Source organism: Triturus cristatus, chromosome 7 (genome assembly GCF_964204655.1).
Source record: "Triturus cristatus chromosome 7, aTriCri1.1, whole genome shotgun sequence".
In the NCBI taxonomy this organism is placed as follows: Eukaryota; Metazoa; Chordata; class Amphibia; order Caudata; family Salamandridae; genus Triturus; species Triturus cristatus.
The window spans coordinates 923,241,534-923,385,712 of record NC_140590.1 but is presented as its reverse complement, the minus strand read 5'-3'; the positions used below and the strand labels follow the sequence as shown (position 1 = coordinate 923,385,712).

Below are 144,179 nucleotides of genomic sequence, written 5' to 3'. Positions count from 1 at the left end.
GCCTCGTCATTTTCTAACCATCGACTATCAATGCTAATTTTGTTTGCAATGCAAATGTGGTATAATGACAGAGCAACTCTCAATGTTTGTTCCAGCAGCTCAGGTGATGGTGATTTACTTAAGACCTATTTCTCCTTTGACAGATCGCTGCTGCTTTCCAGCTCAGCTTCTGCCTGGGCCATTCTAGTGATGGGTATGATTGAGCCGCCATGGTTGCCAAGTCCATCAGACTGTGACATAGAGTGTTCGGCAGGGAGCCCACGCGCACTATGTGGGCCGATCTCATTAAAAACCAGACACGGCTGCGAGCTGCAGGAGATCCCGGGGAGCCCCTCCCCAATGTACAGAAGGAATTACAGGAACGCAATTCATCACAGGAAGGAGCCGTCTCCTTCGTTGTATGCTGCTTGCTGCCTGTAATACTGTCAACGGAAGCTTATAAAAGCCCGCTTACAGCTATAAATACACAGAAAGCGGGAACAAGGGCCCATAACTAAAATACATATTAATTAAATTACTGTTCGGAAGGAAAGCGCTAGTGCGAGAGATACTGCTGGATTTTGGAATTTAAATGTGTTGGTTGGACAAAGTCGATGATTGAATTGGATAATAAACAATTACATATTTGAATAGTCTAATAACAATTCGAGGAAGAAAAGATGTTCTCTTCCTAACTTTGCTTTATGCACATCAGTGATTAATGCAGGATGGTGGGAGGTAAAGATATGTACATGACTGTCCTTCCACCGTCATCTCCCTAAAAAGGCAAACGTTTCGTGCAATACTCCAGGTGGAGGTGCATCTACGGGTCCCTGTAAGAGTTGTGAGATGTCTCCAGGATCGCCATCTGTAACTCCTGGCATCGCACAGCAATCTTATTACTTTCAAGAAGTGTGAACCACAATAGAAGAAGAACACAGTGTCAGTGATGGACGATCATTACTGAAACTCCAGGACACTCAGAATGCAAGAAGAACCTTGCCTGTTTTCAGTGACCACAAGCCCAGCTCTCAGAGACAAGCAGGTTTTCATGCGGAAAACCATTGCTTACACTTGAGTGAGAAAGCAAACCTCTGAGAAAGTGCACATTGGTAGCATAATTTGCAGATCAAAATACAACAATACAGTACAAAGTAAAAAAAAAACATAAATGTTAATACTTTGACAGCAAATTTTGGGCGAACTCATTAAATGGATAATTTGGAAAGCAAATACATGGAGAAGGCTCCATTGGTATAGTCAAAAGATATAGGAGACAAAAGATATCACTTTCAAAAGTAGTGACAAAACAATGGAAAACATGACCATAAAAAAAGAAAAGTTAAAAAGTGTTACCTTCAGGTCCCATAAAAAAAACAAAAAACGAAATACTTCTCAAATTAGAAATTAATGGTATCACTGTACACATATATGGAATACACAATATCTGAAAAGATCATCAAGGAAGATGAGGGAAAATATTGCAAAAAATCAACAGAAAAATATTAGAAACAAATAATGGAAACGAAAAAAATGATTTCCATAAAGTTGGCTAGAACCAACCTGGGGGCTCAGCATGAAATGGGCTGTACGAGGTAAAGTGTGACTGTTGCGGTACTGGGATTCATTTTAAAGATACATTAAAAAATGTTCCAAAGTGTACAAATACCTACTCCGGGCTCCATGGACCTTGGATACATTCACCCACAGACATCTGATATAACAATTTAGAAAACAGATCTTGATTACATCAAGGGGTTCGGCAGTCATTCCGTTTAACGTATCCATTTGCAGAAACCAGTGGTATTTTTTTTTGCACAATAACACAGTCCCCAGCAGATCAGTCTGGTCCAGACCACTTCAAGATTCCAGCCCTCCCAGTTTAATGGATGATTAACTGAACATTTTCCAAGTGGCAGCTTCCAGATGCCAAAAGCCTCCAGTGGGCTCCACAACATTTTAAGCAGACTCAGGTGCATATCTACAAGATTGTCACGCTGTACAGCACAGCAAGTCACCTTGCTGCGCTGCAGCATGTCAGGGAAAGGGGAAAAATGTACTGTATTTAAGGCAATATGGCGCATTCCAGCCTTTTCTCAAACGTTAGCGCCCTTTTGATTGCCTAGCGCCAATGCAGGCATTTTTGCACCACTGTGCAAGGGTGCCTGCGTAGTAAGAAGGATTGTTTTTGTACAGGAAGGGACACCTTCCTGCACAAAAATATTCCTCTTTCTATGCACGCTGCCGAATGCACCACACATAGAAACAGGAAAAAGAAGAGGAGCATTAAAGATATTTCGCCTCATTATGCCTCACCTGGGCAGGCGTCAGTTTTTGGTGCATTCCAAGGTCTACTACTACTCTTAAATCAAGGAATGTGCCAAAATCCATGGTTGGTTTGTTGGAACACCCACGCAATGCCCATGGAAATGTCTTCCTGGTTCAGAGTAATGTACCTCAGTGATTTGCGCTGTGTTGCATTACTCAAGATTTATGAAGCCACGCAGGGCCGTGCATCTCATTTTAAAGTTGTGTCGCTTTTCTATCTATGTTGCGATGTGCAAGAGTGACACAAAGGGGCTTGCGGATATCTCTCTTAATCTTTATGATACCAGAGATCAGCCAAGAGACTGATAGAGGCCTATCTCTACTAGAAGAAATCAGGTGCCAGACCTGTGAAGCAAGTCAAATATGTATGTCTGGCACAGGGGAAGAAGTAGACCAGTGCTGCTTCTGGGTAAAAATCATGAAATTTAAATAAGTGGAATGCAATATATTTTGAACAAATGTATCCCATGCACTGAATTACAAAAACTAATCAATAGAATATTCAACAGAAAGTACACCTCTCCCACCACACTATCATGTTCTGGGGATTGCTTTACAGCGCATCGCATCAAATCACTAATAAGTTCTGCAAACAATAGCACATGCGTTAGAGCCCCCTCGACGCTAACATTGTCTTCACAAATCAGATATTTCCTGCCACCAAGAACCGAGAGTCGTATTATTTCTATTAAAGAAAGTGAAGTTCCCACAGCAAGCAGTTCTCCCTTGAGCTACTACCTGAAAATGTTTCTGTAAAAAGGATCATTCACATTTACTGGCCAGAAAGACATTTTTGTTGAGCCTTCTGCCTTTTGTTTCTTTTAAGTAAAAGACACACAATTGATGGACGGAATGCAGAACAAATCAAAACATTCAACCCCAGTCAAGAGATCTGGGTTAAATCCATCATTCTTTTGCTCACCATGCCACACCAGTTTAGACCTGGCCATTTGCAAATCAGTCTTGACCCTGTGCCTCATGGGAACAGTCCAGCCCGACCTGCCAAGCCAGGTCCTCCCTGGACCGGAAACAAGCATCCTATTACCGGTTTCGGGGTTTCACCCCTCTTCAGCCAGGATAGCTTGATTCCAGTGGCACAGTGAGCCCCAGGACTCACGTCTGAGCATACCTGGCGCACTTAGGGCGAGAAAGCACAAGACACACAATTGATGGACGGAATGCAGAACAACTCAAAACATTCACCCCCAGTCAAGAGATCTGGGTTAAATCCATCATTCTTTTGCTCACCATGCCACCCCAGTTTAGACCTGGCTATATGCAAATCAGTCTTGACCCTGTGCCTCATGGGAACAGCCCAGCCCGAACTGCCAAGCCAGCTCCTCCCTGGACCGGAAACAAGCATCCTAGGACCGGTTTCGGGGTTTCACCCCTCTTCAGCCAGGATAGCTTGATTCCAGTGGCACAGTGAGCCCCAGGACTCACGTCTGAGCATACCTGGCGCACTTAGGGCGAGAAAGCACAAGACACACAATTGATGGACGGAATGCAGAACAAATCAAAACATTTACCCCCAGTCAAGAGATCTGGGTTAAATTGTTTCTTTTAGCTAATGGACGTTTTACGATTCCAAAAACGAGCATTATAGGTATGAATTTCTGCATTTGTAAAAGTTCATTTCACCACTCTTTTTAAGATATAAGTTAATATTACAATCCGTTTGTAGAATTATACATTTCATGTTAATTGGTGCAGACTTTATGAAAATCATGTCTTCACTACCACAAGACTTCGGTAAATTATGTATGATGATTTAATATTTTCAAATAAATTAAGCTGCACCTGAAACAGAATGCCTACAGACCGTACAAAGGTTTACAGGAATAAAATGTATCCTGAGGTACAGACCCTTAACTTAATATATGTGTATCTTGGCAAGTCTTAGGGACAAACACAATTAAGTACATCCAATAGTACTAGCTTTGGTGCCAGTCATATGACATAATCCAGTCCACCCAGTCTCAAAATATCTGTGCTGTATAAAGTGTCATTTCAATCAGGTTAGGAAAGGGCTGCACCTCTGCAGCAAGATTCTCGGGGCCAGAAACCTGGAACCTGCTATTTTTCTATGACAGGTGGAGTTTTTACAAAAAAATGCCTATTGTAAATGAATCAATCTTTCAAGGCTCAGATTTGATTAGATAGTCAACAACCCCCCCCCCCCCCCCCCCCCCCAGCCATGTTAACTGAACCTATTCTGGTTCTTCTCTTAGTGTGATTGAGTCAATAAGCTGTGCTTTACTTGAGTTAACAATGAGGGAAGGTATGATTAAGGGAGAGAAGAGTGAGTGATTGTTTTATACAGCAATGGGGTCCAAACTGATGACATTATTGTAAATCACGCTAAATACACAATTCAATAATTGTATCGCTTAGTGATAAAATAGTTCTTGCAACCAATGATTTGCAGTTTCACAGTGCTTTAAATACCAGCTCTTATGAACACCCACATCGTGGGCATATTTATAATGGCTTATCGCCACTGGAACGTCACTTTTGTGATGGCCTGTTGGCGATAAGCCATTTGTCTTATTTACAAGGTGGAGTTAAGCCACTTAACATGGCTTAATGCCGCCTTAGTGAATAAGGGCCCCCTTTCAAGCAGCACTTAAAATGAAAAGGGCGGGCAATGGGTGATGTGGTGCGCGTTACACTGCAACATCCATTGGGTTTTTTATGCTGCTCCCTATTTACAAGGGTGTTGGAAATATGGTCCGGCGCTAAAAATAAGATGAGGGGGAAACCTGGTCTTAACCTTGCGAAAGGAGGAGAAATTATTAATTTCTCCCCGTTTTTGCTCTTTCTATCTTTCTATGTGTGCTGCTCTTTCTATGTGTGCTGAATTTTGCAGCACACATGGAAAGAGCAAAATGCCACTAATGATTGTTCATGTGCAGGAAGGTGTCCCTATCTCAACATAAACAATCATTCAAAAATGGCGAGTTGCAACTTCTATGTGTGCTGCACAAAGCAGCACACATAGAAGTTAGAAATCACCATTACTAATTGTTTATGTGCAGGAAGGGACACCTTCCTGCACATAAACAATCATCGGCCGCAACTCAGGCACCATTGCTCTATCGTGCATGGGTGCCTGTGTTGGCGCTAGGCAGCTGAACTTAGCTCCAGGGCTAGGGGAAACGCAGGGGAACGCCACATTCTTGTAAATATGGTGAATCCGGAGCGTGGCATTAGCAATCTTGGCTTAACATCGTGTTCCGACAGTTTCCTTGTACATATTGCCCTTCAATAGACGGGATGCTTTAAGCGCCATCTTAGCCAGGGCAAAACCATGAGGCTGCAGACTGCACAACGGGGCAGGTGAGTCAGCCACTCAGCTATTTTACTTGCTACTTACTGAGGGGACACAGGATTTATTTCAAGATTTCCTTTCATCAGTAAGTTGAATTGAGCACAGGATGGATGTTGGCAAGTGCTAACAGGCTGTTGGTTCCACACAGTGCACCTGCCAAGAAAGCGCTACCTGACCCATTATTTAAAGACTTAATCTGGAAATGGTTGACAGAGAAGTGCCCTGGGAGCACACAGCCTCATAGGGAGTGCATTATACACCCTGCCAGACAGATCAGCGCTGTGGTTGGAAATGGGCAGAGGTGCAGCCAGTAGCACGTGCCAAAGTGCTCCATTGATGAAAGTGAGATTAAAAGGCAATTGAGAAAAACTCTCGATGGTCGCTACAGTGAGAAAATCATGTTTTGTCAATTAGACTGCCAAATCTGCAGCAATGTGTAATACAAGCGCCTCGCTTACTTTCATGGCTTGGCATGACTGCACTAAACAACACAGGATCTTTTCATAGGGGCCTGTCATGGTGACACACAGAGAGAAAAGGCATGACATCGAAGCAATTAAATGAATTAAAGGTTCATTCAAATTGAACACGAACACAAATAAGAACCTAAGAGTGTGGCTCGAATCGACATATTAAAGTTTAAAAAAAAACCACTACTGTAGTACTACTGCAGCACCCATTAGCGGCATTCTACTCATTCCATATTCCATGTACTGCATAGTGACACACTGCCCCACTGCATACTCTGCCCATAACAAATGTCTGGACTGTTATATGAGGCAAAAGGGTTTAGAAACTTACACGTTTTCTAGACCTGACATTTGTGAGTGGAATGGCGAATGGAGGACAATTATTATAGCGAATTCGACTTACATAAATTGGCCATGGTTCCTGCACCTGGATTTATCGACTACAGGAAGAAGGGACCCTTTAGTGAACCGCTCCCATTCACCGGTTCTATCTTCTTGTGAATACTTGTGCCTAGAAATCAAGAATAACAACAAACCAGTGTGTACATTGCACACTTTTTACCACCCCCCAGGAGATAACCTTTATTGAACATCTCATGGACATTGTTTCTACCAATACGGGACAACAAAATACACAAATATTCCTTAGAGACCTCAACCTCCATTGGAAAGACCTCAATGACTCAGCAGTCAATAGCCTCAAATCATTCCTCCCAGACCTCGACCTCACCCAGATATGTAGCACCCCCACACATGATAAAGGATCAATTCTAGACTTAATCATCTCCAAAGCGGAAGCCATCCAGCTGGTAACGATCCTTCCCTGTGATTGGTCTGACCATCACATCATCACTTTCCTCATCAATGAAGCAATAAAACCTTTCACTACTCAACCCCAGAGACCCAAAATCTGGAAGAGAAATCTAAAAAATGTAGATGGAGACCTAACCACAAATTCCTGTTCCAACATCCTGCTGCCCCCCGAAGGGCTGACTGATGTACAAGATCTGACGATCACTACTTCTGTTCCATAAACAAGGTCCTAGACAAAGTCGCTCCACTACAATGGAAAAGAACCTCTACAAAAGACTCCAAACCATGGTACAATAGTAGACTTAATGAGGACAGAAGATCCCTGAGATTAATCGAACGAAGATGGAGGTCAACTCCTTCCTCAGGTCACCTCAAGTTGTTAAGAACAACGAGAAACTCCTACTACAGAAAGATCAGACAATTAAAGGCAATCTTTTTCAGTAATCAACTGGACCAAGCCAAAAACCGGCCCAAAAAATTATTTGAACTAATCAAATCACAATCGAAGGACATACCTCACACCCCCAATCCAACTCAGATTCCCTACCCAACTGCAAAGAATTTGCCTCCATCTTCATGATGAAGACAGAAAACATAAAAGTGGACCTACTCAACGACTTAACAACCCATTCAGGCACTCACATGGACACCCCTCCCCCACCCCCAGGAACCCTACTCATATGCGCCTCTAAGTTTAACCTCAAAAACAATGCTTCTTGGACCTCCTTCACTTCATATATTGAAGATGCAATAGCGAAAATGCTCACTTCTCTGAACCCATCCAACCATTTCACTGAGCTCCTCCCCACTAGCCATTTAAAAGACTTCATCCCTCTGTTACTGCCTATATGGACTAAGATTATAAACACCTCTCTCCAGCAAGGAATCATACCAGATAACCTTAAATCTGTGCAGGTATCCCCCATCCTAAAAAAGCCAACGTCCGGTCCGGCGGACCTAAATAACTATCGCCCAATATCGAACATTCCCATGCTGGCCAAACACCAAGAAAAATGTGTTCACACACACCTCAGCCGTAACAATGATCATTTCAACCTGCTAGATCAATACCAATCCGGCTTTCGAACTGGGCACAGCACTGAAATAGCCATGACCCACATAATTGATGACGCTCTAAAAATCCTGGATCAAAATGAAGCCTGTCTGTTAATCTTGCTCGACCTATCCTCAGCTTTCGATACCATCAAGCATGACAACCTAATAAACCTCCTGAAGCACAGAATGGGGCTATTGGGGTCAGTCCTAAAATGGTTCACCTCATTCCTGCATAATAGATCACAAAGATTCAAGACTAAGCAATCCTTATCTAATCCCGTCCTAGTCACTTTAGGAGTTCCACAAGGATCTTCCCTCTCTCCTATTCTCTTCAATTTATTCATGGAACCACTCACCAACATCATCCGCTCCTCTAATGTTCAATATCACATGTACGCGGATGATACACAAATCTACCTAAATATCCACTCACCAGAAGACATCAAATCGCTCAACGTAACGCTTAAAAAAAACACAAGGCTATTCACCACAATGCTCCGAGCTACCTGGCACAGAAACTGGCACTATCTTGTGGCAATAGATACCACAGAAGCAACAATAACTTTCTTCTAAAACCACGATGATTTTCTAAGAAGAAATCACACAATCGGGCCTTCTCGGGGATTGCCCCTAGGATTTGGAATGCATTACCCCCTGAAACCAGATGGAATCCCTCCACTCTATGATTCAAAAAAGAAGTGAAAGCTAGTCTCCTGTCCAAGTTTACATGAACTATGTTTACATGCAGTCATTCTTTGTATGATGTGTTCATATCATAACTATTTTTCGTTTCTGTCTATAATCTGAGTTTTATTTGCTATATCTGCTTGTAAAGTGCTCTGATACTCGCAAGGGTCTTATCCGCGCTATATAAAACCTTCAAAATAAATAAATAATAATAATGCATTAAAAAGGAATATGTGCGAAAATTATGAATTTTTTGAGGAATTAATTTAATTTGATGTAGTAAGAATTATCGGTAAAGATAGTGGTAGATGAGGTAATAGTGATAGTAGTGGACGGTGAAGGTACAGAGGTCAGACTAGAAATAGGTGTAAAGGTAGTAGTAGAGGTAGATGTACAGATAGAAGTTAGTGTACGGGTGAAGGTAAGTAAAGGCGTTGTTAGATCTGGGGGTCTCTAGTTGGCAGAGGTAAGTACCTTTGTCCAAATAGGGACCCTTACTTCTAGTCAGGGTAAGGGGGTACACACTGTTGATAACCCCTGCTCACCCCCTTGGTAGCTTAGCACGAGCAGACAGGCTTATCACCAAGGCAATGTGTAAAGTATTTGCACCAACACCCACAATAACACTGTGAAATACCACAAATGGAGACCACACTGGTAGTTATAAAAATATCCATCTCTTTATGCATAGTTTAGATCAGATCAGAAACGTTAGCAAAAATGCACATACATATAAATAAAAGTTCCTCTCCATAAAAATGGTTCCTTGTTATGTTTCTAGCAAAAGCTCACTTCAGTAATGTTCCTTTGTAACTTTGGGCTCACAGTACACCCTTATGACACAGTTCACCTTTGTAACCTTTGAGCTCACACAGTTCACAGAAGGAAGATGTCTCCTGATCAGCAATGCCCCCACTCTGTTAAGCGATGCGATGTTCTCAAGAATGCCCCCACTGCTGTTTACTTTTCCCTCAGAGAGCGCGAGCTCTAGTTGTCACCGAGGATACGATCTTATCAATTGTCCCCGCCGTAGCGCGGGACGTGCTGGCTCTAGAAATTACCCCCTACTAAGAGATGCGGCCGTCAACAGATTTAAATCATCCCCGTGGTTGTCACGCATGCGTGCGCACTGTGTTATGCGGCTCTGGTTACCTTTGAGCAATGCGGTGTGAATCCAGCAGTCCGGGCGTTTTTTTTCCTTCGGGATGCTCCCCGGCCTCAGGCTCAGCTCTGCTTCTGTTGATGAGCGTGGGGGAGCCCTCAAGGCTGGGACCAATCCTAGCACGGTGCAGCGATGACGTGGCGGGACTCCCTGAAGGCTGGGACCAATCCCAGCGCGGCCCAGCGATGACACGGCGGGAATCCCTGAAGGCTGAGACCAATCTCAGCGCGGCACGGCGATCATGTCAGCGGAGTCCGGGCCAGCAGCGGTGAAGCGTTCTTCTGGTGCTATTCTCCTTGACGAACCCAGCCTCGGGCGCTCAGCTCGAGGTGCGGCAGTGATTTCTCTGGGCACAACACTTTGCCTGTTAGTCGTACCAGGCCAGCGGCGGTGACTTCAGACCCTTTGTTGACGGCCTCGGGTAGTGCACAGGCACGCACTCTCGAGCGCCGGAATAACCAAATAAAGGAGCAGCAGACCCCAACCAGCCCCGCTGTGTGCCGATCGCACACTGAGCCCCCCGGATCACACGGGCAGGCAAACTTCAGGCAAACTTCACCGAGAGTTCAGGCTGTGTGCAGAGACACACACACAGCTACTTGTAGAATGTTTCCTTGGGAACCTTGGTATACCTGCGTTCCCAACAGGTGGCCAGCTTTTCTCAGGCCCTTGGAGACTCTTTTAAGACACAGCACACAGCAAAGTCTTTTCCTCAAGCAGGTGGGGGGAGCACAGCACACAGCAAAGTCCCCTTTTCTCTCCTTCAGTAGATACAGCCAACTGCAGGTCAGCCCCAGAACACACAGCAAGGGCAGTCTTCCTCAGTCTCTTTAGCTAATCTTCTTGGGCAGAGATTCCTCTTGATTGCAGAAGTAGTCTGATTTACAGGGGTTTCAGGTCTTACTTTTATACCCCAAAAGTCGTTGTTCTCCATGTGTGAGGGGTCCAGGATCTAGTCCCAACCAGTTCTGGGCGCCCTTTGCCAGGGCATGTCTTCTTCCTTTGTGAGGGAATGCCAGGGCCATCAGACACACCACAGGAGTTCGAGCCAGCATTGTGGAAGGCAGGCACAGTCCTATTCAGGACCAGGTGCAACTCCTCCCACCACTCTAAGTGTAGATAGGTCTATTCAGCCTAGTGCTGACTCACCCAGCCTCCTGCAACCACCCCCAGCCCCTGTCACTCACAAACCAGACAGTCAATACACAATCAGGCAGAGTCACACAGAAAGGTTGAACAGGAAAGTAGCCACTTTCTAAAAGTGCTATTTTCAAACACGGAATTTAAAAACCATCTTTCCTAAAAGATGCGTCATCAAATTCTGAGTTCAGGGATACCAGACTCTATATGTCTATCTTGCCTCTATGGGAAGATATGCAGGTAAACATGATACACAGCATTCCCCATGTTAGCCTATAGGGAAGATAGCCTTTCAATAGTGAAAAATTAATTTGGTAGTATTTCACTATCAGGACATGTCACCCACACTAGTACATGTCCTACCTTTCACATACACTGCACCCTGCCCAGGGGGGTACCTTGGGCCTACCATAGGGGTGTCCAATGTGTAAGAAAAGGGAAGGGCCAGGCCTGGTCAGGGTGCACACTGGCCAGGACAACATGGCAGTTCACAGACTGCGCACAGGCACTGCGGTGGCTTGCCTGAGACACCATTTTAGGGCTCCTCAGGTGGGTGGCACAATCAGTGATGCAGGCCCCCTATTAGTATTTGAATTACCAGCCCTGGCACATTTAGTGCCCTTCACTAGGGACTTGACAGGTAAAACAAATATGCCAATCATGGATAACCAATCACAGTAATAATTTAACCAAGGAGCACTTGCACTTTGGCACTGATCAGCAGTGGCAAAGTGCCCAAAGCATCTAAACCAGCAAACACAAAATCCAGCACAGTGTCCAAAAATTCAGGAGGTAGAGGCAAAAAAGTCAGGGGAAACCACGCCAAGGATGACAGGTCTAACACGCATATGTGCTGATGTACTGATAAAGATAGAAGTAGATGGAGAGGACGAGTTAGGTATAGCAGAAGAGTTTCATGAAGTATTAGAGGTAGGTGAAGGATAGAGGTAGGTTTAAGGTTTGTGCATATGTAGAGACAGGTGTAGAATTAGATGTGCAGGTAGTTGAAGAGGAAGGTGTAGATGTAGAAGTAGATGCACTGTTAGGAACACAAGATAGGTTAAGGTCATATTTTTTTAATAATGGCATTCGTTATTACCTTTTTTGTTATTTCTAGTCTAACATAAAATGAAACATCTGAATTTGCAATTTGTTAATTTTAAATTCCTCATTCTATTTCCTCATTACTGCATTCTTCATTTCAATTTAGATCTTGGAAGAGGACTTTTCAGTGCTCCCAATCAGAGCCGGCTTTTGGGCAGTGTGACTGTTGCAGCTGCACCTGCCACCGACCTTGGGAGGCGCCATCTTTAGAAATAACATATGGGTCTACAAGCACCTGCTGCAGAGTTTCCTGTGTGTCTTGTAGATTTCAGGCTAAAATAAAAATGTCAAGATAACTCTGGTGGTTAATGTTCCTGCTGAGAGAGGTGGAGTTTTGTTTAGTGGAAGGTTACTTGTCATAATGTGGCAGTGAAAGAACATGTAATATGCAGATAACAGAACTGCATTGTATATGGATAGCTCAGTGGGTAATTGAACTTGCCACAAAGATCCTTTTGTCACTTGCAGTTCATAAATTACAATTCTAATATTATACAGTGACTCATAAACTGTCACAAAAGAGCTGCATGAAAACTGCATAGTATAGGTTAGCACTTTATGTTTTTTTCCCAGTCTTTCATTATCTATTTCTAATGTTACTGTAAAGGTTTAGTTTGGGTAGAAGTACATTCATTTTAGCAAAGTCACTCCTAACCAGCGCTTTAAAATAAATTAAATGTATGTGAGAGAGGGGCTATGGAGAATGAGCGGCACAAATGGAGGGTGGTGGTGGTGGGGGAATCAGTAGTGAAGGAGGCTATGGAGGGGGGAACGCCAAAGAAAAGTGTTGCATTGGACACTACCAATGCTAATGCCGGCCTCACTCCCAATGCAACATGAATTTACTCTCCTACACTGCCCTACCATATGGGTGATGTTGGTTCCCCTTTCTCCACAACTTTGACAACAACAACAGAGACCTGCAGCCCTCAGAGTAGAGTATTACTTGCATTACTCTGAGTGGCTCTCATCCTGCCACAGTAAAAACTTTAATTCCAAAATACATCCCAGTAGTGTCACAGGGTGGTCCACATTTTCAAGTGGCATGCATTCATGTAAATGTAATCCAAAACAAAATAAAGACTTTAGTAGCATACTCCATTGGTTTCCAGTCAGTGCAAAACACATTTCTGTTCTTTTCACTATTCCATAATGGGCAGAAGGACACCACAGACAAGAACATCTGCAGGGCCCAAATAGCATCTCATGCCTGCTTACCAAACGAACAAAATATAATCCTAGAACATTTCAGAAACACTGGCTGATATGATTAGCCAAAGCATGACTAAAAAGGCTGTGGGTCTACCATTACCACTATGTGAGTGATTTGTGGTACACCTTTATATTCTGTCCTCATGAGTGTTGATAATGTGACAGATTGAAAGTAGTGAGAGTTGATACTGAATTTGGCATAGATTGTGTAGGGCAGTTGTGCTGGAACTAGAGGTGTGTGAGGTGCAGCAGAAGCCTCGTAAAATTGAAAAGAGATTAGATGACTAATAAAATTTACAGGGGCCATGCAAATATTTTTCTCTGGTCACATTTGCTGTGCTTGCGAATACACACTGCCACAGATCCACTAAGCCTTTAGTCAGGGGATATCACTGGCCAGCACATCCACTGTAAAAAAGATTCCAGCACCACTAGTGAAGGGTGAATGGAAAATGTGACATCTATACAAATCTACCTTAAAAAATTCAATTTAAATTTTTTCCAGATTAGATGGACTTCATGGCAGTGGTGGTTTCGTCAGCAGTGATGGCAGGGCACGTAGTCAGGGTTTGTTCTTTGGCCGGATAGGAAGTTGAGTTGTGAGGGTGGGGGAGTCTGCTAGAGAGTCAAAGTTGCCATATAGGAGGGTGATTTTGTTACAAAAGAATTCAGAGAGTAAAATAATTCAGAGAGTTTGTTGCCATTCTACCACCTGTTTGTGCCATTCTAGCACCTGAAAATCAGGCTAGGAGATGCAAATTCTTGCTTGCACTCTCCAACTTTATGTTGGCAATCAGCGTGCGAGACAAAACTCCACCACAGAGTTTTGCCAGAACTCCACGTTGTGGGCAAAACTACATGAACTTTCTCAGCGGAACTGAATATTACCCACCCCTACTGTTAACACTCAAATGAATTTCAATTTATAGTCCTCTTTAAATCTAAAGTTTGGTTTCAAATCACAATCATGAAAAGGCCACTTTTAGAAAGTGCAAAAATATCTAGGCCTAAATCCATGGTTTATTTGCGCACCATGCCATTCCAGTTTAAACCCAACCATATGCAAATCAGTTTTGACCCTGCTTCCCATGGGAACAGTCCAGCCCGAACAGCCAGGCCAGGTCCTCCCTGGACCGGAAACAAGCATCCTGGGACAGGTTTCGGGGTATCACCCATCACCAACAAGGCTAGCTTGGCTCCAGTGTCATGGTGAGCATGGGACCCACGTCTGGGCATACCCTTCCCACTAAGGGCGACAAATGCAAAAAGAACAATAGATGGACGGAATGCTGAATAATGTCAAACATTCACCCACAGTACAGAGATCTGGGCCTAAATTCATCATTTTTTGCACACGATTCCATTCCATTTCAGACCCAGCCATATGCAAACCAGTCTTGACCCTGCTTTCCATGGGAACAGTCCAACCTGAACTACCAGGCCAGGTTCTCCCTGGACCAGAAACAAGCATCCTGGGACTGGTTTCAGAATCCCTGTTCCCCAAGAGGTGCCTCCCCAGGTCCTGGACCCTTGCCTGGCATCAGAGTGTACTCTTTCGAAAGACAAGGTGTAAATCCTGATGTTTGGGCCCCTCGATATTGCAAACAGGCCAGTTTGCACCAAGACTCTACTGAACATGCCGACCACCAACATGAAGTTCTGGTGAGACCAGCTCTTCACGTCAACAATGAATGTATGTGGAGACTGGCGGCGTGAGACTTGCATTTCATGCTACAGCACTGACAGCCTGCAACACCTGCCAACACAAAGTTGCAGCATTGACTCTCATGACACTTGACCTGCTCTAGCACCTGAAAATCAGGCTAGGAGATGCAAATTCTCACTTGCACTCGCCAACTTTATGTTGGCAATCGGCGTGCGAGACAAAACTCCACCACAGATTTTTGCCAGAACTCCACGTTGTGGGCAAAACTACATGAACTTCCTCAGCGGAACTGAATTTTACCCACCCCTACTGTTAACACTCAAATGAATTTCAATTTATAGTCCTCTTTAAATCTAAAGTTTGGTTTCACAATCCTGAAAAGGCCACTTTTAGAAAGTGCAAAAATATCTACGCCTAAATCCATCGTTTATTTGCGCACCATGCCATTCCAGTTTAAACCCAACCATATGCAAATCAGTTTTGACCCTGCTTCCCATGGGAACAGTCCAGCCCGAACAGCCAGGCCAGGTCCTCCCTGGACCGGGAACAAGCATCCTGGGACAGGTTTCGGGGTATCACCCATCATCAACAAGGCTAGCTTGGCTCCAGTGTCATGGTGAGCATGGGACCCACGTCTGGGCATACCCTTCCCACTAAGGACGACAAATGCAAAAAGAACAATAGATGGACGGAATGCTGAATAATGTCAAACATTCACCCACAGTACAGAGATCTGGGCCTAAATTCATCATTTTTTGCACATCATTCCATTCCATTTCAGACCCAGCCATTTGCAAAACAGTCTTGACCCTGCTTTCCATGGGAACAGTCCAACCTGAACTACCAGGCCAGGTTCTCCCTGGACCAGAAACAAGCATCCTGGGACCGGGTTCAGAATCCCTGTTCCCCAAGAGGTGCCTCCCCAGGTCCTGGACCCTTGCCTGGCATCAGAGTGTACTCTTTCGAAAGACAAGGTGTAAATCCTGATGTTTGGGCCCCTCGATATTGCAAACAGGCCAGTTTGCACCAAGACTCTACTGAACATGCCGACCACCAACATGAAGTTCTGGTGAGACCAGCTCTTCACGTCAACAATGAATGTATGTGGAGACTGGCGGCGTGAGACTTGCATTTCATGCTACAGAACTGACAGCCTGCAACACCTGCCAACACAAAGTTGCAGCATTGACTCTCATGACACTTGACCTGCTCTACATGCTACGGTAACAACCGTCCATGACACCATACAGGTTTTTCATGCTACAGCAATGACCGTTTGTGACGCTCAGTCTCTTCCTCGCAGCCTCCCCCAACGTGAACTCTTTGCGATGGACTTACAAGGAAAGCTTTCAGAGGGACTAACCTGGTCCCTGTATCCAAACCACTCTCCGACGTGGTCAGCATGAACTTGTGACTTTCCCCCAGTCTAGCACGAACAAAGGACTGTGAGTGGCGCTTTTTGCTTTTAGGCACTATGTTGACTAAAACATATGAAATTGAATATCTCCTGTCCTACTGATTGGATTTTTTTCATTCTGGTATTATTTTATATATAACATTTACATTAGCTTTCTATGTTGGATATTTTTTGTATGATTTTTCACTTTACTTCTATTTGTGTGCTGCATAAATAATACTTCACTCATTGTCTCTAAGTTAAACATGACTGTTTTTGTGCATGTAAATGAGACATAATATGGCTAACTGGTTTTAAGCACAACAAATTCCAAATTTTTTACATTTTTTACATTTTTTTTCTGTCATTTTCCTCTGATATATTTTGCCACTTTGATGTGCCGGAATCTATCATGGGACACTTGTAAACTCGTAGTCTCGATCCTCGTGCAAACTTCTGTTAACACAGGGATCAGAATTTAGCCCAATGCTTTAAAGGAGTACCGAAGTATTTTTGATTCCCCTAATGTTTTACAAATGGCCACCCTGTGAAACAATAGAGAACATGCCTTGAACAGTCGCAGATGCCATCTAGTCAAAGTCACAACCTACGAAATATTTTTGAGTCAACTTTTTTATTTGTATGATATCACTTGTCATGTGTTTAAAAATCTCTCACCTATGTTTAGGTTTAGCACAGAGAGAGAAGATACTCTTATTCACGAGGGGGCACCCACTAGATGCTTTTTTAAGTTCTTTAGTAAATCTACAAAAGGTGCAATCTGGCTGTGGGATGGCAGTGTGTAACATGTTACATTTACAATTCCCAGCTGGAACATAGCACTCAAATGCAAAATGGTCAGCAGTCTTAAGACTCAATCCACTTGAATCCGTATGTAGTAGGAAGGCAATGCCCTTTGAATCCCTCTATGCCATATTTACTGCCTCAGTAGATTAGCTTCACCCTTTACTGAAACTGAACTATAGCCAAAAGGGGAATTGACCAATAAATAGTTTCCAGGAAAACTGATGACAGCGAGATTAATAGGTGCAGAGGTCTTGAAGTCAAGTGTGTGAATTAAATTCCCTCGACAGCAAAATGACAATAAAGCATGAATAAAGCATGAAAGGCCAGGATGGAGAGAGCAAATAAAAAATATTGTGCTATAAAACCACCCTTCAGCAGACAATCAAGTTAACACACTCTTTTGTGTCTACAAAGAACATAGGGGCATATTTACAACAGAATGGAGAAGCGTGGTATTAAGCAAACGTTTCCCCTAGTGCTGGTGCACTATAGAGCAAGGGTGCTTGCACTGGGGTAAATGATTGTTTATGTGCATGAAGGACTCCAATTATTCATGGCGTTTTGAAACGTCTATGTGTGTTGCTTAATGCAGCACATATAGAAGTTGCAAAAGGTCATTTTTCTCTTTCTGATTGTTTATGTGTAGGAAGGGTCACCTTCCTGCACATAAACGATCATAGGCAGTTTGCTGCTTCTATGTGTGCTGCCTAAGGCAGCACACATGGAATCAGCAAAAATGAGGAGAAATGAAGCATTTCTCCTTGTTGCGCCAGGGCAAGACCAAGTTTTCCTTGGTCTTAATTTTGATGCTGCCTCCTATTTACGCTGCTCTTGTAAATAAAGGGCAGCGTCACAATCAATAGGTGTTGCGGTGGAACGTACACAGCAACACCCATTGCCCTTCTCTTTCATGCTGGGTAGAGCGTGAAAGGGTGCCTTATTTACAATGAAGCGCTTAACGCTTGTAATGCCCCATAGGGGGTTAATTACAAGCCTCTTATTCCGCTGGTGAGTCACTATTAATATGGGTAAAAGTGATGTACCGGCGGCGCTAGGGGCTAGTAAATAAGCCCCATAGCTGTCTACCCTCGCTTCTAGACTGCCATTATCTTCTATGAATGTACACATGGTCCGATATAATTATTATCATGTGCAACATACTAGCTGTGATGCTAGAGGTAATACACTGAGACCTAGATGCTCTTATCATTAAAACTCGATTCAATTGTTCGCAGAGATAGGAATAAAAGATGCACTGCATAAAGTACCTCCCAAAAAACAAGGCACACGCCAAAATCACTAAGGAACTTCTTCAAAAGCTCACACAGTCCTGGTGCATGTGGGGGATGTATTTCGTTACATCGCATACTAATACCACGCGTGCCATTACAACGCGGGTATTACTACGCGATGTCAATGACATCGTATGCCATTACGTGGTATACTTTTACCACGAGTATGTCTTTACCACACATGCCATTACAGCGCAAAGGCATGCGCGGTAAAGCTATACTCGTGGTAAAAGTATGCAAGGTAAGTGACAACCCTAGACCTACACAACACACTACTCCCACACCTACACTACCCCTAACCCTAACACACTACTACACTACCCACACTACTCCCACCTCCACACTACCCTAAACCCTAAAACAATACTACACTACAACACTACCCACACTACTCCCACCCCTACACTACCCTAAAACACTACTACACTACAACACTACTCCCACCCCTACACTACCCTAAACCCTAAAACACTATTACACTAGCCAACCTACAACCACCCCTACACTACCCTAAACCCTACAACACTACTACACTACAACACTACTCCCACCCCTACACTACCCTAAACCCTAAAACACCACTACACTACCCACACTACTCCCACACCTACACTACCCTAAACCCTAAAACACTATTACACTAGCCAACCTACAACCACCCCTACACTACCCTAAACCCTAAAACACTACTACACTAATACACTACCCACACTACTCCCACCCCTACACTACACTACCCTACCCTAAACCACTACCCCCACTCCAAGCACAATCAGCCTTACCTCTTTCCTCGTGATTCCAGCGTTGCCGTCTCTGCTCCCGGTTCCTGCTTTCTGCGTCGTCAGAGGTCCACGTCGTTGTGAGGAAACAGCCTCAGTTTCCTCACAACGACGTGGATAGCCATTACATCGCATGCATTGTAAAAGCGCATGCAATGTAATGGTATGCGTGGTTTTTACCACGCGTTGTAACATCGCATGCGTTGTAACGCATGCGATGTAATTGCAACGCGTGGTAAAAACCGCGTTGAAATGGCTGTTCCCTGCATGTGGGTAGCATGAATGTGGGACCCGTATTATGGAAACAAAACCAAGCAAGGAACATCATTCTACTTTAAAGTGAGTTTTTGTACATGTCACGGTTAATCAAGCATCTTTCCTTTGGTCTTGAAATCCAGCAGCTTGCTAAGTATTTTTTTAAAATATTTTTATAAATAAATGTTTCCTTGATTAATAAGTGAGAGCTTTCACTAAAAGTAATGTTTATGCATTGTGGGACTTGTACAGAAAGGTGTTGCAAGCCAATCCTGTTGTAACAATAGCCTGGTGTAATACATTGAAGAATGCAATACCAGTATAAAACTATGAATCAACTAAGGCTCTTTTTACTGATCAGTTGCAACAGCACTATTCATTTGTAATAAAATATTATGTATATTATACTGTAGTGATAGTTTAGAGTTACCTGCGGCCATCACAGGACTGCAAACGCAGGTATCGCCAGCATCCTCCCAACCCCCACTCTTACCTGCAGCTGTCGCAGGGCTGCAAACGCAGGAATTGCGAGAACCCCCTCTGCTCTTACCTGCAGCCATCGTGGGGTGGCAAATGCAAGGACCGCCACTGGTGGCAAATGGTCTAGCTATGCCACTACTTTACGTACTGCTGTTTTGTAAGGAAATAATTACAAAAACTACTGAAGGAAACCCTCGGTTATTGTGTTATTGTCATGTGCCATTTGCAGGCTGTGAAAAGTATCCATACTCTATTGACTTCCCATCAATATCCAAATATAAGTGTCTCAGACACTTGCTAAATAATGAGCTTGCAAGACAACCCTTGTAGCAATTTTCTCTTCACAAAATAATACATACGTTTATGTCAAGCAAAATATGAAGTGTCAGGCTAACTGTGCAGGTAGTAGAAATAATCCCACATGGTTTGCTGGTTGTGGGAAATGGTCTTTTGACTCACCGCTATTAACTAATTGGTTATTTTGAAGTGTCCTCCAACAATTTACACATATAATACTCACCCCTTCCATAGGTTATTTCATATGTAACCTTTGTGTGTTATAGGCACCCAACCCTACAGGTCGGAAGAGGAGGCTATGTCTCGGGTGAATATACCGCGAGGACCACATTTTCTTTGTCCATAGCTAGTCCCAGCCCTGTTCCTCACCTAAGGGGTGTTTCCCTCTTGACTACTGGGTGTAATCAGCCTCTCTGCATCGCAGCAGCTTAAGGATTTACTGTTCAAGTGGGCATCCAATATTCACTTGGGGGCCCACATTCTTATTATATAGGGTAGGAACTATTCTGAACCTGATGAAATGCCATTGACCCTCCTGCCAGTCGAGGCATGAAACATGTTGATCCTACTCCACTCACACCATAGCTATTAAGGTACATTATCACCTCAGATAGTTATCCTGTTTTTACCGTGTCAAGGGACCACCACTCCAATAAAGTTCTCCTGGTTCCCTTAGACACTTATATCACCTTATCACCACCCTATAGCACCCCCTCACCTGCATTCATCATACAGCTTTTTGATCAAAAGATCTCCAGCAAAGTGCCCTCAGGCTAGTCAGGCATTGCAACCCCAGCTTGCTGAGAAGTGCCCAATGATGAAGCATGACACCCTACCAGGTGTGTGGGGGCACTTTGATCTAATCACTCAAATCCCCTTGTGATCCGTCTGGTCCGACCCTTGATTACACCTAATAGGGCCAGTCCTGTCCCTAACTTGAGGGACTGCTCCTTCTTTGTGTTTTTCGTATATTTGCTTTGAAGGAGTAGTGGTGCAAGACCTCATTAAATATTACTCCTCGTTCCTTCTTTGATTATTTGCTTTATCAGCACCCAAAACATCCCCCTGGTTACGTTTTTCTCTCCATCTGGTCATCTACTGCTGATTTCACTTTTCCGTCATTGAACTAGTGACATCCTGACAAGCATTTTTTCTAACTTTTATTTGTACATATTAGAAACCGCAATATCATAACAAATATATCTTGCACAGACATGTGAGGGGCATAAAGAACCTTAGTACAATGGATGGACACAACTGACATGTTACACAGGCAGCATTACATGTAAATCGAATAGTCAAGCACATAAACTTTTACATTCGGTGCACAGGGTCCTACAAGAAATACTAAGGCCTGCCACCAGCACCTTCTTCTAAACGTAAATTTACCAACAGCACTTTAGTATTTACAGCGTAACCACACGGCCGCTATGAGAAACATTGAGTGGGGTTGTGGGCCTCACCTCTTCAGAAAGGTTTAGCTCTAAGTAGTGTCTAAGTGGGCCTCATATGTCTTTAGGTCTGGCCTGTAGGGTCTGCGATGCATCCTAACAATTAGGGGAATAGAGTTCTTGGGAGGGGGGGGAATATCAGGTCAGAGAAGAAGACCCCGAAGGTGGAGAGAGAGTTCTTTTAGGTACTAGGGCCCTCACACACACAAGTGTCATGCTTCAGCATAGGGCATTGCTCCTCGACGGGCTGGTGCTGCAATGCCTGACAGGCGGCAGAGTGATCCAGCTTTCCACTTGCTCATTACGTTTTTCCAAAGCCAGGCCATAATTGTCCTGCAGTATTGTTTGTTTATCTCTATTAATGAGAATTCCTAGATATTTGACCAATGTTTCACACCAACGCAGTGAGTGGTTAATAAAGGGTGTCAAAGATGCAGCAGTGAGAGGGAACATTTCAGACTTCCCCCAGTTGATGTTTATGCCAGATACTGTCCCGAACCTCATAAATTCAGTGATAATATGAGTTAGATTGGTCACGGGCTTTGACAAAGAGCATAATGATGTCTACATAAAGTGATAGCAGGATATGGTTGTGTGGGAGTGTAATGCCTCTGTGAAATAAGGACTCACTCAACCATGATGCCAGTGGCTCTACGGTAAGGGTGAAAAGTAGGGGTGAGGGAAAGTATCCTTTATAATGCTCCCGTATACCAGAAATGCCCGTGATGTACACCCATTAACACGTTCTTACTGCTGCTATTGTGCACTGCAGTCTTATGAGACCCATGATGTTGAGCTTATTCCCAGCTTTCCCAGCACCACAAACATAGAAAGCTGCTACAAGGAGGGAAAGGCCTCCTCTCTCTCCACAAATACCGAACGTGTGCTGACCTCCGGGCATATCTGATGGATGAGGGTTAATAGTGTTCTCAGGTTATTAAACATGGCCCTGCCAGAAACAAAGCACAACTGCTCTGGTACCATCAAGACCTTCATCAGTAGGATAAGTTGGCTTGCAACTATCCTAACCAGTATTGTATGATCACGATTAATGAATGAAAGAGGTCTGTACAAACTGACTCACATCTGTCCTTGACAGATTTGGTATAACAGATATCAGCTTCTCTCTGGCCGAGGAAGGAGCTTTCTCATCTCCATTGCTTCCTGATATAGGTTAGTGAGTTGGGAGCAAGTATCATTTTAAACACTTTCTAAAATTCAGTCATCAGGGAGTCAGAATCCTGGGCCCTAACGCCATCCAAACTCCCAATGGACAGTGTGATCTGCTGTTTATTTATCAGTTCTTGTAAGTATGACTTACTGCACCTTCGATCCAAGCTAAGGCTATATCATCAAGATAAGCAGTTATTAGTAATTGTAATTGCATTGAAATACTGCTTACTATCCCTGATGAGGTACTGGAGCACTTTTTGGTGAGTAGCACACTGGTGGATTAGTGCAGGGAAATATGTTGTTAATTGGAGTGGTGGACATGTGACTCTGTTAGGTAGATTGAATGGGATAAAGGAGGGATAAAGGAGGGAAGAGTCTAGAATGCATTATTTAGGAAATCATAGTAATAAACGAGATATGGCATGAGTTAAAGGAAGGCTATAGGAGGGAAGAGTCTATAAAACGTTATTTGAGAGATCAAAGTAGCAAAATGAGGTCTGGGTTGCGTCAGAGAGTGGAGGTAACGAATATATTGAAAGAGGTATAGAATGAGGCATAGATCAGTTAGTTGGAGAGAGTTGAAGTTTGTTTTTCTTTTCTCTACAGTGGGAGTAAAGTAATAAATATATGGATATGTAACTACATAAATAGGTATGCATGTATAGGGAAAATATTAAAGAGATATAAAGTCATATTATATAAGTATTTGATACATATTTAGAAACTCAGACTTTCAAGTGCTGCTGTACATAAAGGTAACTCATTTATTTATTGTTATACATTATTGTACATTTATTTTTATTGTATATTTTTCCCCAATATGTTTGCAGTTCACCTCATCATTTTGCAGTGCAACTCGCCTTTCTTGATGTCTGCTTGAGTTGAGCCAGAAGGTGTCATCTTCTCTGCTGCATTGAAGCGTGTTTCCTGGGGTCGAAAAATTGATGAATCCTCCCTCTTGGTGGTTACCTGTAATTTAACTTCAACTTCAAGGGATTCTACTTTGACATATGCAAGCCCTGTTATGATTTTTTTAAATTAATGTAAACAACCATTGGGAATTGTATAGTGTCTTGTATCTATGTTCTTTGTAAATATAATCAACTTTGGAGCACTGCATCGTCTCCACTATGATCACTTATTTTGCTAATTGTTACACATTGCAAGATACAAACAAAATACGTCCTGTGTTTTGTCTTCTTTGTAACTAATTTTGGTCCAATGATTACGTCTGATTAACTCTGGGTTCCTTCTAAGACACATAGGAAGGGACCACTTTTGAATGACTCTCATGGGACAATTGTTATTTTAATGCATACCTACCCTTTTTCACATGGGCAGATAGGTTTGCCCTTGTTATTTAAACAATGGCACAACCAGGGCTGGCAAAATGGATCACAATTTGTTTTTCTAATTACTATTGTGAGTCAAACGTTAGACGTGAACATTAGAAGACCGCTGCTTCAGCATTTTCAGGATCTCCTTTAATAATATCTGCATTATTTACCCTGAATATTCTCTCACACTGCTATGATCAAGAGGTTTCTGCTTCCTTCAACCAAAGTCTGAAGCTCTTGATATTTCCCTAAATATGCTTCCAACCATTGATTTATGCTTCCAAACACTGAGCTGATTAGCTATTCTTACTATAATGGTTGTCTAAAGGTAGCCTAGCAGTGGACAACTGTTCTTTTGGTTCTAGTGCATATCAGAATGGCATAAAGCGCTATCTCACATGCAAATAAAGGTTGTTTCTTCCATATTCTTGCATCCTTAGATTGCAAGCTCTCTCCAAAAGCCTCATCCAAAAATCTAAAACCCTTAGAGATGACCGAGACTGAAAACTTCCAATAGTCATCTCTCCTTTTTACTTCGAATAAGCTTCTCCTTCTCTTCTATCCTTTGCTTGCCTCCTCTCTCTGAGCACCCTGAATCACAAGCATGACTGCCTTAATCTATATTATTGTCTAGCTCCAAATTGTCCCCATCTCATTTCAAAGATCACAACCTCTCATTCTTTGAAAGTCATACCCCTCCAATTCAACAATACTTAATCTTGTCTAGCTCTTTTAATAATCCACCAAATATTTCATGAACTCACCAACACCCTCACTAATTATCACACCTAAATCCTGTAAATTTAATCCTCCACAAATAACTTTATTAAATGAATGAAATACTTACCTCGAGGGCACAGGAGTAATGCCAATAACCAACAACAAACAATAAGCATTGGATCAACCAGTAAGCTTGCTTCTCGAACAGCTAAGCTGCCTGGTAATGTGCTCCAATGCCTGGTCAGTTGTAGTAAGAGATATATAAATGCAATTACAATACAGTATATTATTTAAAACAAAGGCTATACACTTCACTTAGTAGCACAGGAATTAGTAAGGAGGTTTCAAGTTTTAAAACTGCCTCTGTTAAAAAAAGACCCACTGTGCATACTGTACTGGTACTAAAATGGGTAATCCCCTGTGCTCCAAGCTCATTGTACCCAGTACTCACTTAGTGCAATCTGATTTTATAGCCACATAACTAGTTAGGCCTTGAGCTAAGGCTCAAAGCCTGGATAGAAAGCTGGGGAAATGAAATGTTTTTGGAAAAAAAAATCTTAATTAAGGTTTGTTCATTGATTTAGAAACCTTTTTTCAGATTACTTAATATTCTTTGACCAGCTTTCCAAAGTTCCAGCTTTCCTACTTTGCATGCCTTTTAAACACACAATTTACTCCACTATTAATATGTTTCAATTAGCAGCCTAAAATAAATAGTTGTATAACTTTACACAGCTTCAAACATATCTAAACAACAATTCTAATTTCACAGCTCAGTGCTGACATCTAAGGCATTACCATTTTCAAATAATTATCTCTTAAATACTTTAAAGTCATTGAAAATGTACATAGTTGTTTTGGATTGTACGTGCAGGAGCTAAACAATAGAGACTCAACCATTATTTTATATTTTAACAAAAATACAATCCAGACTTGAAGTCGCCAAAATGAGTGGCAGAGTTTGTCGAAAAGGAACGCTGAATATAGGAAATGCATGCCAATATCGGCTTAAGGAGAAGTAAGAACTGGCCAGTTCTGTTTTTAAATCAAAACACATACATTCTATTTAACATGTGCACACGTTTCTTTCCTTTCCCTAATGCGTGGGGTAAGCGTATATCTCTCTTATTTATAAAATAATTCAACTGATATTGTGCCATTTTGTTATATGAAGTATATGCCAGGTTCAAATTTTTAGACATAGAGACACATTCATAAAAAAAAACATTGATATTTTTACTGAGGCTTCTTAAAAAAGTTCAGACCTTTCCTGAAAATGTTTTTAAGAATACTTGGAAACGTTAGGAAGTAACAGTTAATAATTCTAACGATTAAAACTCAGTCATGTGTTTTTAGAACTTTTGATTCCAGCCTTAAGTAAATCCTGAGCATCTTTTAAAAAAATTAATTAAAATATTTAAAAACATAAACCACTATATAACATTAACTTGTTAATCTACCCAAGACTTTTTTAACTTGCAGGAATTTTACATATTTTTTTCCATTTATTCCATGCTACGCTCAATACGTCACATATTTTAAAATTCTCAATTTTAATGAATCTCGTATCTATTTTCTTAAATAATTCCAACTGATTAGAAATATGTTTTACGTTATAAAAGTGTAATCAACATTCTCAAATTAAAAAATCTTAAACATTTGTTTTTCTCATAACATCAGCATGAGAAATCATTAAAAACTGTGAAACTATTAATGGAATCCAGAAAATGAAGAAAACTGCTTAATCAATAATGCAAGTATTTTAAAGCTGTATGTTTGTGTTTTATTTTTATACACGAGCACCCTGACTTTTTGAGTCAAAGCCCCGGAAGTGGTACATTGCATGAAATGGAGTTACTGTGGGGAACACAAACCTAACTAGATGCTTGTAGCATGGTACAAAGATGCTGATTTGTGAAAAGCAAATAGAGTAACAAATATGACACAGAGACAGGTTATGTGATATAGTTTCAAAATAGAATTATACAAAAAGTGATGGATGGAATGCATAAATTAATCTTAGCCACTGGTCTTTACTAAGGCCACATCTCACTCCATGGTTATTTTGCACACCATGCCTCCTCAGTTTGGATCCAGCCATATGCAAATCAGGCTTGTCCTGTTCCAACAGGAACCTTCCAGCCTGAAATTCCAGGCCAGGGCCTCCCTGACCCAGAACACAACCAACCCAAGACCGATTTTATCCTTATAAGGACTCATCAGTTGGGTATAGCTTGGTTCCAGTGGTACAGCAATGGGCTGGTCTACTGATTGGAAACATCAAGAACATAACAGGCTTCGCACTAACCTTGCATCCACATCTAGACTCTTCCATCTGTGAGTCTCCCCTGCCAAGAGGTGCCACCCCAGTCCTGGTCTCTTGGAGGTGTGCTTAAGGTGATTTGCCAGCCTCTGTTGATCAAGAAGAACCAACGCCTCTCCTCTGCTGTGCAGAGCAACCCCGATCATAACTGACGCATCTCCACTGCTGCGTTGATTGGACCTCTCACAAAGACTCAATGCAGCCTCAGCCCACATCGCCTTTGGTACTGCCACTGCAGGATGCATCCTGGGTGCAGTCCCTTGTATCTCTCATCAATGGCATGACGACAATGATGATGGATTCCTCAGTGTAGACTTGTAGCTCCTCAGGACCAACACAGTGCCCTGACTGTTCAGCGCATCTCCAACTCCGGACTTCTCATTGCAAACCCTCGTTAGCGGGCTCCTCGAGGTTGATGCAACAGGCCTTTGCACCTCACCCTCACCGCCTCTTGGAACCTACTCAACGCTTCGACTGTGTGACACATCTTGAATACGGACCTACGCAATGCTCAGCAAACCAGGATTTAAGGTACGCAGTTCAGTGGGCCTAACTGGGTCCCTGCAGCTGGCTCATGCTCCATCATGGTCGGCCTGAACTTGTGACTTTGTCCCTGTCTGGCACACCCAGATATCTACAGTTCACTCTTTATCCCCCCCTCCCCATAGTGCTATTTTCTTTAAAAACTTTAAAATTAAATTGCTCCTGTTCTGCTAATTGGATTTTTGTCATACTGGTCTTACTAATTTATTAAAAATCATTAACGTTTTCTAATACTGTGGTGGGCATCTTTTGTGGTGTGTTTTCACTGTTTTACTCTCTGAATAGTTGCACAAATATCTTGCACATTGCCTCTGATTTAAGTTAACTGCTCTGTGTCAAGATACCTGAGGGTTGAATGCAGGTTAATTTAAGGTCTGTTTGTGACTTCACCTTGGTTACTACCCCCTCAACCAGAAGCCCAATTTCTTAAATGCCCTTTTAAATACTATGGACTATTGTGGGCTGTAAGGCCTCTGTAGGACTGATGCCATGTTTTCCGTGTAAGCCTAGTGAATAGTACAATGTTTGCAGCAGTCCACAAGTAACATTTAACTTCCATGCCATGAGTGTATTATCTGTATTATATACAAAGTAATTTCTGGGAAGTTAAATATGCCATTTGGGGATTGCCCAATTTTACCATGTTTAGTGAAAGAGCACAAACACTGGGGCCTGGACAGCAGTATCCCAGTGTGCAGCCTAAAGTACATTTTTATAAAGCTATTTTTCTGCTTAAGATATCAAAAACTTGATTTCATTGTTAAATAAGATTTTTAAAATCAAACATGAAATAACTTTGAAGCATTTTTCTAGCCTTTTCCTCAGCCAAAATAGGGACTTAAGATTTGAATCCATCTCAGTTTAATTAAGGAAAGCTTTAGCAAGGGCTACACAGTGAAACAGTTTTTGGCACTTTTATTTCACAGTGAGGGCATACTAACCCTAATATGTGGTGTGCACTATTTTGATAAATTATCACACTGCCTAATAGGCCTAAAAGGCACACTTTATGGATGATTTACGTATGTATACAAATAGACTTTTCCTTCATGTCAAATGCATTTTCCCAACTATCTGTCACTACAGTGCATTCAGACTGCAGCCCAGCTAGAGCACATTGGTGCTCCTGTCAGAGATATATTTTGTATGTCTGGTGTTAAGCAAGACCTTTTGATTTTATTAGAATTATATGTACAATATACTTACATAAAGGGGCTTTTAATCCCCTCTCTTCATCCATTGTTTTTTTCTTGTGTAATTCACATATTGCTTCTGCCCACTATGGCAGATTGCATGGAACAATGGGTCAGCCTACTTCAGCCACTGGCCAACTCCACTTAGAGTGACTGCATTTAGTCCTTTTACAAGAAGCACATCGGCACACAAGGCAGCTACCTTCAGTGTCAGTTTTTGTTTGGACTGTATTATTACTTTAGTGTTGCCTTTGTTTTTAGAGCCTGATGTTATAGCAGGATGCTTTCTACCAGGTGAGAGCACAGGGTACATTCTAGCTTTTTTAATGCTTGACTCCTGCCAAGGCTCTTGTAAATTCTTTTTGAAGTTGCCTTTGTTTATCAGTCAGCAGCTCACATGACCTCTGAGTGTAAGCTCATGAGGGTGCTCTATCTTTGCAACCCTGTATGTCATTCCTTATTTTCTTCCTTTTATCTTTCCTTCCTTCTTTCTTTTCTTTTTCTTTCTTGACCTCCTCTTTCTTTCTTTCTGCCTTTCTTTCCTTCCCTAAGGCGAGAGGCTGGCAGCCAATGCCAAGTTAGCCAAGACCTTTTGATTTTACTAAAATTATGTGCATAACATAGTTATCTATGTATTATTTCTATGGCGATGTCATTCACTATATTGTAAATGTAAATGTGCTTGTACTTATATAGCGCACAGCTACCCCGGTCCGGGGTCTCCTGGCGCTGTACTCATACCGCTAGGGAACCCTTCCTGGCTTTTCCCTATGAAATGTCCACTTCTGGGCATCCCCAGGGTGAAGCCAGGCATCCCAGCGCTGTGGGGCCGTTGTGGAGATTAAGCAAGCTATTGCCCAGAGTTGCAGCGTGGGACCCATGATTAGAATAGGCACTGAGGCGAGAATATCCGGTCCGTGGAATTTATAGCCCGAGACCCTGCCGCGACGGGAATCGAACCCTGGTCCCGCACCAGTGCTCTGCATCGAGGTCTGCCACTCTAACCATTGAGCCACATTTCCTCCATCCACTCCAGCTGCATCAAGGGGCAATGTGTCAGTCCACTTTAGCCATTGACTAACTTCACTATGAGTTACGACTTGCTTCCCTTTCACAAGGGTTACATCAACACACAAAGTAGATCCCGTCAGTGCTAGGTAGTGCTAAGGCAATGTGGGCACCTTTGAGACTAAAACAACATTTTTACCCTTAGCCAATGTTTTTGTTTGAATTGATTATGGCCGGGCAGCTTCCTGACAAAGTTTTCAAACACCGGGACAAAGTCAGACCTTTGGCAATGTTTGTTGTCATGTTCGTGGGTCATGTGAATACACGCTTTAGCCCACATATGACATTTACATTTCTAAGCCATAGGTTCAGTTCAGCAGCCATTTGCAATGGGCTAGGGAAGGGACGTTAAATAGGCCAAATGTTGAGTTCTAATGCACAGTAGGCATTTTAGAGGGGACACGTGACCTTTATTTCTGTTAGGCAGTGGTAACATACCAGGAGTTCTAAAGTTAGCAAAAGTAGGATCAAGAAAAATGTGAACAAACTCTGTGACCATGAAGAAAGGGTGGATTTGCTGTATTGCTGTTGAGGTTTACAATCAGACATACAAACCACTCCTAATGTTTTGATGCAAAGGAAGGGTTTGAAAAGAGTACAGACTTATCTGCTTGTGAGCACCATTTAATGTAGGGAGTTTAGCATGTGTCGGAATTTAGGTCACAACAGAGTTTCGGAGAGTAGTGGCTCAAGACGTAAGTGTTTTTGACTTTTCCCCCAGAGATTTCCCCTCATTTGCTCGTTCCTGCTTTTTAGAGATAACTACTAGGTAAGTATAATGGCACTACAGGGTGAATCATGGCGTTATGTGGTGTTTTTTGCAGTGCTGGTTCACTCACACACTCAGACATTCATTCGCTAACTCACCCGCTTGTTAAATCTCTTTTTTTTCACTCACTCAAAATATCAGCCTCAATACCAGCCATCCATACCAACACGTCTGATCAACTCTTTCATAATGTACCCTTCAGATATTTGACGGGCACTTGGATTGCCATCGTGAGGGCGATCGAAAAGACCGGAATAAATAAACAGATGCATGAAATAGAAATGATTCTAAAAGTCCTAAAGAAAAGCAGTGGCGGCTTGAACCAGCCTTACAACTCTTTGAAACTCGCTGTAAATCGAATGCTCATTTTACGAATGCTATGAGCTTCATCGCGGTAGTTTATCTCCAGATGTTTACTGTAACCGCAGCCCAGGTTTCAGGTCGTTCATTTTAAGCGTCCGCTCATTCATACCTTACCTTTTAAGGGCAAAGAAAATGACAATGCCCTCTAATAACTTTAGAGTTGAGTTTAGTTACCACAAAACAAACCAAGCGACGACCTCCCTAAAACAGAATACGGATTAAATCTGTCCCGGCCCCGCCGTTTCATGGAGCGTTTTGCTTCCTCGGAAACTTTTCAATAAGGAGAAGGAACCACCGCCGACTCGACGCGAAAGTAAGTAGATCTTTATTAGTAATAATTGCTTATGAGCCTGTGTGAAGATTATTTTCAATGTTGTACTGACCATCGAAATGGCATCTGTTTGTTACACATGCACCCTTATCGGCACTGGTGACGCAGTGGGTTAATGCCTCCACTTCTGGGGCCTCACTTTGACCCCATGGTTACGGGTCCAACTCAGGTCCATTCAGCTATTCATCCTTCTGATGTGGGTAACAATTAATAGCCACTGACTGTTTATATTGCGAAGCCTCCTAGTGGCGTAAGGCAGGCCCCTGCAGCCCCTGCTGCGTGGGTGCACCCCCAGCCCTACAGGGGGCCCCAATCCTTCAGAGGGCCCCATTTAACCAGGGCACACGTCGGGGGTACACGGGGTGGACGCCGTCCACCCTGCAAAGAAGTTGGTCCCCAATGAAGAATATGCTGAATTCGTCCCAGTGTAATTTGCAAAGACCGGGACGCACTCAGCAGCGCCTGCACGTTGTCTGGCTCTGCAACAACGTGCAGGCAGGGAGGGGGCTCTCTTATTCCAGACTCCTGCTGGGCACATAACAAAGGTCCAATTTGAGGGGTCATCAGGCCTCCTTTTGTTGGAGTCTCCTGGCTGGCAGCAGTCAGGAGCCTCACACCTAGACCCAAATGCAGCAGAGGGGAAACAAAGGCTCACACCTTGTTAGCACTTGACACATACTTAATGATGACATACTTAAGAGGGGCAGCTTTTCACTTTGTTCGGGCTCTGTTTAGAAGATATGCATGCACTGTAAGAATGTCAGATGTGTAGGTCTTTTCCAGTATTTACACAAAATAAATAGTATTTCTATGGTGCTTACTACCCCTCCCAGTCGGTGTGGTAATAATATAAATATCGCTATTTTTTCTTTTAAAGCACTATGGGTAGAGGAAGCGCTGACAAAAGGCAACATTGTTTTTTATGTGTAGCTTACAAAAGCGTGAATCTTAAGGAGGGTTTCCCTATATACTGGAAATGTGCTCCAAAGTACGCATGATTGACATGTTAAACATATATGTTAGGGCTTAAGATCTGATGTCAATTCTTCTGATGCCACTTCCTGTGATGTCACGCGCAGTGATGTCACTTGCATACTGATTAACTAGGTCAATCCCCCCACTTCTTTTTTTAGGACTTGTTCCCTGCATTTAATGGATTGTCAATTAATACCTGTGAGCTATAGGAGACTATGGGGCCCCTCATTACATCCTGCGAGGGGTGGAGGAGGGAATAACTTTGTGTTTCACCATTGAAGCGCCCCTGCCCCTTGGGCCAATGGGGGATCTAATAATGTGCAGTTTTTGTTAAAACTGGTCAGAATTACAAAAACACTTGGAGCTTCTTATTCTACAAAAAGAAGTGATTTGGTCTTGGTATCTGTACCTTACTTAACACCAGTGGCGTAATGACACTTGAGTCCCCTCCCCCCAACCTCCCCGCAAAGTACATGGAGAGGGCCCCCTCCTCCCCAGACCCAGTCAGGAGCTCTCACGCCAGGGGTTCGTCGCCTGTGCAGAGTGCTGAAGGGGGGCCCCCTAAAGCGGATCTCGCCCTCCCACACCTCAGGGTGTGCGGGGGTGATGTTACCCCACTGCTTGACCCAGGGATATCATCTCTCACTTGATTCTGAGAGACCGAGCTGGCATTAGCCGGGAGGGGTACACTCAGTGGGTAACGGACCTGCCATGGGCCGCCATTGAAGCAAAGCAAATGGCACCCAACCCTCTGTTTAGTAGCAACACACAGCACCAATGGAGTAGGGGCTCAGACGACCCAATGGTCGGGTGCTGCTGCACCTGCTGCGCCATTCATAGCTACGCCGCTGCGTACAAGGTTGATCAAGCACTTGTCTATTTTCGAGTTTTAGCTTTGCGTGACAACATAAATGAGAATGTTCTGGGAACTACTTTCCTGAAAGAGAGCAACTACATCTGTACATTTTCCTCAGTACAAAATAAGCCCTGTGAAATGGTTGGTTTCTGAGGCCACTAGCAACGTGGTACATATTCAATGCACTCCTTGATGTATAGGCTGCACATTAACAGAAGTGGTTTAACAGAAACATTCTCAGAGGCTGTGCCGCTGTGATCCGGGGCTCTGTAAAAATAGCCGTGGGAAAATAATGGAAAAGAAGCAAACTGCATTAGTTCAGAGCGCCTCAGGCATGGTGTGTCTAAGGCCAAGCAAAAAATAGAAGTGCAGGTATTTTTCCCCATTACAGTGAAAAACGTCCCTTACATTCCCATTCCTGTAACAGTGCTTGTTCACTGGAGAGGTGAAAAGGGGATTTCATTGGACAGCATTTATTATTGCTACCAGGATCAGCAAAGAAAAGCTTGATATCACAAAGTGTCTGGTAGTTGTACATCTGACCCCCTCCCCGTTGAGTGTGGAACTATGTGGCTGGCCAGGTTGTGCATTGAGAGCCAACCCACCACTTACAAAACAGCCCTCCATACAGTGTGTGGTGTGGTTTAAAGATCAACAGGGCCTGGAGCGGGCAAATCAGATCAAATATGTCTGTTTTCAAATGTTAAATAATAGTTGAAGGCAGGATCGATTATTGTAGGTGCCGAGTAATCCTCGGTATCTGAGACTATCCAGACATTTTATAATGTAATAGCCCCCAACACGGATAACCGTGAATTACAGTTGATTACAAATCTGGGAGTTCAACCATTGTGGTCCTGATCACAGAGTGGTCTAATCTAATGTTTGAGTGTAAAATGTTCACATGGGAATACCTTTGCAGATGACCAGGCTTGCATTTATATTTGTCACCATTAAATATTTGCTGGCCCCAAACCTTGGAATATGTGGGATAAAGTATCCCCTTCCATACATCATAAGGATATTGCAAGTCAAAAGGGCTTCCTTTATAAGGTCATACAACCCTGAGGTGGCTTGCAATATCCTTTTAATGTGCAGATGGGGGTACTTAGTTCCTTATAATACACGGTCACACCATAACTGTTACCACCAACCACTTAGGCAGCATATTTAGGAGCCCCTTTGCATCGCTCTTGCACCATACAACGTGGTGCAAGTGCGATACAATAAAAAAATGAGATTTATGAAGACACGAAAGGCAACACTGCGTGGCTTCATAAATCTCGAGTAATATAACGCACCAGGGAGACATTTCCTTGGGTGTTTCATGGGTGTACCCATGAAACATCCATGAATTTTGACGCATTCCCAGATTTACAAGAACTTGCAACCCAGAAATGCACCAAAAAGAAACATGACTCACCGGGAGAGGCATAACAAGGAGAAATGTGTTTATTTCTCCTCATTTTTTCCTCTTTCTTATGTGTGCTGCATTCTACAGCACACATAGAAGGAGCAAAAATGCTCTCAGATTGTTTTTGTGCTGGAAGGTGCACCTTCCTTCACAAACACGATCCTGCATGCAACGGAGGCACCCTTTGGTGCAAGGGTGCCTATATTGGCACCAAGCAGCCCATTGTGCCCCAGTCGTATTGTCTTAAATACTGCACATTCCTGCCCTTTTGCAGTTATGCAGCATAGCGCAGCAAGATGAGTTGCTGTGCTGCACCACTTTTTTATAAATATGGTCAATGGTACATTTGCTCTTTCATGTTCGTAATCATGAACAATAGCATTATATTACTCTCCATGACCCGCCATTCCACTCTGCTCCTGGCAGGCGTTGCGACGTTAGAAATCAACTGTAATAAGTTATTACAGTTGAGCAGCTAAGTAATTTCCTTATTACAGGTGACTAGATGTACCACAAGTCAGCTATAATTTTATGTTATACATGGCCTCAAAATCATCTGACCTTGCTTTCAACTGCTATGCAGGTGCAGAGGAGCATTGGGACAGCTATACATACCAAAGCCACTCCTCCATGTCCCCCCCCCAAAAAATGGCCCCCTTTCACCCACCTACCCCTTCCTGTGCCTTCCCTCCCCTTCCATGCAGAAGCTGTACTTTCTGATTTCCAGCGCTGCTCTGCAGGGCTCTCAGAGAACCCAGCCAAAGCTGTCGGGCATTGCTTTATGAAGTAGCAACAGTCATTAACAAGTTCTGTTTCCCACTGGTACTACACCATAGCAGTGAATTATTAGATTTATAATCCAGTTATTCAGGCAAATGGCTCTCTGTGATAGCTATACATAACAGAAATTGTCTGTGAAAGCAATGATGTTGATCTCAGCGTTTTTGAATAGCATCATTTAAATATGGGTACAATATGAAGTTTGCTGAGAATGGACTACTTTTTTATTTAGCCTGTATGTCAGAAGTTTTTGAATAGCATCATTTAAATATGGGTACAATATGAAGTTTGCTGAGAATGGACTACTTTTTTATTTAGCCTGTATGTCAGAAGTTTTATTACACCATTGTTTCCCAAATTTTGGGTCCTGACGTGAGCTGTGAAAGTCCAAGCAATAAATAAAAGATGCCTTTAAATTCTGTATTTATGTTGTCACATTTACTGTAATTCAACTACAGAGCTAATATCAGGCTATGTCCTCTGACAAATTGTGGCTTATTTTTTAACATGGAGATGGGTGCTTAGAACTTCTCACTTTGCAGTCAGAGAAAGAAAAGTAATGTGAATTATGTGACAGTTTTGCTTGGGTAGATTGAGAATGGAAGGAAAGGCTGTAGAATGTATTTTTTTGTAACACACAACAACATACATGTAAATACCTGTTAATGATCTGTAAACATTCAACAGTCCGGAAAGAAAAAAAAAGGTAGCAGTTTTGTTTGTAATTGTGAAGTGTGATGGAAACAAAGATTTTAATAGGATCAAAACAAATCAAGACACTTTACTTGGTGATTCACAAATGATAAATAAAAACTGAAACCCGATTTCCAAACGTAGGAACTGATTCACAACGGTAAACAGAGAGGAAAGTCTAACTTTGAGAATTTCGGTATTCACATAGGGCATTTACGAATAGTAAAGTTAGATTTTGTCTCAGTTAAACTTAACTTTTAGTCTATATGTGAGTGAGTATCTTTGAGTGTGCGACTGGGTGAATGCTTCCTGTTGATGATAGCTTCTGATAGTTGGTTGACTGTAGTAGGTGGCTTTTAGTTATTACCTCTGACTAGCCCTGAAGGGGTTCAGGCCTTCTCTATTCAGCCTAGTGGAGACTGCATATAGTGCAGTAGATGTGTGCTCGCTTGATTCCAATACAGTTCCAATGCAAACATCTTCAAATATAAGTTTGCCTTTTTTCATCAAATGCAGAAATATTTCCCGAAAGCTCTATTTTTAAGTTTAGTAAATAGGGATTTGTTCCATAAACATGAGCTTACGGTTTTCCTCCAGCAGCCATATTTTTATGTTTTTGTAAATAAACAGTTGTTTTCCTTAACCTTAAATTTCACCTTTTAATATATACAATTTTTTTCTCAAAAAATGAGTTTGTAATTTTCCTTTAATTTACTATATTTGTCATTTTCGTAACATAGTCTCATTTACTATTACTCTGCTTAGAGAGATGCTGCACGATTTTCCACTATCTTGATTCAAATGCGAAGTTCAACCATCCCATTGCCAGTAAAGTTTCACATTCCTATGTGCTGATTTTGGTGAAAAGGACTTCCGTCATGATGCATAGGCTTGTATGATCTGGCACTATAGCATGTTGCCATATGTTTGTTCATGTGATCATGTAAACATATCAATTACCAGGAATAGCATCTTAGTGTAGCTTCACATGCTCATACATGCCTTTTCCCCCCTTATTTCCATATACTTCTCTATATGATATGTTCCACCTGCTTACACGGTCTACTGCATGTACTCTTCAAGTGCCCACTTTCAGCTTCCTGATTCCATGTACTGCTTCACATATCAATGGACCGGCATCATACTTCACAAGCAGCTTAAAATAGCCAGTTTCAGGCTTATAGGTCTAGTTTAGCTTCTCATACCCATGTAAACACTCAATTGTCTTTCTAAAACCATAATATGAAAATTACAGCTTCATATCTGTTGCTTTACTAGCTAATTTATTGCCTCATATGCACTTGTGGTAACTCATATGCCCAGATAAAGCCGGTATATGCTGGAAATACCTCCATTTTATGAGTTCAGCCTACCTATATGCAGCCTCAAATGCCCTTGAAGCCAGTGTACCTCCATTATATGCCAGCAGCAATATCATATTCCCAGATTCAACCTAGCAATCAAGTGTACAGCCTCGCATGCCGATGTACCGCTTCACGTGGCCATTTATAAACCTATGAGCCTTAATTTAACAACAACAAAATGCCCAATCACAACCATGGGGCCGATTATGATGTGTGCAGTCAGTCCCTCAGAAAAGGAATATTGCCTAGTAATTCCATGTTTTCACATTTATTTGAAATTTCAATTGACATAATTTGTAAATGTAAATAAGTGTTTGTAAAGAACGAACTACTCACCCTTACAGGTCTTGAGGCGCTGGGGGCCGTTGTGGAAATTAAGTGAGCTATTGCCCAGAGTCACGTGGTGCTGAGCTGAGCTGCCACCGGACCCGGGGATTGAACCATGAGCCCTGTGCTCCAAAGTCAGCTGCCCTGGCCACTGCACGACACCTCTCCACATTCCAATGAACATACTGGTAGGGTGAAACAGCGCAGTAATTCTAATTACGTGCGCTGAGTTTTCACCTCGCCAATACAGTACAAACTGTGATCAATGCCCAAACCTGCTACTTATGCCTGTCAATTTGTAAGAAAAGCAAAGGTATTATTATCCTTTTTGAAATGCGCTCATGGTATTGGCTGGTAGTGAATCAAAGCTACTTGTTGTTAGCGTCGGTATTTACAACAGTCTGTTTAAAGTAGGCAGCCATGGTCCCCTATAATGCAATATGTTGAAAGTATGGCCTCGGCCCCCTTGCAGTGATAGCACCATTGGCTTACCAGACCCTGAGAGCAGTGCTCCAGACTTCTATGAGGTATGCTTTTTTGTTTGAAATACGAAGCTTCAATCATGGCATTACTACATTGAGTGGTATATTCATTAAACATCACACAGCGTAGCAACCAAAGGCTCTGCTCTTCACTGTGTTGCAGGAGAGGGAGAGAGCAGGAAAGAGCCCTAATCTACAAAGATAAGGCGCTGTCCTGCTCCCTCCCTAGCACTGGTGCACAAAAAGGCTGCCTAGCACCATGCATTCACCTTTGCACCACAGTTCAAGGGTATGTGCGCAATGTCTAGTGCAGGTTCATATAACAAATACTATGCCAAGACAAACTTAAAACTTTTCCCACTTTGGATGGAGTCTGTGCAGTGCAGCAAAGTCTGAAATGTTTGGAAAAATAAAACAATTTCTCCAAACTAATTCCACTCTCAAGAAGGTGTTATTTTTTTGGTGCAAAACCCTGTCTACTATTGTTAGTAGACAGGGCTTTTTGTCAATACCCATGGGTGGTTGTATGGGAACTCCCATGCACCATCCAGGGGATACCCTCCTGAAGCAAAGTAATTCAAAGCAGTGCAAAGTTAAATAAAAAGGTAAATAGAACTTCTTTCTACTGTGCGTAAATCACTTCAATGGATGGGCTTCCATTTGTGTATTACTGTTTTTCAATATGCACTTAAAAAGTGTATGAACCTTTCAAAACAAAACGGTAGTTGGGGAGTTAAAGCCAACCATGGACCAAGATGGCAGCTCCTTGAATGTTTCTGGTAGCCAGTGTAGCCCTCAGAGCTTTTGGGCACTTCCACGGGGGTGCAAGGCTACTCAACATCATTGGGGCTCCTGCAAACTGACCGGTGCCATACATGAGATAGGCCTTTCTGATCCTTACTGCTTTCTTTCTTGTGATTAGCAAGACTGACCATGCTTCGTAGTAGCTTTCCATGAGTCACCTGAATTGCCTCCGAGATCAGTGTCCTCGCTGGAACCCTGGGGGAGAAGTTATTACATGGAGCCCCCACAGATGAAAATGCAGTTATTTGCCAATATACTATACCAATGTATTCCTGCTATGCTGGGGTGCTCTTCTCTGTGAAACATGATGAGTGCTGGTTTCTGGCTTCTTGGCTGTCTCTCCACCTTTGAGACATGTCCCAATTCTCCCACCGTTGAATGCTCATCCCATTGGTGGGCCTTGGGAATTTGTTTCTATATTTTTGAAAGACCTTCCTATAAGACGCTCTTGACAGACTTCATCTCTCATCACCATTTGGCTGCCAGAAGCACTCTTATAGATTACTGGGGGCTGCATCTAAGCAAAGCACTGATGCTCCCATTGTGACATCTTCATCCATTCTGTCCCCTTGGCTCTCTAATAGACCATTCTTCCTCCAAGACTTGAGCTGCCGAATGTTACCCATGACAACCTTAATGAAAGAGGCATTGAGTTTGGCAAATCTAACACCACAATGAATTAAATATTCTCAGATACGATATCTGTGTTATGGGACTTTGCCTCCCTGCACAAGCACCTCCATTCCAATGAGAGGAGGTTCGAAGACATTGAGCAGCAGGTACGAATGCTGGTGAACTGTGGCTCACAACTCTGGCACCTCAGGTGAAAGTTCACAAACCAGTAAGAATGCTCAAGGACAGAAAATATCTACCTGTATGGCGTACCTGAATAGGCCATGAGATGAGATATGAACTCATTCTTCAAAGAATTAATTCCTTGGGTACTGGTTTTACAATGGAACCACTTGAATTTCAGATGTTGCATAGACCCAGGTCCCACGGCCACAAGAAGTTGGATAGTTCCTATCCTATAATAGCTGCCTACCGAATCTTAAACATCCTTGGTGCAGATGCAGGGTGTACCCATTAATTCTAAGCCCATAAAATCCTTCTTTTGTGCTAATGAAATCCGCATTATCATCATGAATACTAATATCTGCTATAATGTCCTTGACCGACTCCTTGCAGTTCTCTAGGTATAAGATGAACTGGTAGAAATGCAAGGTGAAGCCCATGTCCTGTTCTATCAACAGTGCTAGTACTGCCGGCTTCTCCATGAAATGGGTCCAGAAAGGTGTGTGCTACCTGGGTATTGTCTTTAACTGGGGCCTTGCCAAATTGGTTGAGGATACCGTACTCCCTTCGATAGCCAGCTCTTGGTCTGGTATTGTTGTGTGGCCCTACTCTAGCTCTCGTTATGGGGTAGAGTGTGATAAACAAACATTTTGGTACAGTTACATTCCCTTGGAATCCTACCCCTGGTGGTCCATAAAAAGATTCTCTCATTGACTCGGACATTAAGTGTGCTCTTTGTGGTAGTTCAAGAAGGTGGTTAAAACCTGCAAGACAGAGGTCGAAACCCAACAAATGACATGCCCACCTGGTATCAGACCCCCTGTTTGTAACCCTCATTGGATCTTATTATCTTACCCATCACTTCTTCCAGCTCATGCAGATGTTGTCCATGCTTGATCTGCCTCCTTGGGATAACATAGATAGGGACACTTAAAATAATGAGAACACTCTTGATGCCTTATTTAAATCCAAGCCCCTACCACCTTCGGACTCTAATCCCATCATAGGAGCCATGCAGCCTTGGAAATTGGCACACATACATCTTATAGTGTACTCATAATTTCATGCAACAGCATCATTCTGGAATAATGTGGGTCTAAGAGTGGAGAGGCCCTTCCACGTCTTTGGAAGCCTGGAGCCCCGCTGGCATCAACCAGATAGACACACTAATTCTGGATGATATGCTAAAGTCCTTCCAAGACCTAATGTCGGTATTCAGGTTTGGTCCAGCCCAACTGAGGAGATACTGTCAGATTGCACATGTGTGATCGAATGGGATAAGAATCCAATTAGCACGCACATCTCTTAGGTGACGTCATAACTTGAGAAATTAAGGTATTAAGGAAGCACTAATTGAGCATAGCTTCTCTGCACTGTGAATATTGCTGCCAGAGACTTCTGGCAACTTCCCTATACCATGATTATATGGCTGATGACCTGGCAGCCTTGCTTGCCTTACACAGCAAATCTCTGAAGGAGGCCATATTGAAACTCAATTATTATAAAATTTTCATAATTGGTATTTTCCCCTCTCCAATTACACAGAAAAGGACTCCATCATTCCTTATGCTGGAAATAAGCCTGGCCTGTTGCCTCATTCACATTCTCTGGCACTATTCTAGTGTTTCATCACAATGGTCAAACATATGTAAATGTTATCCTCTGCATATGGCATTACCTTGACCTTTGGGCCATCTGCAAATATTTCATTATATGGTGGACAATGTAGTATCTTCCAACTACAGATGTTGATTGTTGACAACCTCAGTGGTGGTCCTAAAATCCTGCATCCTACAGTAATGGAGGAAACCCATGACTCTGATCCTTGAAAAATGACTGACTGAGCTGGTGAGTATAGCCACTGGAGAGTGCGCTATCTCTAAGATGAATGACTATATGTTTTTCTTTGATGAGATATTGTTACCCTTTCTCACACGAACAACCGATGGAAGTTGATCCGGATCATGGATCAGATTCTAAGGCTATGAAGTGATTCTTTTGATAGCCACTAGCCGATCCTGGTTCCTGCACACAGTTTGAAGGAATATTTGTTTGTTGCCCTTATGCATTGGTGGGATCGTGATATAGATCCATTTTCCCCATGTCATAAATTGGGGCGTATAAAAGGCTTGTACCTTGGATGTATTTGGGAAATCTTGCATATTTCCTTCAGATTACATTTTTTGACACCCAACCTGTTGCTGGGACAAATGTCAACATCCAGTAAGTGCTTCTCCTCCTCCTGTTTTCTTCGTATTATTGATGGCTGGGCGAACCTTATAGTTGCATATTTCATATCCAATAACAGCTTGTCTATTGAGTCCTAAACACATCTGCGCCATTGTAAAGAGCGTCAAGAAAAAAGAAGTTCCTTTCCTATTTGATGGCTGGATCATACGCATTGCCGCTGACTTTTCACACAACTCCACTATCAAAAGGAGAAAATGTCTAACTCTGAGACCCAGATTTCACCATTGAAATATTAGGTTTAGGCTTCAAAATCCTGTTGTCATAGGCATCTCAGTGAATGATAAAAGCATTAGAGTTTTCAGAACCTGACGACCTGGTGGACTTCTTGGATACTATTGACTTAAGTTACTTGAACTGACTGCCACTCAACAAGACAAAGTAACAATAGAGGTCCTGACTAATGCTGAAATGTGAGGTCCTTAATTGCCTCCTCGAAGTTCTCAAGGTATAAGAAGAATTCGTAGAAATGAGAGGTAATGCCTATGTCCTGTTCTACCATCATGGCTAGCATTGCCAGATTCTCAAGGAAATGGGGCCAGGAAGGCTTGTGCTACCTACTTATTTTCTTTAACTTGGGCCTTGACAAATTGGCTGATGATAATTTACTCCTTTTGTTAGCCAACTCTTGCTCTGACATTGGTAGGTGGCCCCACTCCACCTCTCTTCATGTGGTAGAGTGCAGCCAACTCAGTTACAATTACACTTTGGGGATGCTACCCCTGGTGGTCCATAAATTGATCCCCTGTCTCTTTGACTTGTATATTGGGTATTTCCTTTCTGGTGGTTCCAAACTGAGGTTAAAACCCACAAGACAGAGGTTGAAACCCAACAAATGTAGGAAGAGGTGTGGCGCCTCGGCCAGGGTGACTGATTCCGGAATCTGGGGATCAAGGTTCGATCCCCGGCGCCGGTAGCAGATTAGCCCAGCACCATGTGACTCTGGGCAATAGCTTGCTTAATCTTCCTGACAGCCCCCAGCGCCTAGAGACCCGTACGGGTCATTGTTCGTGCTTTACAAATGTGGATTATTATTATTATGTCATGCCCGTCCAGATTCAGACAGCCTGTGCAAAACCCTCATTTGATCTTATCTCCTGCCCATCACTTCTCCCAGTTCATGCATATGCTGATGTCCAAGCTTGATCTGCCACAAAGATTTACCATACAGAGAAACACTCTGAATGGGAACAATACTCTTGATGCCTAAAATAAATTAAATTCCCAATCACCTTCTGCTTCTGATCCCATAATAGAAGCGATGCTACTACCCGGGAAATGTGCACACAGACGCCATATAGGGAACTCAAGATTTCATGCCAGAGCACCGTTCTGGCACAATGTGGGTCTGAGAGTGTAGAGAGGCCCTTCTATGTCTTGAGAGGCCTGGAGCTCAACTGGCATCAACCAGATACGCCCACTAATTCTAGATGATAGGATAAAGTCCTTCCATGACATAATGTCGGTATTCAGGTTTTGTCCATTCCAACTGAGGAGATATTATGAGATTATCCAAGTGTGTCTGACATGGCAGCAAACCAATTAACACTCACATCACTCAGGAGAGGTAACACATTGAGAAATCGAGGCATTCAGGAAGTACTCATTGAACACAGCTACTCTGCCCTATGAAAACTACTTTCAGATTCTTATGGCAAACCACCTGATAGAATGACTATATGTCTGAAGACCTGGTGGTTTTGCATGCTTTCCACAGCAAAATTCTGAGGGAGCCACATTGATACTCTATTAATATTAAATCCTTTCCAGATTACACTGGAAAGGACTCATTCATTATTCCATATGCTGCAAATGTTTCTGGTCTGTGACCTCCTTCACATTCTTAGGCACTATTCTAGTCTTTCAACATACTGATTAAACATTTGTCAAAATTAGCTTCTACATACGGCATTACCTAGACACCATCGGCCCAAATTTCTTGATATGGTGGACAATGTAGTTCCTTCCATCCACAGATGTTGATTGCTGACAACCACACTGGTGCTCACAAATCCTGTGTCCTACAGCACTGGAGAAAATCCACAATTCTGATCCTAGAAGAATGGCTGACTGAACTGGCGAGTGTACCCACTAGAGAAAGTGACATGTATAGGACTGACTAGATGTTTGCTTTTAACAGGATATTGGAACCCTTTCTCATGCCCTCAAGAGATGCAAGCTGATCCTGATCATGGATTTGACTTTCAGGCCATGCGGTGATTCCTCTGAGGGTCACTCTCTGGGTGATTCTGCTCCCTGGTCATTGTTAGAAGGAGTATTCATATGTTGTCCTAATGAATTAGTGGGATTGTAATGCAGATCAATATTCCGTGGTCTCAGTGACTTAGGGTCAATATGCTTGGACACTGGATGGGTTAGGGAAATTTTGCATATTCCCTTCAGATGACGTTGTTGACACCCGAGCTGCTGCTGGGCTAATGCCAACATGCAGTAGTAGGGGCTTCTCCTCTTTCTCCTGCTGCCTTCAAGTAATTGATGACAGGGGGGAGCACAGAGCGGCATTGTCAGTACAGGCTGTGATCTTGTGTCATTCTTCTGTGGACTGCAAAAATCCCACTAATTAGTTGTGTATCACTGTATGGTTTGTATCTTCTTTTGATGCCTCACATTTTCCTTTGCAAATGTTTTCACCTGTCCATCTTTCCAGACTATAGTTCTGTCAACATGGTTTTATTCTGAAATGCCAATTCAAGATTGTTAAAAAAATAAACAAAATATGATATTTGGCGAAGTGATAACATTGTCCCGATAGTGTTATTATAATTAAACACGTCCATTTCAGTAATGTACATATTTTTGACTTTTTCAAGCACAAGAATTTCAGTAAGATCCCCAAAGAGATGAACGTCAGATCAGATTTAATGAACTTTCATGAGTTTAGTTTATTGGGGCCAGATAGAGTTGTTACAGGAGCGCACAATACGTGGGCAGTCACAGAAAGCGAACCTTCCCAGGCACTGCAGTGCACAAGTGCATTGTCCGGTTCACATGCATTTCTAAAATAAAATACTAAAAGCGTGTTGGACAGTTCATAGTTCCTCCTGCCTTTGTAGTAAGTAATGCATTATTTCTTATTTAGAAAACACAGGCCGAGTTTCTATTAAGGTTTGCATCGCATTCAGAGTTAACTGCAGCAAGCAGGCGGCATTCGTTGCATTTAAGGTTAAATAAAAGGGGATGTTGCTAAATGAAGCACAGGAGTCGGTGCGGGGGCAGTGTGCACAACATTAACGCCGTGTATTGAGTCTGAATTGATTATTGAACGCAAATGTGTCCAAAAAGACCCAGTTATGCAAAACTGACAATCGATTGATTGTATTTCTAAGAAAAGCGGAGTTGCAAAGAGACTCGGTGAGTTAGGTCCCTCCGGGGACACCATAGTCTTTGGTGTCAGCTAAAAGAAGACTAACTGCGTTACTGCCCTGCTAATTAGAGAGCTTTCTAAATGTCTCGCTTCGGTTTTTGATGTCGCTAAAGCTCCCAGAGTCAGACAAATGCAAGGAAAGGGACGGACGCTCCTCCTGAAAACAGACTCTCAGCCAGGATTGGAGAGGCCCCCTCTCATGGCCACAATGAGGTGTCTTAAAGGAAGGCTGAATTGACCTATGTCCAAAAAATGGATAATAATAATAAAAAAAATATTAATCAAAAGGTGTTTTAAAGCATTTCTGCTGCTTCTAACCGCTGCATATAACAGGTGTAATTAATTATCAGCCAGTGTAACCGTGATCAGCACACACATTTGCAGGGGCAGGTACAAATATTACATTTATTTTTTAACGGTATAGGTATTTGTGTACATATTCTTTTAGCAGTTGTTAATTCATTCTGAAATTCTGATAGTGCTGAGGAGCTCTGCTCCCGTAAATGCTAGTTGTACTTTATTCAGCTCATTGTTCTGAAAAAGGCAGTTGTAATCAAAACCGTGTTTTTCTCAGGAGGGCGGTATACCACAGTTCTGCCGTTTATAAGCTCGCTATATAGCAGCTGTAATAATTAATGTATTCAAAGGTGGAGAATTTACCAACCAGAGAAGGCTGGAGTGCAGGAATGGAATCTTGTGCCCATCCCAACAGCGGTTATTTAAATCTCGCAGACACTGTGTCACTTCTTCAGTAGCAATGTATGTGAAAAAACAAAATGTATGTAAATGAATCATGTGCTTACGACAGCAGTCCAGAATCTTAAAATGCTAAACACGATGTGTATTCTGTTGCCAAATCTTAACATTTTCCCTCAATGCACAGAACACTATATGCCCAATTCTCGGGCAGTGGCAGGCGGTAAACTGAGCAGGTGCCTTTAGGACCTACCATATGTCTTGAAAAAAGAAGGGTTCAGGCTTGGACAAAGGTTTATTTTGCCCGGTCAAAATGGCCGTATAAAACTGCACTACAGGCAGCAATGGCAGGTCCGAGACATGTTTTGAAAGTAGCATTTAGTTTACAGACTCTGGATACATGTAGTATCATATACTAGGGACTTAGAAATAAATCTGATGTGCCAATTAAGTTCAAGAAATCTTTACCATGTTTTAGGGAGAAAATGCACCTAATACCAACAAAAATCGAGTTCAGCAACAGTAGGAAAATTATGGGTAAAACCACGGAAAAGGGATTAAGTCCAACAATGTATGTTTATAGGAATGAGCTACAGAGGCAAGTCTGTGCAAGAGGATGGTATGGCCCACCCTATCGAGTGTGGCATAAAGGTCCATTATCACCCATTATCACCACCAGCCATCTAGTCCTATTATCTTTGAATCAGAAAGCATCCTCCCAGAAGCTGAGCAGTGTATTTCTTGTCATCTAGTGGGTTACATTGGAGAAAGACAATTGCCAATTTCTAAGAAAGCCTCCTGAAACTGTTTGATGGCATCTTATTTCAAGAACTTTGGCTAAATCTGGTAACTTAGTGATTGGCCAAATATATATGAACAGAAGGGTCTTTGGTAAGATGGTGATTCACCTATACATTTATGGACAGAAGGGTCCAGATTGTTATTTTTCGAATGGGTAAGTATTCTTCCTTTCAGTCTGGTACTACGATCCCTTCAGAGAAGGGGCTGAGTCCGAAGTGGAATCTTTGGAGCTACAATGAAGAGGAAATTTGGTCACTGCTAATTTTTCTAGGGCATAGTATTGAGCAGTAGCGGCCCATGGAGGGAGTGGTGTGGGGCGGTGGGGTAGGGTGGGGGGTAGTAAACAGCAGAATATGGATGAACGGAGGTAAGTAAATAATTAAATAAATAAAACGTGTTTCGTTGGGTGCGCTGCATCGCATTGTATTGAATTTTTTTATTGTATCTATAAAGAAAGAGTTAAGGTATTTGCAGAGATGAAGTGAAGGGGTGATCCCAAGGAATCATTAGTGGCAAATGTAGCCAGTATGTAACATTCTCTAGATTGGTTTTTGCCTTTGCCTATGTTTTGAACCCAATAGTGTTGCCTGGCAGTTTTAAAGGCCCTTTTGTAATCTTTAGGAAGCTCTAGAAAGGGCAGTCTGTCAGCTAGACGTAGGTGTTTCTGTCACTTTGTTACAGCATGGTGGTTAGCTTGTTTCATATCCTTAAGCTTGGTAGTAAATCAAGCAGCATGGTGACAATGCTGTCTTAATTTTATAGATGTATTGGTCTGTGTAAGGAGGTTTTTCGTGTGAGAAACAAAGATGTGATATGCCAATGTACAGGAGATATTAGGTAAAGCTGTCACATCTGTTGTGGCCATTTGAGCTTCTAATTTGTAAGTTTCAAATCTGTGTGACCCCTCAGTTATAGGAGCTCTGCTCTTAAGAGGTGATGTATAAGAGGAGCAGCGTATCATGTGTAGAGGTTAAAGCCAATATTAGCATGACTGATCATGCAATAGATTGGCTAGTGTCTAGCAGGCTTTCCATGTTCTTGTGCCTGAATTCCTCGTTTGAGACCCATGTCAATAGGATAGAGTAGTATAGAGAAGCTAGATGGTCAGTGAGCCATACGTTGCAATCTTACCGAACATTGGGTGCAGAATCTTTGAAACAAATAGACTTAACTAGGTTGCAACCAGCATTAATTGAATGGCAAGCCAAATAGGAAAAATCACCACTGAAATGCCAGGGCAGTTTTTAGATGGCATGGGCAAAGCAGTCCTGCATTCCAGCAGATGGTCGCCCACCTCTTGGTTACTTCCAAGAGAATATTTGACCGAGGCTCGACCACTGAAAGATAAGTAGTCCCCTAACTCTAAATGTGGTAGGAAACCCTGTGCCATATTTTTCAAGATTTTGCTTTGTCCTTGAACCACACAAGGGTGACACAAAACATAAGTAAGATGTGTCATGCTATGCAAGGCCACCTTAAGTGCCCTGCAAGGTGTGATAAATCAAGAATAACACAAGGTAGCACAAATCACTGCCTTACGTTACTCTGCCCCAGGGAGGCATTCCATGAGCAAAGCATGTGTGTTCCCACTGATCCACCCATTGATTTTGGCGCATTCCAAGATTTACCATTAGTGGCAGACCTGAGAATGCGTCAAAATGCTACACCTCTCCAGGTGAGGCATATTGAGGAGAAATATCTTTATGTCTCCTCATTTGTTCTTATTTCTATGTGTGCTGCACTCTGCAGCACACATAGAAAGAGTAAAATGCCTGTGAGGATTGTTTTTGTGCAGGAAGGGACACCTTCCTGCACAAAAACAATCCTGCCTACAACAGAGGCACACTTGCACCATGACGCAAGGGTGCCTTAGTTCGCGGTAGGCTGCTAATTATGTGCCAGCTCAGGCAGAGGACATGAATACATTATATCTTGCTAGATATGGTGCATTGCTGTCCTCCCTCTTTCATGATGTTGTGGTGGCTCGCTATGATCCTTTGAGTAAGTGGTGCATCCCTAGTGCGAACGGGCCCGTTCATAGTCGTAAAGAGTTAAAAAGCTTGATTTCAGGGGCCCAGTACCTATTGATGTTGAAAACGTCTGTGGATCTCAATTCTGAGGCCCAGATCGTCGAGCGGGCACCTCTGGCAAGAGTGTGACTCACAGAAGGCAGGATCCAGCAGCACCAGCAGAATTGTAGGACGTCTTTTGTGTCCCTGAGACTTCAGAAAACAGTAGGCAAGTCAACACGCCCTTGGATATCATTTGAAGGGAAGGCAGAGTCCAGCTCTCCTTCTGGCAGAGTAAGGGAGCAGCAGGCAGCAGGGTAACAAACAGAAAAGCAGTCTTTTCAGAAATTCAGTCCCTTGAGTTCTTAAAGCAGGTCAGCAGGCCTTCTAACAGAGGTTCAGTTCAAGATCAAGAAGTGTTATGATTTTAGAGGGTCAGAGTCCCAGTGCTTATACCCAAAAGTGCCTTTTGTGTAGGAAGTGACTTCACAGGAACTCTTTGAAGTTCACAAGGATCCCTTTCAGCCCAGCCCTGTATGCCAGGCTTACCCTAGGAGGAAAATTAGTGCTTTGTGTGAGGACAGGACACAGCCCATTCAGATGTAAGCGTGAAACACCTCTCCCTCTTCCTGCCCAGGAAGGCTATCAGAATGCAGATGAATGTGTTTGGGGCTGCATAGACAGAATGCAGAAAGCATAGCTGTCACCCAGCCCAGACGTGTAGTGGAGACAGGCTACCAAGCACAAAGAGTAGTAGGTACAGAGAAATGGCCTATTTCTAAAAGTGAAACAGCGGTTATGTGGGGAGAGCACTCCGGTATTGAACCAATTTTATCAATAGTTCTCCATTAGTAAAAACAGCGGTGTTACAGTTATGTAGGAGTTTGTCCTCTCCTACTGTGATAGAGACCAGATATTGACAGGATGCGAGCCTGTGTATAACTGTGCACTGTTCACAAAGTGTCTAATCTGACACTATACAATTTTTGAAAGCATAATGTGTTTAATTTTCAACACAGAAACAAGACATTCTCTAGAACTTTTCACAATATTTGGATGTAAAACAGCGAGTAAAGATATTGCGGTTTGTACCAAAACAAATTCATGTCATGTAAGCATAAAGAACTCGGTTACATACAGGAATCATGTGTAACATTACTTCAATTTACATGTAATGAACATTTGATAATGCAACAAAATTACAGCACAACAGAAATGTAAATGCCCAATGCATTTCGGAACCAGCCGGTTCCTTCGTCAGGGGCAAATCTGAAAAATAAAGAGTAAACCATTTTGCTGGTGAGTGCAATTTGCTTAGGGCTCAATCTCTAGAACTCTAATGATGAACAAGCGTGTCTCAAAAAGAGTTACCTGTTCGTATGTGCTATTAAATGTGCTCTGAAAAAGATAAAGATGTGACCAAGTCAGCAACAACTGGGGCTGTAAGGTGTACGTGAAAGATGACAGCAGATAATTGCCAAATTCACGTTTACCTGTTTATGAGGAACCTCGTGATTCTGAAAATGGAAAGAACGAACCATGTGGGGTTAATGAAGCTAACAGAACCTGGGATGAAATAAGTGTGCTCAATTATATTGGTTCCCGAGGAGATAAAATCTTACCTCTGACGAGATGCTTTTAGGAGCTGTGTGGAGAATAAATGGAAGATATCAACAAAACGTGCCGTGTGAAATAAATGGAGCTAACGGGAATTACGATTTGTGCAGTATTCACAATTTACGAGCGTTTCCAAACAGGTAAAAATCTTACCTCTAGAAAGATGTTTAATGAGCTGCGGAGAAAGTAAAGAAAGAGAGGTTTTAGAATCAACGCGTGACCAAAGTTAACGGATAGCTCGGCCATCGCAAATACCAGTGGCGGAAACCTTACCTAAAAGGTACTTCGGGACAAGAGTAACCGACGATTCTCCTCACGGGATAGATGGGTGCAAAAAGTCAAATTTGAGGATGCTATTTCAAGGTAGAAACCGGAACACAAACCAGAAGTGCTCGACATAGACAGCGGACAATTGGGGACAGATGCAATCAGCTAAGTGTTTCTAACTAAACGGACGCACGGAAGCGCCATCTTGGAACGGAGTCAAAAGACTTCCAGGAGAATTAGCAGATACACCAGGGTTCATGAGATGCTATAGTTATAGAAATGGAAATAGTAGGAGAAGAAAAGCAAAATCCTCAGAGAAAAGTATGCATCGTTTACGATTGTAGACACGCAGTCGGAAAAGCAAGCAGAAAGTCTAAGAAGCCTCCCTTGTCAGCGGGTTGGATGGTGATGTCTGGGTTGTTTGCAAGGGTTCTCAGTGTGATTCTTTCTTTATTCGTCAGGTTCTGGTGTGTGTTCGAGCGAAGAGTCAAATTTTGTATGTCCTTTTTGACCATGATCTCAAATGTGTCCAGCATCTTGTGGGACACTGGGGCTTGGAAAGTACTGCGGGGCTTAAATTTCGTCAGTTTACCGGTTTCTGGGGTTGCATCTGTGGCCACAATGTTAGAAAAATAGTGACGTAAGCGTAATGTCCGCATAAACTTGTACAGTGCAACATCAATTTCCAATTGGTTAGCATGACTGGTGTCCGCCTTACACCCACACTCCTTATATGTTCGTCTCGTATAACACGAGGTTTAGTCTCAACCGTAGAGGCTGAATTCCCAGTTCTTCGTATACTGCAGTTTCTCTTTGAACCGAAATTGTGCCATTTGTTTACAAGTTCTAGGCAGGAATGTCAGCTTCTTAGACTTTCTGCTTGCTTTTCCGACTGCGTGTCTACAATCGTAAACGATGCATACTTTTCTCTGAGGATTTTGCTTTTCTTCTCCTACTATTTTCATTTCTATAACTATAGCATCTCATGAACCCTGGTGTATCTGCTAATTCTCCTGGAAGTCTTTTGACTCCGTTCCAAGATGGCGCTTCCGTGCGTCCGTTTAGTTAGAAACACTTAGCTGATTGCATCTGTCCCCAATTGTCCGCTGTCTATGTCGAGCACTTCCGGTTTGTGTTCCGGTTTCTACCTTGAAATAGCATCCTCAAATTTGACTTTTTGCACCCATCTATCCCGTGAGGAGAATCGTCGGTTACTCTTGTCCCGAAGTACCTTTTAGGTAAGGTTTCCGCCACTGGTATTTGCGGTGGCCGAGCTATCCGTTAACTTTGGTCACGCGTTGATTCTAAAACCTCGCTTTCTTTACTTTCTCCGCAGCTCATTAAACATCTTTCTAGAGGTAAGATTTTTACCTGTTTGGAAACGCTCGTAAATTGTGAATACTGCACAAATCGTAATTCCCGTTAGCTCCATTTATTTCACACGGCACGTTTTGTTGATATCTTCCATTTATTCTCCACACAGCTCCTAAAAGCATCTCGTCAGAGGTAAGATTTTATCTCCTCGGGAACCAATATAATTGAGCACACTTATTTCATCCCAGGTTCTGTTAGCTTCATTAACCCCACATGGTTCGTTCTTTCCATTTTCAGAATCACGAGGTTCCTCATAAACAGGTAAGCGTGAATTTGGCAATTATCTGCTGTCATCTTTCACGTACACCTTACAGCCCCGGTTGTTGCTGACTTGGTCACATCTTTATCTTTTTCAGAGCACATTTAATAGCACATACGAACAGGTAACTCTTTTTGAGACACGCTTGTTCATCATTAGAGTTCTAGAGATTGAGCCCTAAGCAAATTGCACTCACCAGCAAAATGGTTTACTCTTTATTTTTCAGATTGGCCCCTGACGAAGGAACCGGCTGGTTCCGAAATGCATTGGGCATTTACATTTCTGTTGTGTTGTAATTTTGTTGCATTATCAAATGTTCATTACATGTAAATTGAAGTAATGTTACACATGATTCCTGTATGTAACCGAGTTCTTTATGCTTACATGACATGAATTTGTTTTGGTACAAACCGCAATATCTTTACTCGCTGTTTTACATCCAAATATTGTGAAAAGTTCTAGAGAATGTCTTGTTTCTGTGTTGAAAATTAAACACATTATGCTTTCAAAAATTGTATAGTGTCAGATTAGACACTTTGTGAACAGTGCACAGTTATACACAGGCTCTCATCCTGTCAATATCTGGTCTATTTCTAAAAGTGGCATTTCTAAAACAGTTATGTTAAATCCAACTTGACGAGTAAGGTGTATTTATCATTACCATTCCAAGCATATCACACATGAAAAAGATACTCCTCTCTGATCAGGAATTACAGCTTAAAAGTATATTATGTAATTCCCAATGCTGGCCAATGAGAGTGGAAGGCCTCACAGTTGTGAAAACGAAATAGGCTGTTTGTCACTACTAGGGCATTCAAAACATAAAGGTACATGCCAATCGGCTAAAATGGGAGGCAAAAGGCAAAAAGTTGGTGGAATGACCATCCTAAGAATGACAGGTCTAATGCACTCTCCTTACCATTTTGAACACATATGTGAAGCAGTTTGTAATTGATTAAATATTACATGTGTTCACAGGGTGAAACCTGCTTGTCAAGCATTTGGGATTCCAATAAGTTCTCATTTTATTTCAGTTCCAAAATATTTTATTTGTCTGCCTCAAATCCTTATTCCTATCCCTTCTTTCTTTTTTGCCTTCCCTTTCCTGCCACATAAGTAGAGTATCGGTAAGTCTGTCAAATGGCACACATAAATCTGGATTCTGCTAATTTGATTCCCATTCTAGGAGTGATGACAACTTGTTTGCCTTACATTAAGCTTACGGTCACTAAATGTGTGCTACTTCTCTCACATAAGGACATTACTTTCTTCATGATCTTGGTACCAGATGCAAAAAAGTTCCTCTTGTACATCCTCTCAGTCAGAATGTTTTATTTTCTACCATGTACTAATTGAAGGTTCCGGATTAATATTTCTTTTATTGTACTAAACCATTAAGACGTAGGCTGTCAATTATCAATGATATTCTTTGCTCTTAGTATCTTTATACTTTCTGTCTCCTTTAGAAATAACAACGACACACAATATGAGTGAACGAACACATTAAAAAAATGGCTAAAGCTCAGCTCAGGACGGGAAAAAAGCTCTTCACTGCATATAAGCGGGGCGAGATTCGAGCTATACGCCTGGGACAAGGGATGATCTTATGTTCTGTGATGATGTACCTTATATTTGGATTTACCACACTGGGATCCTATCTCAAGGGGTAAGTTATAAATATGGTATTAGATGTATATCAGAAACAACTCTTGAAAAGATTAATTTCGTTTTTGTATGAAAGTTACCTAGTTTGTAACTGTAATATTTGCTAGGTAAAAAAAGACATAAAACATGCACAACTTCAAATCAAATTAGCAGAATTAGAATTTGAAGTGTTACCAGGCAGACTGTCATGTGACATACGAAGAAGATAGAAATGGACATACGAAGAAGATAGAAATGGACTATTTAAAAAAAACATTACAACACAACAGAATGTCCGGCAAAGTCTAATAAGTAACACTGAAGGTTACAATATGAGTAGAGCATGAACATTCTCAAAGTTTTACAATTCACATTTCAAGTTGGATAACCTCTCCATTTGGGATGGTGGATAAAGATTTCCAAGTCCCCTCAGATGAAGTTTAAGATGGCCACCTCTGTCAACAGTGAACATTTCCATCTGCAGGACGTTCTATAGTTTTGAGAATTGGACAATGCAGGTGCACAGTGGGAAAGGCAATAGAATGCTGTAAGGGTGAGTTGTATATCCAAGAAGGAGAATCTTTTTAGAGGGAAATAGGGACATTTTCTTCAGGCTTTTTCAGGGAAGCCAAGAGCAGGTGACATGGAATGGCTGCCAATGAGGACCAGTCCACCCACTGCTCTGAGCAGCAGTGAAAATTATTTCACACGCAAATAAAATGAAAAAGAAAAACTTACCAAACATAACGTCCTCCGCTTTGGACTTCTTACACCCACAGGAACTGGATGCTGTAGCTCCCTTGAACATTCCTGGTGCGGCTGCTAACCAGCGTGAGAGCAGTGCCCTGATGGGTGGAAGGGGCCTCATTCGGCGCTCCCCAGTGCTCTGGAGGCCTGCACTTGCTCTCAACCTCACTGTCCTAAGACGGCTGAGTTGAGAGGTTTAAAGTGTACATGTTTGGCTGGCGGTCATAAGACCACTGGCCAGAGACATGCACACTTTAAACAGTGCAAAGGCAGCACTCTGCCCACAATTCCTCCTTCTGTCACTCAGCAGACTCTACCCCATCCTGATGCTCGGTTCAGTGCGGGATGATGACAAATAAAAGGGTAATTTGGGCTTTGGGGGGGAATTTAAGTAGGACAAAGCCACTCCACTCCAACGGAGGAGCCCTCCATGCTGTTAAGACCTGGTACTCTTGTCGTCTAGTCCCTTCAAAGAGAACAATGAAATTTCAATGTTCTTAGCGATCTTACTGGTTTCACCCAACAATGGATCTCCTAAACTCAACAGTTTTTGCCTGATGTGTTTGTCCTTACATTGGCAAACAAACTGATCTGTTATAAGTTGATCGGTGAAATTTTCAAATTTGCTGCCAACCTCCGCAAAACCGAAATGTATGAGTCCACATCCTCTTCTTCACTCTGTTTTCTTTTTAAAAGCTTGTGTATGAGAACCATAAGACTGTGCTGTTTATCAAACCTATTCTTACGTTTAGGCATAGTCTCATGATATTAATCTACTCCATCGCTGCCTTCAGGTGACAGATTAGGTTAGTGCCTAAAGATGGATCTACCTTCAACTCCTAGTGAATGAAGTAAAACACAGTTTTTCCTGTTGACACTATATCTGGAGGCCCCTATTGCCCCTAGGTACGTTTCAAAGGCGTCATACAATATTTATACCTGGGGTATCTAAAAATGCAGGAGGGGGTTTACAGCTTGCATGGTACACATATTAAATAATACTTAAGCTTGAAAGACAAAAATACACATGAAGAGTGCTATATAAAGCAAAATTGTAAACACAGGATAAATTGTTAATTTGTGTTTCCAAGTGTGAAGTGTGTGTATCACTGTTGACCTTGGTTGATGAAGAAGAAGAGGTGTGTGTATCACAGAGTGACACACAGTATATGATACCACTAGAAATAATGTAAATTAAAGGAGGGTGTGTGTATCACAACAAATGAAAAGGAAAAGAGCTGTTCCTCAGATCGTACATCTCTTATGGTTGGATGAACGTGAACTGAAGCAATAGTAGTAGGATACCAGGGAGGTAAACAAAGACATGAACGATGTAGTGAGATGCACGCACCAGCATTTGTGCCAAAATTAGATGTGAGTGTCTTCAAAGAACAACTTGGCGATGCTGGAAATAGATGCAGGTTGACCCAAACAGTTAAGAAAGCTGCCAACGTGAGGACGTTACGTGACGTGACCAGCCGCGGCCCGTGGAGGGAGTTCCGTGTGGCGGAAAGGCGGGGTGGGGGAGGGGCAGCGTGGGGGGGTACTAAAAACCAGAATATGGATAATTGGAGGTAAGTAAACAATTAAATAAATAAAACGAATTTCGTAGCGCGCCCTGCATCGCAAATTGCGATGCAGCGCACGCTACGAAATTCGTTTTATTTATTTAATTGATTACTTACCTCCAATTATCCATATTCCGGTTTTTAGTACCCCCCACGCTGCCCCTCCCCTGCCCCGCCTTTCCGCCCTACGGAACTCCCTCCACGGGTCGTGGCTGGACGTGACGATCTGAGAGGAAAGCGCAGGCGCACATCGGCTGTTGCAGTGACTGTTGCTATGATGCAGGGAGAGCTGCTGCGGGCCTTCACGAGAGCTGCAACAATGCTGAGAGGTAAGCTTGTGTAGAGAGTGTGGGAGAGGGAGGGCCTTTGATGTGTTTTGAAAGAAGGCGGTGTGCGAGCAATATGTTTTATCAAAACAGATTCAAAGGTAAAAAAACACACACATAGCAGTGTTTGGCTCAATCCCAAAAAAGTAAAAATTGTGTGCTGGATCCGAGAAAAGCAAAGTGACACAGACAGCAGTTTTCGGCTGGGTGCAAGAAGAGTAAAGGTTTGGGGCTGAGTCAAAGTCACACTTAGCGGTTAGCAACAAGGAGCATTCCAACCATACAAATTGATGACATAGAGAACAATCTATAACAATCATAGACAAAATATATTACTACACATTGTCAATAAAATCTTTGGTTCGTCAGAGCGCAGGTCTCCAATGCAGGGCTAGACGGGCTGTTCTATCACTCTGGCATTTCTCTGATAGATTGCAGGCTAGGGATCTGTTTTCAGGATAGTATGAGCATAGTGATGCAAGCACACCCCGAGTGGCCACAATCTAGTCATGACCCGCTTCAATCAGGGGCTGGTTGAACTTCTTTGCCAGTGCTGGTTTTGGTTTCCAGGCCTGCCCTGCTTTAAAGAAATGTGCATGAAATACACTCAAGCACCCACGTGGGTGGAAAAGCAGAAGAATGTCATACTTGCTTTATCATGTCCCCCCTTTCTACCAATAGATTCCTGGCAACCAATCCATTTCAAAACATTAGTTGCATGCCTAATACTTTACTATGCATGGGTCAGTCAAGCAGCTGCAATAGTTTGTGTGCATTACTTATGCTGACTGCTGCTTGGTAAATCAAAGCCAGATCTAGCAGGTGGGGAGCAACCATTTGTAAATTAGAAAATCATGCAATAGACAAAATAATCTGCATTAAAAAACTTATCATAACAGCAAAGTTACTTTGAGTCACATTTTAAGACAATATTGCATCCTTAGCAGATAACGATATCACAGGGTTTAACATTAAAATGTAGTGTCTCATACACAAAAGGGCAACTAGGCAGAAAGAGACAAGAGAGGAGAAAATTGAGTGCAACCCGGATTTTCATCAAAGTTTAACACTAAATCTTTGACTTTCTATGATGATCTTGTATTACGGTCTGAGTACTATTAAGATAATTTCATTTTAGTCATTTGAATTGAAATGATGTCTTGTTTTTCCAGTGTTTGGTCAGAAGAATTAGAGTGCACGCTGCTCCAAGCTACTATAAAGGGCAATGAAACCTGGTCCTCTGACTGCAGCCAAGACTGCTGTAGGACATTGCAGTACCCTTGCTTGCAAGTGTTTGTCAACTTGAGTTCTTCAGGGCAGAGGAAATTTCTTTTTCACACAGAAGACACTCCTGAGACAAATCCAAAGGTAATTGCAAATAAAATATAAAATTATTATATGAAAGAGAGTTTGCTTTTGCTGTCAGAATCACCAAAATAATTTTATGATTTAAGGCACCCTTCAAGCTTGTTTTAGTGGTGATGAAATGCAAGAGAACTAGACCCCATGAATGCAGCACGAGTGAGGTGGTTTGTCCCATTAAATAATTATTTTTCAGAATTAAAAAAAAGGACCGATCTAAATAGCTATATTTAATATTGGCTCCATGAGGTCATATGCAATTTGTGAGGGCCCTTAGACATTAATGACCCTCTGGAATGACGGAGGGTAGGTTAACTGGGCTACTCGACCTCTATCACTGAGTCGTCAGTGACACTAGTGAGCGTCCCGCCACTCTGGAGCGGTGGCCCCTCATTACCACCACCACGGTCCCTACTCATGAGGAACCTGGTTGCAGATGGGGTATTCTGTTGAGGGTATGGTTATAAGTTTATACACATTTATACTCACCATCCCTCTTTGAGTAGAAAATTGGGTACTTAAGGCCTGACGAAATGCCACGATGATCGATATGACCAACATGGCATGAAACATGTTGACCACTTTCCTGATCCATTACGCTTGACTAGACCGTTGACAATCTCCCCTAATAAGCATCACAGGTTTTTAATCATAACATGGAACCCGCAAAATAAAGTGAACTCAGCGAGTTCCTATAGTTATTTTGAACTCTATTCACCCCACACTCTACTCACTTTTGTACATACACCACAGATCCCACACACACACCCTTCATCAACGGCAGAACACGCAGGTAAAATTTCTCCGGCAAAAAGCCCCCGTGTGGGTCCCATTGGGCAATGCAGTGCTGGCCCAAAGAGGAGCTGCCCTATGATGAAGCATGACACCTCCCGTGGTGTGAGGGCCCTTGCTCCTTATTGGAGCTATACTCCCCCCTTCTGTCTCACCCGCTCGCCCTGCTAGGAACAGCACATCTTGTTATTGATAATTATCTGGGTTAAAGGCCTTCAATTGATACAAGCTGTGTCCAGTGGTGATGAGGTTAAAAATGAGAGCCTTTGCAAGGATGTCAAGCTGTGTTCCGGTGTGAATCATGGCTTGAAAGTTTTAAAAACTATCATCAAGTCCATTTAAAACTAGCAACACGCACAGTAATCTGAAAATCCAACACATGCTGGTACCTCGCTCTGGAATCACAGTACCCTTTTAAATCAACAGCTTCCAGGAGAAAAACATCCCAAGTTAGCCTGCAGATCTCAGGCAGTGATGGAGGTTTCAGTAGCCCTGGAGGCCTAGCTCAATACAATCCTGAAGCATGTAATTTCAAGTGCGGGATTATAGAGGAAAGACTTGGAAAGCGTCCATGGTTTTAATTGCCATTGGCTCTGCAATATTATCTTCATTGGTTCTCCTCTCCTTGTCTTGAACACCCCGAAAATTTGTTTTGTAGCACTATCTTAGGAAAAATTAAACTCTGCCACATGAGGAGATTATTTATGTATAGCACACTCACTTCTACTCAAAATTATAGTACTGTGGGCTTTGCTTCCAAGACAGCTATATCTAGGGCTCCAATGAATGGTAAATATGTTTTACAGATTTCTGTCTGCAATTATCCATAATTATGTTTTTGCTCTTTTTGTAGAATCCCTATTTATTTAGTTATTTATTCGGAAAAATAAACCTGTGACTGGTATATATCCACATGTATTTAGCTGATAAAAGGTGCCATTGCAATTGGATGCCTCCAGCGTATTGGTGTTATGCAAAGGCATATATGATTCAAACCCATATGTAATACACTCATAAAACAATAGCATTTTAGCACACATGCAAATCTGCAACAGATGAAAGCTTCATTAGGAAAACGTTTACTTTTTAAAAATTCAGCTGGATGTAAGTCTGCAGACCCAAATGCCAGGCAGCCATAATATACAACATCAAAGTTCACTCAAAAAGTTCTATATTTCCAAAATGTTTCCAAATGTAAAAGTAAATAGAGGCAGATATATAGATAAGTTTATCTTTATCTGAACGAATCAGGAAAAACAGAACATTGAGAACCTTGTTGATATCCCACGGAGACATCTGCCAAAAATACAAATGACAAGTAGAATCTTTATAGGGAAAAGGCTCTCACAAAACGTAAAATAACTACTACAAAAGCCAATTATTCCCTCCAAAACTATATGTATTTTTCAGAACCTTACTGGGACCGCCCTCCTTCAACGATTGTCTGGGGACACCTGTTTTGCTAAATGAATTGGGACAACATGGATGATTCACACATTCAAGGCAGAAAAGAGTTTCTCTCTAACAACTCTTTCTCTCATCCTGATATTTGTTCCAGACGCCTTCGAACTGCTAGCTGTTCACACAGTTCCAATCAGGTCTATTGGCAAGATACTTTAATTAATTAATTTATCTCTGGCCTAGAAAATACAGATGTCTCATGAGTTTGTTTTTAATGTTTCAGAAATTAAACACTAGAACAGGTATTTGAAATCAATTTGGTCATTTTCAATATAAATATCCATATGTTGTGATCATGAAGTCAGGCATGGTCACCATTAAAAATGTATGAATATGGGATGTTAACTAATGCTTTGGAATATAAAAGCACACTGATGCAAGCTGCATGGCTGGTTTGTTATCCTCTGAACTCCAGAGACTCTGGTTTGTAGCAATTTAAACAATGTACTTCAATAAGGCAGTGAGGGTATTGAGGTGTAGCTAATTTACACAATGACTTACTCCAATATTATACATTGAGTGCTAGTCTAATGCTCTGACTTCATCTTAGAACATGCCAATGAGGGTCAGTGCTAGTTTGGACATACATGTTATCTAATTTTAAGCAGATCATGTAGCGCCTGAAAGCAAACTAGCGTGTCCCAGTCGCTAACAGAAATAACTTTCTTCTCTTATTGATGCTTTCCCCGGACTGGAAGTGTATAAATAATACTCAAAATCTTTGGCATGTCTCTGTGCTTCTGACACACCATGGATAGCCCCTCTGCTCTATTATGGAATCTGACAGATTTTAAATTTCAGAATATTTCAAAGGGAAAACTTCATGCTTCACCCAACACAATCTGTAAAGCAACCCCGATAAAGATCATATCTCCATCCAGGCACCTTAGCTGTAAGCTAGAGACTTTTAACATAGTAAAATTTACACACATTAGTGGGGTGTTGTGTGAGTTAGCAATGAAGGAACCCTTTTGGCACCTAATGGACTCTGTAGAACTGTGACATAAGTATTAGAGCGTAGCAAAGTGAATGCAAGTGCAGAATGTTGAGTTCACAGTTACAAGCAGAAGAATAAAGACTTGTTATACTAAGCTCTGTGTGTGGTGTAGTCGTTAGGGGGTACCCAGGATGGGGAGGATGCTTCAACTAGTGACGAGATAGGGGATAAGTAACCCGTAGATGAACAGTGCACTTCGAGAGAGTTTTTCGTGGTCCAGCAAACTGCTTGTGCATGCCATTGTGCCTCAGTCGAATCGCTGAACCGTCATTTGGAGTATGTGGCGTCAAAGCACAACTCCAGCAAGTGTGAAACACTTGACAATAACGAAAGCTTCAATGAGAAGTCTACACATCGTTGGCCAAGAACCTGATGGGAAGCCCGTAAAAAGAGTTACAGTGCTACTGGGCAGTAAACTATACATCATACAGAGTGATGATGCTGAAGGTGGATACAGAGAGGTTTTGAAAGAGCATCAAATAGCGACAGCCAATCGCAAGATAATGCTCAAGTGCTACAAAGCAAAGATCAACCAGGTATCTGGCAGTACAAAGAGGCACCTATAAGCAAAGTGATTCAGATACAAAAAACGGTTATCTGCTTACCAGAACTCAGTAAAGAGTGTCATCATCATCTTAACACCAAGCTGGGCGAAATAGCCCCAGAAGAAGTGATCTGGGTTCTCTTTAAGAAGCTGTCCATATTCAAAGTGGCATGCCATCAAAGCTGCTGAGTGGTGGCTCAGAAGAACTCCAGAGGTCTCCAGAAAAGTAAAGTGCTCCCATGGAGAACAAGCGGAAGGTCACCATTCCATGCACTGGCCAAGAGAACCCAGAGGCCAGAACAGCACAGGCCCTTAGGGATGGTTTAAATGAAGCAGGTTCTAGCGGACAGCAGACAGTGTCTGAGAGACCTCCCCTCTCAGTGTCAGACAATCACACAAATGTTTAAAATGTTGCCACCTTCTTAATACTAACACCAACATTAAATACTGCCAAAAAGCTGGATATTGCGGACACATGGACTGCTTGAATAGAGACATTTGATGATTTCATTAATAGGCTAGATGAAACAGATAACAAGAACATTATCAAATACCTTAAGAATCTAGCTGGTGAAGGTGTTAAAGAAGTCATACAGAAAATGCTGCGAGTTGACAAAATGATGTACCATCAAATCAAAGGACCCTTGAATCTCAAGTTCAATCCAATGCCGAAATTAGACTATGAATGGTCCATTTTCAGTCAAGAATGACATAAAGTTGGTAAAACCATTTACAAATTTGTTGAAAGACTGGATACGCTCATCAAACACTGTAAATTAATGGATTTAATGATGAGGAGGTTATACACCTCAGAGTTATGGATGCCTGTCAGATTCATTAAGATGATGAATGCTGGGAGAAACTCTTAGTCTGGAGTGAGTTCTCAGAGCTGCCAGAGCGGAAGAGGATGCTGATCGGCAAGCTGTTAATATTGAGGCTGGAGGTGTCCATAGTGAGTCAGTCATCAATGTCTAGCACGAAGCAGAGGGACACAGAGTGATGTCTTCCCGGAAGAAGAAGTTGTGTTTCAGGTGTGGATTTTCATTTCCACATGATGGTAAATGTCCCACCATTGGACAGGTCTGCAAAGGCTGTGAGAAAGAACCATTTTGTGACAATCTGAAAGCGAAGAAAAAAGTAAAGTACCATGGCGAAAGACAAAATACCTGCCCAAACGCTTCAAAAGCGACGTTCGACACCCACCCACAAGGCCAAGCGACCACACCAAAGAACGGAAATTGACACCAAACGATCATCTAAATCACCGTCAAATAGCTCTTCAATATCTACATCATGTGAAAGTGGAGACGATGGTTGTGCAATGTCAAAGAAAAGCCGACATGAAAGTGCACCCGAGTCATTCAAACATTTTCCGAAGATTACACTAAAGATAAATGGTTGCTCACTACCGTTTAATATTGACAGTGGTGGGCCGATAAACATAATGCCTGAGGAGAAATAAAATTAACTATCCCCATTGCCACAACTTAAGCCATCAAAAATCAAAGTGTATACATGGGTTGCATCGACGTTGTTAAAAAGTCAAGCTTCATTTGAAGCAATGATGAAACACAAAAAAACAAAAGTGCAAGCACCCATTTATGTACTTCAAGGTATGGCGTCATGTGGCTGTTTGCTCAGTTTCAGCACAGCTACTATTATGGGACTAATTTCAGTGAACTGTAACATAAATGCTCATCATGAAATAGTAAGTCAGTTCCCCTCATTGTTTCATGGGTTAAGAAAACTCAAGACTCTGAAAGTACGATTACACATTAATGAGGACATCTGTCCTATTGCTCAAAGACACAGACTAACTGCATTTCATTTATGATAGAGCTGTCATGCAACTATGTTGTTAACTTGTGAAAGCAGGTTTGACTTTTAATACCGACAAATGTGAGTTCCATAAGATAAAGCTAAAATTATTTAGCCATATCTTTTCTGATGGGAGCATGACACCCGATTCAACTGAAGTGCAAGCATTGTCAACTGCTAGTCCCCCACAAGATGCTTCCATATTACGTTGATTCCTTTGCATGCCACCATTAGTGCTCCACTGAGAGACTTGACAAAAAAGAATGTTTCATTTCATTGGTCACATGAATGCAAGCAAAGCTTCAATAATCAAACAAGCTATTGAGAATGCTGCTGGAATGGCATACTTTGATCCAAAGCTTCATAAAGAGGTTGTTATTGATGGTAGCCCAGTAGGGTTAGGCGCAATTCTTGCACAACAGACACCCACATGCTCAAAGGCATATTGTGGCATATGCAAGCAGAGGTTTGTCCCAAACTGAACGTGCTTAATCACAACCTGAGAAAGTCAGTTTGGTAATGGTGTGGACCTGTGAACATGTCCAAGTATTCTTAAGTGGAAAGCTTTTCATGCTTGTGATGGATCATCAAGTGCTGTTGCCCATCTTTGGCAATCCAAAGGCTAAGGTGACTCCTTGCATTGAACCTTTGAGTCTATGATTACAAGAATACAACTACACAATTATGAACTGTCCATGGAAAGATCAAAATCCTGTCGCCTACTTCTCACAAGTGCATCTACAGTGCCATGGCCCCTCTTCTAAGAGAGCTGAAGCCTACATAAATTTCACTGTGAAATCCAGCACACCAGCTTCCATTTTGCTGGAACAAATTGTCACTGCCACAAGTCAACATAGTGATATGTTAAAAATGAAAGACATTATTTCTCATCAGTCTTGGAACCAGCATACTCCACCTCTTACCAGTGACAGTGAATACTAGAAGTTTAAAAATGTCAAAGATGAACTGTCTGTTACTCAAGAAGCCCTTATCCTAAGAATTTTGAGACTTGGTATTCTGAAGAGTCTGCGAGAACAGGTATTTGAAGAGGACCATGAAGGACATTGAAGACCTGGTTTGGTTTTCCCATCTCAATGAGGAGAGTTACAAGAGAATTTAAGGCCTGTCATCTATGCAATTGCCTTTCAGTGAAAATCAATCAATGCCCTGTAAGCAAGTCAAAGTTACCAAAGCAGGCATGGGAAAAGTTGCTGTTGACTCCTTCGATCCTCTTGACAATGGACATCACCTGATGGTGATTGTTGCTGAATACTCCCGTTTCTATTGATAGACCACTCAAGAAAAAGACACCAAGAGATTAGACCACACTTTCTCGACTTGGAGGGTTCCTGCAATCATAAAATGTGACAATGGCCCATCTTTCAACAGTCAAGTGTTCGGAGGCTTTCTCAGTCATCATAATGTGAAGCATCACAAGAGCACACCTCTTTGTCCCTAGGCTAAAGGCTTTGTCATATGTTTCATGGGTACTTGTAAGAAAGCTGTTCAGCGTGCTGTACTGGAAAAGCTCGACCTTAAAACTGTCTTGAATTCTACTCTTTAAGCTTTGAGCTGATTGTTCGATCCCTCACTCGACCACAGGTGAAAGCCCTGCAACCTTGATGTTCGGGAGAGCCATGACGATCAAATTACCTCAATGGACTAACAGATAATGAAGTACTGAGGAAGAAACCCATATAAGAGATTCGGAAAGTAAAAATATAAAGAAGGCCAATGCAGATAAGTGCTGACATGCAAATGATGTTATGTTCACTAGAGCAGATTGACTGCTTATCCATCAGTCTAGAAAACAGAAATTTGATGCTCCCTTCGATGCTGAGCCATTTCATTTTGTGACCAGCAAAGGACACATGGTGAAAGCCCAACGTCCCGGGAAGTCTATCACATGAGATTACTCACATTTCTGACATGTGGCTCATCGCTCACCAGGCGCTAATTTCAATGCAGAGACTGAATCTGAAAGGACAATTGGATAACCACTAACTACTGTTGTTCCTCCATCACCAATGTAGATCATGGACACTTCGACTGCCTGTTCCCAGTTTCTGAAGACATGGTCGGGATGTGTGATCAGAGCACCATGAAGACTCATTGAGAGGTCATGACTATAAATTTGGAGAAACATTAATTTTTTTATTGAACAGAGGGGGAGATGTATTGTCATGTAAGTTAGCAATGACAAAACCCTTTTTGCTCCTCATGGAATGTGACTTAAGCGTTAGAACATAGTGAAGTAAAAGCAATTTTAAAGTTGAGTTTGCAGTTACACACAGAAGAATAAAGATGTGTTTTACTAAGTTCTGTGTGTGGTGTAGTCATTAGCGGGTACCCAGGCTGGGGAGGACGCTACAATCAGGAAGCAACATGCTCAGTGCCAACCAATGACTTGTGGTTCACTTCCCCATCTGCCTCAGCTCTCTGCTCACACACAGAAGAGATATCTAGAGATCAATTACCAGCTGTCAAAACTGATATTAGTTGACGTATGCAGCGTAGGTCCAACCCATTCACACTTAGGTGCATAATCAAGGCAGTGATCGTACTAGAGCCCACTTCCATTTTATGGGCTTATAACAGGGCTTAATTTGGAAAAAAAAGATTGCTGGTGCCTCAAACTCTGTTCAGAAGCCCACTGCCAGTGCAATTAAAGGTTCCATGGCAAATACCAAGGCTGATAGACTTAAATCCCCCTCATCCTTTTTTAATCCACTACCGTATAATCCTTGCCCCTTTCTCTCACTCTTGCTTGTGCCTGCTTTCTCTGTGTGTGATGGTTTCTCCGTCTTTCCCTTCCTCCGTCTTTCCAATTTGCACGTTTTGTCCTCTCTTGCTCTCTGTAAATATCAGATGTAGAATAATATGTGCTGGTCCCCAAAAATAATGGCTGGCAGCCCCCCACCGCCAACCACTGGCTCAAATTGAGTGCTGCCTCATAATAAGTCACCAGCTAGTTCTTTATGTCTGTCCAGACATAGATTAATCACTATGGGGATTATATTTGTAAGCACCAAGAAATCAGTCAGAGGGCCCACACATTATCCTGTCTCTAAACAATCCTCACTGGGTTACTGTAAAACAAGGTCACAGTGAGCATTCTCAACCTCGAGTGAGGTTGATGAGCCACTCATCTACTTACAGTTGCGACCACTTTACCCAACAGGCAAGGTTTATTGCAACTTACAATGTTTTGCAAACCCCGAGTTCAGAGCTTTATGGTTCATCACTGCACCAGTGGTGTCAGAAGGGCTGCCAACTTCTCAAAGTATACCAGCTAACACATTGTTCTGTGTGCCATTCCCTCAGAGGGGCTCCTCTGGACATCGTCCTGTTCTACCCCTGCCAAGAGTTGAAAAGTCCACCTGAGTAATTTAATGTGTTTGCTGTAGGACAGCCCTGACGCCCCTCAATCTAGACAATTTCTTGCCCAATGACTGTCTATTTAACCATTATTCATCCTCTATACACAGAGATAAATTCATGTGAGATGGCAAAATACAATTCTTCACAAACAAACTGATATAGGTCATGACATTGAAATGTTCTACCACCAGCAATATAGGGTTTTTGATTATTGCTGCTACTGACCATTAGATGAAGTCAGTATCTACATACTCTCAGGTCACTTTTGCCCTGTTTTGCAATTTACTTGCTTTCTTCAAGTAGAGGGAGGTTGATTTCTGTTACGGTGTGTTTGTTTGTATTGCTCCCAGTGATAATCACCAATCTCAGTTGATTAGGCAAGTCCAGTGCATTCCTAGAGGAATCCACAGGTGCAACTCATCATATTCCGTCACTCCTGCTATGTTTAAACTCGCTGGGATGTGCTATTTGCCTATTACTGGCTGTCTGGCTTGAAATGCATCAATCACCACCCATACCACGTCCAGATCAATCAAAGGGTCACCCAAATCTGTCAGTAGACAGATCTCCAGCCAAACTCACCCTCATCTCAGTATTATTTCAGAGCCTGTCATGCACTAGTATTATTGAATTGCTGTAATTGCAGTGTGGGTTGTGCCTGTATTAAAGTTAACACTGCATCACTCAAATTACTCTCATGTTTTCACTATGTAATTTCACCTCTGATCCTTTATGGGTTCCCGAAGTAGCATGCTACTGGCTGAAAAAGCGCTTCAAAACCCCATCAAGGGTAGCAAGCGCTATATATATGCAAACCTTTTTCCCTCTTCGATCCATCTACTATACTTCTCAATCCAAATAACGGACTAACATATCCACCACTCAAATGACTTTCATATTTTCACTGTACTAATTCATCACTGATCTTTATGGGTTCCGGAGTAGCGTGCTACTGGCCAAAAAACGCTTCAACGCCTCATCAGGGGTAGTAAGCGCTATATAAATACAATTACAATACAATGCAAATTTATGGGTGTTTATTTTGGTGGTGTAGTATTTGATTATCTGCATGCTTTGAGTATGACAACAAATGATAAACAAAAACAGACATGCAACAAAGAGAAGGGATGGGAACGACACAGGCGGGTATTCACTGAGTGAATGCTTCAGGTAGTGGTGGGACATCATCTACTCATTTCCAAAGGATGAGCTCTCTGTCAACAGAGCGCATTATTGGGAAGTTTTACTGACGTTACCCTGGTGGTATAACAATTTTCTGGAGACCTCATTGGCAGCTGTATTTATTTACTGGCAACCAAGACCCTTTTACAGATTTCCGAGCAGTAACTCATTTATCCCACCTCTTCTGCCGCCAGCTCTGCTGGCGTGGACGCCCTGACGTGCTTGCTGGCCTGCTCTTTCATTAGTGAGAGCTTGCTACACTGCCGGCTGAATTAACACGTTTATTGAAGCTTAAATATGAAAAACAGTCTCTCATTAAAAACAATCATCCCATACTTTAGCTGATTCAACCTGCTCTGACGCATTCACTCCCTTCTGTCTTCAGCTGATTCTTTTCGTGGTTTCTCATTATTACAAATTGCAGGCGCGAGTTGTCACGCTTTTTCCCATTTGGCTTCTTAAATGTATTCTGGTCCGCTTTTTCACAATGTAGTAATGCGTCGTAACGTGCTCCCAGTAGAGTTAGGCCTCATTAGGTCTCGGGCTAGGCAGCGCATGCGCTGTCTCGTTGAGAGATGCTGTATACACTATAGTGGGGGAAGCTCCACCCACTTTCCGCCCATCTTTTTGATTGGCTTTATTCATAAAATCTGCATTGTGATTGGTGTTTGGCTTCTTAGTCCCGCCTCCTGACGCTATGTCGTCCTTTTGCTCCTTCCGAGGCTATCAGCCCCTTTACTCGAACAATATTTGCTGCCCTGTGTGTCCCCCCCTGCAGTTTGCAGTTTTTTTGTCCCCACCCACTCCTGTTTGTTCTTTTTTAAATGTGGAAGCTGCCATTTGTAATGCAATATGTCTCGCGGAAATGCGAGTCGTATTGCATTGCAAATGCTTGTTTAAAAATAGTGCACAGTCACTAGCACGCCCACCTCGCGAAACGTAGTCACAAAGACAGGAAGTCAGGCATCTCTCACCTCATTATGGGCGGGGCTCCCGTGCACCGAGGAGAGTCCCGCACACCGGCGAGAGGAAGACTGAGCTTCCCCAATTGCTCCAACGCCAAAGAGGGGTATCGGAGCCTCGCAGGCTTCCAGAAAAAAGAGCAGGGCTCCATGCTGCTGATCGCCACAACACAGCCCGGTGAGTAGGGGCGGTCGGCGCACATTGTTGGTGCCGAGTGGAGTGCACCGGGAGGAGCTAGTGAACAGGGCTCCCTAAGGCACTGTTAGTGCCAGTGCTTGTTTTTTATCGCACTTTAGTGTTCTCTATCCTTATTTAAGCCGTTTCGGGATTTTTGTGGGCAGGGCTTTTGGTTGGGTGTGCGCTTGTTTTGGTATGTGAGAGCGTGCCCCGTCCGGTCGCTGGTCTTGCAGCACAGAGCTGCTCACAGACGTGTTCCTCCCGCAGCGCCGCTCATTATAACATCGTCAGAGATGACAGGTGAAGCTCCACAGCAACGTCCTGTCACTTATAGTCTTTTTCTGTAAGTTAAAAAGTGAATCTCCGCTCACTTCACCCCCCTGAAGCTTATCACAATGCAAAATAGAACCACAATCCTTTGCAAACCACACCCCGAGGAATCACCGAACCCCATGTCCCTCCAGTGTTTACTAGTCCCTCATTAAGGCACACACATCTCCGCCCATCTCCTTGCATCTAGCCACTCTCCAGTACACAATGTAGTAGTTCATTTACCCCGTCATTGCCGACCCTTGACCCCAGGGTAGGTCGCTCCCCCACCTCCGCAGCGCCACTAGTGCCTGTCTGCCTCCTCTCACCACCTCTCAGCTCCGCTCCAGCTGCCGTCTTGCCCGCTGGTATCCTCCTTCGCCCGAGTGCTTGGCCCCGTGCGACTGGCTTGAGTGATTGATCTCTCCCCGTTTTCTTCCGTGTAACCCGAGTGCTTGGCCCCGTGTGACTGGCTTGAGTGATTGATTTCTCCCCGTTTTCTCCCGTGTAACCCGAGTGCCTGACCCCCCGTGTGGGCCCGGTCCCCCTGCCGCGTTTCTCTCTCCCCCGTTGTTTCTCTCTGGCCCCCTCGCCGTTCTCTGGCCCTCGCCTCGCTTTTTGCCTCTTTTCTCCACAGCTTTTGTCCACTTTTGGCCCCCTCGCCGTTCTCCGGCCTCGGCGATTTTTCCCGCCGTTTTTCGCTTTTCCCCGCCTACCCTCCCGCCGCCCACCTCCCAGCTGACCCCTCCTCCCCCAACTACCCCATATATGGCGGCCGCTGCGAGGCCGCGCAGCGGACGCTTGCAGCGGGCGCGCCGCTGGCGCGCCTAAGGCAAGCCAGTCTGCGCCCGTCCACGCCTGGACCGCGCCCGGACCGCGCCCAGCGCCCGAACCCCTGGCCCCCGCAACCCCTGCCTGACCTACGACTCCGTTACAACAAACAAATAATGGACGGAATGCTGACAATGCAGACATTCTCCCCCAGTCAAGAGATCTGGGTTAAATCCATCGTTCTTTTGCCCACTACACCACCCCAGTTTAGACATGGCCATATGCAAATCAGTCTTGACCCTGTGCCTCATGGGAACAGTCCAGCCCGAACTGCCAAGCCATGTCTTCCCTGGACCGGAATCAAGCATCCTAGGACCGGTTTCTGGCTATCAGCCGTCATCAGCCAGGATAGCTTGACTCCAGTGGCGTACTGAGCACGGGTCCCACGTCTGGGAATACCCATCCCACTTAGGGCGAAAAGCGTTACAACAAACAAATAATGGACGGAATGCTGACAATGCAGACATTCTCCCCCAGTCAAGAGATCTGGGTTAAATCCATCGTTCTTTTGCCCACTACACCACCCCAGTTTAGACATGGCCATATGCAAATCAGTCTTGACCCTGTGCCTCATGGGAACAGTCCAGCCCGAACTGCCAAGCCATGTCTTCCCTGGACCGGAATCAAGCATCCTAGGACCGGTTTCTGGCTATCAGTCGTCATCAGCCAGGATAGCTTGACTCCAGTGGCGTAGTGAGCACGGGTCCCACGTCTGGGAATACCCATCCCACTTAGGGCGAAAAGCGTTACAACAAACAAATAATGGACGGAATGCTGACAATGCAGACATTCTCCCCCAGTCAAGAGATCTGGGTTAAATCCATCGTTCTTTTGCCCACTACACCACCCCAGTTTAGACATGGCCATATGCAAATCAGTCTTGACCCTGTGCCTCATGGGAACAGTCCAGCCCGAACTGCCAAGCCATGTCTTCCCTGGACCGGAATCAAGCATCCTAGGACCGGTTTCTGGCTATCAGCCGTCATCAGCCAGGATAGCTTGACTCCAGTGGCGTAGTGAGCACGGGTCCCAAGTCTGGGAATACCCATCCCACTTAGGGCGAAAAGCGTTACAACAAACAAATAATGGACGGAATGCTGACAATGCAGACATTCTCCCCCAGTCAAGAGATCTGGGTTAAATCTATCGTTCTTTTGCCCACTACACCACCCCAGTTTAGACATGGCCATATGCAAATCAGTCTTGACCCTGTGCCTCATGGGAACAGTCCAGCCCGAACTGCCAAGCCATGTCTTCCCTGGACCGGAATCAAGCATCCTAGGACCGGTTTCTTGCTAACAGCCGTCATCAGCCAGGATAGCTTGACTCCAGTGGCGTAGTGAGCACGGGTCCCACGTCTGGGAATACCCATCCCACTTAGGGCGAAAAGCGTTACAACAAACAAATAATGGACGGAATACTGACAATGCAGACATTCTCCCCCAGTCAAGAGATCTGGGTTAAATCCATCGTTCTTTTGCCCACTACACCACCCCAGTTTAGACATGGCCATATGCAAATCAGTCTTGACCCTGTGCCTCATGGGAACAGTCCAGCCCGAACTGCCAAGCCATGTCTTCCCTGGACCGGAATCAAGCATCCTAGGACCGGTTTCTGGCTATCAGCCGTCATCAGCCAGGATAGCTTGACTCCAGTGGCGTAGTGAGCACGGGTCCCACGTCTGGGAATACCCATCCCACTTAGGGCGAAAAGCGTTACAACAAACAAATAATGGACGGAATGCTGACAATGCAGACATTCTCCCCCAGTCAAGAGATCTGGGTTAAATCCATCGTTCTTTTGCCCACTACACCACCCCAGTTTAGACATGGCCATATGCAAATCAGTCTTGACCCTGTGCCTCATGGGAACAGTCCAGCCCGAACTGCCAAGCCATGTCTTCCCTGGACCGGAATCAAGCATCCTAGGACCGGTTTCTGGCTATCAGCCGTCATCAGCCAGGATAGCTTGACTCCAGTGGCGTAGTGAGCACGGGTCCCACGTCTGGGAATACCCATCCCACTTAGGGCGAAAAGCGTTACAACAAACAAATAATGGACGGAATGCTGACAATGCAGACATTCTCCCCCTACGCCACTGGAGTCAAGCTATCCTGGCTGATGATGGCTGATAGCCAGAAACCGGTCCTAGGATGCTTGATTCCGGTCCAGGGAAGACATGGCTTGGCAGTTCGGGCTGGACTGTTCCCATGAGGCACAGGGTCAAGACTGATTTGCATATGGCCATGTCTAAACTGGGGTGGCGTAGTGGGCAAAAGAACGATGGATTTAACCCAGATCTCTTGACTGGGGGAGAATGTCTGCATTATCAGCATTCTGTCCATCATTTGTTTGTTGTAACGCTTGACCTACGACTCCGCCACCCTCGCCAACCTCAACCCCGGCCGCACGCCAGGCTGCTACCGCGCCACCCCGAAACGAACCCACGGACCCTTCACCTGCATCAACTGCCGCTTCACCTGCCAACGGACTCACACCGCTCCCGTCAAGAACGACTCCCCCGGAAGCAATCTCCACTGCATCCTGGTCAACACCCGATCCGTCCACAGGCACGCCATCGAACTGTGGAACCTCATCAACTCAACGAACCCTGACATCGCCTTCCTCACCGAGACCTGGATGAACCCCTCCTCGGCACCCGACATCGCCATAGCCATCCCCGACGGCTACAAAATCATCCGGAAAGACCGTACCAACCGCACCGGAGGAGGCATCGCCATCGCACACAAAAGCTCCATCCGCATCTCGACCCACACCGACGACTCACTCCCCGACGCCGAACATCTCCACTTCACGATCCACAGCGACCCCAAGACCACCCTCAGAGGCACCCTCATGTACAGACCACCAGGACCTCGCACCAAGTTCAGCGAAGACATCGCAGACCTCGTCAACCCTCACGCACTCTCATCCACCGACTACATCCTCTTAGGAGACCTTAACTTTCACCTGGAGAACCTCACCGACAACAACTCCACCGCCCTACTGGACAACCTCGCCAACCTGGGACTGAAACAGCTAGTCAACACCCCCACCCACTACGCCGGACACACGCTCGACCCCATCTTCTCCTCCAGCAAACACATCACCTTCAGCCACACCACCGAACTCACCTGGTCGGACCACAGCTGTGTCCACTTCAGCTTCAAGAAGACCACCATGCACCACCACACCAAGCAACCACCAAGAAGACACTGGAATCGTATCACCACTGAACAGCTCGCATCAACCCTCTCCCAGAACCAACCCACCAACACCACCGACCCCAACGAAGCCGCCAACAACCTCACAAGCTGGATCTCCGACTGCGCCAACCTCCTGGCCCCCCTGAAGACTCAAGCCAACACCAACAACCACAAGAAAAACTCCTGGTTCACCCCCGACCTCAAGGACTCCAAGAAAGAATGCCGCGCCCGCGAGAAGAAGTGGCGCCTCAACCAGACCGAGGAGAACATGTCAGCTCTCAAGGACGCCACCCGCCAACACCAACAACACCTCTGCGCCGCACGAACAACAGCCTACCGGAACAGACTTGACAACAACGCCCACAACAGCAAGGAACTATTTGGCATCATCAAAGAGCTCTCCAACCCGGACTCAGAAAACAACCCCATCCCTCCCTCACAAGACCTCTGCGACTCCCTCGCAACCTTCTTCCACCACAAGATCACCGATATATACAACAGCTTCACGACCACCAACGCGAACCCCCCCCCCGGAACACGCCACCGACATCACCACCATCCTCACCTGGAGCCCAACCACCACCGAGGAGACCACCCGCGTCATGAACTCGATCCACTCCGGATCCCCATCGGACCCCTGCCCGCACCACATCTACAACAAGGCCGACAACATCATCGCACCGCACCTCCGAGACGTCATCAACGCCTCCCTCACCACCGCCACCTTCCCGGAGAGCTGGAAACACGCAGAGCTCAACGCCCTCTTGAAGAAACCCACAGCAGACCCCACCGAACTCAAAAACTTCGGTCCCATCTCTCTCCTACCGTTCCCCGCCAAAGTGATTGAGAAAACCGTCAACGCTCAACTCACCAGCGCCCTGGACACCAACGACTCCCTCGACCCCACACAGTTCGGTTTCAGGGCCAACCACAGCACCGAAACCGCCCTCATCGCAGCCACGGACGACATCAGAGCCCTGACCGACAAGGGAGAAACCGTGGCCCTCATACTCCTGGACCTCTCTGCAGCCTTCGACACGGTCTGCCACCGCACCCTGATACGCCGCCTCAGCAACGCCGGCATCAGAGGCAAGGCCCTGAAATGGATCGTCTCCTTCCTCTCCGGAAGGACTCAGAGAGTCCGCCTGCCCCCCTTCAGATCCACAGCCACGGAGATCATCTGCGGCGTACCTCAAGGATCCTCCCTCAGCCCCACTCTCTTCAACGTCTACATGACCCCCCTGGCGAACATCGCACGCAAACACGGACTCGACCTCATATCCTACGCCAACGACACCCAGCTCATCTTATCTCTCACCGACAACCCCACCTCAGCAAGGACCAGACTACATGACGGCATGAAGGAAGTAGCGAACTGGATGACAGACAGCCGGCTGAAACTGAACACAGATAAGACGGAGGTCCTCATCCTCGGCCCTACTCCCACCACATGGGACGACTCCTGGTGGCCCCCCACCCTAGGCAGCACTCCCCAACCCACCGACCACGCACGCAACCTCGGCTTCATCCTGGACTCATCCCTCTCCATGACCAGACAGGTTAACTCGGTGACCTCGGCATGCTTCAACACCCTCCGCATGCTCCGCAAAATCTTCCGCTGGATCCCCACCGACACCAGGAAGACCGTCACCCACGCCCTCGTCACCAGCCTCTTGGACTACGGGAACACTCTGTACGCCAGCATCACCACCAAGCTGCAGAGGAAACTTCAGCGGATCCAGAACGCTGCCGCACGACTCATCCTGGACATACCCCGCCACCACCACATATCCGGACACCTGAAGAGACTCCATTGGCTCCCAGTCAACAAGAGGATCACCTTCAGACTCCTCACCCACGCACACAAAGCCCTTCACAAACTCATCAACAACCGCGTCTCCTTCTACACTCCTCCGCGCACTCTACGCTCTACCGGACAGGCCCTGGCAGCCGTACCCCGCATCCGCAAAGCCACAGCTGGAGGAAGATCCTTCTCTTTCCTGGCAGCGAAGACCTGGAACTCTCTGCCCAGCCACCTTCGCGCCATACCTGATCACCTCTCCTTCAGAAGACAGCTCAAGACCTGGCTCTTCGAGCACTGACCTCCCCCCACCAGCGCCTTGAGACCCTTTATGGGTGAGTAGCGCGCTTTATAAATGCGAATGATTGATTGATTGATTGCCGCACCTAAAATGCAGTCTCCCCCTAAGTGGGCGTGAATTGCACAAACTTAGCATCTGCACCAAGGTCCAGCACTTGTTGCACCGGAGAACAAGGCATCCCAACAGGCACCGGGCACAAAGAGCAGTAGAAGTATAGTTGTGCTTTCGGCGCACTGCTCCACGTCCTCGTGCCCCGCCAGAGCGATGGACAATTTCTCTGAACTCTGCCACGGCTGCAGCTCCGGGTCTGAACATGGGCCCCGCTCTGCCCGCAGTGCACCAAGCTGCGCCCTCCCACTCTGTCCACCCGTTTTGGGCCCCCTCAGCGCCTGTCTGACAATGCCCTAACTCCTACACCCTCCAGTGCACCCCTGCCAGCCGTACACATCCTGTCTTCCATGACTCCTGATGACCCCTGGCAGGCAGGCGAGATATGTTCATATAAGCAGCAACCCTGTCAGGGCAGTGACTGCTGCTTCTACCGTTCACACCAGATATGTCATGCTGAGATGGGTGCAATAAAAAGAGGACCATACCTTCTAACTTTTGTAAGAGCTATTGGCATTGTAAATGATAATGCCTTTTATTTATGTGTTCATTATCAAAACATATAAAGAAAAGGCGTTGTCATTTACAATGCCAATAGCTTAAACTCTCGCAAATCCGAGACCTATTGCATTGCAAATGCTTGTTCTTTAAACATGTTTACTCCGTGAGGAATCAAACGGACGGCGGTTACTGCTGTGCTGTGCAGTCAATCAGAGTTCACTCATTATCACTCACCGCTGCCCGGGGTCGTCCAGCTACACCACGGGGATCATTGGGGTCTGCTGGATAGTTTGTGTGACGCCCTCCTTCTTCAGGTCAGGCATGCTGCTATGAAAAAAAATCTGGAATGGAATTCTGTATTTTTGCGCTATTTCCAATAGTTTAACATCTTATATACACTGCTCAACAAATGTACAGATGTGTGAAACCTGATCAGATAAAGTTAGTGCGGCACTTAGTTTTGCAGTTCTGCGTACGGGTTGCTCTAGGGGCCAGGTAAAGCAGGTGTGCCAGCAGTCATTCTAATAGCTGACTGCTCTACTGAGGGAATTCTGAAATCTATCTTCCTTCCTTCCTTCCTTCCTTCCTTCCTTCCTTCCTTCCTTCCTTCCTTCCTTCCTTCCTTCCTTCCTTCCTTCCTTCCTTCCTTCCTTCCTTCCTTCCTTCCTTCCTTCCTGCCTGCCTTCCTGCCTTCCTGCCTGCCTGCCTTCCTTCCTTCCTGCCTGCCTTCCTGCCTTCCTGCCTTCCTTCCTGCCTGCCTGCCTGCCTGCCTTCTCCATCATCCACCCTTCCTGTTCACATCCATTCATCCATCATCTTTAATTTTCTCCATCCACCCATCTGTCAGTCTATCACCCTATACTTCTACTCATCCATCCTTCTATCTGTCCCTCCTGGTCATACCTCCCTTCCTTACACTCCCAGAGATTGCATTCATGAGCTTCTTGGAGATCAGAGTTCCCTATCAAAGTCAAAGGAGACTTGTCCATTGAAAGTAACCCCCCCTCCCCCGCTCAAGCTGCTAAAGTGTGGGGAGTGAATGAAATTCACGACTGTGGATTCAATACAAGTTCCATTTTTAAAATCATGATCATTTCCCGCTCATTCGTTTCTATTTCTAGATTTTTTCACGGGAGCATCAAAGCACTTTACAATGCAGAAATTGTGGGCAGATCACATATCTTAACATTGGAATTCAATCAGGGAAGCTGAAACAGAATGATATGCTGCAAGTCACCTGAACGCACTGACTCACCATCTTTAGTGTGCAAGACTTGCATTAACCATCTTAATGTTTGAACAAGCACATTTTGTATATGCCATGAATCCAGGGTTGAGAGTCAAATGAGACGGGTATACTTTGCCCCAAATGTAACAACAGGGTCTTTTGCCACTTGTGTTGTGGGGACCCATACTTCAGAGCCTTTAACTGGGAACCAAGTACCTTTTTAGGTCTTGCTTGACAGAGCAGCTGACGCCAGACCTTATATGATCAACCTAAAAAAGATCTTTCAGGAGTACTACAGAGAGGGGCTTCAACTCCACCCACATGTTGGTGGACGAGAGTAAATATTTTTATTGGACAGAAATTGTGTGCTTCACCTCCATGCAGCAGTGATTGTTTTGTTTGTTTATCCAGCAGCCTATGCCAGCAGCACAATGGCTTTCTTGACCGTTCTAGGGCCACATATGGCACAGTAATGCCGATAGTATTTATGGCATTTGTTGTTCTCTGACAGCCTCACAGATGGGATGAAGGCAGTCATGAGGAATGTATTCATGTTTTCCAGTCCTAGCACCCTTCCTTTCCATCATTACCTTCAGACTTCAGAGTGCAGTATTTTGTTTAGGAGCAGTATGGAATGCCCAGGGCTGCAATAATCTACATAGAAATGTAGGTCTGGCTTGGCAGCGAATAAGTCGTTCGACCTTAAGTGATGTGTGTTTCCAAAAAAAGAGCACTTGAATTGTATTTGTGAGATTGCGGAAAAGGTTATACTCAATACATTCACAAAGTTGGTTATGGTGGCAAGCCAATAATGATGTCTGTAGGCCTCATGTGTTTATTATGAAATGTTACGATAAAGGCAGTAGGCCTGACATATTTATTCTGAAAAACATACCAAAGTCAATAGACGTTTAAGGGTGGATTGTTATTACTCTATATTAAAGCTTACAGATAGGTATTTGTATTTTAATACATGGAATCTCACATATAGCTGTAGTAGGTTTTGGTGTTGGCTACCACTATGACTAACTTAAGCTGTGAATACAGAGGATTTGGTCTGGGAGAATCCTTGTCGGGGAGAGGAGAGAGAGTATTTTGCTTAGACAACTGCAATTTTGTTAATAACTATCTAGTTTTATGACTGTGCCTGATGGTTGCTTTATGGAAATGTTTACGCTCAAAACAGCAGGCCTGAGCTGGTTATAGTGAGAAGCCAATGATCACAGCTATAGCCCTGATTAGTGCACAGGGAAATGTTATCCTAGAAGTCATGTCAGGTCTGTTTATTATGAATAGTCATGACAATGGCAGTAAGCCTGGATTTTATGAAAAACACCTATGAAAGCCAATATTCTTCTAACAGTGAAGTGTTATGCCCATCATGTTACAGGCTCTGAAAAGGTATTTTCTTACATGTAATCTCACAGATTATCAAAGCAGGCAAGGGTTTTGGTGCTGGTCACCCCCTCTGAGAAACTCTTGGAGTAGAAGACTTTTACTGTTCTGATTCTTATTAGGACCTACTAAGACAGGTTGTCTATTGTTTTGCCAACTGACATTCTGTATGTATTTGTAAATGTATAACTCTATACATGATACTTGTCAATTTAAGTGCACTTCAGTAGGGCTGTGCTGGATACAGTGCCAATCCAATGGAAAAGGTTATTACCCTTGTATTGTCACTGGGAGAGCATGTCTAATTCCTTGGTTTCATCTGTTTATAATCAAAGGTTATGACAAAACTGTTAGACAAGGCATCTTTCTTGTGGTTTCCCCAGACCTTTTGCCTCTAGCTCTTGTATTTTTGATGCTGTGCTGGATTTAGTTTAGTGCTCCCTGTGTAAATTGTTATTACAATTAGTTCTCCCTGATTGGCACATTTTACTTACTGGTATGCCCCTAGTCAAGTGCACTGAGTGTGCCAGGGCCTGTAAATCAAATGGTACTAGTGGTCCTGAAGCACTGATTGTGCCACCCACAAGTAACCCTGAAAAGGTATCTCAGACCTGCCACTGCAGTGCCTGTGCACAGTTTTAAACTGCCATGTTGATCTGGCAAGTGCACCCACTCGCCAGACCCTAACCTTCCCTTTTCTTATGTGTAAGACACCCCTCAGGTAGGCCCAAGGTGCCCCCATGGGCAAGGGTGCAGTATATGTAAAAGGTAGGACGTGTTCTGGTGGGTGTGGGACATGTCCTGATAGTGAAATAATGCCAATTTTGTTTTTCACTATGGAAAGACTATCTGTCCGATAGGATACAATGGGAGATACTTTGTTACATCTTACAAGTATAACTTCCATTGGGAAAAGTTAGAAGAATAAAGTTTAGGTTCTCTGAACTCTGAATTTAATAACACATCTTTTAGTAAAGATGGTTTCTAAATTGTGTTTTGAAAAATATCACTTTTAGAAAGTAGGCATTTTCTTGTTTAACCATTCTGTGTGCCTGGGCCTGTTTGTGTATTGACTGTCTGATTTTGGAGTGACAGAGGCTGGGGGTCTGCATTCACTGTAGAGAGCCACTGGGGGTGGGTTGAGATGTGCCTGGCTCTTCCTGGATGTCTCAGAGCTGAGCTGAATAGACCTTTGCTGCATTTAGAGTAGTGGGAGGAGTTTTCCTTGCACCTGAATAGGGCTTGTCTCCCTTGCACAATGATGTCTCCACCACCTGCAGTCATACTGCATCAGTGAGGACAGAACTGGTTTGGACTGGGCTCAGAGACCTTTGCACTAAGAAGAACAAAACCAAAACGGGGTATAAGTAGTGGACCTTAAACCCAAGAACTTTAGATCACTTCTTGACTCAAGAGGAACCATTGCCAAGGAGAAGAGCTGGAGAGCTGTGAGGAGGAGCTGTGTGCTGTGTGGGGCTTTTTCCAGCGTGGATTGTCACGCGGAGTATATCGGTCCATGGAAAGAATATTTTAACGGTCACGTTGGAGTTCCGTCTTTTGGGGAAACCAATTCATGAACATTAACTAGGAACAAATATTTGCATTTTATCGCTTAACAGAAGGACCAACTATACAGTGGTACCCCATTGATTTTAAGATTCCCACACCTGGTCAGGTGGGGTCTTGTGCAACTTAATCCCTACGGACCAAAAATATTGTTTTTAACTAGGTCGATACGGCTGATCTGCCTACCCATCCCCAATTGGAAAAGGGATGTACAAGGAATACCTATGGACCTATATCATTATTGGTTTTAATTAGGACAAACGGACGATTCGTCCAGCATACAATTGTGAACGGTCTATAAAAGTGAAGGTTACCTTGATTTTAGAGGTTGTTCATAAAAGAGGGGTAGATAAAACATTGTCCTGAGAAGGTGGTCTTATTCTGCTCTTTTACCACCGAAACGCGTCAACGCTTTTCTCTGTGGGGTTACATCCGAGGAACAAAGTATTGACTGTGAAAAATCAAATGTTGCCAATACTGCCACTGATTCTTTCGGAATAACCACTGTTAATGTCAAATATATATGTCTTTTGATTTTATCTCTCTTTGATGCTTTTTAATGTGTAAAATCATTGTATGACCAGGTGTTATTAATTTTGAATGTGATTTGATGAACATTCTTATGATGTTTTAATTAAATTTGATGTATACATACATTTGCTTTGGTTTTCCCTTTCTAGACTGGTGCAGTGGTATGCTGTGAATGATTGAAGAATAGTATATACAATAGTTGGATATCTGCTCATCAAGAGTAGTTTCTTTGAGAATTGATTACAGTACCCTGGATCTTGGTTTTGAGGGGTCACTCTCGTGTTTTTACACATGCTGTGTAGGGTTGGCCTGCAGTTGCTGTTTTTGCCAACGAAAGGACAAAGACTGGAACTTTGCTGTGAACCTGCTTGAAGAAGACTCTCCAAGGGCCGGTGTGTGCTGGCTTCCTGTTCTGAAGTCTCAGGGGCACAAAGATCTCACCCCCAGCTCACCTGAACTTTACTGCTGAGAATTCTGATCTGCCAGGAGGTGCCTGTTCCAGATTTGGGGCCTCTAGAGGTTGTTACTGCTATTGAGAATTGAAAGAAACTAAGAAAAGCGACGCATCGACCTTCTTGCAGCTGTTTTTCCGACACAGCACGACCATGTGGGAAGAATCTCCACGCACCGCCACTGCGCCACTGCAGAGACAACACAGCACCTGCAAGAACTGATGCATTGTGAGATCGTGGTCGAAGAAAATGATGCAGCGTCGCCTTATGAATTTTGACGCATCAACAGGTATTTTGTGTAAAATCACGCATCCAAATTTTCCTATGGACCAAGTTGCTTGAAACCTTTTAAAAGTCACATTCTTATTAGATGTATGTTGGATTTATGTTGTTTTGGTTTTTTGTTGGTTTAGATAAAGATACTTTATTTTTCTAAACTGGTGTGGTGTCCATTTGTGGTGCTCTCACTGTATTACTGTGTGTTTTGAGTACAAATACTTTACGCATTGCCTTTGGCATAAGCCTGTCTGCTCATGCCAAGCTATCAGGGAGGTGAGCAGGGGGTATCTAGAGTGTGTAGCCCCCTTACCCCAACTAGAAACCAGGGTCCCTCCTTACAAAAAGGTACCTACCTCTGCCAACTAGAGACCCCCATTTCTAACAAAAACAAATAGGACTTATTTACCTATTGTCAAAAGCATATGTTTAAGGCATTAGACTTTTAAGAGTGGATTGTTATTATACTATGATACAGATTGTAAGATTTTTGTTAAATGTTAGCTTCCGATCAAGTAAGGCAACTGTATGGTAGTTCTAAGGATTGGCCTTATCACCCTTTTTAAAAATCAGATGGATCAAAATCTCACTTAGTCAGTGAATTGTATTTTTAATAAATTTTAATAATAGTAATTAGATCATTCTGGAAACATGTTCATTATTTTATCTGAAATTTAGTTGTCCGCATAGAGCAACTATAGCCTTGTGAAGTAAAAAATAGTTCTTAGTTCTGAAGGTGAGTCAATGTAGGTACATGCTAACACTAAACTATTGCATATTGCAATTTTTGAATATTAGGTACTCTAGTTTGTGGGAAGAAATGCCTACTTAGAGATGGAATATTTAATGTTCAATATTTCAAAGTAGAGTTCATTCCTGTCTAAATGGGTTCATTTGACAGGTTCACCAGTAGGCTTAAAAGCTGCAACAGTCAGACTACACAGGTAGGCCTGACACCATGTTTTCTTTGTCAATCAAGAGGATTTTACAACATGTGCTGTAGTCCAAAGGTGACATTTATTTTTTTCCATGCCATTGGTGTATTTAGCTACACCATATACTATGGCCTTACTGGAAAGTTAAGCCTGTCAATTAGGGGTTACCTAGTTTTACTATGTTTCAGGAGTCAGAATCCATACATTGTAATTTACTCACTTTTCAATTCTAATCTGATTGAATGATTCTCTTAAAAGCAGGTATTCCTTTTATTGTTATATCTAATCCCTCACAAACTTCAAAAGCTAAGTAAAAATTCAACTTGAACCCAATAAGTTTTTGTTCTACCTGTTGTGTGGTCAATGGAGGGAGTAGATTATTAATTGGACTCTCTTTTTCCCGCGAGCTGCAGACTTATATCATATATCAGTGTATTATCTAAAATATTAATTGGCTGAAATACACTCCATAAACCTTCGATGTTTCTCTTTAACCGGTTTTTGAGATGTAAGATTACTCTCAGTCACATGGATTCCTTAAGGTCCCTTAGTTAAGATTGTACATTTGGCAAAGCACATTTCAGATGGTATCAGTGTAAAGCATTCATGCGCCTTGACATATTAGCAAAATGGGTCTGCTAGTTATTATTGTGTCTGGTATGCTAAGGTAATTACTTGTCCTATTGTTTAAGACACTTAGGTAAATGTTCTATGAGCATTTTAAATATTTCTAGTATTCAGCAATGTTTTGTATGGTCAGATAATCCTTTAGTCATATATCTATCAGGCACCATTACTTTATCTGATTAGAATCTCCAGTTTCATTAGCTATCAAGAGTTATCCTAATCTTTTACATTAGTCCTTGTTAGCAAGAGGCATGTCTTGTCTTTCTCTACATGACTTGTGGCCTTATGCTCAAAATTATTTAGCACAGTCGAGTTATTGAATCTCTCTTTGTGGAGTAAAGGATGCTCAAGCCCTCACACCATAAAGGGTTTATTTGCAAACAGTTTCATTCTACTTACCGAAGGAATATTAATGAGGCAAAACTCAAGGTATGACTCTTTGAGTAAAGTAGCAAATGTTGAGATGGGGGCCTCTGTGGGACAGCAGACCTTCATTTCATCATCTGCATTCACAATGCGTCTGTCTTGCAAACCCTACCCCTTAATGGGACAGAGGTCACAATAATGCACACTGTGATACATTATGAATGTATATCACAAAGTCATTTGAACACCAAGACCCTAATCTGATAATCACCATTGTGCAGAGACCTGACAAGGTTCACGTCAATGCTCCTGTTATAATACCTGAATGTTTTCGTATCACTACTTTAAATGATGCTTCAAATTTTTTCAAAGAAACCCGTCCAAATAGACTCTTATTTCGAAAAATATTTTTTAAATATGTCCACAAACCTTGATGTTTCTACATAATACAGTAGAAAGAAAAATTGTATTTGAATTTCAAAATCTAAAACCCGGGTTAACATAAGGGTTTTTAGGTCTGAAATGTGGACAGTGCATGTGCTGTCCGCTCGGAGGGGTATTGTTCACAATAAAGGGCTTGGAAACCACCGCTTGCTTACCAATCATTGGCATCATTGTCACTCTTCTTTGCTGCCTCCTAATTGCCCAGCATGTTCCTCGCATCACTTCCTGTTGTTTTTCTGTGGAGCATGGACAGGTACAGATTGATTCATCTTGATTGGTGTCCAACCTCTGCTAATGTTTTGATTGAGGTACTATTTATTTTTCCCCTCCCACCCCCCTTGTCCATGGTGCTTCTCCCCACTCCCACCCACCCCTTCTCCATGTTTTCTCATTCAATTTAAAGAATGTGGATACTGTTTTCAAAATGCCCTTGTAAACTCATCCATCTTGTCTATCCACATGCTTGCTGCTATGCTCATGCTCTGCCTTATCCTAAAACTGTTATGGCGCTTCTTTAATAAGCAGATACTGATGTTTCCTTAACAACTGCAGTGAGCAACTCGTATGCTCGGCATGCTGCATTTCATTGCTATAATTTCATCTATGTGCAAACATCCTACATTGTTCAGGACATGCACTGTTTAGAATCTGTAGAAAACACATGCTCTGTGCATTTTAATTACTAATTCTATATGCAAATTGTGAACCTTTTTTCATCAGAACCGCTCCATCCTATCGCAAGGTAAAGAAATATATTGAAAAAATGAAATGTATCTGTGAGTCAAGAGCATTGCAACAAGGTTAACACAACCAGATGATCAGCTATGGTGAAATCTTGTGACAGCAATTTAGACAGAACAGAATAAGGGTGACAGATTTGTGTGAGTGCCACACAATGCCAAAAAATTCCACACCACTCCATACCACACAATGCCACTCCACTGCACTCCATGCCACACAATGTGGCACAATACCATTCCACGCCACACAATGCCACACAATTGTGCCAATGCCACTCCACTCCATGCCACATAATTCCACTCCACTCCATGTCACACAATGCCACTGCACTCCACACCCTTCCACCAAAGCCAATAGATCTCACATATGCGAGACCTATTTGCCTCGCCAATACTTATTCTAAATTAATATTTGGATAATGGCCTACTACAGTATAACCTTTGTTGGTCAAAACTGGTGTTTGCTTTTGGAAAAGGTTCTTGATATCCCGAACGTGGCGGTTCCTCCGCTATGGCGGAGGAGCTTTGCCACACTGCTTTTAATCAGTGCCAAGTAGAAACAAAAAATGACAATAACTTAGAGTTTTCATCATTTTGTGCTTCATGTCCTGCTGCTTTGTAGATGGGCGGGTGAGTGGGACTGCTCTGCCCTTGGAGCAGGGGAGGAGTGGTTTTCTCACTCCTAAGTGCGCAATGACTGTTTGGCCAGCCGGCCGCCCAAACCAGTCATGCGCAGTTTCACATTCTCCTTGCAGGCTGCATTACAGCCTGCATGGAGAACATGCCGACCCCTCCAGCACCTTGCTGAGCACTGTGTCAAAGTGATCAGACCAATTACAATGCTGCATTGCAGCGTTGTGATTGGCTTTGGGAAGGGTGCCTGTCTGCCTGCTTCTTGTTCCTGACTCGGAGGCGGATGAGCAGGAGCAGAGATGAGGGACCCGGCCTCAAGGTAAGTTTATTTTTCTTATCCCCCCACGCGACCCCCCCCCACGCGACCCCCCCCACGCGACCCCCCCCCACGCGACCCCCCCCCACGCGACCACCCCCCACGCGACCACCCCCCACGCGACCACCCCCCACGCGACCACCCCCCACGCGACCCCCCCCACGCGACCCCCCCCCACGCGACCCCCCCCCACGCGACCCCCCCCCACGCGACCCCCCCCCACGCGACCCCCCCCCACGCGACCCCCCCCCACGCGACCCCCCCCCACGCGACCCCCCCCCCACGCGACCCCCCCCCCACGCGACCCCCCCCCACGCGACCCCCCCCCACGCGACCCCCCCCCACGCGACCCCCCCCCACGCGACCCCCCCCACGCGACCCCCCCCCACGCGACCCCCCCCCACGCGACCCCCCCCCACGCGACCCCCCCCCACGCGACCCCCCCCCACGCGACCCCCCCCCACGCGACCCCCCCCCACGCGACCCCCCCCCACGCGACCCCCCCCACGCGACCCCCCCCCACGCGACCCCCCCCCAGCAACCCAACCCAGCAACCCAACCCAGCAACCCAACCCAGCAACCCAACCCAGCAACCCAACCCCGCAACCCCCCGGTACACCCCTAATCGCCTCACCACCCATGAGCCATGCCGGCCGCCACTGCACTCTGGTTTTATACTGCAGCAGACAACTTAGATAAAAGATGGCAGGGGTGCAGATCTGTTCCGGTGTTTTTTTACTGTGAACAGAGGTGGTGAGTAGGGGCATGGAGGCTAAAGTAGTAAAACGGTTAGTAGGCAATGTTTTCTGTGAGCTTACTGTTTAATGAAAGTTGAATATGGAGCATTCCAAGCTCTCATGTTGCTAAATGGAAACTAGCATATTACTGTGCATTTATCCTACATTAAGTTGATGTGTTTTGTTATGAACTGGCCACAATTTGCCAATGGACTTCTTTGTTAAATGGTTGTATAATTCCTTACTTTTCGCAACATTTTATTTTAACCCACCCCTCGCACTTTCTTGCAGTGTTCCTACATCCCAGAATGCTCTCAGAACTATACAGAGGTACAGGAAAAAGTGGAAGAAATTGCATATAATTTCAGAAGGTATCACCGATTCCCTTGCTATTACAATCGAGAATTGACCCCTGAAACTGTTATCCTCACCAAACTTTATAGCTGGACGGCGCTGCTGTGGTCCATGATTTGGCCCACCTTTATGCTAGTTTGTGGGGTTTCAATCATCATGATGGTAAAGATTAGCCGGCACTTCTTTGTGCTTTCTGTTCAGAAAAACTACCCTAACTTGTACTAATTTTAAAGACATGATCTTCAGATTTGTTTTTTTCCCTCATAAATGTTTCTCATAACTGTTTAAATCAAGTTTCTATTTACATAGAAATTAAAAACCTTTCTTGGCTGTTCTTATTTTATTGGTTTTAAAATAAATCAGAAAAGGTTAATTGTGTTTGCCTTTATTTTAGATTGAATCTTGTGATTTATACCTTACACGCGCTAATATATAGGTAACTTCCAAGAAATGGAAATACTGGGCAAATTTGCACTTTCTTCACTCTGCCATAGCACATTGGGGGAGCATATTAAGGAAAGGCTGTAAAGTAAAATGTTGATATTGACAAATGGTTCTAAAAATGTGTTTATAACGCAACAGCTGGGGTGAGGAATCAGGAAGTCGGTGGAGAGCGGAAAAGCTAATAAGTCTTATCTTTGAAACCAATTGGTTTTGCCAATGATCCACAGCTTATCTTTCACTTAGTAAAGTTTTTTTATAAAATATAAGAAAGTATTAAAACACGGTTAGTGGCGAAGCACAATGGCACTTTAGAGACTATGACCACATCTTCTTTCTGGTATCTTATGCACTGTATAACTTTTTACCCAGTATACCCTAACTGTGTATTTATGGCACTGCTGCAACCTAAAACTTTTAATATGTATATTTTAATGGTGTAATGTATTTAGTCCTACTGGTACATTGTAATGGTTTCAACTAATTAAACAATAAAATGTATTCTGGTTCTGGTTTTGCCAATGGTTTTAACCTATGCTGCACATCAATCCTCATGCTGTGTATCACAGCTAAAGGATTACAAACAAAAACCTTTGACACGGCTGCTAATGTCATTTTATGTGTTCGACTGTTAGTGCACCATGCACGCACACGTACAAAATGAAGCCGGTATATTCCTCTTTAGTTATCAATCTGAGATGACTTGGTGACTAACAAGAAAAAACATGTGCAAAAGCTTTTTCTAAGTGGGAATGGGGAAGAAACATTGGGCTGAAGCAGCACAGTAGGCTGTGGGGGCTAGCAGCAACACAGAGGGCACGAATTGGTGAAGACACAGCGGAGTGAGGAACATGGAGTGGACGAGGAAGAAGCACATGGGTGATCAGGCAACAGGGAGGGTGAGGTTACAGGAAATAAAATAGAGTCCATGGGTATTGATAATAATCCACTGGTGGGAGGCAAAGTGAAGGGGTGTGGAGAAGCACATGAGTGAAAAAGCAACAGGGAAGGACAGAGGGTGAACACAATATGGAGGGGAGTGGAAGGAAGCAAATGGACAACAGAGAGCAACATGGAGTGTAGGAGGAGAGAAGTACACAAGGGAGACAGCTGAAAAGAAAACATGTGCACTCTCAAGGAGTGCTTAAATGAAAAGAAAAAAGTAGTTGTTGAAAATCAAGCACAGAAACAAGGCAATTAAAAATGATGGTAAAGAAGCTATGCCCCATATGATGGACAAACACAACCTTGACAAGCTGGGAAACACATAGGAAGGAGGCCAATGAGTATGGCAGAAAAGCCAACCAATGGTAAGCAATGTATGAGCTTGAGGCCCCTATATATTCTTTCTAAATTTACAAAACGTCTTGCAACAGACTGCACATAGGCTGCCTAGATTGCTGGACATAAAAATCTTAACCCCAAGATTACGTTCTGAGGATGTCCCAACACAGTCTCTTTGTCCCCTCTGGTCTAAAAAACAACAACAAAAAATAATACTTGATGTTTGTGCCAAGCTCACCACATCACCATATGACAGAGAATCAACATTTATCTGTAATCTTGGAAAACGGTTAAAGTGGCTATTACGAATTCCCTTGCAATTCCCAAGCTCAAGCACTTTGTCAGTATTATCACTTCACCTGTACATACTTTTAAATCACATCAAGTGCATAGACACTACATACCCCAGGACCCTGTCATGAAGTTACATCTGCAGAACTCCTGCCACCTCATGCTAAGCTGGAGAGCGGAGGAACTGAGGACTGTACCACTGTTTTACATATATATATATATATATATATAGAGAGAGAGAGAGAGAGATATATATATATATATATATATATATATATATATATATATATATATATATATATATATATATATATATAGATATAGATATAGATATAGATATAGATATTGAGGGCAGATGGCAAGGACCATTTACATCACCCATTCCCCTGCCTTCTGCAGCACCAAATTCTCCCAATGGACACACACGTCCTTTATCTTACCCTTTAAATCCTTGCAATTGGTAGAGACCAGTGATCAAACTACTTGACAGCATGTGTGACTATGAAGAGCAGAGTAGAACAATTGTGGAAGACAAAACTTCATCTAACAATTATTTCATGGCTGACATTCAATGAAATGGCAACGCCCCTCTTTGAATAGTGAGTTTGATAAACATTGTCAAAACGGACCTCCATCTACTACGCCTTCCAACATGTGCTTTCAATTGACGAATGGTCTCCTGTTGTCAGTATCTCCCATCCCCTGCCAACGCTGACACTGGCTCAATACAGTGCCCAAGGCTCACTACTCGGGGTATGGTTCTGGTCCTACATTGTAACCCCAAAAAGGTCCAGCAGAAAGTCTTACATAGGCTGTCCACATTCTTGCTATCAGCTGTGTGCTGTTGGGGTTGGCCTGCAGTGGTTGCTTCTGTCTTGGGCAGGGAAAGGACTGGACTATGCTTTCATCTTCCTGCTGTTAGAGTTTTCTCCAAGGGATTGAAGTATAGCTTGCCTCCTGTCGGCAGTCTCAGGGATAAAAAAGACTTCCAAGATCACTTCTGGGAAATCAAGAGGAACCTTTGCCAAGGAGAATACTGAACCTGTGCTATTTGCTGTCTGGGGTAGGCCTGCAGTGTCTACTTTCTGCCAAGGAAAGGGAAAAAGGACTTTGCTGTTTGCTGTGTCCCCTCCTTGAGGAAGATCTCCAAGGGCTTGAAGAAGAGCTTGCCTCCTTTTCTGAAGTCTCAGGGACACAAAGACTTCACCCCAAGCTCCCCTAAACTTCCTTGCTGGGAGTTCTGACCTGCCAAGAGGTAGCTGTTCTGGGCCTCTGGAGGTTGGTCTGGCTGTTGGAAGCTGGAAAAGTGACGCAAGCCCTTCTGTGCAGCTGCAAGAACTCACACATCATCCCGGATTGTCGCATCACATCGAGGTGCCAGGTCTGTCGCATCATTGGGGGACGCAGTAAGAAACCGACGCATCACCTCTCCACGGAGCAAGAAACCGACGCTTCACCTCCTCTCCGGTAAGGAACCGACGCATCACCTCCCCTGCGCAGCAGTAAGGAACTGACACATCACCTCCCCCGGAGCAAGGAACAACACATCACCTTCCGTGAATGTAAGGAGCAGACGCATCACATTCCCTGCGGCCCTTTTTTGTTTGTGTGCGTGATGCATCCTAGGTAGTTTGTGTGAAAAGTGTCGCATCTGCAATTTACTTTGATCTGAACTATTTCTACCATTTGAAACTCATATTTGTATTACTCTATTGTGGATTTTTGTCATTTGGTCTTGTTTGGTGTAGATAAAGATTATTTATTTTTATAAACTGGTGTGGTGTCCATTTGTAGTGTTGTCACTGTATTACTGAGTGTGTTCAAAAATGCTTTACACACTGCCTCTGAGATAAGCCTGTCTGCTCATGCCAAGCTACCAAGGAGGTGAGCAGGGGTTATTTTAGAAGTGTATCCCCCTTACCCTGACTAGGAAGAAGGGTCCCTACTTGGACAAAAGTACCTATCTCTGCCAACTAGAGACCCCCATCTCTAGCAGATACTAATTAAGATAAGTCAATCTGAACTTGGTTCAGAATGAAAAGGAAGTGACGCAGAAATGGACTCCTTGCATGTGCTCCCAAATTAGAAGGCAGCAAAGAAGAGTGATAACAATGCCAATAAATGGTAAGTAATAAGTAGGCTAAAACCCCCCTTCTAGAGTTTTTCTTTTTTTTTTAAACATTAGGTCGCCAAGCCGGCTCCACCTAAAAGGTGTTTTGTCATGTAGAAAGTGAGGAGTAGATTTACAAGGAACTGACGCATCTGCATAGATGCGTCAGTTTTCTTGCGCCAGCGCCAAATGTCCTTCCGCCACCATGGATGCTCTGTATTTACAATACAGTGCTCATTGGTACAAGGATTAACAAATACATCAGAAATTCTGACTCATCTGTTGGCAAAAAAGTGGCACATTGCTGGAGTTACTCATGAAAGTGATGAAACTCCAGCAATGCGCCACAACAGATAGGTGAGTCACATTCAAAAAGCCCTGCATATTTCCTTACTTCTGGTCTGAGCAGGCGGATGGATTTTGACGCAGTGAAGGCGTAGAGTGCCACAGTGAAATGATGTACATTTCCCTGAGTCACTTTTACATGGCTTTTAGCTTGGGAACGCCCTCCCTGCATACATTATACCTGACACAGGTATAATGTGAGGCAGGGCTTTACAACGTGACGCATCTCCCTAGATGGGTCACATTGTAAATTGGCCGCATTGCCTGCACTGCTGTTGTGTAAAAAAAAGTGATGCAATGGCAGCGCAAGTAGGCGCAAGGGTCTTGTAAATCTGCCCCTGAATGTTCTACGTTCTATACTAGTTATACCTAAGTGTACTCTGTAACCCAACAGGGGGTGGATGCTTGATGGTGAGAAGTGGAATATGCAAAGCATTCAAGACAAGTATGCCTCTAAATGTAACAGTTACCAAAAGCTGTCTGTCACTGTGTAGGCATTTTTGCTTTTTGTTATGAGAGTACTGTATATAAACGAAAGTCTATTTTTACAGTTTCACCAGATAAAATATTCAAAAAGTACTTTAAAGATTTTCACTCATATATCAACAATTTAAGTCAATTTTGAAAGTATATTTTTCGTATCCGTGGTGGAAAAGTAAAATGTAAAAAGTGAATGTTGTGCCTGAAAGCAAGCAGAATTGAACCAGATCTGCTGGTCTGCCTTCCTACCAATGGCTATAAATAACATTATAACTAGGTGTGAACTAGGTATAAAATGTTGTTGTTGGACTTGGCTCTTTTTGATGGGTTATCCCCAAACTTTTTGCATTCCTCCACCTATTTTTCTGACCTTTTTGTTGGCTTTATGACTCTGCACACTTTACCACTGCTAATTAGTGCTAAAGTGATTGTCTTCTCTACTCTAAATTATGATTGGTTTACGCCTGTTTGGCATATTTGATTTACTTATAAGTTCCTTGTACAGAGGTATCCCATATATCCAGGGCCTGTAAATTAAATGCTACTAGTGGGCTTGCAGCACTGCTTGTGTCATCCAATGAAGTAGCCTTTCAAACCTCTCTCAGGCCTGCCACCGCAGGGCGTGTGTGAAATTAACTGCCACTTTTACTTGACATTTAAAACTACTTACCATGCGTGAAACTCCCCTTTTATCACACACAAGTCAGCCCTAAGGTAAGCCTTATGTAGCCCTATGGGCAGCGTGCGGTGTATATAAAAGGTAGGACATGTGTCTTTATTGTGAGGCAAGTCCTGGTAGTTACAAACAGCCTATTCTGTTTCTCACTGCTCTGAGGCCTACTCCTGTCATAGGCAAGCATTGGGAATTCCCTTATATACTTTTACATAGTAATTCTTGATCTGAAAGGAGTAGTGTTGCCGTCTTTGGTATGCTTAGAATGGTAGTGAGAAATCCTCCTTACTAGTGTGGTTGGATTTTACCTTAATATTTTAGAAATGCCACTTTTAGAAAGTGGGAATTTCTCTGTGGTTATGACTCTTTGTGCTTTGCAGCCTGACTCCAATCCACATCTGGGCCTGGGTGACAACTACCCTTTGTGCATACTTTCTAGACAGATATCACACAGGAAGTGTTGGGTGTGACAGGGGAATATGACTCATTATATCGCATACCAATACCACGCGTGCCATTACAACGTGGGTATTACTACACGATGTCAATGACAACGACATACCATTACATCTCAAACTTTTACCATGACTATACCTTTACCACGCATGCCATTACAATGCAAAGGCATGTGTGGTAAAGGTATACTCATGGTAAAAGTTTCAAAGGTAAGTGACTCTACCCTGCTCTACCCTAAACCCTAATTTAGTACCCCTACATGATCCTACCCTGACCCCAGTCCTCACCCAACATTTACACTACCCTGCACGACCCCCTGACACTACCCTATACCCTGCAGCACTACCCTACACTACACAAACACCACAACACTACCCTAAGCCGTAAAACATTACACCCAGCACGTCCCACCCCTGACCCTCAGTCCGGTCTCTACACTCAAACACTACCCTGCACATCCCCCCCAACGCTACCCTAATACCTAAAACACTACCCTACACTACAAAAAACCACAACACTACCCTAAACCCTAAAACACTACCCCCATTATGACCCTCCTCCAACCCTTAGGCCGGTCCCTACACTAAAACACTACCCTGCACGACCCCCTGACACTACCCTAAACCCTAAAACACTACCCCAGCACATCCCTCCCCCGACCCCCAATCTGGTCCCTACACTCAAACACTACCCTGCACGACCCCCGGACGCTACCCTAAACCCTAAAATACTACCCCACACTACACAAACACCACAACACAACCCTAAAACACTACCCCCAGCACGTCCCTCCCCCGACCCCTAGTCCGGTCCCTACAATCAAACACTACCCTGCGTGACACCCCAACACTACCATTAACCCTAAAACACTACCCTACACTACACAAATACCACAACACTACCCGAAACCCTAAAACACTACCCCAAGTATGAACCTCCCCGACCCCAGTCCGGTCCCTACACTCAAACACTACCCTGCACGACCACTCACCACTACCCTAAACCCTAAAACACTATCCTACACTACACAAACCCCACAACACTACCCTAAACCCTAAAAGACTACCCCCAGCCTGACCCTCCCCTACCCCAGTCTGGTCCCTACACTGAAACGCTACCCCCAGCACGACCCTCCCCCTACCCCCAATACCCCTTACCTCATTCTCCTCGTGGTTCCTCTCTCCTGATGTCAGCGTCATCTGAGGGGCGGTGCATGTCGTTGTGAGGAAACGGAAGAGCCTCAGTTTCCTCACAACGATGTGGATAGCCATTACATTGCATGCGTTGTAAAAGCCCATGCGATGTAATGGTATGCGTAGTAATGGTTACGCGTTGTTGCATCACATGCGTTGTAACGCTTGCTATGTAATGACTTGCAGTGAAACAGCCGCGTTGTAATAATGGCATTTCACTGTGACAGGGTTACATCTGCATTCATCTGCATATTCACGGTCTTCCTGGGCTTGGAGAGGGAGAAGGCGTTCACACTTCACAAATATATAGGATGTGTTCTGCCCTCACACACAGTGCTGATTTACCCCCTACTAATGTCTGAAGCCAGAGCTGAGTTGAAGGGAGTGTGGTGCACTTCTAAGGTTTCTTCTGAAGTCGCATTTTGAACAAAGGCATTTTGGAGTATAAGTACAGGGACTCTAACCCCATTAATTTAGACACTGCATGGGACATGTAACCAGCCTTTGCAGGCTCTAAATCAGCACATTGACAGAGAGTCTGCTGTACTGCCTAAAGGACTCATCTGGGCTGCTTCCCTGCGTGTTGCCCTGCTGCCTGCTGTGCTGCTCAAAGGACTCAACTGGACTGGTTTTCTGATTGTTGCTCTTCAAGCATTTCAAGTGGTATCTACATACTACTTACCTTACGTTGAAATGCATACATTGGGAAATACATTTGCGTTACCTGCATTTGGGGGACCTACCCTGCAAAGTATTTATGGTGATTACTGATTATTTATGTGTATTCCCCCCCAAACCGAACTGCTGCATTCATTCACTGTTGTCAACCTGTATGTCATTTGGATTCTTGCATTGTCAGGAGAATGAATACTATCTCAGTATTTGCATAGTGTGCACAATATTTATGATTCATCTCATTTCGGTCTATGTTTTATCTATCATTTTCATTATATATATTTTTATGTAATCCTGTGGGAAGTCTCTTTTGTGGTGTATTCATTGTGTAGGAGCGCATTGTGCAAATGCTTTATAAATTTGCTCTGATTATAAGCCTATCCGCTCTGCACCAAGCTACCAGAGGGTAAGCACAGGTTAACTTTGGTGTGTAACTTACTTGCACTGACTAAGTAGTGGGTTCTGCCTGGCTTAGGTGCATACCATAGCCAACCAGAGGCGTAACAATAGCCCCTGCGGCCCTCGCGGTGCGCAGGGGTGCCCCTCTGCCACTATGAATGGGCGGGTTGAGAGCTCCTGACTGGGTACGGAGGGTGGGCGGCCCCCTCAATTCACTTTGCAGGGGGCCTGCAAGATTTGTTATGTCACTGCAAGAAACCCTATTTCTAGCAGTTGTTCTGCAAAGAAACAACACAGCAACTTCTTAAGCCAGAAAGGCAGTTTCTGGGAAAGCACTGTTTACTTAGCTAGGGTTGGCCTTTTGGGAGGAGACATTAATAGATGGCGTTTCAGAAAAAAGAGTAACAACCTACTTATTCTCATAAAGGTACTGTTGCAGCTGTATGTGGCAGAAGACTTTCATCCAGAGGGTTTCTCAAACCTTTGTCTCTACCCATAATAGGAGGGGATGCAGGAGGGTAAGCGAGAGTGGTGGTTCCCCATTTCCAAAGACCTGGATGTGGGAGGGGATACAGACCTCTTAAGAAGGGAACCTTAACTGTCAATTTGAATACAGGCACCTGGAAAGGTTTATTTTCAGGTATAACAGGAAGTTTAGGGAAACAAGGTTCAGTTTTTGTGAAAATTATGCAGGGATTTGATACATGGATTTCTAAATCTCTTGTCATTGGATAGTGCACTAGACAAAGATGACATCCTGCTACCAACTACTCAGAACATTCCCGGAACTGGGAATACATCTAAAGGAAGAAGAATCCTGAAAAATTACATTATCCCCCCGTTTTTAAAAACGAATGTGATCTTGCATCTATTTCATGCTCTATAAAACTCAGCTGCAGCTCCTCCACAATGGCGAAGGAGTGTCGCCCCACTGGTTCAGAGCCAGAAGCTGAAAAATAAAATGTTTTTAAAAAAATAGTTTTATTTTCAGCTGTTGGCTGAGCCAGCATGTGCAGGGAGGGGCAGGCCAGGGGCAGGCCATGGGAGGAGGGAGGAGCGGTGGTATGTTCACTTCTCAGTGTGCATGTCAGTTTGTGCGCCCCTCTTAGGCTGGCCAAACTGACATGGGCACTTAGGTTTCTCCAACTCAGCTGTATTGCACAGCCAGTTTGGAGAAACAGCACAGACGTCCTGTGCCTGAGCGAGCATTAATTCAGCCCACTTAGGCTAATCCGAATGCTGCTCTCATGCTTGAGAGCAGCGCGGGGATTGGATGGGGAGTCTGTCATGCTTGCCCAGGGACTGCTGGGACCAGGAACTGGAAGGAGAGGCGGGAGAGGCGACCGGCAGCACCCCCTCATGTTCTCCCCACGCACCTCCCTCCCACACCCCCTCCACCTGCCTCACCACTTTTTATCAGTGTCTGCTGCCATTGAGAAACTGCAAAAAAACTGCTCCAGGGATAAAAAAAAGGTCTCTGTGAAGAGTAGCATAAGACTTCCCTGAAGAGCTGGGAGTTTTAGAAGGTACCAGGGGTCAACATCCCAGCAGGAACAATAATTCACACTCACATTCACGGGGCTAGAGAGGCCGGTCTCGATCTCGTAGCTGTAATCACAGACCCTCAAAAGAGTATCATGGAGACCAAAGGCAAGACTGAAAGCATTTGAGTATAGCCGACTGAAAGGTAACTGACCCTGACCTACCCTCCCAGCTTATGTGAGGCAATACAATTTGCTGGCAACGTTTCCTTGTTTTTTGTTTTTAGTGCAGTAACTGCCTATCATGGCTGTTTTAGGGTAACACATGTAGAATAACAATGGAGTTTACACCCCCATTGTGCTCATGTGTATTTTTTTTACATTTTCTTTAAAAAGCACATCTTCTGTTTCCGTAATGAAAAACACACCATCAGTGTTACGTGTTTAGTATGAGCACACTAAAACAGCACTGCTTGCTTAAAAGTCCGTGTATATCCATTCGTGAGAGTAGTGCTGAATGAATGAATTAGTTTGTAGTTCTTCTAATACAGGATAAAAGAGCCAGTCTCAAACAGAGTGTCTTTAGGAAGCATTGGTTTCTTCCAATAAAATGCTGAAGGACTGTCTGTTGAAGAAATTTTATTAAGCTGTTGGATGCAACATTAGTGTGTGAATCACACAAACCCTTTGTGGAAGAAGGGGCAAAATCAATGGTGGAAGCATCACAGTTGTAGCAGGAACAAGAGTCTGCTTTTCCCCATCAGACTGGAATACAAGAAGATGCCTGAGATGCTCTCATTAAGTGCAAAAAGATCTGTATTTTCAAGAGAAAGACCCACTCAACTCAAATTGCCACCTCCATGTGAAAGCATGTCCCAGGGCATGCCGGGATGGATCTGAATAACTGCCATTTTGGTGAAGGCTAATATTAACAGCAAACTGGAACACCAGAGTCACAAAAAAGATAAATGTAACTGTGGAGATTTACATTCAGCCTGAACATAATTGTAATTTTGTTTCAATTCACTATCATCCATAGGCATGACTGGAAAGCTAGGTCCTTGCACAGAAATCTACACAGCATGGATAAAAGCACTGGTGGAATGCAGCCTGCTGGCAGATGCACATTTTTTCATTTTATTTTGTTTGCTCCATGGAGACAACATTTTTTCCCATTGATAATATTTTTTCTCCTTATCACAATTAAACCTGAGTGCTGGAGCAGCATAAAATTGCCTCTACCCTCATTACTATTGATTTGGCTACATGTATATTGAGGCCTTGTGTAGTCATGAGATATAATGTATCCTGTACGAGAAAAGTGCACTTAAAGCCACATAAGAAGTGCATATGGTATATAATCACGACACTTATAAATGTATGTGTTCACTAGTACGTTGTTGTCTGTAATACTGAATTATAATTTATATGTATGTATAAGATGTTTTGCTATATAATTGAATGTGCGTTCATGAGAAATACATTTACTCTTATTATGTGACTGTTAATGTATTAGCATTTATTTAGTTATTCCGTGTATTGAAGTTTTGAATTTGCTAACTTGACCAAAGGTCTTTATCATTTGGGTTTCACAATGTCTAACTTTCTATGTGGATGTTTTCTCGGATGGAGTATTTTTCTCCCCTATCCAGGTGCCTGAGACGATGACCTAATGCATTGAAAGAAGGCTCTTCTGTGTGAAACAGATAAGGAAGGAAGAAGGGAGTCAAGGTCAAAAGAAATCACAAATAGAGGGGAGGATTTCCTGTGTGGAATGAAGGCATAAATTCAAGGTGTGAAACATACATAAAAAACAACAGCATTATGACTGTGTTTTGCCAGAGTATTGTTTGAAGGTGGTCTTTGATTCGGTCCATGACAATAATTTAGGAGGGTCTTTGAGAGTATAACTAGGCATATTCTGTGGCTTTGAATGCACACTACGCTGAGACTTCTTTAGGATGGGAGAGGTTTAGACCTCTGTGCTTTTCATTTTAGGCTTTATTCTCGTTGTATGGCTTCATGATGTGCAATACTTTTTTTTAGAAACTTCTACTGAAATTTTACACTGACATCTTTCTCTTCAGTTTTTGGATCTAATTAAAGTTTAGTTTAGCAAGTTTGATGCAGTTTAATTGGGAAATTAAAAGCCTTAACGCATCATAGGCAGGGGGATCAGAATTTTCAATCTTCTCATTCTGCCATGTTCCTTTTACTATATACCATCACTACTGAGGTTCTTATTGGTTATTTGCTATTAAGAATTTATTTTGTTTGCAGAGTTGGAAATCCTTGATAATTCTGTATGTCTAGAGACTGATTTATATTATGTTGGCTTTGAATTTGTAATAAATCTATATGTTTAACCTGATTTACTGACTTGAAGCTTTACTGTGTAGCCAAATGGGTTGAACTGCATTGGTGGATTTGAATTAAAACCTAACTTCTTTATTCCTCAAGCTCCCTAAAGCGATCGAAGGGGACAAAAAGGACCGAAATCCCTTTGGCTGGAGTGCATTTCTGGCAGTTTACAGGGAGGGAAGGAGCCGGATACAGATTTGGGAACACTAGGAAACATAAGTTTGGGAGCAATGCCAAGCTTCCAAGGTAAATCATGCCTTGTAATGCAGATTTCCCACTCTTTATATTGGATTTAATACTGCAGATTTTTCTGCATTCATGGAGGATAAATCCTCAGTAGTAAATCCATTTATGAATGGCAAGAATCGTTTTATGAATTCCTGACTGGCATAATATAGCTATTTTTGGCCATATAGATAGGTTTATGACTGGAAATACGGTTGTGAATTGAGGTCTACAGCTTCCTGTAGGCTTTCCAGGCACAGCCCAGAAAGAAATGCAAGGGGCTCCTTAATTGACAAGTCTAGAATTCTAACACAAAGACGTGGCACATAGATTACCCATCAGCAGTAGGAGTAAACAATCCTACCAGAACCAAATAGTTCAAACTAAACCACAAGAAAGGGTAAATATTAAGAGCCAAAGACATTATCATAAACCTAAGGACAAAGGCTCTGGATGTATTGATATGATTAGAAATTGTATGATAAATTACTGAAGAATTGCCACAAATTCTAGTAAAAATCTCTAGAGGAAAAGATAAAGGTTAAAAGGAACATTTGGTCCCAGGTGGACAAACCGCAAAAGATGCTCTGAAAAACAGAATGCAGACACGGTTAGATAAAAGATCCTGTAATCATAAATTCACAAGATCTTAGAATTATCCAATAGTAGCAGTTAGAGGTGGGCGAGCCAGCAAATTAATAAAGAAATCTGAGCTAGAGCTGAGCCAAGGGTCTGGTTTGGGTCTGAGAGCTCCATGTACATGCTTGGTCATAAACATGTTTTGCATGTAAATAGTACATCAAACATTGTGTAAAGTTATTCGAAAGTCCTTTCAAAATGTGTTTCTTTAACATGAGTAAATATTTCACCTAAATCCATCAAACTATATCACAGCATTACACAGCATTTATGAGAAGTGGTAGATTTTAAACATGAATGAGAAACTTTCATGCTCTTACCTGCCCCACCCAGGTGAATATGCCATTAGTGAACCAAGAAGTAGGTTAGTAGTCATCTGTGTCCTCCATGTGACATAGGTTGGTATTATGAAAGTTTTTTCAACCAAACCCAAGAGAGATTTTTGTACAGCAGGTACTTTGAACTCATGTATTTCAAGTTACTCTAACGTGAAGATAGAGAAAAAAAAGGCACAATGAAATAAATAATTTCCAAGTATCAATCCAGCGAAGCTGTGATTCTTTTGTTTCACATTGTGAAAATATGCCACAAGATAGGGATCTCTTTCCCTTGTTTTATACCAAAGGTGTATTCTTTTTATTTAATTCTTAGTGTATGAGGTTATAGAGTAGGTGGCAGGCAGAAACCACAAGAAGGTTCCGCTCATCTTAGGGCTGGTTGGGACGGACGCGCTCTAGCTCTCTGGCACTTCCGGCCTAGAGACTACTTAGTCCTCACTCGATAGGATGCGCAGCGGACGTGCGCAGCGGGCGCGCGCCGAAGACGCGCCTAAGACAAGCCCGTCTGCGCCCGTACGCGACCGACCGGGTCCAGGGGCCACCCATGCTGCCCTTTTCACTACATACACTTCGGACTCTCTGAGAGCGTTACAGCAACCCCTTATCACCCTAAGTCCCATTATCGTCAGGCGTTTGGACACTGTAGGTATCAATCGCCTAGCTATTTCCAACTGCGCTGAGGTAAATCCCCCTGTTCACGCCAATAATAGCGAGACCACCATCAGGGTAATATACTTGAATACTCGGTCCTTAGTGAACCATCAGTCTGACATTTTTATTTTGCTCACTAACGAAAAACCGGACATTCTCCTCCTGACGGAAACCTGGCTCACTGCTGAGTTGCTTCCTGATATTCTGGCGGCTCTCCCCCCAGATTACTATATTCTTCACGCGGGCCAACCGGGAGACCGCTCTGGTGGTGGAGTAGCTGCCATCATATCTAAATGCCTCAACTCTCTCTCCTCTTCCTGTCTTTCCATACCGGGGGTGGATAATCTGCTCCTTAGTATAGGAACCAACACAGGTGCCCTCACGCTGCTCCTCCTCTATCGGCCACCATATTCCATAACCACCTTTGCCACTGTGTTGAGTGAACATCTGTCCTCCATTTTGACACATCATGCCAGTTTCGCACTTGTCGGCGATCTTAATTACTGGTACAACGACCCCAACGCTGGCTTTCACGCCCTTGAACTGTTTGAAATGCTGCACAGTCTGAACCTGACTCAACAGATCCTTTGCCCTACCCACCTCAAGGGCCACATTCTGGACCAGATCTGGTCACATAACTTAGCGCTGTCTCAGCCTATTGTCTCTCCCTGTGTCTGGTCAGACCACTTTTTAGTCGATACGGTTATTACCCTCACAGGCAGGTTCCCTGCCCCTCGTATGGCTGGCGGGCTCTCTCGAAAGTGGAGCACACTGGACTCCCAGGCCTTCCTTACGACCTTAGCGGACACCAGTCCAGCCCGGGATCCCATAGTCTGTTCTGATATCGACACATTAAACAGCAACATCACCAACTGGCTAAAGTCGGCCAGCGACCAATTTGCCCCGCTGACGCGATTTCCCCCCACCAAGCATTCCACCTCTCACAGATGGTATACGCATGATCTCAAACTGCACAAACAAAAAGTACGCCAACAGGAACGCATCTGGAGGCATACCTACTCCGACTCAGCTAGATTACTCTACATCACTGCTCGTAGAGAATACAAAGCAGCCATCACCTTAGCCAAATCAGTCCACTTCTCGGATAGGCTCTCTTCAGCAGCCAATAAATCCAAGGAAGTGTTTAAAATCATGAACGAGCTCACTACCGACGACAGAACCCTTCCTGCTCAGACCCCTTCTCAAGAGACATGTGATGCCCTTAACCTTTTCTTCATTGAAAAGATTATAAAAATCAAAGACTCGATTCACTCTCCTCCCCAGCCATCCTTTCAGGACTCCACGCCTGATAACCACTCGACCGTTACGATGCTCCCTGCCCTTAATGCCGATTCACTGGCTCGACTCGCAACCCGAGTCAAATCAGGTTCTCCCAGCGATTGTTGCCCGCCTTCAGTTATGCGGGACATCTGCCTTAAACTACCGTATTATATCCTCCCTCTGTTGAACGGCTCCCTCAACAGCGGTACTGTCCCTGCTTCCTTCAAGGAGGCAACTTTGGTGCCCCTCTTAAAAAAACCTGGAGCAGACCCTGGAGAACCCTCTAACTATCATCCCATTTCCCTCCTTCCCTACCTCTCAAAGTTACTGGAGGCCCATGTTACTCAATTTCTTTCACACTTTATTGAGTCCTCCAGTTACCTCGAGCCCAACCAAGCTGGGTTTAGACCTGCCCATTCGACCGAGGCGGTCATCCTCGCAGTTTTGAACACTCTGAGAAGCAATGCGGACGCAGGTACTCCTCAAGCCTTGGTGCTCCTGGATTTGTCTGCCGCATTCGACACGGTGGACCATAACATCCTTCTCCGCCGTGTCGCACAGGCAGGCATCCAGGGCACCGCCCTCAATTGGATTATGTCCTTCTTAACCGGCAGAACACAGGCCATACGTCTTGGCCCTTATACAGCCGGGAGAACTGTAACCACCTGGGGAGTCCCCCAAGGTTCCTCTATTTCACCGCTGTTGTTCAATCTCTACCTTCGCCCACTCATCCACTCACTTAGGAACTGGGACATTACGGTGTTTAATTACGCCGACGATTTACAAATCATTTTTCCACTCAACTCCCCTAATGCTGCTTATACCTTCCATTCTGTCATGATCCATATACTGGAATGGATGAACATCAATCAACTAAAGTTGAATCCGGGGAAGACTGAACTACTCCTCCCTGGTTCTAGTTCTGCTCACTGGGGCCCGCAGTTCTGGCCTACTGCGTTGGGCCCTCTTCCGGTCCCGCTTAAATCAGTGAAAAGTCTTGGCGTGATAATTGATGCAGAACTCTCGCTAAAAGCCCAAGTGGGGGCTGTCATCTCCTCCTCCATGTACCAGCTCAGGAAGATCCGCAAGATCAGCCATCTACTCTCATCCCCTGCATTAATCCAGGTTGTCATCTCCCTGGTCCTGTCCCGCTTGGATTTCTCAAACTCCATCTATCATGGTCTCCCTCAGTGGCTTTTGCACCGCCTTCAGGTCGTTCAGAACCAGGCGGCCTGTCTCATTTACAAAATCCCTAGATGGCAGTCGGCAAAATCACTACTACAGGGACTTCACTGGCTGCCAATTGGACAAAGGGCAGCTTTTAAGGTGGCATGCATAACCTATAAAGTCCTTCATTGCACTAGTCCTGCCTTCTTGCAATCTCTAGTTACGGCCCATCGGCCATCACGTAATCTACGTTCTGCTCATCTCCACTTACTGACTGTCCCCAGAGTCAAAACCAAGAAGTTTGGTGGCCGTTGTTTTGCTCTTCTGGCCCCATCCCTCTGGAATTCATTATCTCTCTCCACCAAGTCGAGTTCCTCCCTCCTCAACTTTAGGAAACTGCTAAAGACTTCCCTTTTCCCTCCTTCTTGCTAGCCAGCTTACTGTTATTTTCTATTTGTTGCTGTTATCAGTCTTCTGTTATTAAGCGCCAGGAAACCCTTGGTGTCAGTGCGCTATATAAACATCATTTAACATAACATAACATAACATAACATTTGGGTCTTGAGGGTCTAAAGGACCCTGAGTGAAACCAGGACTGAACATCTTGCTTGAGGCTGGCCCAAATCTTCAGTGTCTTGCACTTTCATAAAACAAGATGTTTTAAGTGATTAAAATATTTCAATATGATGTCACTGTTACCCATTTTGAACACAACAATGGTCAATTGTAATGTATGATTGCACACATAATCAGATAATATGAATGTAAAATGCTTTCTGCTATTACACAATATATGAATCACAAACCATCCTTTTCTGAGATGAAGCAAATATGCCCCCAAAAAGAAATGGATACATTCTTATCTCAATGTTCTGCCTTGTATTGTATCATACCCAGATCTCTTTGATGTTCCTGTCAACACTTTATGACCAATGGGGTGGGTATCCCAGAAGCCTGCCAGCAGAGCAGATGCTTCTTTGGTGGTGGTCCACCCACTCTATTTAAAACACCCTGCCTGCATGGTGAGGATCTCTAAGACTTATGAGTAACCACCACTTTGGATGTTCCTATGAAGGCTGAAGAGTTTGCTAAGTTGAAGCCATGCTTGTTGTGCTCGCACGATGAACTACTTCGAAAAGTAAAACCCCCAAAGCAGCAGTTTGTTCTTAAAAAACAAATTGATTCCTGACGTGCAGAGTTTCTCTCTGCACATTGTGGCCACTGACCAATTTTCTTGTTTAGGACTACCGCACCTCACATGGCAGCCAGGGGCAGAGAAATCTAGTCACCCCATCCTAAATAGGGTGGAGCATGCATCTATATGAGCTGTCAGTCCAGTGGCAGACCAGTGGCCTGGTAAATGGGTTTTACCGGCTGAGCTGGTTGTGGCTCTGTCGGTGGCAACTCTGCACTTTGCCAACCTTTAAATAGGTAGGCAACTGTGAGTTAAGGAGGCTACTGCCACACCAAAATCTAAACAATGCACGAAACCCATTATATCTGACGTAGTACAATTTGGTGGAGTAACATTAAAGTTGCTTATAATCTTTATTTAAGTACATCTAAGCATAATCCAGTTAAAATCTTGTAAAGTGTAGAACGCATCATAATTGATTTACATTGTACTATGATGATATTTTTAATTTGACAATGCTCCATGAGCTGAATAGTAAAAGGTGGTGGAAGAAACCCAGACTTGATTAGAAGAAAAATATTTATTTAATAAATAGGGCTTAATTCACCCTGCTGTCTCCAGGTGTACGTGTGATTTATGATGGGAGAATGGTACATTCTCTATTCAAAACTCAGAACCGGTTCACAAAACCTGAATCATAAGACCTTTATTGGCAGAGATGTTTCTTTTCAAGAGAGGAAGTTACATAAAGCATACTGATTTTTCTACATTCATAAGGCAAAGCTAGAGGGTTCTTAGTGAGAGTACCTAGGGGATGAGAGAAATGTGCATAATTTGCTTTGTGTAATTGTGCGAAATTTAGCCAAAATTATGCAGAATTTCACTTGATTATAGAAAATCCCATTTTGTTATTTTGCACTATATTTTAGTGCATCCTATGCATCAACAGAAAATGTTTATAGTGAATGTGGCATAATTATATGAAGTGGCTTAATGGCGTAATTTCAGAAATTTCGCGTAAAAAGTATAATCCAAAATTCCCAAAATGACTGAGATTACTCTGGTGTAGTTAGAACTTTGCCCAGGCCTAGTTTTACGGGAAAGTCAGAGAAGCCTTTCAAGAAAATGAAATGCAAATGAGGTGAATACCCTTAAAGTCATGATGTTTTTGCCATTTACAAATATGTGTAGCTCTGTTAACACTTACATTCATAAGCCTACACCCAAATGGCCAAGGTGTAAGTGCTATTGGAAGTGTGAGAACTGTGGGGTAAATTGTTTGTTTGTCCAGGGTTACGTCAATGTGCCTAATAGCACACATAGCAGCGCCTACATGATGTGACATTTTAAAACGGGTCCGATTTACGCCTATGAGACAGTTACATGCAACCTGGAATTAATTCATTTAGAATTAGGTGTGATTAATTTTGGAAACCTTTCGTGAATTTAGACTCCATGCTGATAATTTAAGATTCTGCTTCTCAGTCTGCTTCTATTTTCTCATACAGCCTGTGCTCCTCCTGTAGGAGATACATCCCTTGCAATATCTGAATTAGATAGTTTTCAAGTATTATTTTACGTACATGAGGCAAGTCTAAAGCGTGTTAGTTATATTTTAATATACAGGGTGTTAAGCAACACATAAATAAGATCAGCATTGCTTAATATCCTGTAAAATCTTTCAATCTTTCTTGAATTGACTAATCTTGGTATTTGATATAAAAGGACGTCTATTCCAAAATTGCCCAATTTTGTTAGGTTTGCTCTAACCATCTTCCTAAAGTCCAAAAAATGGTTTGCATAATGTGGTAGAATATTTGCCTTATAGAAGTATTTACTGATGATTATGTAGTGAGCTGGATACCATTGTATATTGATTGGTGCTTGAAATGAAATTCAAGCCATTATTCAATTATCAATCTCAGTTATAGAATTCACATTTTGCTTGGCTTTTAATTTGTACATTTGGGACCATGAACTATTTTGTGTTGGTTCAACCCTTTTTCCAAATGAATACCATAATTGTGCTCTCTCTTAGTGAAAATATCAAGAATTCAAGAAGTTTTAGAACATGAAATTAACAAATTAACAAATATGTCTTAAATAAGTATTAGGACTGTATCCCTTAAGGCCACGGTTACCAGTGCCCCAGAGATTTATATTGGCTGAAATGTTTGCAGAGGAATCTTAATTACAAAAAGTTTACAGCAGCCAATATTTACCTAGGCGCATTAAAGTCATCAGCTGTGGTCGATCCCCCTTTAACAGTTCCCCATAGACTTCAGCAGGTCAAACTTGCTGAAATGTAAAGGTTGAAAAAGGCCTGGTAAATATCAGGACATAGAGACTTTGGAACGGAAAGTATCAAATCCACAAGTTATGCCTCATTTTGAAGGTGCTAAACATGTAACCAGCCATAAGTATGGATGACAATGGTATCAGATTTTATCAGGTGGTATAGTTATGGCGTAACCATTTGGGCTTCCAAGAATCAGGTCTGAAATATGGCTTATGTTTACAATTTCCACATTTTCTCATACTTTCTAGTTCAATATGTTTTTGTTCATTTCGAGGTCTGATTTAACCTAATTGATTCAGTACATAAGCATTCTCTTACCATTTTTTGCAAGAAAGTGTGGATGATTAGTACTCAGTATGTAAAAGATACTGAAGTATTATGAAATGAAACTGATTATACATTTATGCTTTCGAGTTCAGCTAACAGCAGAAAAGATCAGTGTCAATAATGTAAAGACTGCCCATTCCAAGTCTCAAAGTGAATACATTTTATTGCTTTTATGACGTTTGGAAGATGGCGGCACTTTTTCCTTACATTTTTTAAAAGTTTTGTGGCTTTTTGGTAATTGTCCACCAAAGAACTGTAATATTGCCCAGGTAAGTCATAATATTTTAATATCTAATGTGGAACGATTAGGGGAGTATGAAGAATTTCATGGTCCATAACATGGAACACAGGGACGAACAGTCAGACGGGAAACACTACCTTAGCTATAGATTTCCTCTGTTTGTAGCAAAATTGATAGAATTCTAGTCCATAAGCTTAGAAACCTGAGGTTTGTAAGACATGTCAAACACATCCAATATTATTAAGGCAAACTCTTTAATGGCCGTTCACACCTGCCAGAAGGTCTGACATTTGATAAACACCAAGAGCATGTATCAAAAATTGGTCATCCCCAAGCCTTGTGTTTTCTTCTTCTTGATCTAAATCACAAAATAATGGGGTGACAATTAGGCTTTTCAAGTGTGGTGTCATACACTTCATAAAATGCACTGATTTCTATATTTTATAGTCTAAGATTGCCTTGTCATACGATAGAGTAAAGGGAAGCTTTGATTATGCTGGTGCTCCGGCCCATTTGAGTATCTCGCAATTATCTACTGGAACCCACTCTGGTCAGATGGACCTTTTTACTTGCCCAATAGCGTGGAGGGAAAAACACACAATTATCAAAATTACTGTCCGCAATTTGCCATAATCAAGGACTCGAGACTTAATCTCTTGGCTCTCTGGTTTTTATTATCAGCATGAAGATTTGCAGATACAAAGTCCTCAATACGAGGCACAACAAGTACATAGGCACTAATACAAAAGCTACTCTACGGAGAATCCGCATACGGCTAAAAATAACTAAAAGTACAATCTCTAAAAGCATGAGGTAGAACACCACCAAGCAAATGTCGATACTAGGGACACTGAACCATACCATCTCTGTCCCTACTCTGCACTAGATGACACCCCTACTTAGCAATCCCTTGAGACCCTCATCGAATAAAAGGTGTCAGAGTGAGACTTCATAAGAAGACTTCACTTAGAGAGCTGGTCTAAGTTGCCCCCTCTATCTCTTCGCCTAGCCTTCCTCTGCTCCGGGCTGCTCTGATTTGCCTCCACCCTCGGGGCGCTGTCCCTAATACAGAACCCCAAATCCCAGAACACGCCCTTTGCGCCTCCTCTTCTGCGGGGTCGTCTTTCAGTAAATTTCCACAGAGCGCTGTCCAGTTCCATCGTCCATCGCTTGGCCTTGAGTCCCAGACGCCATCCGCACTAGGAGTTACGATTGGCACATTCCAATACACTCCCATGTCTGGCTTTTACTACATAAGTCAATTTGTGAACAAAGAGCTTCTCTACTAACGAGCAACTGTCCTTGCACCTGGGGTGAGATCATGCAAAGCAGACATTCTTCACATCTTTTAAGTTGCAATTTACTACAGCCTAAAACCTCTACTGGAATAAATCCTTTTTGGCCTATTGCCCTTGGCTAACATAAGAAAATACCAGGCCTTTCGCCTCAACGATATATGCGAATTCTGGCCACTACTTCGGTTACACAAGCAGGTTTCAATCACAGTATTGACATTTACGTCTTTCTTTCATGTGGGGTCAAACTAAACAGTCCACAGACACGAAGTCTAAGTTACACATTTCTAACACCACATTACTTTTCATGTAGGCTAAACTCTATACATTTCTCTAATACCTTTACAATGTGCTTGTACATAGCTAGCACTTCTATTAAAATCGATATAGGTTATACAATTCGTAATACATTGCACACAAAATACCTGAGTACACATTTGATTATATGCGGGTGCCGACTAACAGTGAGTATAATGCACCCCTACAATTTTCAAACTTTTAAGCGCTACATCAGTTCCCCCCTTTGATGACATCCGTCATCACACCATTACATTTCTCTTCTTTAGAACTAATTTAGACCGCGCTAGTCATAACTTTGCCATGTCGAACTCCCTCCAGTTTCTTAAGACTCTCATATTGCTGCTCCTGGAGCTTCGCCATCCTTTTCTCGTTTGCCTTAAGAGCCCTTTCAACCTTGCCTCCTTGATACCACTTCCATGCCTTCACGCATCCCCACAAACAAATCACGCAAACCACAGCAATGATAATTGGCTTCAACACTGATCCCAGAAATCCTCTTCCCAAATTCGCAAACCAAGTTCCCACTCTTCCAAATCCTAATCCAATCTTCTCCCACACATTCTCCTCCGTCAAATCCATAATCTCCTTGTGAATAGTCGTGATGTTATCTATGTACTTCCCTATCTCCTTCGTGTTGTCTGGAATATATGTGCAGCATTCCTGAACCTTCAATAATTTGCAGACTCCGCCCTCTTTGGCTAATAACACGTCTAAAGCAAGGCGATTCTGCATAACCATATTCCGTATCGACAACATCTCTCCAACCACCAACAACAAAGATCTCGCCGTATTCATAGACAACTCATCAACCACAGTCGCCAACCTCCTAATCTTCACATCATTCAACACCACACCCATACTAGGTATCATTGCTCCGTATATGTCCCCAATCACTGCACCAGCGTTCGTAGCCCTACGTTTCCTAGACTGTCGCTTCGTCTCTAACAACTCCAAGTCCTCGGTGTGATAGATCTTCGGGAATATAATGGCCAAATAGCATATGCCATACCAATTTGCAGGTAGCCTGACATAAGCATTCTTCCCACATACATAATATACTGTCGGAATTACCTCTATTGGACCTACCATAAAATTCTTAGCAGAAGCTTCCACTGTGAAGGTCTGAGAACAAGTGCTATGTCCTACTGCGACCTTATCCGTATCGGATTGAGGCCGTCCAATACACAAATTCCCTCTCTGTACCTCATCTAACGCTATTGGTCCATAACTTCCCTTGGATCTGTGAGCCCTCTCCTCGTCCGTCCAATCTACTGGACTATCTCCGGTGTGTCGTGTCTGGGTCAACTGTCTGTATCTGTCCTCTACCTGGTCTATGAATTTCTTCTCTATCTCAGATAACGCACATGTCAGGTTATTCCTGTGAGCATGCGCCGTATCCAACTTCATAGTCGGTCTAAAATACTTCAGGAGTCTATCCTCCTTCTTGCTAGAATCATATTTGTTCAAAAGCTTGATTGCTGGAACTTCAGGAAGTACCGTGTCAAAATTTGAAAAGAAATACTCGAACTGTCTCCTGTCATAAAATAAACTGAGTAATAAACTACAAGAAATCCCATATGTCAATGGGAGATGATGATACTTGATACCCTCATCCACTGAAGCAGGCAACTGCATGCACACATAGCAATCCTTCACATCCATCGCATCAACATACTCATACAGCAACCTTGCATACGCATTAAGCTTGAAATCACCCTTGGACAAATCCATGTGGAGTCTGCGATCATCCCTCATCTTCGATGTCTCCTGTTCCCTGATGCTGACACCACTCTGCCCTGGGGTAATAGGTGTGGGTGCTCCCTGAACCTTCCCCTCTTGCCTGTGAGCCACCATGTATGAACTTATCACCACCGCAAATATGGTGATTATCACAACTCCTACCAATGTGCCTATTATCAATTTAGCCCTACGATGTGGGTTTGCAGGATCTGCCATCTTCGGAATGTACTCAGTGTCCAATACAGTCTCTGAAAGGGTATGTCGTCTTCTCATAAATGTTTTCTTTCGTGAACTTAGGCAAACCTCCCTAACTTTTCTTCGTTCTATAACGGAAAAATCCCTAATTTTGTTCTTCTTCCGCTCGGATCTAGGTTATCTTCTTCTCTGCTTGCAACCTTCTCAAATCAATCTAACATAAGCGCTGGTCCCAACAGTTCCAAGACTCCCTGCAAGATTTCGAGCTTAAGAATGATCAGTTCTTGTGGGTCTGGCACAGTCGTGAACGTCGGGAACTCCAAATTGTCCAAGATCATACCTCGAATGACACTCAGGAATGGCGGACTCGGAATATGAATCGTCAAGATTCCTTCGATTTCCAATCCCGGAACTTTCAGCAACACTTCCACCCTCTGGAGCGGGACACTGTTGACCAATGTCATCGACCTCAACCTTCCCGTGCTCGGTAACCCTGGCATCAGTCACTTGATATGCCCACTCGGGTGAAGCGTACTTCCGACTTGGCACTCGAGTTCTCTTGGACCTTCTCACACCACCTTGAGGATTCTCCTCGTCTCCTGATTCTTCTTCTGGTTCTTCCGAAACTGGTGCAAGGTCTGTGTCTGGAGCCAACCTCAGGTTTACCCTGTTCTGTCTTGCGGGCCAAACCCTTTCTGCTTCGGTAACCCCTCCGGTCTTCCCTTCGATACCCTGTGCACTGACCTCCTCTTCTTCGGCAGAACTTGATTCTGTACTACCCACTGCACCTCTTGCTCTTTCGCCGGTTTCTGGGTCAGTACTTCTTTCACGTTCCTCCCCAGCTCGATTCAGTGCACCAGCAGCCGCTTCAGCAACCCTTACAGCTTGACTGGCCCTCTCAGGAGGCTCTGTCGGCTCACTGGGATCTTTGTTCTCGAGAGGGGCTGTATCTTCCAAGGGTGCTGGAACTCTACGGGTATGAGAAGCATGCACCCAGTTCGGTAAACCTCCACACTTGACGGCTGTGTTCGTGACAAGAATCACTTGGAAAGGGCCGCGCCACCTAGCATCCAAACAACTCTTCCTCACGTGCTTTCGGACTAGGACCCAATCGCCTGGGTCCAAGTCATGGCACCGGTCACTCGCAGCTGGAACCGTTGCTGTCTGCACCTGCTGAGACACAGAACGGACCACGTCAGCAAGGCCTTTACAATAGTCCAGGATCATATCATCAGTGATATTTATCAGGGCAGTAGCAGGTATTGCAGGCAAACGCATCGCTCTTCCCATAAGGATTTCATGGGGAGACAACCCAGTCCTTCTATCAGGCACACTTCGGAGGCTCATAAGGACCAAAGGTAATGCATCAGGCCATTTCAGAGACGTAGACGAACACACTTTCGCCATCCGAGCCTTCAGAGTCCCATTCACCTGCTCCACTATCCCTGAAGCTTCTGGTCTATAGCTACAGTGTAACTTCTGGTCTATATTCAAAGCAGCACAAAGCAACTTCATAACTTCGCTGTGGAAATGAGTCCCTCTGTCCGATTCAAAGGACGTCGGGAACCCGTACCTTGGAATGAGTTCTCTCAATAACAGTTTCGCTACTGTGAGTGTGTCACATCTGCGTGTAGGGTACGCCTCCACCCACCTGGAAAAGACACATACTATCACTAATATGTACCTCAACCCATTACACTTCGGCATTTCGACAAAATCCAACTGCATCCTATTGAAAGGTCCCCCTGACCTCCCTATGTGGCTCAACGTCACAGCGGTTCTTTTCCCTACATTCATCTGTTGACAAGTGACACACCTCTGGCACACAGTTTCAGCTACTGCACGAAACTTCGGATTGTACCAAGTCTGACGAAACACTCTCATCATGGCATCCCTACCAAGATGTACAGCACCATGTATCAACCTCGCCATGGGATTCAACAAACTTTCCGGCAACACTGCTCGTCCATCATTCGAAACCCATATGTCCACATCTCCCTTCTCACATCCCGCTCGTATCCAGCTGTCACGTTCCTGTTCCGAGACCCCTTCCTGAAGCTGTTTCAGTTCCTCCCATGAGTCGGCCATTGCTAACATCTGACCGTACACCACCTCCTCCCCAGTTTCCTCGACGTGGGTCTCAGTGAAGTTGCATCCCTGTTCTGCACAAAATCGGGCTACTTCATCAGCGTAGTTATTTCCCAACGAAACGAAATCGTTCCCCTTTGTGTGTGCAGCACATTTAACAACAGCAATTTCATCAGGACCTTGCAATGCTTTTAACAATTTCCGCACATGATCACCATTTCTTATAGGAGAACCTGAAGACGTCATAAACCCTCTCTGGGACCATAGCTGTCCGAAGTCATGAACCACACCAAACCCATACTGGCTGTCCGTGTAAATAGTTACACGGATCTTGTCGGCTGCCAAACAGGCACGAGTCAAAGCAATGAGCTCAGCCACCTGTGCGGAGTGTACTCCTTCTAGACAAGCGGCTTCAACCACACCCGTGATGGTGCATACAGCAAACGCTGCTCTCAATCGACCGACACTGTCTCTTAAACATGAACCGTCCACAAAGAAAATCTCATCTGACACTGGGAGCGGTTCATCGACAATGTCAGGTCTCGGTTTGGTGCATAGTTCAGTCACATCGAGACAATCATGGTCCTCACAATCTTCATTATCATCTATAATTGGAATAGGTAACAATGTAGCAGGATTTAAAACAGCACACCTCTTCAATGTCACATTATCGGCTGCAAGGATAACTTGCTCATAACGAGTCAGCCTATTGTTCGTGAGGTGCTGTGTTTTAGTCCTAGTCATCAACAATTCAACAGAGTGTGGCACATGTACAGTAAGAGGATGCCCCATCACAATGCTCTCACATCTCTCGATGCTGACACCTGTTGCCGCAACGGATCTGAGACATCTGGGCAACGCAGAAGCTACTGGATCTAAAGTAGCTGAGAAATAAGCAACTGGTCTACGGACACCTCCATGATTCTGGGTTAACACTGCTAATGCGCAACCTTCCCTTTCGCAGCAGAACAATGCAAATGCCTTGTTGTAATCCGGCATTCCCAACGCAGGAGCGCTACATAAGGCTTCTCTCAGCCTCAGAAATGATTTCAAACAGTCGTCGTCCCATGGTACCGGATCACTTACATCCTTTCGCGTCAGCCGCTGTAAAGGCTTAGCTTCGAAGGAAAAGTTCGGGATCCACTGGCGGCAATAGCCCACCATTCCCAAAAACATTCTAACTTCCCTCTGTGTCGAGGGAACTGGCATCCTCAGAATCGCATCAATGCGATCTGGAGACACTTTCCTTTTACCCTTCTCAATTCTGTGCCCCAAATACTGTACTTCAGGTAAACAGTATTGCAGCTTGTTTGGAGACACCTTGTGACCGTTCTCTCCCAGGAAATTCAACAACGCAATGGTATCGACCCTGCAAGCATCTTCTGTCTCTGATGCGACAAGCAGGTCGTCAATGTATTGCACCAAAACAGAGTTTTTCGGCAACACAAGACTTTCAAGATTCTTTTTTAGGAGCTGATTAAAATCGACGGGCTCTCCGTATACCCCTGTGGGATACGACACCACGTTAATATACGATTCTCTAGCCTAAATGCAAAAAGAAATCTACTCTCTTCATGTAGGGGAATCGAAAAGAATGCCTGACACAAGTCAATCACTGTGAACCATCCAGCTTCGCATGGGATCTGGAACAGTATCACAGATGGATTCGGTACCACTGGACAACATGGAACAACTATGTCGTTTATTTTCCGCAGGTCTTGCACTATCCTGAACTTCCCACTTGGTTTCTGCAGTCCCATAATGGGTGAATTACATGGACTACCCATGATCTCCACCAGTATTCCCTGCCTAATCATAGACTCAATCACAGGTTTAATCCCTGCAACTGTTTCAGGCGATAGTTTATACTGAGGTGTTCTCGGGAATTCTGCATTCGGTTTAACCTGTATCTTCACTGGTTCCACTCCCCTGACTAAACCGATCTCCTCTCCGCTTAAATCCCACACATCGGTCGACACTGACTCCCTCAAATCCTGTGGAAGCTCCTCCATTGTCAAGGCTGGGTACATTTCCACGCACACCCGCTGATTTGCAACCTTAAAGGTCGCGTCATCATCTCTTGTCTGTACCTCCACTCCCTTCGGGGTACAGTAAATTGTGCAATTTAGCTTACACAATAAGTCTCTTCCCAACAAACAAACAGGACTAGAATCGCACACCACGAACTGATGTCGATCCCTAAAGTTTCCTATCCTGACTGGAATCGGCTCTGTCAAGGGGCTCACTAACCTCTTGTTCGTCACTCCAACCACTTGTATGCATTCCCCCGAAAGGGCTACCCCCGGAATTACTGCTGATCTTATAGTTGACCTGGTAGCCCCCGTATCTACCAAAAAGGTAGTCGGGCGTCCATCGAGTTCTGCTTCCACAAAGGGTCCTCTCTGATCTACCTCTAGAATAGCCCTAAGTAGGCAATCATCATCCTGACCTAAACTTAGCTGCGCCAACAAATCTGCATCCCTCTCCTCTCCCACTTCGAACATGGGCATCTGCAAATAAGTCCGAGCTCCCTGCTGTATGTTCTGCATCCGGGGTGGCTGGGGAACCTGCACCTGCGAGACGCCGCTCCCCCCTTGCATCATTCTCGGTACAGTCACCGTCTGTACCTGCTCCGCCCCAGGGACCTGACCCATTCCTCCCTCCATCTGCGGCTGATTATAGGGGTTCAAGGGGCACTCGCGCCTCCAATGTCCCACCTGGTGACACTGGTGACAAGCAGTCGTCTTCTTCAAGATCGCTACATCTATGCCTGTCCTAGGGTCAACGGGCCTCGGCCTTCCCTGACCCTGCGCGTTCTGATTCCCTGTCTGATAATTTCCCTGTCTCCGCACCACTGGACCCCCATTCGGCGGTCCCTGAGCGGCTTGCATCTGAATGAGCAATAAGTTATCCTTCATCTTCTTGTGCTTGGACTCAATCTCATCCGTGCAGTACCTGGCGTACCGCAAGATCTCATCTACAGGCTTATTCTGCCAACAGATCAAATGCTGCTGTATCATAAGACTGACCTCGGGCTTCAAACCCAGCACGAACTTAGACACAAACTGTCCCATGTCCTTCGTTTCCAGCTCATCTAACCCACTGTACTGCTTAAAAGCCTTCAAAAGTCTCTCATAAAATTCATGTACTGTCTCCTTTGGCTCCTGCACTGTCCTATCTATCTTCACCCAATCGATGTCTTGGGGTGAAACCTTCGATTTCAACCAGGTAATTACCTTATCGTACAGCCTCATTACCACGGGCGACGGACCATTTGTAACCAGGTTCCTATCAGGCTCATAGTCCGGCCAATCAACAGCAATTTTACATGCGTTCCACAGATCTCCCGGAACTACGATATCGAATAAGGTGTTCAGATCTATCCACAACACCTTCGAAATCTTAACGAAACGCTCAACTTGCTTGTACCACTCGGCAGGCTTCTCCCTGAGCCTGGGAAAATCATTCGTAAATAATGCCAAATCCCCCCTGCTCCATGGTACATGCACATATCCTCCATTCGCCACCTCTCTCAAGGGAAGGATCTTTACCTCCTGCAAATCTCCTTCAGAGCTCCCTCCTTTCGCTCCCCTAGAATTCTTTTTCCTAGCCCATTTCTCTTGCCATTTGTCAAGCATCAGCCATATTCTCATAGCTACAATCAGTTCCTTAGTATGTGACCTCAGACCAACCACTCTTTTCTCTTCCAATTCCCGCTCAGTACAATGCATCCTATGGCTCCCTTGTAATGCTCTAGTCTTGGATAGATCCACCCCATATTCTCTAGCCAAACCCGCCAGTTTCTCATGTGCCGCTCGTGCTTTACGAGTCACATCTTTTGCTACAAAAAGCAACTCATCTGGAGTATATGTCACTACTCTCTCAAGAGGTAGATTCCCATATATTATTTCATCCGCCTCTGCTTTAAGTCTTACTACATCTATCATTCCTGCCTTCAAGGCCCCTTTCAACACCTGACAACTTGCTCCACGTCCCTCATCATACTCGCATTCCGGCTCCTGCTCTCTCCTTTCTTCTGGTGGTTCTATGGGAGCAGAATGGCTCGTAAAGGCAACTGGGGTTGTCCCCGCTCGGCCCATATTCCAGCTCATTTGCTTCTTTGGCGGTACCCATGACCCTGAATCTGATCTCGACTCCATCAGAGTCCTCGGCCTCACCGGTCTCTCGTCCTCTTCGCCCCTAGATGTGTCTGACACCGCTGCTAATGGCGTACTCCATTGTACAGGGCTTGGAGGTCGGGCCGTTGCCCCTTCCAACTCACTTTCCCCGCTTTCTCTCCTCGTTCTTTCTGCCACTCGTTCTGACCTCTCTCTTTCCTCTGATTCCGGACTGTATATCGACACAATCGGTCCAATGGTGACCGGTACCCTCAAGGCATCCGGTAACCTCATCTCTCTTCCAATCCTTCCACTGGTCTCCGACTGACCCTGTGAACTCGCTGTTTCAAACGAAACCAACCCTTCCACTCGGGTCTCAGGCTGGATTGTTACCCTCCTAGAGTCTCCCCTCTCACCCCACCTATCATCCTCTTCATCTGGATTATAAGGGGGTGGTCTTTCGTCTAGCAATCTTTGCAATACCCCATCATCGGAATCACTATCTTCCTCTTGTGACTTCTCCTGTGCTTTCACATGGCGTATCCCCGTCTCCTCCATTAGCGCGGGATACAGTTTCGCTTCCTCAATTGTCTGCACTCTCCATCTTTTCTCCGCTGCGTCCCACTTGGCATCCTGAAATGCCCTAATCGACTTCCTCATTCTCTCCTGACTTCTTCCCTTTTCCTTATCATGCGCTGCTCTAATCCACGCATGTAATGCTTCAAACTGTGCTGGTCTTGGCAAGGGTTTTAAGGACCCCATCACCGTCTTCAGTTGGTACAGCACTGCTAATCTAAATGAGCCGTACCTCGGGAAAGCTAATTCCCCTTCACCTTGTGTAACCTTGTGCCAATTCTCAATCCAAACTATAGTATGTAACCCCACATTCTGTGCCATGTAATGTGCCGGGGTATCCTCAGGAGGGGCTTCTTCTCCCCCACGAACAACCACATGCTTATCGCCTCTACACAACTCTCGCAAAGCCCTAAGGCACTTCATAATGAGCAAATTCGATCTCGCGCTCTATTTACTTCTTGTTCCCGAATCCTCCAATAACAGCGCGACTCACACCAACCGGCCTATCACAGCGCGACACTCTCTGACGTCACCTTCCTTCGTTCGCAGCAGTTCCCTTCCCCAAACTCGTTTCACGCTTACTCACGTCCCATTCACACACTGAAATAACCAATTAAGTTACTTCTCTGGCTGTCCGTCCACAGCCTCTGACTGTTCGTCCACAGTCTCTCGACCTTGTTGACCTCGATTGGCGCCCGTCTGCCCCCGTCCGGCCAGACAACTCGCCTCTGATAGGTTACTAACACTCCGATCTGCACACCACAACCCACGACCAGCGTTAAGTTGCCATACACACACGCATTCGCTCCCCCTATCTCGGTCCAGGTGATCGATGGTACCTCACGATCTCCTTTGGGTGGTCAACAAAATCTATCTCAGGTGTCTTCTACACCACAATTCCCGGGCTGCGCGCGCTCACAGCCTGATCTCACAATCACACGACATACACAACAACTCCGCAAGACATCACACAACAAATCAACACCGCAATCTACAACATCGCATTATGTTCATACTCACTCCTGGAACTGCTGCTTTCTGCCGCACCGCTACTCGCCGTCGATGCTCATCTGCTGCCGTCTGCTGCTCGCCATCTGATGATTCAGCATCACTTATCGTCTCTTGGGCCTCAAGGGTCACTTATCCTTATCTAATCTTCCCTTGCTATCAGTAAGAAACCATCCTCGTTTGCTACCAACTGCTCCGGCCCATTTGAGTATCTCGCAATTATCTACTGGAACCCACTCTGGTCAGATGGACCTTTTTACTTGCCCAATAGCGTGGAGGGAAAAACACACAATTATCAAAATTACTGTCCGCAATTTGCCATAATCAAGGACTCGAGACTTAATCTCTTGGCTCTCTGGTTTTTATTATCAGCATGAAGATTTGCAGATACAAAGTCCTCAATACGAGGCACAACAAGTACATAGGCACTAATACAAAAGCTACTCTACGGAGAATCCGCATACGGCTAAAAATAACTAAAAGTACAATCTCTAAAAGCATGAGGTAGAACACCACCAAGCAAATGTCGATACTAGGGACACTGAACCATACCATCTCTGTCCCTACTCTGCACTAGATGACACCCCTACTTAGCAATCCCTTGAGACCCTCATCGAATAAAAGGTGTCAGAGTGAGACTTCATAAGAAGACTTCACTTAGAGAGCTGGTCTAAGTTGCCCCCTCTATCTCTTCGCCTAGCCTTCCTCTGCTCCGGGCTGCTCTGATCTGCCTCCACCCTCGGGGCGCTGTCCCTAATACAGAACCCCAAATCCCAGAAAACGCCCTTTGCGCCTCCTCTTCTGCGGGGTCGTCTTTCAGTAAATTTCCACAGAGCGCTGTCCAGTTCCATCGTCCATCGCTTGGCCTTGAGTCCCAGACGCCATCCGCACTAGGAGTTACGATTGGCACATTCCAATACACTCCCATGTCTGGCTTTTACTACATAAGTCAATTTGTGAACAAAGAGCTTCTCTACTAACGAGCAACTGTCCTTGCACCTGGGGTGAGATCATGCAAAGCAGACATTCTTCACATCTTTTAAGTTGCAATTTACTACAGCCTAAAACCTCTACTGGAATAAATCCTTTTTGGCCTATTGCCCTTGGCTAACATAAGAAAATACCAGGCCTTTCGCCTCAACGATATATGCGAATTCTGGCCACTACTTCGGTTACACAAGCAGGTTTCAATCACAGTATTGACATTTACGTCTTTCTTTCATGTGGGGTCAAACTAAACAGTCCACAGACACGAAGTCTAAGTTACACATTTCTAACACCACATTACTTTTCATGTAGGCTAAACTCTATACATTTCTCTTATACCTTTACAATGTGCTTGTACATAGCTAGCACTTCTATTAAAATCGATATAGGTTATACAATTCGTAATACATTGCACACAAAATACCTGAGTACACATTTGATTATATGCGGGTGCCGACTAACAGTGAGTATAATGCACCCCTACAATTTTCAAACTTTTAAGCGCTACATCACTGGCGTCATGTTTGAGTGAACGCTAAATGAGAAGGTAAGCGATTAAGCAAAGTAAGTATTGCCAAGGGACAGGATGGAAGAATTCATTATGTGTTTCAAGGATGTTTTCAGGAGGAGGAAGGGTGGAGGAAAGCATAAGAAGGAGAAGAAGATAATAATGTAAATCCTAAATGGCACCTTCTCATCAATATTCACAAATGACATTCTTCCAGCAAGAAATAATCAATGTGAGAAGCATTTTCAAAACATCATTCAGTGGATAATTACTTTGCAGAAAGAGATGTAGTAAACATCTGAAGGTAATGGGTACAAGTGAAAATTCATGAACCGAAAGGATTGGACCATGAGCCCCTCAGGAAAAATATGCTCTTATTGCTGAGTTGCTGAAATCAATGTTTTATGAACTGCTCAGACCAGTTTCAGAAGAGAAGGGGTGGTTTAAGGCAAACATGGTGTCCATTTTAAAGAGAAAGTTCAAAATGTTTGGGAGTAATTATGATTTCTAATACGAAAAGCTTGTCCCGAAAGTTATTAAAAATCAGGGCCACAATGTGCCTGTGAAGTAAATGTTTCAGAGGAATTGTGCAGAGGAATACAAAACATTTTTCCCAAATTTTTGACATCACACTTTAATGCAAAATAAACAAAAAAAAACTGGCAAAGAAACACGGATTGGAAAAAGAAATTGAATTGTTCAGTTACCACGCCTAAGATACCAGGGTAAATTTCCCAATCTTTTCTTTTGCTGCGTGCATATTCTTTGGAATTCGCAGTTGATCAATTGAGGTTCTGCCTCTGCCCTTGTGATGTAAGTGGCAGAGGCTCCCCCAACTCAGAGGAACCTAATGTATGGTGTGATTGGCAGGGCAGGCGTGACCTTCGGCAGCACTAAAGTGCTTCCTAGGTCGTAATCACCCAGCAAGGATGACCCACCCCATAAAAGGCAGTGCACATGGCGAGCGGGCCTTTTTGGTTCCCGCTCGCTGCCTGAGACGCCTTGCAGGAGTCCTCCTCGCTCCCCGCCCCGCCCGCGCAATGCTGAATCAGCAGGTTTTGCACTGCAGTAACAGTGCAATACAGCCCCTGCATAGCCCAAAGGTGTCCCTGGAGCCGCACTGGCTTAAGATTTGTCTCACCTGTCCCGTGTGTTTTAATTACTCTGTGGTGGCTCCGGTGGGTGCTGTGGGCCATTAGCAGGGCTGTTGAGGTAAGCAGGGTGCAGGAGGTGCAGTTAGGCTCATTTTTCAGGTGTTTTGCTTTGGCTGGCATTTATTGTAAGGCTAATTGGAAGCATTCTGTTTGGCACCAGTAGTAGAGCGGTGCTGAGGGGCAGATTGGGGCCTTTTTCTTGTCTTTGTCCTAGTGTGGCCTTTGTGTTGTTTGGTAGTCCTAGCCATCCACTATATTATCCTGTTGTTCCTTGCAACCTGGCTTTTCATTACCAGTTTAGGATGTTTTTGTACTACAGTGTAGGAATCAGTAGTTTCTTAGGGCTTTTTAATTATCAAGGGGGTGGCTCCTGGCATTATTTTTAGTGTTTTTGGGTGGTCATCCCTGCTGATTGCCCAGTCCTAGGAATTTAGTGAGTGACTTCTTTACCTTCTGTTTGGCAGTGTCACGGTGCGCGGTAAGCTCTGACTACAAATTGGTGATCTTGAAGGTGTAGGGGGACAGGGTGTTCAAGCACAGACTGCTGGAGCATCTGTGGAGATGGCCAGTGGGACGATACAGGCTGATCAAATGACGCAAGGGTCAACTGTGGGTAGTATCTCGCCTACATGCGGCGTGCAGCAAGCAGTTCTGGCAGCAGCTGGGGCTACACCTTCTCCTCAGGAGACAGCACCAACTGGTACAATGGCACTATTGCATAGCATTGGGTTGGGGGATGTGCCTTCCGAACACGATCAGTTGGGCAGGCACATGCCGATAATGGTGACAGAAAATTGGCATGCAACCAGAATAAGATAGTATGTGCTCACAATGAACTTGGTGGCACAGCCTGGAGAGATTATGACAAGGAGTTTAGGGGAATGAAGGCCAGAACCTTCCACACTGGCATAGGATCAGATTGATATGAACAACTGGCTGTGCTTTATGAAGCAGCAAAGGCTGGAGGCTACTCCTAGTCAGCGCTTTGGGGTGGGCAGCGGCGAGTAATAGTCTGGGAGAGGGGACAAAGAAGGGGTCCTGTTGGGATTTCAATTAAAGATCCTGTTCCAGACCCCATGGAATGACCAAGTAAAAAAATTATTGTTCTGTCTGTGGCCTGCCTTCCTACAAAGAGTCAAAGTGTTTCAAAAAGACAAAGGATTGAGGGCCCAAAAAACAGGAATGATCACTCCTTCCTGGTGAAGCCCCCTCCCCAGTTGACTCGCAGGCAATGGTGTAATGTTACCATGTCTTTTAAAAAAAATGTATTTATAAATTTTGCAGAAAATACAAAATTAACAAAAATACAAATTACAATCACATCACATACAAAAAAAAAAAACATAGGTCACATACATTATACACTATACAACATCACACTGGAAAAAGATGGTGACGACAATGGGCACAGAGTGGTATCAGCCACAACAGTACAACAGTAACACCTCCCAGGGAGAGATGAACTAGTGGGGGAAACAATCATGTCTCACAGTCGTGGAATGGGGGATAACAGCAATGTCACAATAGCGGTACGGCAGAAAGACATTAGACAATATAGCAACACAAGTTTTAGTCATCTTGCGTTTCAGCCTCATTATGATTTGACTCCTGATATTGAGCAAAGAGGCCCCAAAAGCTTAATGGATGGGACGTTGGTGGAAGCAGCTCATTATATATATCTGACTGAGTGTTACAGTACACTATGTCTCTTTTCCACTCAGCCACTGTTGGTAGAGGCCCCTGCATCCATCTCATAGCAAGCCTACGCTTAGCTAAAAGTAAGCCCATGGCTTTCAGTTGACATTTTTTTTTTTACGCAGGGGCTTCGTGTAGCCTAGCAGCGCTAATAATGGATCAGGTATGATAGGAATGCCCACAATTTCAGTCAGAGTAGCGAAGACGTGACCCCAAAAATCAGCAACAGGGGGACACTGCCAGGCTAGATGGTAAAATCCAGCTCCCGGACTGTCACAACGTTCACAGCAGTCTGATTCACGCAACCCATATCTGTGCAAACGTTCTGGTTTATGGTGAACCCTATTCAGAAACTTAAAATGTGCCAGTCTATGCCTGCCGTTTAGAGAGACTTTACGGGTGACCTTGCAGCAATAAAACTATATGCCATCCGAAAGTTGCTACCCAACATCAGCCTGCCAGGCCAGTCGGGCCCTAGAGTATGGAGATATCTTGGTCTGTAAGGCCGAAGCATACAGTTTAGAGACCAACTTAATAGAGGACTAGGAGCGGAGTAGTATGGATAGAGGAGGTGTTTCCATAGGGTCTGTCAACTCGTCTCCCAACACCGCCAGAGAGCGTGCTTCGTACGAAAGAACTGAAACTGTGTCAGTGCAGAGGGCTGCTCCTTATTAGCAATTGCGTCATCCCAATTGACCATCTTGCCGTTTTGAAAGAGATCACCCATTTCAGACATACCGAGACTGTGCAATGATCGGAGCATGCCTTTTTCCGAGCTAAAAACGTACCAGTGACAGCATTCAATTCGCATTTGAGGTGACTACAATTGAGCTCCGGCGAACAAACCAAGGAGGGCGTGCCACGCATGTGTCACGGAATTCACTGAATCCAGGACCCCACAACGTCTGATCGGAGCTTTAGCTAAGAGCCAAGGTAATGGTTCGGGAGCAGCAGCATCTCTCTCTATGTGAAGATGTGGAACTTTTTGCAGACCGTGAACCCAAGCATGCGCGTGTGACGCTTGTGCGACCCGATAATAGAGCTCAAAATCTGGAGCCCCCAGACCACCAGCAGAGCACGGCAACATAAGGGTGTCCAGAGAAACTCGCGGCGCTTTACCCGCCCAAGCCAATCTGGTCATCAACACTCGCAATTCCCTAAACAGGTGTCGAGGGACTACTATGAGAATATTAACAAACAGAAAAAGAAGGCGGGGCAACACCACGATCTTCATAAATTAGACTCTCCCCACCAGTGAAAGTGGGAGATGAATCCAACGTCAACATCCTTGCTCAATTTTGCTTTCGCTCTGCCGTAATTTGCTCGGATCACAAGTTCAGCATTCGAATGGACTTGAATCCCCAGGTAACGGACCGGATCAGAGGTCCACTGTATAGGGTAATCTAGCTGCGTGGGAGTCGTGCAAGGTGTCAACGGGAAATTCAAAGACTTATCTCAATAAATTTTCAACCCCGATAGCCCTCCATATCGCAGCACCTCACGAATAACAGGGGGGAGATGTACTTCCGGGTTTCTAATATACAAGAGAGTATCGTCAGCATAGGCTGACACTATCAAATTAAAGTTAGGGAAGTGGACGCCCCTATGGCCATGATATTCCCTCAATGCTTTCCATAAAGGCTCAGCCGCTAGCGCATATAAGAGCGGGGATAGGGGGCATCCCTGCCTGGTGCCCCTCTAAATAGCAATAGGATCAGAAACCGTGTCTCCAACACGGACTCGAGCTACCGGCAAATTATTGAGGACCCCAACCAGCTGCAAGAAAACATCCCCGACCCCCATACGGCGCAGTACTGCATTAAGAAACGGCCACTCAATAGAATCAAATGCCTTTTCGGCATCTAAGAAGACCGCCGCAGCGGGGACATCCGGGCGGGTATGCTGAAGAACTTTAAACACCGTCCGGAGATTGTGTGAAACTGTACGGCCCTGAATAAATCCTGCCTGCTCAGGACCGATTAACTGGGGCAATAATGGAGAGAGGCGGTTAGCAAGAATCTTAGCAAATATCTTAGTGTCCACATTCAACAGAGATAGCGGACTATAGGAGGAACATTTGTGGGGGTCCTTATCTGGCTTCAATAAGGTAACAATCAGGGCTTCCATCATTGTCTGCGGCATAATCCCGTCACTAAAGGCTTCTCTCATGGAATTCAATGCTAGTCTTATATCCGGAGGATCTATGGGGCGCATTAAAAACTCCCTATGCCAGTTTTGTAACCAAGGCAGTTCGATATATTCTATGTATTGTAGTATGTCCTCATCACTAGGGGAGACCTTTGAGCTATAAAGCTCTTGATAGTAATTCCGGAACTGATTAGTGATATCTACCTGAATCTGACCAAGTCGAGCCAGCAGTGTCTGATAAGATTGGGATGCCACTGGATTCTAGCCTGCGCTTTGCCATGGCTGCCAGATCCGAACCCGGTCAATCCGCCTCTCCATATATTCTAGCTGTTGCATATTTTCCCATGTGTTTTAACCTCGCTGTCAGCCTTGGCGCTAAACTCAGCTAACGTAGATTTCAGGAGTTCAAGCAGTTGTGGAGAGGACTCCAGAGACAGATCATCCCCTAATGCAGTTATCCGGGTTTCCAAAAGTGGCAGCCTAGCTCAGATTGAATGAAGTACTCCTGCATGTTTACTGATGGCTATACCCCTAATGTAGGCCTTAAAGGATTCCCACACAGTAGCAAAAGAATCTACTGTGCCGATATTAATTGTAAAAAACTCCAAGATAGCCTAATTCAGATCCGCTTTAAATGCTGCATCAAGCAACGAATAGGGAGGGAACCGCCATAAGAAGGGAGGGGGCCCACGCGGAGGAATGGAAAGAGTCAACAAAATAGGTGAGTGGTCAGAGAACGTTCGTGCTAACATTTCACAATCCTGAACCATGGTCATCAACGTTTGCGAGATGAACCATTAATCTATGCGTGTGTGTATGTCATGGGGAGCTGAGTAGTGTGCAAACCCTCCTATAGCTTTTGATCGAGCCCTCCACACATCCACCATTTGCAACTGTACAGACACATCAACAATCACTCTGGCAGCAGCTGATGGAGGTCTCAGTGGTCCCTTAGAGCGGTCTAACATTGGGTCCAAAACACAGTTAAAATCCCCACCCCACACCACAGATAAAGGGGAATATGCCTTAATAGCCCATTAGAGGGAATGATAGAACTGCGGGTCATCATAATTCGGGCCATAGGAGTTCACTACTAGTATATCTATGGAGGAGTTGTAACAGCGGGTGATAACATATCTACCAGAAGGGTCTGCATCGCAACATTCAATCCGGAGCTTTGCACTAGGATTGACCCAGGTCAAAATGCCCCTAGAGTGAGAGGTGAAGCAAGCGGCATGGAAAACCCCCAACACACGACTCCTCGTCAATAAACTGCAGCTCGGATGCAGGTGCGTTTCCTGCAACAACGCTGTATCGACCTCTTTCCTCTTTAAATAAGCAATTTTACACACCTTTCTATGATCGTTAAGACCTCTAACGTTCCACGTCAAAAGTTTCAGCTGTTTCCTATTAACCATGTTGTTATGATATCAGTATTTAGAGTGGGAAAGTATCTATGCCGTACCCACCACTAAGTGACTGTACCAACCCCCATTCCAAGGGATAAAAACCATGACATGTGACCTGCAAAAAGAAAAGATCATATACACTCAAAAGAAATCCCCACATTACCGCCCTTCTCCCATGGCATGCATAACCCAACTGTGCAAAGGCGACACGCAACCCTCCAAGTTCCAAAAACAGCACATCAGTCACATAAAAGAAAAAAACACAAAAATCAGATTCCAAAACATTATCAACAACAGCGGGTAATGCTTAGGGGCGGATGTTACCCAGCAATCACTACACTCTCCTACATCATGCCACCTTTAAGCATATAATAAGCTTCAGTTATGAAGGATAAACTTCTGAGGGGGACCAAGTCCATCTACATTACTACAGAGACCACTACTCTAAGGATATCCTACTGGATAGCAGTTCAACAACTATCAAACATCTTTCATTGTTAGGGAGTAAAACCCCCTCAGCAACCAGGAAAAACAGGGTAGCGTCAGCACATTAAATGGCACTGCAAAGTACAAAGGGAGAAACAATGTGAACTCAGTTTCCTGTGCTCAGTCATTTTCATCAAGAGTATGCGGTGAGGCATCACCACCAGCATCTTCACCATGGTCTCTCCTGCTTTTGCCAGCTACTTCCAAGGCCTTCAGAGCCTTCTGCAGGGTCTGTGGATCAGAGAACATTCTAGGTTTGCCATCAAAGTGAACTTTCAGCCTCGCTGGGTATAGCATAGCATACTCTATACGATGATCTCGCAGCTTGCGCTTTAGGGAGAAAAACTGCTTCTGGGCTTCCTGCACTTTTATAGTAAAGTCAGGGAAGAGGGAGAGGGAGGAACCTTCATATTGCAACGTGCCCAATTCTCTCACCCTGCAAAGTGCTGCGTCCCTGTCACGATAGTTGAGGAGCTTAGCTATAATGGGCCATGGAGGAGCACCAGGTTGGGGTCTTGGGCCCAGTGAACGATGTGCCCTCTCTACCACAAACATAGCAGAGAAGGTTTCCACCCCAAGCAGTGTTTTAAGAAGCTGTTCGAAGAAATGATTCATGGTACCCGTAGCTGTTGATTCAGGTAGGCCTGTGATACCGAGATTACACTGCCTCGACCTCGCTTCCAAATTTTCTGTCCTATCCTGCAGCACAACAAGTGTCTTCTCTACTTGTCGCTGGGCATTATTGGTATCAGTTTGGGCTTCCTCAGTTTCGGTAATACGGCGCTCCGCCATATCCAGGCGCTCCGCATTTTGTCAACTCTTTCAGCCATTCTGTCCATCCTGTATGCCAGCGTGTCTATCTTGGCATCTATAACTGTCAGACCGCACTGCATGGATGCAATTATTTGTTTAATGTCACTCACAGGGTCATCAGTAGGGTTGTCTGAGTCAGCCATCGCTGAGTCTGCCGTATCTTCATGGTCCTTCGATTTCCGCTGCTCGAAGTGGAGCTTTGGCTGGGATTTGTCCGGCTTGCCCATAGTTGCACAAGCGGTGTGTGCAATCTCCGCAGTAGGCATACTTCTAGGGCCTCGAAACAGGAGCATGACGAGTCAGGAGATCAATGTACACTGAGGGGGAGGGACAGAATGGCAATAAGCACTGCCAAGCTGCAAATGTCACCATAAAGGATGTCCGTCGCCCAGACAGACAATAGTAATGGTACCAGCAGGGCACACTCCCACACGCCGAGAAGCTAGCCCTCCATCCCCCGACAGAGGACTAATGTGGAGGAACTGCAGATCCGACCAGCGCCGAACACCAGCACGGGTCAGGCACCCCAGGATATCAGTGCCCTAAATCAATGCGGGCAACAGCGAGGGTCCAGATCACTGCCGACCGGCAGGGCAGCAATGCGGGCAGCAGAGGAGCGCTCGCCCAATTCAAATTTCCCCCTAGGTACGCGAGCCGTAGTTCACCAAAGTACGCGGCTTACCTGCCGATCCACGGAGCTCAGTATCCTGTTTGCATCACACCACGGAGCCGCAGTACTATCGCTGAGCGCTGAAAAGCGCACCCTCCGAACACAGCTGCAGCTGGCTCCGTCAGTTAACCACAGCGTGCACAACAGCCACGTTTCTAGGCCACGCGCCGGTGTAAGAAGCGGCGGCTCAGTTTTTCCAATCAGATGGCGCTAGGCAGGGCTGGGTCACCTCGGCAGGTTCAGCAGGCAGCTGGGATCTCCTCCGCAGTCTTTCCGCTTCACATCCAGGTTGTAGAACCTGCAAATTATGCCAGATAGTGTCGGTGGATGGCGGAGCTCGATCACCGAGCGGCCATGTTGTAGCCAGGCAAGCTCCGCCCCGTAATGTTTCAATGTCTATAACAACTCAGCAGCTGTACAGTCCTTATAGGAGGGTTTTAAAGAAGGCTTCAGGATCCCGGCAGCAGGATGAGTGGGGTCCCATACTGCAAAAAACCACAGTCCCTTAGGGCCGACCATAGCGTTGCCAGGGCTATGATACTAGAGGAGAGGAACCTGGGGAGGGTGGCTGGTCCTTGAGTCAGTCCTGCTTGAAAATGTTGTCTGGTCCCTATTGTGGGTGGTCCTGAAGAAGGACCAAGAAGAGTACTGCTTGATCCACAAACTATCTGCACCTAGGGGTCGATCTGTGAACGAGGCTATTGACGGACCACTATGCTCAGTCAAATATGCCTCTTTGGATCAGGCAATCTGGATGCTGCAGGAATTGGGACTTGGGACATTGCTAGGGAAGGCAGACATAGAATCCCCCTTTCTGCTGCAACCAGTACACCCGGATGATTTCCATTTACTGAGTTTCCAATATGATGGTTGCTCTGTCTCCTGTGCTTTTTTGGAGTAGTTCAGCACCTTCCTGGAGTGGGCATTCATACAGAGTTCGGGGCACTGGTGGGTACTACATTATTTGGATGACTTCCTTTTTTTCTGGGATCCCCCGGTACAGCAGAGTGTGGTGGGGCCTTACAGTCTTTCAGGGAATTTTGGGGGGATTTTTGCAGTACCCTTGGTGCACAACAAGACCTGTGGCCCAGCTACAACTATTGAGTTCCTAGGGATTGAATTGAGTTCTCTGGTGGGAGTCTCTTGCCACCCTAAGAAAAATCAGGGCCTTTTCACAGGCTTTGGAGGATTGCCTTGCAGCCAGGGAGGTGACTTTGCATCAGTTGCAGGTGAAGGTGGGGTAGTTGATTTTTGCTCTCTGCATCATTCCAATGGGTTGCCCATTTTCCTGGTCAATTGACCAGGCCATGTCTTGCCTGAAGATGAGACACCACCATTCTAGGTCATCGAGTTAGGTCCACCAGGATATGAGAATCTGGGAGATCTTTTTGAGGAATTTCAATGGTACAGTGGTGTGGTCCAGCCCAACAAAAACTAATGTGGAGATAGGCATGTTTTGAGACTCTGCAGGCAGCGTGGGTTTCAGCACCATTCTGAGTACCTCCTGGTGTGTTCAACATTGGCCAAAGGAGTGGGTGAAGTCTGGGTTGGTGGAAAACATTGCTTTCCTTGAACTTTTTCACATTCTGGTGGCCCTCACTATTTGGTCAGGACCGTTCTGCAATCAGCCCGCATAACATGACAGTGACTGAATATACAAATCAACAGGCAGCCTAGTGCAGGATGATCCTAAGGCTACTGGAAGAGACCATACTTCTGTGTTTGAAATTTAATGTCATTTTTAAAGTCAAGCATGTGCCAGGTGTATTAAATCTTGAAACAGATGCTTTGTCTCATTTTAATGTTTCAGGCTTTCAGATTCCACCAACTAGAAGCAGCAGAGTTCGCAACTCCATTCCTGGAGCATCTGCGGTGGCCGGTGCCCTAGTTTACCAGATTTCCTGGCTGCCAGCTTAGCACCCAGAATGAGGCGTGCCTATGAGGGGTCATATTGGACATATTGAAGGTTTCATGAGTGTGCTGGGGTCAGGGAGTGGTTTTTGTCCAAGTCGGTAATATCGCTTTTGGAGTCTTTGAGGGACGAGGGGCAAATGGTCTCCTATGTGAAGCACCATAGTAAAGCAGTATCCTTTTTTTGAGGATTCCGTGGTACATGCATGGTACAAAAACTTTTCTGGTGCAGAGGGTGTTGAAGGGTTGGCAGCATGTGGAGGGAGGCAGGTCAGACTCCAGGCGGCCCATAGATGCGATAAAATTAGCTGCCATCATGGCCAGCTCGGATGGCATTTGTAGGTCACAAGACGAGGTCCGACTGTTCAAGACAGCTTTTCTCCCTAGCATTTCACAGGGAATTTCTGGTGGGGGAGCTAGTGGCCAAGAATACAGGGGACAAATGTAGTGGTCTTCAGTGGGCAGCCATTCAGTGGACAAATGGTTCTCCGGAGGGAGAAACTGCTCATTCAAAGACCGGTCAGTTGGGTAGAAGCCACCATGCTTTATTTTACAGGGCCTGGGAATATGTGATGTCCTCTGTTGAATTTGGAAGTTTTTCTGGCACACCGGCAACAAGGGACTATTGTTCCACTTTAGATTCATGAGGACGGAAACACCCCTTACTAGGTTTCAGTTTTCAAGAGTGCTTATCAGTGCCCTGAGGGCTGCAGGCTTGGACCCCATGGAGTAAAGCTCCCATTCATTCAGAATTGGGGCAGCCTCCATTGTGATGAGAATAGGGTGCGCGGGCTCAGCAGTACAAAGAATTTGAAGGTGGAAGTCTGACTGCTGCAAGCGCTACATGAGAGTGAATCTCTTGTAAGTGTTATACCACTAATCTCTTATTCCTTTTCTGTAGTCTCCTGTTGACACAGGTGGAAGATGTGAGGAGTGATACGGCCATTGAATATTTTATCACCTCCTGTCACCGTGGCAGCGAGGAGTGGTACAGAAGTGTTGGTGCTGGGCCACTCATACATGAGGCATGCAAACGTTTTTATTTTACAGGTGGCTAAGCAGCCAGGGCAAAGGAAGTAGGATATCAGCGGATTTCTGTGGTCCAAGAGGGCGAAGCTTAGCCAACTTGAGTATGGCATTTGACAGACTCTTTCCCTGGGAACTTACCCTCCCAGTGATTATAATTGTGCATCTTAGAGGCAATAATCTGGTGTAACTTGGGAGGAAGGACTTGTTTGAACTAGTTATTTCTGAGATTGGTTGGCTCACAGAAACGTTTCCTGAGATTATGTTTACATGGTCCCACATGGTTCCCAGGTTGAACTGGAGGGATTGGTAAGTCTGTCAGAGTCATCAACAACTCTGTTAAGCAGTTGAACAGGAAGCTTGGTAAGTTAGACAGGATGGCTTGGTTGTAATTTGTACCACCTGGGGGCATCAAAGGAGAACGTTTTTTCTTGCAGGATAGAGTCTACTTGTCTAAGGAAAGTTATGCAATGTTTCTTGAAAATTTGTTGGCATGGTTAGTACAGCGTCCACTGTATGGTGGAGGTCCAAATAGTAGGTGAACTATGCTGACCTGTGGCGGGTGAGGTCATGATTGGTGGGGAAATTTATGGACCATGGATGGCATCCTTTTAGACCAAATGTTAACAGCAGCATCGCAGGACCCTCCAAAGGGTGCTGGCAGCAAGTCGAAAGAAGGTTGCACTGGTGTGGTAGTTGGGGCCAGTTACTGACATATGGTCCCTACCTGTAAACCACCCGAGCAGGTACAGTTGGCACAAGCTGGCACAGGCCCTTGGGGACAAGGAATGTGGGTGTAGGGGATGCCTGAGGTAGGTATCCCAAGGGCAGCCGGACCCCCTGCACAGGAACGCCTGGTATGGAAGAGTTGTTAGGGGGCCAATCCATTGTCCTTTATTGACGAGGGGGTTTTACAAGGAAGGGACCCTAAACCATTCATGATCTCCCTCTGAATGCTTATGTTTCGCCTTGGTTGCACAGGAACAAAGGTTCTGTAACTCCTATGTACTACAGTCTCTTCAAAGGCTGGGTCTCAATTCTGCAAATAAGATGTAATTAATGTGGGACACAGTTCAACTATGTTTGAAATTTTGCTTTGAGTACATGTTTAATAAATATACGGCCTGGGGTCTTACGACCCCTATCCCATAAGAGAGCTGGATTGGGCCTTTTGTCATTGTTATGTTATGTTATATGAATTTATTAAGCGTACGAATCATCCCCGTGGGGATCTCTTGGTGCTTGAGAGGCCAACACAGGCCACAGTTATGATAACATTAGAGATCAAACAGCCAAGATTTTAAGGATTTCCTAAATGAAGGTAGGTCCAGACAAGAGCGTAGCTGCAGGGGTAGATGGTTCCCGTGTTGAGGGGCCAGGAAAGAGAAGGAGTGGCCTTCATGATTGGCACTACGTATACGCCTCGGACGAACCAGAAATAATTTGCTGGCTCTAAGGTGTTGAGCCGTTGTGTATGGCTGCAGCTTGTTTTTCAGACAGCATGGGCCACTCCCATGCAAAGATTTAAAAAACAGACAGAGGAGGTTATAGAGCGAATGCTTTTTTACGGGAGGCCAATGAAGGAATTGTAATATAGGTTCTGATGGAGAGTGAGGGGGAAGGTTGCACACCAGGCGGGCAGCTGTGTTCAGAACAACTTGGAGTTTGGCAAAGAGGCCTTCGGTCTTTGCGAACAGGTGGGTATTTCTGTAGTCCAGGCAACTCACTATCATTGCTTGGATGATTGTTTTCCTATTCTGCAGAAGGATCCAATGAAAGACTTTCCTGAGCATGCGCATAAGACCAAAACATGTACCAGAGATTCAGTTGACTTGCTGTTTCATAGAAAAGTTGTCATCTATAAGTAAACCTTATTGAAGTTGGAATGTTGGGGTGGATGTGGTCTTTGGGGCTCTTCAGGGGACATCGCACTACCTGCCATATGGCAGAGGCTTCGCCAACTCAGGGGAGCATCATGTATTGCGGTGAGCTGGGGCCCTAACCAGGATCGCGGCTCCAATGTGCCGTGGTCTTGCGGTCTTGTCAGGTATGATTGGCCGATCGTGACCACCTAGCAACATCAGTCTGCCCCTTAAAAGGAGATGCGCATGGCGAGGTGGCATCTTTGGTTACCACTCACTGCCTGAGATGCCTCCTAGGAGTACTCCACGCTACCCACCCATGCACGGCTGAATCAGCACACTTCGCACTGTAGCAACTTTGCACCACAGCACCTGCACAGCCCGAGTACATCCTGGAAGGTGCACAGGCATGAGATTTGTTTTCCCACCCATCATCCCCAGAGCAAGGAGCGCAGGGGGCTGTGCTTAGGGGGGGTAAGCATATTGGAACTGACATCTGGTTATAAGGAGATTCACCTTTGTGTTTTTTGAGTCATTGTGCTTGTTGGATGTCACGTTTAACATCTTTCTTTTTTCCTCTTGCAGTTTGTAATGGTATGTCATATTTATGTGATTGGCAGGTGAGGTCATGATTGGTGGGAAATTTAGGGTCTACAGACAGCCAACCAAAGTTAACAGCATCATCACAGGACTCTCCAAGGGGTGCTAGCAGCAAATTGAAAGGAGGTTTCAGTGGCCAAGGGGGTTGGGAGCGGTCCCTGGCCTGGCCACCACCTGCACAGGTAAAGTTGACACAAGCTGGCATGGGCACTCGGGGGACAAGGAATGTGGGTTTAAGGGGTGCCCTAAGGGCACCGGGCCCCCTGCATAGGAACTACCACTATGGGAGGGTGGTTGGTGGGGTCCTCCCTTAAGGAGGGACCAATTCATTGTTGTTTATGGACGAGGGGTTTTAAGAGGAAGGGTCCCTAAACCATTCATGATCTCACTCGGAATGCTTATGTTTTTTCTTGGTTGCACAGGAACAAACTTAGCTATGGTTAGGTAACTCCCATCTACAAGAGTCTCTGCTAAGGCTGGGTCTCAAGTCTGTAAACAAGATGTAATGAATGTGGGTTACTGTGCAATAATGTTTGAAACTGTGTTTTGTGTCAATGTTTAATAAATACGGCGGGGGTCTTACAACCCCTATCCCAAAAGAGAGCTGGACTGGGCCTTTTGTCATTCCAGTGGGTATGTTGGGTCGGGCGGGGTTTTTGGGGCTCTTCAGGGGACATCAATACTGTTTTGAGATGTGTATACCTTTCTGGCAGGGATTGCTTTGTTATAAGTGCATCGGCTAATGTGGTGGAAGTACTTTCAGAAAAGATGAATGCCAATCACAGTGCTATTTTTTGGACTTTGTGTCATTTCTTTTCATTTGCAGAGACACATGCCGAAGTAGGCGTTTTTTTTTTTAAAACAATGGTCCTGATGTGCAGGGAGCCCCCTCCCATGCAGAGGTGCCGTTATTTGTTTTCCCAGCCTGATTCGGCCAGGCCTGCGGGAAAAATCAAAAGCATGTAAAACACAAAGCATGTAAAGGATTGCCTTCTTAATTTGATTGACATCCAGGGTGGTTCCACCATTGGTTGGGTCATTCAACAGTTGTACCTATGAGTAGGATGGTGGAAGCACCAGTTTGGTGGGGCAAGAAAATCCCAACAAACTTTAAATGCCCCGTCAGGATGGTAATTAAAATCAAAAGATAGAGTTCAGATTTACATTTCATATTTTTTTCATGTTTTATGTTTCCTTGCAAGGGAGAATAAGAACTTCAAAATGTGATCACTATGAGGAACCGACTTTGGCGATGGAAGACATAATCAAGCAATTTCCGCCGAAGAAGGTGATGCGGCAATCATAAAAATCAAGATATACTTGTCTAGTGGTTCATGATACAATTTATTTGATCAGTTATTAATGAAGTCCAACCAATCAGATCTGTCTAGTAAGGCCTACTCATCTTTATTTACATGAATGTTTGCAGCACCGTTATAATAATTACGCGTTGCTTGCTGATTAACGATTTGACCTCCTGATCTAGTTCCAGATTTTGTCCAGTAGTATCAAATCTTTTCATGCATTTATACTTGCCTGGAGCTCATATCAGAGGTGCACCCTGCATGTCTGAATATGTTGACCGATCTAGCAGGTGTATCTCATAATCACGAGATGCCACTTTGTATGAACACACTACTATGCTCCTTGAACTAACTCGTCTCACATTAGATAACAACTATTTCATGCAAAACAACCACTGGTACAAACAACACTCTGGGGTGGCAATGGGCGCAAAATTTTCGCCGTCATTCGCAAATATCTATATGGGGTTCTATGAAGAACATCATATCTGGAAACATTGTCCCCATGAATTTACTGATTGTATTGTCTATTGGGGAAGATTCATTGATGATGTTATCATGATTTGGGGTGGTAACGCAATAACATTGGACCACTTTATCAATCACTTGAACATCAATGAATATAATCTAAGTTTCACACATGAGATTGACACCAAGCAGATTAACTTTTTAGATGTCACACTCTACATTGAGGATGGCAAACTAGAAAGTAGACTATTTCGAAAAAATACTGCATGTAATTCCGTACTTCATGCAAACAGTGCACATCTCAAATTTCAAATCTGTGCAATACCGTTTGGTGAGATGACCCGTATCAAACGCAATTGTAGCAAGGAGGATACATTACAGAGAGAGGTAGAGAATCTTAAAAATCGTTTCATAAGTCGGGGTTATGACCGTGATCTTCTTGAAAAAGCTCATACCAGAGTAAATCACATTGAACGTAAGAAACTGCTTAAAGTTCAACACAAGGTTAAGAACAAGAAAGGTGAGACACGCTCCAAACAATTGACACTCATAACAGAGTACAACTCACATAGTGACATGATTTTCAAACTAATGTCCAAACATTGGCACATACTTAAGTTAGATTCAGATATAGTGCCATACATTGCTGATAAACCCAGAATCACCTATAAGAGGGGCAGAACTTTACGCAACTGGCTTAGTCCTTCCGTTATCAAGGATAATAAGGTGGATTCAAGACACACTTGGCTACCAGAACAACCAAAGGGTTTCTACAAATGCACTATGTGCAATGTGTGCCAGTTTGCGGAGAACAAACTTAAGAGCTTCAGTTACAACAATGGGCAGACACATACACTTTATCAGTTTATGAACTGTAATACTAAGTTCATAGTTTATTGCATCATTTGCCAATGCAAACTGATTTATGTAGGGAGCACTATCAGGCCACTAAAGGAGCGGATCCAGGAACACATCAGAGCCATCCGCAATAACAACAGAGACTATCCACTAGCAGCGCATTTTAACACCATACACAAGGATTCTGAAGTTCTAGGAATTAGATTCCATGGGATTGCGACACTTAAAAATGACCCCAGGGGTGGTGATAAAACCCTGGCTTTGAGAAAACTGGAAGCCAAATGGTTAATAAAATTACGATCGGTTGACTTGGGTTTAAATACAGATAGAGAACTTCATGTATTTTTGAAAGAATAAAGGAGGACAAGAGAGATGATTCTCCCATAATTTAGTGACACCTGTTTAAATTGTTAAATGATGGATTGACTTGGGTTTTTCATACTTAAGTCATGTTATTTATTTTTAACAGTTTGGTAGGTCCTCTCCAGTAATGATGTTTGACTAATTATAAGTGTGTTTACATCTGATGTTACACATATATTGTGATCTGTTGTCAAACTGTTCAAGAGATATACTCACATTTAACTGTATGCATAAACTGTGCCCATTTTTTGTTAATTGCTTATATGGTCACCTTTGGTGATAAGTCTGGCCAACTTGGTGATGTATCCTCATTTGTAACGTTTGTAGAAACCCATTATGTTATATACTCTTTAAGTTGTGCAGAACTCATATTTAACATTTAAAATTTTCATGATGACCACTAAAACTAACCACTATGACACTGGATATAGGCATCTTTGCTTTCTTTTTTCTTTCTTTTCTCTTTCGTGACTTCTTCATCTTACTTCAATCTCATGTAAACAGGATGAGGTTAATAGGTATTTTTCCGTGGTTACTTCATGTGTACTGTTGGTCACGAAGCATATTTAATTATAATATTCTTATCAATGATGTACCGGTATGCACACATATTTAACTGTGCTTTACTATTTTCACCACAACATTGTGTTTTTAGCATATAACACGTCGGAAGTGCTTATCACTCCAATATGGCGGTGATGGTTTTATGCAGTCCTTTGTCTATTTCGCACTTTGCTCCGTGAAATGCGTATACACGTGATTCTACTTTTCATCACGTGATACTGGCATTTCTACCTCTTAACGGATGTGCTTTCGGCGTTCGGATTAGTTGAACGGTGGGAGAGGTGCTCGGATCTTTATCCAGGTGGTGACAAGTAAGAATCGTGGACATAGGTGTTAAATCTTAATGATAATGTTCTATTATTAATCCATGATGTTACGTGATGACTCTGTTTTCATTTACCATATTTGATTTTAGGTAGTGAGTGCATTCTTATCACGGAGTTAGCACGTCACTTACATCAAGCAACGCATTGTAGAAAATAATTGTTGATTTTTTACTTATTCTCCACTTGGAAATACGACAGCATATATTCCTATTGGGTATGTTTACTTATACAATCCTATATAGGGGAGGACTTTGTTTTTGTCCGTGTCTTGTATTTCAAATTGCGAGTGCACTATTACTGAAGAGATAGGACGTCGTAGATATTGACTATTGCACATGAGAGAATAAACCATTGAGGTTTTACTCATTTCTCCATCGTAGACACGTGGGTTAGACAACTTTTCGTAACGGGTCAACTGTACTGCTATATTTTCTGCCGGCACTACTGGCTCACGAACTAAGTCCAATCTTCTGTGAGTAGACATGAAGATTTGTATTTGTAGTAAGTCACTACGTTGGTTGTTTATCCATAGATGCCAGATGGCCACTCAACACGTACAATACTTATGCTTGTCGCGTAGAGTTATATTTACTCATATTGTGACATTACTGTGTTTATACACATTTGGGCCATATTGTCTGATCTTCTACTTAAAGTGATTAACTTTCATTGATTGTTTTGTCCATCTTCTAGATGTTGTGACCACACGTATAATGTCTTTACTTGGGATTCTTAATTTATGAATCACAGAACTGGATATACCATCAACTACCGTATTGAATTCATTGGTGGGTTGATATATCAAATCTTTAATATCTGTCTTGTAAACTTCTGATTGTAAAAGACGCACGTCTATCATTTTTTAGCTTTTATCAGTATTGACCCACTAGATTTATTGGCTTTGGGTGTTATTAGTGGTGCACTTGCTCATTTTTGACTAAAATTACTTCATCTTCTGTTGGATTCTAACATCAAATAATGGACTTTTGGGAAGTTTGGTTCTCTTCTTATTCACGTCTCTTTTTCGGACTATCACCAATTTGGGTGAATATTTTAGGACTTTTTGTACAAGTGATCTGTTTAATCAATTTTTAAATTTTGTACAATAATTGAATGTATTTAGTCTTTGTATTTACTTTTTCCAGCCTTGAAAAAGTCTTTTGTAAGACGAAACACGTGTCGGCTGGTCCGTGTATTTGGAACTTACAACTTTGCATCAATAAAGAAAAGATGAAAAACAGCTAATATCCAAAGGGTCCTGGATTTATCACGTGACAGCTTAATTACCTGAAGGAATTGAGAAAATCCTTTTTCTTTCCATGTTTTTGGCAATAAGACAGGCATATATGACCTAAACGTGAACTGACAACCTGTATCAGTTGGGTACTTAACCCTCACATAGTGTGGGAGTGCTACTTCAGTCTTCTAAATTTGTAATAATTAGTATCTCATAATCAGTCTAATTCTTTTGAGACTGCCGCTTTCATGGAATGGATGCCATGAGGTTCAGTACATCTTGGACTTTGCCAAGAGGTGTCGGTGTAAATAAGATGTTATGAGCATACATTGCAAAGAAGCTGTTTTCTACCACCACATTGAGAACATATTAGGCATATCAAGTTTATATCATGACTAATAGTGGCTCAATAGTAATGGCAAATAACATAAAATTGAGCGCAGATATCTAACACCACTGTGTAGTGTCTTTTGGTCTCACTACGGGGGCTAGTGTACTGCCATATTATCCAATTCATGAAGTCACAGCCGAACCCAATCCTCCTTTTTACTAACCACGGTAAACAGTGCTTAATTTCAGCTGGTGCTTGCCAGTGGGGTTCCACCGGCACTCATTTTTGGGGACTGGCACTTATATTTCCTCTTTAGACAACTGCCAAGAGCAAGAGAAGGAAAACATAAAGGGAAGGATGGAGGCAGAGAAAGATGGAAAAATTGTCACAAATGGAGATGCAGGAACCTGAAAGAATGAGATAAAGAGGCAGGGAGTGTAGGGAGTGTAGAGAGTTAAGAGGCATGAAGTGGTTCAAGTCCACGCAGCCTTGGTGTTTGGCGCCAACATTTAATAGGACTGGCCCGGGCTTTGAAGCAGAGGTTTGGTTTACTCTTTCAGACATTAAGCACTGACCTCTAACCTAAGTAGTTGAATTATCGTTTCCATTTCCAGTGCGCCATCTACAGCAGTTGACTGGTCTGAGTACGGTATTGCATTCCATTCATATTTGTAAAGCTCAATTACTTTTCTTACACATATTATTTCTCCTAGGACCGCTTTGCAAAGACTATCCTGGAAAAATATGTTTATATTCTCTGACCTACCATTCTGATAGCACTTTGATCAATCTGGTTGATAAAACCAAAATCGTAATCGTCATATTTTTATGAGCTTTGCTGTAGAGTGTCATAAAAGCAGTGTTCAAATGCTTTAATGAACTTTGTGACTTACCTGGCAGCCCTCAGAGACATTAATGCACCAGACACATATTTGTTCTCATAGAGGAGCCTGTGATAATATGGGCTTCTTAATTCTCTAACAGAAAGACATTTTCTTCACCTCTCGTTAGCACAAAATAAAAACCTTTCATAGTTATGGAGGAAGCTCTTCAAGCTGATGGAATGTTGTGATACAATAGAGAGGTTGATTTTCTGTATCCTTGAAGGAGGACCATAGCTCAAACAGCAGGGCGTCCCAGCTGGCAGAGATAGGCTATCTACTCAGACCCCTATATAGGGTGGTGCTACCAGCCTGAGCACAGGCATCCATTGGGTGCGCCCAGGCAGAGAGGGGAAGGGGCTGGGTGATTTCCAGCTGCGAGTAATGAAACGCTTCGCTAGCAACAAAAAAACAAGTCCAAGAACTGCTCAGATACTTCGTTCTTCTTGGTAGGACAGAGCATCGGTAGCAAGCACACCTCCCATGTGTGGAGCGAGGGGTTTCCTGGACTGCACTAAGAGGGTTGAGATACCCAGCCAGTACTGGGAGACTGCGGGGCACATTGCTGAACATATACAGGAAATCAGTGTCTTGAAGAGGCAGCGGGGGCAAACAGCGTCTGTATGGCGAAAATAGAGGTTGATTTTGTCTGGAGTGAGGTAGGCCCTTTGTAATATGTACTAATGAATTAATTTGAAATGAGAGTTACGAGATACCAAGGCAGGGTATTCCCGGATGCTCTGTCACTCTTCGTCTGAGCAGGACAACCCAGCTCACGGTCCCAGTGGTGGCGTAGTTGTGTAAGAAGCGCTGCAGCGTGTGCATGTAAAGAGCCAGCAAACCATTTTATTAGATGACAGCCCGAACCCATGACATGGAAATATTGAATCGCTAGATGCATCGTGTGGTCCCGTTGAATTCCACCCCAGTGCTCCCCACTGGAATTGTATAGTAAAAGTTGACCCGGATGAAGCCCGGCATCGGTGATAAGTTCATCCCGTGGGAGAACGCCATCCTTATAATGATTACCAAGGCTATGGAGTCCCACTTCATGCCAAAGGCCCACCTCCTCTAGGGAAGTGACCGAGCTACCTCTTTGTCTACCGAGCAGTGGGAGCGCCGGAGCATGTGGCGTCACAGCGCAGGTAAGGAAAAGGCTTCTCTGGAACTAGCAACAACATGAGATGGGAACGGGGCAATACTGTTTTGGAAAAGAGATGAAAACTGTGTAGTAGGCATGTTAATTCCCATGGGGAGGCAGTTGCAGTGTCATCCAGCTGGCAGTCTGATGACCATCTGGCCACTCACTGCAGCTGAGAGACCAGATAGTAGTGCTTTCCTAAACCCGCGTGATCAGTCGGAAGGTAAAACTTAGTGAGTGCAACCCTGTGTTGTGTACCGTGGCAGATAAGATCTCCTGTCAGTTGTTGGAATGAGCGAAAGAAGGGCTTAGTGACATGAAGAGGGAGATTAGCAAAAAATACAGTAGACATGGTAACATCACCATTTTCGTGAGGGCTATGTGCATGCCACTAAAAGTGGTATGGTCCACGTAAAGTCATCTGTGCCCGTAGTGAGGTCACTTCCCAAGTAAAATTACCATCAAGGAGATCCGCAGGGGTATGATATATTCTTATACATAAATAGCAGAACGTGACAGGTTACCAGCGTAAGAGGGCACCATTTATTTTAAGGGCCGGATCGGCCACAGTAGTGGCCAATGGAAAGAGGCAGGTTTAGCTCATTTCACTTTGAGACCCAATACACATGCAAACTTATTGAGTATAGTGCTATGTCCGACGGAACGTCATAGATGTCCATAAGGTAAAGAAGCATATCGTGCATCTAGAGTGAGACTGAAAGCGTTTCATCCTCTAACGTAATGACCCATTGTGTCCCTGCATATGGAGGACATGTGCCAAGGGTTACATTGCTAAAGAAAAATATAATGGGGGCAGTGGACACCCCTGATGGGTGCCACTGTGAATCGATATAGGGCCATAAATGAGACAGCCCATGTTTACCCCAAGAGAAGGTTGGGTATAAAAGAGTTTAATCAGGTGAATGAAGCGGGTTCCCAGACCATATTTCGGAAGTACCCCAAACAAGTAGGTCCACACCAGTGAATCAATGGCTTTTTCTAAATCTCATAATAGGGAATCTGCCCGGTGCCAGGCAGCAAGGGCAAACTCCTGTATGTGAAAGAACCTGTACAAATTGAGGGAATTATTTCTGGCCAGCAAAAAATCATTTTGATCTGGATGGACCAGGGAGAGCCATACGATCTGCTAGCATTGATGACTGCAAGTGGTGGATAAGACTCCAACATAATGGGATCTCTGCCAGGTTTATGTATAGGGAAAAGTAGACCTTTGTGAAGTGAGGGTGGAAGACAAGCAGCCGGCATAGCCTTGTCGTATAGTGTCTTCGAGCGTGGGGCGAGGAGGGAAGCACACATTTTACAAAATTCAGGTAATCTCTCCTTGCCCGGAGTCTTGCCAGGTGCAAACGTGCTTAGAACCTCTTTGATCTCAAAAAGAGTGATGTTGCTGTTAAGTTCTTCCCTGTGGTCTAGTAGCACCCGGGTGAGAAGCACATTACATAAAGGAAAAGTGGATGCCAATGTGTATAGGGAATTAAATGCCGCGTGAATGCAGCATGTATATTCCTCTGCACATGAATGAGAGTCCCAGACTCTGCTCATATGGCACATTGTGGTTGATCTGGCCAGAGAAGCTAGGCATGTTGTGCTCGCGATTTGTCCACCTCAGAGTTTGTCTTTGCAGAATGAGCTGCATAATTAAGGCAACAAAGCCCCTCAGAATGCAGCATTTTCAAAATGCACTTGGCTTAGGCGTTCCTTCGCATGTGCAGAAGATTTCTCCAGCATCTCGTAGCTGAGCAGTGCCTTCTCCACTTGGGAGATCTCACTGTCAAGCTTTCGGTGCATATTCAGGTCACTCCCCAGGCAATGTTCTCTGGTCGCCAGGTAAGTATATTAGTGTAAGCCATTGTGATAAATATCTCAGGAATGGTATTTGGCTCTGAACATGGAAGTTGTGCAAGGCTCACCTAGGAGCCCATGGTTAGGGTAGGTGCGTGCAACAACAGAATACTAACGGCAGTCAACAAAGGAAAACTCATAATACCATTTAGAGTGGAGGAATTAGAGGTTTTCATCAAAACTTGTTAACAGCTGGTGCCAGTGAAGACCAACTATGGAGGGGGTAGGTGGCAGCCTATAGATTGTGTAAGAGTCCTCAACACCCAATGCGAGGTGATTGGGGAGCACCTAGCACTCTCAGTGTGATCTGCACAGCAAATGTACGAGGCCTAACAGATGTTGCGTTAGAGGACACCAAGAAAGCTACACGTGGGAACCAGCACAGGGATAAAGGAGAAATGCACAATGTCAGAACTCGTGCAACAATACAGGACTAGAAAAGAGAAAGTTCTGTATGCAGCCATGCCAGCAGAA

The 144,179-nt window shown here is 44.0% G+C and overlaps 1 protein-coding gene across 1 annotated transcript; it reads left to right on the top strand.

The window, feature by feature from the left end:
- Positions 1–31,349: 31,349 nt before the first annotated feature.
- On the top strand, positions 31,350–88,237 carry KCNMB1 (potassium calcium-activated channel subfamily M regulatory beta subunit 1). Its single transcript, XM_085614453.1, has 4 exons — positions 31,350–31,507; positions 54,137–54,336; positions 58,128–58,323; positions 87,226–88,237. Exons 2-4 carry the CDS (start codon positions 54,182–54,184, stop codon positions 87,511–87,513), a joined length of 639 nt encoding a protein of 212 aa, XP_085470579.1. The 5' UTR covers positions 31,350–31,507; positions 54,137–54,181; the 3' UTR covers positions 87,514–88,237.
- The last annotated feature ends 55,942 nt before the right edge of the window (positions 88,238–144,179 follow it).

What these genes read in the sequence shown, in the direction of transcription:
- KCNMB1 (XM_085614453.1), top strand. Translation starts at nt 54,182, where the DNA reads ATGGCTAAAGCTCAGCTCAGGACGGGAAAAAAGCTCTTCACTGCATAT. An exon ending in CTGGGATCCTATCTCAAGGG is followed by an intron (nt 54,337 to 58,127) that starts GTAAGTTATAAA and finishes TTGTTTTTCCAG; the next exon opens with TGTTTGGTCAGAAGAATTAG. An exon ending in CTCCTGAGACAAATCCAAAG is followed by an intron (nt 58,324 to 87,225) that starts GTAATTGCAAAT and finishes ACTTTCTTGCAG; the next exon opens with TGTTCCTACATCCCAGAATG.